Here is a 109,337-nt window from a genome sequence, read left to right on the forward strand (position 1 = left end):
GTCTTCAATCATTTGAAAATTTAATAAAAATATCAGTTTACCCTGTGCATCAGTTATTGATTGCCTCAATAATGTTGTATTAAAAATTAACTATAAAATGCCAGTGGCATGTAACAATAAGTGTTTATTACTCATAAAAGCTTGATATCATAAACACTTGGAAACACGGGATTCCACCTCAGGCATCAGCTGGGTGTCAGCTAGATGTCTCTCCTGATCTTGACAGGGCTTGCCCACAAATCTGAGGATCAGTTGACCAACACTGGCTTCTCATATAGGCTGGTTCCAATTGGAGCAATTAGAGCAATGTGGCTCTGCTCTCCCAGCAGGCTACCATGGGCATGTTCTCATGGCAATGGCACAAGCGCAACAGGGCAAGCTCCAAAGCATGGCCTTATTTCAAGCCTTTGCTTGTATAACATCTGCTGACACCCCACTGATCAAGCCTGATCAAGCCCAGAGTAGAGAGGGGGGACACTAGAAAGCTGTATGGCAAGGACTTTGAATACGGGAAGGAGTAAAGAACTGAGGGCATCTTTGCAATATGCTACATCCTGCAGTCTCCTAGATCTAGCTCATCCTAGATTTCTCCCTATCATCTCAGGCTTCTTGAGAGGGTCTTTATCATTCACTGTCTTCCTTGTGAGTCAGTCCATTGCAATTTGGCTTCCTCTCCTGATTATTCTACTACACTTGTTTTCAACAAGTTGCCAGTGGGCTCTAAACTGCCAGTCCAACATGCATTTTTTTGGTTCTTATATTATGTGACAGAACATGTTATTTGAGCATCAACCTGTCATACATTCTGTAAGCAGATCACACTTGTGCCAGGTATCCTCTGTGTCTCAATATCCACTCTCTAGCCCTCCCTCCCTGTTCTCTTCCACTATCTGGACCACATCAGTGCACTCCTGTGCCTTCTGGCTGCTGGTTGGCTTCAGCCTATGGAAATCCTTGGCAGGAGATTGAAGGGCAAAAGGAAAATAAGATCTAAGTATCTGCTTCCTTGGCTCCACACTGGTGAGGTTATCTGGGGCTGTCTGTAGCCTTGGTCACTGCTCTTCTCAAGGTGACCTACTCCATGTGACTTCTTCTCTTCCCCAATTATGGCCGCCTCTCCTTCCCTTCTTGTCTCCAGGCCTAAGGGGGGTGACAGCAAGCCACTAACTGCCCTGGGTTCCTGCACCACTCACATGGTCTTCCTACACCCTCCCACACCTATGAAAACAACCATTTATAAACACATCTTCCTCCCATTATGTGTCTCCTACTGAAACCCCAATTGATCCAATGTGGTGTCATTCATTGCTTGCCTCTCCCTCCCAGGAACATCCATTTGCATTTAGGACTTGAATGTTATTCCCTCTACTCAGCTAATCAAATCCAAAAAATTATATGGAGGCAGACGGGAAGAAAATGGAGAGACCCTCCCTACCCTTTGAGATTCTAGGAACCGGGTGTCCTGAAAGGAAACTAAAACAAGCACACAGACAAAGCTAGGACTTTACGTAAGCCGTGTGTGGTTCTCCCCGTGGCCTACACAGCACAGCACTGGCACTTACATCCTTCCACCTCTGGACACGTGGCCTCTACCCACGCAGGCACTAGCAGCAGCAGGAGCAACAGACATCCTGAGACGCAAGGTCCACAACCCTAGACTCCTTTGGGCTGAATACAGGCTCTTGAGTTTCCATTCCTACCAGCAAGCAGTGAAGATATCCAGGATCAATTCTGGAATTCATGTAAACACTCCAAGGAGTCTGAGAAATGTAAGAATAAGGAACCCTGGGAAAATTGGCCTTCCTGTTTATTTGGTAAATGAGACAGAGTCGTTGAAATGTATGGTTCCTATGAAAAGTTAACTCAATTTTCATCCCAGCCTGTGAAAACATTTAGGCGATATTTACATGACCTTTCTCTTGTACTTGACCCTACTGACCACTTCCTCCTTCTTGGGCCCCCTTTTCTCTGCCTGCCCCTTAAACATTGGTGAACCCAGGATTCTCTTCTCGGCCACTGCCCATTCCCCTGCTGTGTGTCCTCATAGTAATCTCTACTACTTTCATGATTTAACCTGAGGCTCCATTTTTTTCTCGCAACACATTGTCTCAGGGACACGTGTTGGAAAAGTCCCAGGGCCAGACAAGGAACTTGGTGGCTCCTGGAGAAAGTTTAGTGTGCAGAGATAGGAAAACCCCAGGGGAAGACAATAAGCCCACAGGACTGTGCCTGTTCTCTCTGACCTCCAGGGAGCTGAAGAAGCGCTGAGCAAGTCAGCTGAGACTCCTCTCACCTTAATGCCTTGAAAGAGGGTTAAAAACCACCTGCTGCTGCCATGCTGCTGACACCAGAAGCCAGAAATGATACTTGTAGAAATGCATGGTCCAGAGATTATAGCACCTATGAACCTATCTAAGAAAGACTTTACTCTCAAAAAAAATCCAAACACAAATAAAAGATGACGGAGAAAAGGAAGTGGTGAGCAACAAATATACACAAATCCAAATATGTATGTACCTATATGCATTCAGAGATATTTTATATATGCCTGTAAGTACGTATATATTAAAAATCAGCACCTGAAAACAAGTAATCCAAGAAATAAGGATCTTAAATAAAAGACACCTACATACTGAAAGATAAATTCTAATAATAGCTTAGAATAAATGTACCAAACTCTCTCAGCAAAACCTGGGTGTTAAGATGGAAAGACATCAGTAAAAATGTTCCAAGGCATCATTCAAGTTGGGGAAGAGAAAAGTCAGGAAGTAAAAATGTCCTAACGTTTCACCACACGCAAGGTGGAGAGAGCGGTCAGATAACTGAGTGTCTTGATAGAGGAAAAGTTGGCATTTGCTATCATTTAATAGTGATGAAGAAAATATGGATTTGGGTACTTAGAAATGGAACATTATCATTAATGGAATGGAAAATGATAGTTGAACTCCCAAATTTAATAAGGGGGTTAAAAAGCAGTAAATAACAACTGAAAAATAAACAGCAACCAGCAAAAATAAGGAAAACGATGATTGGGAAACCACAAAATAAAATGAATAAAAAATACAAAATAAGGTAGAATGCTGTATAAAGTATAACAGTCATTACTCAGTGTGAATGAACTGAATGATCCTCTGAAAAACAGACACCATGGGATTGAAAAATATTTTTACAAATATGCGATCTAGAAAAGTCAAACAGCATACTTTGAACAGAGACAAAGAAAGGATGGAGGTGTTCAGTGTTGGTAACAAGGCCAACCAGATAGCCTAAAAAGCCTCTGCCCCTAAAATCTAGAATGCTGGACAGGATGTAGCAAGCATGCCTCTGAATGCATAGCTGAGTTGATAACTTCTTTAGCCAAAAGTGAAGAGAGAATTGGAAACCAGAGTGCTAAGTATAGGCCGATGCTCTAGTTGATCTGACAGAGAGCGAGGTAGGCGAGAGGGGAAGGGTCCAACCTCTAAGAAAAGTGCAGGGACTGGCCCCTGGGGAGAGGTATCAAACACACAGGCCCTTGTAAGGCAAACTGTCAGTCCTGACAGAAAGCCAGGCCCTTCAAGGGACCACATCCTCGGGGAAAGGACCGACACATGGAGACAGGGATGCTCATTTGTCTTAATCTGATGTCCACGTGATTTTAGACCTTCTCTTGTCTCTCAGTGAAGTCTTGCCATTTAACTCATAAAGGTCTTGCCCATTGTCTTCTCGTTTTGTTGTTGTCGTGACTATTATAAAGATGCCTTTTAAAACACGTTGTTTTGTTGCTGGTATAAAGAACTCCATCCACCTTGGGTTCAGCAATCTTGCTTGGTTCTCTTACTGTTTCCAATGGTTTGTCCATAGATTCTCACAGATTTTATGTATAGATATTCATATCACTTGAAAATAATCAATGTTTTATTTTACTTTCTTTTAACCTTTTATTGATTTACTTTTTAACCACATCAGTTGGATTTTCAGCCCAATATTTCATGGTGGCACTGATGCCATTTCTTTTCTTATTCTGGGCTTCAGAAGGACTGCTGCTCATGATTCCCCACAAATCACAACAGCTTCTGTAGGCTTCAGTAGACACTCAGTTCTGCATCAGCACATTCAAGCTCAGCCCTGGCCTCCCGAGGACAGCTGTGCTGAGCTGCTCATCCATGCTGGAACCCTCTCACCAACCCATCCTTTATCTCCCTGGTGAATGGAGAGTCCTCCAGCCCAATCAAAAAGCACAGGCAGCCAGTGGGTCTTCTGGTATTCTAGAGTAGATCCATTCTAGCACGCCCATTTCCCTAAGCCTTTGGATCCCTTCAGCCATGATCTGCAAGGGAGTTCTGACACATCTATTTCATTTCATGTGGGCTGTCATTCTCAACAAGCCTCTAGGAACCACTCAGCAGCCGTAAGAATTGCCTTATGGGGCCCTGGCAAGATTATTAAAACCTGTATCACTGGTAGGTGCCCCCATAACAACAAACTCTCCCCTGAAGAGCTTTCTAGTCTGGCCCCCTTGTCCCAGGACCCTCAGGATTCACCCCCAAGCACACTCCCTGGTCTGTGCCCAACACACACTAGCCAGATCCTTCAGCTCCTTGAAGAAATCCCTCTCCTCTCTTAGCAGACCCAATGCTTGCCTAGGGGGATATGCTGAGCCTTGATTCTCTTATTGGTCTAAGTGATAAGAAGGGACAAATGGGGCATCTGTGGATGGGAAAGCTGCTGAGGAAGTCAAGAACTTCTTGTAGAATACCTGCTTCATTTGAAGCATCTGCCTGTTCTTCAAGCAAGGAGGGGTTTCTGTCTTCCAGAAACGGGGAAGGCCATTTTGGCAGGACCAGAAGTTTTGGGGAATCTGGAGGCTCAAAGTCTTCCAACACATTTCTCTCTCTGTTCCCATCCCAGATGGTGGGTCTCAGTCTTTTCCTATTAGACCCTGACTTTGGCATATGAGACTCATCTGGTCTGAGATTCAGCCTGCTCCAGAATTCTTCTTCTCTAACAATTAAGTCCTGGGTCTGGTCTTCAGCTTGTTCTGCCCTCCTGCTGCATATGGGAGTCTCTTTAAGGCCACCAAGGAGGCATGCTGACTCTCCTTTGCTTTAAATTGGAGATTGGCTGCCCTGGTCCTGCCTTTCCTCTCTTCAAAGCCTCAAGGGCATTCGGCCACTCCATCCCACAGTTCCTATCAGTGGTCTTTCTTCAGAACCTCTCAAATATAAGATGTTCTATGAACCAGTATATCCCTTTTCCTTGTACCTTCCCTGAGTTCTACATGGGTGGCCATCTTAGCAACTGCACTGCTAACACATACCAGCAACTGCTAATACTGTACCTGCCGCTATGATGGGGTCCTTTTGCCAGCCAGTGGTGAGTGACCTAATTCCTGAGTTCCAACCTTAGAGTCCCCTGGCATCCAGTCTTAGAATGGGTTCTCTAGGTGCAAAGCCTAAGCCAGGCAATGGGGTAGGGGGTGTTTTATTATGGAAACATCCAAGAAAAAAACTAAAGAAGTAAGGAAAGCTAGACAGGATTGGGGAAAGAAGTGATGAAGGATGTCATCTCAGGTGAATTCTAGCTGTGGCCTGATCCTGGAAAGCATCATAGAGACATCCTCTCTTTAAGGCAAGCAGGTGGCCTTTAGTATCCCTGTGCCAGCCATTAGCTGAGGGTCACTCCTGGCAGAGGAGCTTGTCATTTCTTGGGCAAGGGGGCTCACGTCAGTGAAGGGCACCTCTCCAGTGATGAGCAGGGTGGGAGGCACCTGTGAACCATGGGCCACCAACATGCAAAGAAGCCAGGGGATGGGCACACCCATCTACTAGAGGGGAACTGGATAGGACACTTTGGCACCCAGAGTGCTCCTGAGCCCTAGAGCTATGATGTCCTGGGAAACTTCCACTCAGCAATCAGCTGTGCCATCAGAACTTCCCCTCTGCCTCCTAGCCCAAGATTTGTCAATAGTCACTGTCTCCACTTTCTCATCAACCCACTCCCACGGGGCTTCTGTCCCCACCGTACCACTGAGGCCGCCTTGTCAACATCATTAATTACCTACCTGTACGCGACACTCAGCTGCTTGTGTGCACCCCTTCTCTTCTCTGTCTATCCTCCCCTTCTAGGATTTAAATACCATCTCTCTGAGGACAATTCCCTAACCTGTATCTACACTGATAGGGTCCCTCTGGAATCCCAGGCCCACACGTCTAGTGGCATCTGACCTGACACCTGCAATGGGAAGTTTAAGGACCGTTTCAGACCTTACAACTCTTGATGTCTGTCCGCTTTCATACCTCCTCCTCCCCCAGTCCTCTTTCTCAGTTGCTCAGGTCAAAAGCCAGAGTCATTCTTGATTCCTCTCTTTTCTTCACTCTCACGGCAAGCTTTTCAGCAAGTCTGTCGCCCCTCCCACACAGATCCAAACTGGTCACCTCCTCTCCGCCTCTGCTGTGGCTGTCCTGGTCTAAACGCTTCTCAGCTGGGACTGTGGATGGCGTTGTCATCTCTCTATTCCCTCTGCTCTCACCCTCCTATAGTCCGCTCTCCACCAGCCGTCAGAGGGGTATTTCTAATACATAAATCAGACCAAGGCTTTGCCCAGCTTAAAACTCTCCGATGACTTCCCAGCACCCTAAGAATACAATGTAACCCTCCTTCCCTTTACAGAGCCCTAGTGTGTCACTCATCCTCTTCCGCTGCTCTCTCCTTCCCTTCCCACTCACGGCTCACTCTATTCCTCAAACAGACCAAATCCACTCCTACCTTCAGGTCTGCAGAAACAGCACCTCTGCTTGGGAGGCTCTTCTCTGCTGAGCTGTACCTGACTGGCCCCTTCTCAACAATGTGACGAGGCTTAAATGTGACTTCGAAGCCATCTTCCCTAGCCACCCAACCGAAAGCAACCCACCCGTCACTCCACACCATCCTACTCAGTTCTACAACCCGCCCGTCACTCCACACCATCCTACTTGGTTCTCTGCATAATGCCCATGACACTTTCACAGTGACTGGGTTGTTGATTGACTGGGTGACTGGCTGGATCCCTACATTAGAATGTAGGCTGTGGGAAAGCCAGGCCTCTCTGCTGGTTCCAGGCCATTTCTCCCTCCTCACACTGCTCCTCTGAGACGTGTGCCTTTTGGGTTGGCCACCAACAGGACTGATGGGGGCTCCACTGCCAAGGGGCTTCCACACTAGTGTGGCGGACGCACAAGGAGCCGGTGAAACGAAGCGCAGTGGAAGGCTGTCTGAGGTCAAGGAGCTGCCGCTGTGAAGGCTCACACCCACGAGAGGATGAAGGGGCCTCAGGTGTGAAGGGACACTTCCTGTTGCCCTTTGATGATTAAGGCCCCAAACTGAGGACACACAGGAGCTGAGCATCCCGCCCTGTCACGGAGCGCTGGTTACTTCCAGCACAGCTGAACAAGAGGCGCACAGCTGGCCGTAGCAGCACACCAGGATGGCAGCAGGAAGGAGATGAAACGGAAGGTTGAAGTCCAGTCACTGGCCTTCTGAGGAGTGCCTGGAAGTGCTAAGAGGCGTTTCCCTCCCCCTCCTTATGTGGGTGGAAAGGGCGTGCTTCTCCCTCAAAACCAAGCGAGATAATGCTTCATAATCATCTGGCATAGAGAGGGGGACTGCCCGCAAGAAGGAGAAAGTGGCATTTCTCCTCGGAGGATGCCACTGAGCTGCAGACCCCTGCACTCAGCCTGTGCTGCCGAAGACCTAGACGGGCGCCCTGTGCGTCTGCACAGACGTGTGTCTCCTGCCAAGAAAGACTGGCTCCCTCCCTGCGGGCAGCTGCCTCAGAAAGGCCAAGGGATTTCCCCAAGGTCCCATTTTTTTTTTTTTTTTTTTTTTTTTTTTTTTTTTTTTTTTTTTTGAGACAGAGTCTCGCTCTGTCACCCAGGCTGGAGTGCAGTGGCTTGATCTCGGCTCACTGCAAGCTCCGCCTCCCGGGTTCACGCCATTCTCCTGCCTCAGCCTCCCGAGTAGGTGGGACTACAGGTGCCCGCCACCAGGCCCGGCTAATTTTTTTATTTTTAGTAGAGACGGGGTTTCACCATGTTAGCCAGGATGGTCTCGATCTCCTGACCTCGTGATCCACCCGCCTCGGCCTCCCGAAGTGCTGGGATTACAGGCATGAGCCACCACGCCCAGCCGGTCACCTCTTTCTTAACAGCACAGGCAGGACAAGGACTTTTTCCAGGGGTGGGGGGGCGAAGGCAAGCCACTGTGAATGCAGATGATTTCTCCACCAAGGCTGAGAAGCACAGGCAAAAGCAGCTTCGCGAAAGCAGTGATGAATGTAGGACGGGAATTGCAGGGTGCTGCCCACCTCTCTAGGCTGATGAACCAGGGCATCATGCAATTCTTCTTCAGCACTAGGTTTGTAGACAGATGGCTCCTAGGCCCCGACCACAGAGGAAAGGGTTCCATGGAAATGGGGAAAACAGCCCAAAAAGGGAGGCTGGGGGCACAGGAGACTGGCCAGTTTACCTACAGCACACCATCTGCGTGATGATGCAGACCGCTGAGTACCCCAGGACTAGCTCGGTCTCTCCCCAAAACCTCACAGCAGAGCTTGGGTCCTGAAATCAGCACAATCTCAAGGTGTAGAAAGCCCAGAAAGTTTGCTGTCACCTGGTGTCCCCTAACTCTTTCTCTGGCACCATAATTCACCCAAACTTCCACTAATGAAAGTCCTGGCATTGCTCAGCAGGGTTCACAAGTGCCATTTCCTAGACCTAAGGGGCTGCATGACCTCACTTGGGGAACACGGGTGTCCTGGGACTGTGTCATGTGGACCTGAAAGGAGGCCTAAGGGAAAAAGTACTGGGCCTCATTTTTATTTTCTAGGCAACTTCCTGCTGCCTTAAAGCCTTTGAGCAGCAATGAGGGGAGGAAAGGATGAAGGGAGAGAGGGAGGCAGAGAGAAGAGGCGAAGAAGTGAAGGGCCATCGATTGGCTCATTCGTTGGTTCTGACCAAAAAAGAGATAAATCAGACCTATTTTACTTAACCTGTGAGGTTATCGTGAGCGTCAGATGAAATAAAAATGAAAGGATTTCTTCAAGTACGGAGCACCTGAATTTAGGCCCAATCTTAAAAAGAGGCAAAATCTAACAGAGACGGTCTTAAATCTAACAGATTTAAGACGTCTCTTAAATCTAACAGAGACGGTCCTCCTGACCAAAATTATTTTTTTCTCACTACTTTTTTAAAATTTAGCTTTGCCAGAGAGCCTGTGAATGTTCCAGGATTGTGAGGTCAGCCAGCTGCTCCTGCAGAATGCCGACGGTATGCCGGGAATGCAGTACCGCACTGCCCACAGCCTCGGGGATGAGCTGAGAGCTGGCTCTCACAGGGTGGGGTTGGCAACTTTGGCCACACTCACCTATGCATAAGAAAGAGACTGCGAGACACTCCATGCATCTGCTCTTACAAATTAAGATCAAATGTAGAAGAGACATCAAAAAGATTTTCATCATGGCCTGCTAAGAGCAGGGGAGGGCAGAGGAAAGAGCGAATGGAAACTAGGGAGGAAAGAGAATCCTGGCAGATCACTGAAGCAGAGGAAAGCTGTGCGGACACAGGGCCCGCCTGGCGAACAGCCCATCTCACAGCTGTTAGGGAATTTCCCACCGCAGGTGTTTTCATGTATAGATGGGCCTATTTTTCTGTCCGTTTGCTGGTTTTATCATTTGGCTGTTTTCTCCTCTTGGTACGCATAAACAGGAATATCGTATTTTGGCATCTGATCTCCACCTAAATCCCAAATAAAATGAGAAGGCAGCCTAGTAGGTATTGCTAGGGAACCAGGGGAGCATTGCCTACATCCAGCATGAGAAGGGGAGGAGGACGGGCCAGGGCAGGAAGTCAAGTCCCCAAACTCAACCCTGGAGGAGACAGAGTGAGATGCCGAAGCCTGACCATCCCTCCCTCTCGGGGAAAAGAAAGGCTGAGACAGAGGGGCCATCACACCCGACTCTTGCATGAGATTTTGCCGAGGGCCAGCAGGACTTGCTGGCTGGGGACTCGTTTAGACAAAGATAGAGTCCAACCAAAAAATTACCATCATTACATAATTGAAGAGCCAGTGCAAAGAGCCTACAAAAGAGAAGTGTGTGCATTCACCAGACAAGCCACCCCCTTTCTGCTTTTGCTCCAGTGCCGCCTCCCGCTGAGGCCCTCTCTGAGCACTCTAAAATAGCGCTCTAAACCGCAGCCCCCTCCTTCCTTCCGTACGTCAGCTGCCCCTTACCCTGCTCCTTTTTTTTGCCTTACGCCATTCGATGTCATTTTCTTAGTGCAATAATGACTCATTCTCTGTCCCTATCACTAGAATGAAAGCCCTCCAGGAGCAGGAGCCTTGTCTGGCCTGTTCACTTGTGCACCCCAAGTGAACTAAACAGTGACTCACACACAGTATACCCTCAGTACATGTGTGCTCAATGAACGAAAGGCAACCTCTTCATCTCCCAGCCGCAAATCCTTTCAGAATCATGTTGAGTCGTGAGTTTAAAGTGGGTTGATTAGGGAGACCTAGGGCCAGGGGTGAGACAACATCAGGAAGTACTCCCTAGGTACACAAAAAAATTAGAAAATGAACTTTTTTAGCAAATGTTTATTTATATCAAAATACAAAACATTTCTGAAGCAGAGTAATGTTACATGAGGAGCAATTAAATACTAAACGTCTTTTCATCAGTTTAACTTGCAACACTCCCGGGGTACCTGCACTGGCTGCACATCTCGTCATTTGATGTGTGCCTTCTTTATTCTCGTTTGCTTATGCATTTTGATTTGTAATTCAGGATATGAACATGCAGTGTTACTGGGGATGAGTTGGTTAGTACTTAGCAAGCCTGGAAATACCAGCGAGTGGAGCCTGGCGTGGTGGCCTGAGCTGAGGCAGGCCGCAGGTTCTCTTCCTGAGTCTGGGGTGTCACTCCATTTTTGACTGCCAAGTCAAAGGACAAAGGGATCACCATCATCAGCAGCCAGGGCAGGCGTCTATTGCTTAGGGCCGTAGAGCAGGCGTGGCTTTGGGGTCATCTCCAGCGGGGTCTTCTCAGTGTTTGGGAAGAAGGGGCAGGGCAGTCTATAGGCCCAGGCCCAGGAGCAGGATGCCCAGGGTCCCTGCAGGAAGAACCCTCTTCCCCAGGAAACCAAGGAAGGGTTAGGGAGGAGAAAGTTCCTCCTACTCTGGGAAGTCTGTGATTTGGTGGCTGGGGGTGCCTGCCCATTGGAAGGGCCCCTTATAAATGCTTTGAGTTTGGAGATTTTGAGGGAAAAAAAGCACCTGATTGAGAGTGTAGCTGTTTCCAATACACCTCCCTTCCCTGACGGAGAAGGGGAGGAGGCAGAAAACAGGGGAGAGAGCATCCCCCCTTCATTCCCACACCGCCCCACTCCCAGAGCCAACCTGGGCCTCCCTTCAAGCTCGTACTTAGTACATTCACCATGACACTGTGCACCTGTGAGCTCTCTCCCGCTCTCACTCTCTTGCGTGCACACACGCACACGCACGCACACGCACAGGTATGCACACATATATATGCAGGTGCGCGCACACACACACATCTGGTTTCCTTGCAGTCTGCTCAGGCAGCAGAAGGGTGTCCCATCCTCACTGTCATCTTTTACTTCCCAGGGTGCCCTTGGCCCACAGGTCCCCAAGACCCAGCCCCAGGCTTGGCACGCGCTGGCATTCCCAGGCTTTTGAGAAGAGGGTGATAGAGCAGGGAGCTCCTCACAGACAGGTTATACAGAGTGTAGAATATGTTCATATAAGGCTTTGGTACAGCACCGATTTCAGGTTCTTATAGTTTGATTTCTAAGTCATCTTTTAGAAGAAAAAAAAAGCTTACTGAAAAAATAGTGTTTTTATTTACTTTTGAGTTACATACCTGAAGTTCAAAAAGTAAGCCTCTAGTTGCCATTCAAGTTCACACTCAAAGGTGTTCTGTGTGCAGCTGTACAATTTGTTGGTTTGTCTTTAATGTTGAACAAAAGTCAGCCAACCCATACCATAAAGTCAGCTGCCCAAACTCACTTTAACCAGTCCATACATACATACAGAAAAGAAAGAGAGAGAGAGGGAGAACACAAAAGCCGCCCCTAAGTCACCCACCCCAAACCCCTAGGGAAAAATCAGAAAGAAGACAAAATACGCAAGATATCAGGAGCCAGTGGGAGGAAGGAGATTCAGCCCAACTGGCCTCTTCGAGAACAGCACCATGAAGCACCCTAGCGCAGTGATGTTGTAATACTCAACATTCAAGAAATGGAAACGAGGTTGGAACGGTCTTCACAGGAAGACCTGGCATGGATCGGGGGTCGCCCCCAAAGAAAGTGGAAGAAAGAAAGAGTTCGAAATGAGAGCAAGAAATCTCATGACGAAACTGACAGTCATATCCAGAAAAGAACTACAGAAAGAGGCTGCCGCGCACCGAGAGGTACAGAGTTTGTAAGGGGTCTGGGGGAGGTAGCCCCTCCCCACCCACACTGCCTGCTCACCCCCACCCTCTGTGTGTCCTCAGACCACCGGGTGAAATGGAGGAAAGAAGCTCATCTAAAACTTGCCCCCAGGTGTGCGATGGGAGAATTCTATCCTGCATGATCAAAGTCCCTCCTGGGGAAGAGAAAAACACTGAAGACCAAGGGGCAGGAGTCGCTGACATGAAGCGGGATGTGGTCCCTTCACGTCAGTGACTGCGCCCCCTTCTGGGCCCTCTATCCCCAGCCCCACACCTGGCAGTTAGGAAATTAAATCCGAACGGGAGGTCAAGACCTTCTGACACTGATACAGACACCTTAGCAAGTGGAGCGTTAAACTGCTCTTCTCCCGTAGCCAACAATTCCCCTTTCTAACACCTCAGTCTAAAGTTCCTGAATCAAGACCATCCCAACAAGTACCTTCCTCCCAGTCCCTGGACTCTGAGACTCCACCCTCCAATGCCACAGGCAACCCCCTGTGGACAGGAAGTGTGCTGTGCAGGCTTGCCTCTTCCCCCACCTCCTACTTTCAGACCGCCCAAAGTGGATCAACATGAACATCTACCGCCAAGAAGAGTGGAAGCGGGAAGCGCGCAGCAAAAATCCACGACAGAGCCTTTTCCCCAAGCTGCTGGTTGGTGACAGTGGGGAAGAGGGACAGGGCCCACACTGATCCATGGGAGAGTGATTCTCACACATCTCCCTATTCCCGACTGTTGCTCTATATAGTAGACAGAGGTAGCAAGACAGAAACAACTCCTCAGATACCTCCACCTTCTACCAAAAGGGAAAAGCACCAAAATTCAATGTCCTTTCTGCTGTGGGGACCAAGGAACGTGTCCCAAGCATGGGGAAGAGCTCAGGCTCCTGGCAGTGGCTGTGGGCCGTAAAAGCTCCATCGGAGCACACTCATCCACCTGTCGCCCAAACTGATGCCACAAGCGGTTCCCAGCCCTCCTCCTTACTCCACATAAAGCTGATCTCAGTGACCTTTGCTCCAAGTGCCTTAAGGGCTGGCTCTTCAGAGAAGCTGGAGGTCCCCTCTGACACCCACCCTTACCTCATCTTGCTGAGCAGTGGAGCAGAAAGGTCACAGGTAGGCACTAACATCCCCTCCACACTGTACAATTTCAAGGTAGGGGCTATGGCCCCATCTTCCCTTTCCCTCCCCAAAATGAAGAGTCCCGTTGGAGGCTGAGGAATAGAATGGTGACATGTGGGCCAGTGGCTCTCCCAGACCTTGATGCTGCTGAGGACCTACTCTTGGGCTGGCCCTGGTGGGAGGGCAAGCCCGAGGACATGCCCGTGGTGCTGGAGCAGTTTACTCTGCTGGTTGCATGTGGCCAGAAGTCAGGCAGAGTCCACAGAAAGAGAGGGGATGGTGGGTTTAGGAGCCAACAGAACGGTAATGGGAGCCTCCCTTGTGCAGAGACCGTGGAGGCCTGGGAAGGCTTCAAGGTGGGAAGGGAACAGAACTTGCACCTCTTCTTCTTGCCCAATCCCCCTGAAACATCTTACAAGAAACACTCAGCTGCAGGAGCCTGCAAGAAAGATCATTCAAGGCAAGGATGGACACACTGACAGTGGCACCGGCACTGGATCCTTCCAGCTGCATGGACAGAGCCCATTTCCCATTAGCGTCCTTGAAAGTGGGGAGTGTTCTCAGCAGTTAATTTGAGGACCCAAGGACAGTGCCTGACTGAATGGCAGGGCCTCACAGGTCCATGTAAGGATCAAGAGTTAGACTCAAGCTTTACCCCAACCTACTCTTCCCATAATACCCCAAAACTGTCAACCAAGCCCTTCTCACGCTGAAGGCATCTGCTTTCCTCTAAGGACCAAACTCTATAGACAAGAGCTCTTAGGGAGTGCCACGTCTTGGTTAGGAAAGGGGTTAGTACTGCCCTTTTCTGAGTGATGAGCAGGAATAAGGAGCCGAAAGGTTGCAGTCCTGAGTCTCTCCTCACTGCCTGCACCATCTGGCCCAGCACCGGCTTCAAATACATCACTCCGAGCTCCGGGCAAGTCAGGAAGGAGCTAGCACCAGGAGACGCTTGCTGAGGCTGCAAGGCAGAGCCCTTGCATATGTGTGAGGTCTGGAATTTGCTCAGAGAGGTATTCTTCAGGGCACACTGCTTCCTGCTCAGATACAAGTGAACTCTTGCTCCCCAGAATCTCCCATTGTGGGTCCAGTTCTGCCAATACATTGTTCAGTTTTGTAAGTCCCCGGCTGGAGGCCAGAAGGAAGGTTCCACTAAGACCCACTCTCCCAGGCCGGCCCACAGTTCATCTCTCCCTCCTCATCCTCCACTCAGTGTCCCAGGATTGGAGCATCCTATCTGCAATGGCACTTTATTTCCAATTAAAAATAACTGAAAAAAACATAGATGACATATTTATACTACATACCACATTCACACTGGCTCTAAGAATCTGCAGCAACACTAAACAGGCCATGTGTTCTCCAAGACCAAGCCCAGGCAGCCAGCCTCACAAACTCTCCCATTGCCGTGCCCTCTATGAGCGGTCTGAGCTGTCTGAGCTACAGTGCTACAAACCAAGACAGGTGTCACCGTAGGTCCCTAGGTAGTCTCAACCACCCCCTTTCTAATGCAGTGAAGCCAGGTTTTCTCTGTGGAACTGGTTACCTTTCCACAGCCACGTGGGGACGGAGTCAGTTTTCATCTCCTCAGCCTTGCCCTGTTAAGCCCCTCTGCAAAGAAGTTCAAGTCAACATCCCTCCCAAGTGGCAAGAGACACACTGGTCGTGGTTCTTCAGGGCTATCAGATCCCGCAGCTCCACACAACCTTCAGCTCACTTGTCCTTCCTGCAGGTGGGTTATTTGTTTTGTTATTTTACAAACTTTTCGTATATACACATTTCCATCAGAAAGACCCAAGCAACTCTGAACAGAGAGAATACCAAAGGAAGAGCAGGGAAGGAGGTGGCGTCAAGGCATGAGCTAGTATCCCAGACTGCCTGGGAAGGTAGCACTGCTCAAAACATCTCTAAGCACAGGTACAAAAATAAAGCAAACTATGACTTCATATAGATATAGAGATATATAGACTTTATCTAGGTGTTCTTTATATTTATATATGTGTGCAGAGGGCACGGGCCCCTGCCCATCTTGCCCGGCACTCATCTCTTGCCCTCCCGCTCCCCACACCCCACGAGTGCCACTCGCCCGAAGCTCCCAGTCTCCACGATTGCATCTGATCCTTGCCTCCCACATACATTCCCCTCTCTCCTTAAAATAGAACCAATTCTGTAGATTTATATAATTTTATGTACAGTCTCCATAAAAAATACATTAAAGATGGTGCATTACTAATTTGACCCTCCTACCCAAACAGAAGTTGTCTAGCAAAAGAGCCAAACAAAGGAGGGTCTCCTGGGCCTGACGCTACGCAGGCAAATCAGCATGTCTGTACAAATCTCTCTCACACACACCACACACAACAGACACACCACACACACACACACACCACACACACACCACACACGCACCACACACACACACAACACACACACAGCACACCACACACAATACAACACACACCAAACCACACAACACACACACACCGCATCACACACATGCACACCGCATCACACACACGCACACCAGACACATCACACACACACACACCAGACATACACACACCATACCACACACCACACCCACACACAATACACACATACCACACACAATAACACACCACATGCAATACACAAAACACATAGCACACACACACACCACACACAGTACATGTACCACACCAAACACACCAGACACACCACACACACCACATACACACCAGACACACCACACCAAGCATACACCACACGCAACATAACACACACACTAAACCACACTCAACACACACCACACACACACTGCATCACACACACGCACACCAGACACATCACACATACACGCACACCACATACACACACACCATACCACACACACCCCACACACATACACAACCACACAATAGACACACCACACAATACGCACAACACATAACACACAATACACACACCACACCACACACACCACCCAGACACACCACACACACGCACACCACACACAGATACACACACCACACACAACACACACACACACCAGACATGCACACCACACACAGACATGCACACCACACACATATACCACACACACCACATACACACACACACCCCACACACACACACACACACCCCACTTACTTCCTGAATCCAGAAAAGAAACACTGGACTAGACAGCTGGCTGGGGGTTAGAGACCAGGGGGACAACCTGGTGCCTGCAGAAGGACACATGAGACAATCCCTTCTCCAGCCCTGCCAGGACACCGTCGGCCATGGCACACCTCTCGTTGTTCATGGGAGGCCATATAAAACCTCATTGATAGAGTGGCTGACAACTACCCTTTCAAGAACTGCAAGATGACCGTGAGGAGGCCCATCCCTCCACCAGAAATGCAGCTTCATAGACCACTATGCCAAAAGGAGGCCAAAGCCCTGGGTTCTACCACCAGCGTGAGGAGGGCTGGGCACTCGCCCCTCCCATGGCTTATGTGGAAACCCCACACGTGCATGCCCGCAGCATTTCTAAGGCCGAAAATGCAAGTCCCCTCCCCAGCCCAACCCCCTGCCCTCCGAGATTCCCTGCCCCTCCCACCACCTCCCCATCGTAAACCACGCACATGTTCACGATCCCTGGAGCCATACAGAAGTGGGGAAAGGAAAAGGGAAGGGAAGCTAACTGGTGTGTATACAGGGGGGCGAGGGAGAATCTGCCCTAGTTCGCAAAATAAATCCAGGAAATCCAGTGCCACAGAGAGGTAGGATTGGTGGAGCACACTTCTTCAAGACCCGAAAGAAAGGCAGGCCCAGGCAGCCATTCACGTCCCCATCTAGTGTGATGGGAATGGTGACAACCAAGGACCAGTGACAGGAGCTGAGCATTTGAGCCACGGGGTTAAAACTGTCCAATCTAGCTCTCCCAGCCAGGGCTCCAAAGCTGGTAGCTTTTCACCAGCTCTCGTCCGAAACCCTAACTACTACTACTGTCTTCTACACCGCAGAAGACAACACCCATGTGATTTTAATGACTGGCCACTGTTCCACCAGAGTATATGGCAACCAAGATACCCAGACTCTTCCTTCTCTAAGATGTGAGCAGCCATTAATGACCCCTGTACGGATGCTTCGTTTGTCCTTATCCTACATGGGATCCCTCAGGGGATGGTGGTGTCTTTGGACCAAATTCAATCTACTGAGTGTTTTTCTAACAGCTTAAAATGAGGTTGAAAAAAACTTCCACCTTCTCGGCAACCCAACACACAGAACATCTGGTGGGGTTATTATACTTGCTCCTGAAAGAAGGTTTTGAGAGTACAGACAGGAACCCAGAAATAAGGCTCTGAACCAGTGTGGATTCACTCGCAGTCAGAGGGAAGGGTGGTGATTGGTACCCCTAGCCAAACAGCAAGCTGGTAAGAGTGCGAAAGTCCAATCTGGGCTTTGATCCTTGGTTTACTGACTTCTTCTAAAGAAGAGATTTTTCATTCTGCCTCTTAATCTAAAAAGAAGCAGAGCTGGAGACATTTAAGAGAGAAGAATGGCTGGTCAAGCCAAGAGTTTCAGGTGAAACTCTTTTGCCCTCCCACCTCCACCACAGACTAGTGACTTTAGCCTATCAAAAGAAGAGAAAGTAAAGAGAAGGCCTCACGAAGCCACTGTGCAACTTCATGGCCTGAAGGAAGCCTCTCTACCTCAAGAGGAAAGGGGGATGAAGGCACGTCAGGCTCCAGGTCCCCCTCTCTATCACCATCGCCATCACCAAGGCCCATGAACATTTTCAGATTGTGGACGGAGAGGCAACCCACCACTGCAGCTTAGGAAAACGAGAATGGCACTTCCTTCTCCACTGATGAAGAGCTGGTGATAGGATGGGCATCTCAAGACAAGTTTCTCAGCTTTGGACCTGAGGAGCCCCCAAAACAAATGAAGTTGAAATACAATATAAAGAAGATGTCCATGTTTGGTTTGGGCACTTAGTGTTAGAGGCTAATTCTAGAAGAAGCAAGGAAGATCTAGCTAAGAAGCAAGACCTCTCCCAAGATCCAGTCTGCGTTCACATGCAGGACCCCACCCCACAATCCGTCCCTGATGCCCAGATCCCCCTCCCACATGCCCTGCATGGCCACCACTCCCCAGCCAGATGCCCACCAGGCAATCATTCTTCGTCATCTTGGGATGATCCCCCAGTGTGTACCCTGCACCCTTACAAGTAACTAAGTTATCACATGACTCAAAGAGATGCTGAGGCTTGGTGTCCCCTGGGGTGGTCTCACCATCCTAACCCATGCCTGACCTCACCCTCTGTGCCCCTTCCAGCCTCACCAACACCTGGCAAAGCACACAGGCCTCCCCTCCACCCTCCAGTTCTCCAACTCCCCCTCCTGAAACACCAGTGCCCCATCCATTACCCTAGTCAATCTAGAGCTGGCCAATAAGGCACCTCTTTGGCCCCCTCCCTAAAGCAACACACACAGCCACATGGGGCTCTACACACTGCCTACTAGATCCACTTTATCTGAAGAAGATACCCAGGCAGGGCTGGGTTAGAAGCCCCAGTGGGAATGTGCACAGCTCCTAGAGTACCACAGAGGTTGGACTCAACAGAGCCTTCCATGACCCGCTCGGCTCCACCCTCTGCCCCTTCCTGCAGCTCCCCAACCATCCCTGCAGTGCCCCCAAAGCTCCTTTACATGCAAGCAAAGCAAGCCCAAGATTAACCATTAGCTTTTCTTTTCCTAGGTTTCTCTACAGATTAATAAAATGTACTTTATGTACAATTCTTCCCCCACCCCACCCCCAAGCCTGGAAAAGGCTTTTGCTAACAAAATGGGAAGAAACAGATTCCAGCCACGCAGTCTTCAGCCCTGGAGATTCAGATCGTGGGCAGTGCCAAAGATGCTGGAGGCTCCGTGAAATCTGTTTCTCCCTAGAAGCTACTGTTTCGTCAACCTTGTCCCCCACCCCAAATAAAATCAGAAAATTTCACATTTGAACCTTACCCCAGTTTCCTCGGCACAAAAAGGGCAGAGGAATAAATTAAATCAGTTCAACCCCAAATATTTTAGATCACAAATCAAAAATAAAGACAGAGAGCATGGAAAAATAACAAGAAATACTCGGCTCAATCCACCCGGCTTCAGTCTTCCCGCAAGCGCATGGTTGTGGGACTAAGCACCTCCAAGGAGGGCACAGACCCCGCCAGCCTGCTGGGAAAAAGGCGTCCTTCCTGCTAAGAAAGCAGGATCTCAAAAGGCCTGTCCTACCCCCAGTCTCTCCAGGGAAGCTGCTTAGAGGCAGACTGGCAGCAGGCAGGGCCACTCCCAGATGCTGGGCCCAGAGCCACCCCAACAATCCAGCACAGGACCCCGCTCAGCACCGGGTGGGAGCCCACGGCAGCCCACCAGCAAATCGAGACAGGCTTCGCCTCTCTGCCTCATTGTACATCTTCTCTCCCCACGCAAATGCAGTTGTCCAGGCCCCGCTAAGAACCGTTTCCCCCTCTTCCTGGTCTGTGGGTCACCTGACACTACAACAGCCACAGTTCTCAGCCACGATGCTGAAGAGGCAGACAGACATCTGAGACACAGAAGCAGGTTTACATCTGAGTCGTGTCTACTGCAAGGCCGCCAGACCGTAAAAGGGGAAGTTTGGAAGGCGCGATCTCCTACAGAGTGAGTGCCGAAGTCCTAAGAAGCTCATCAGTAGTCACTGCCATTGTTCAGAGGCAGACTATGAAGTACACTGGTCCCTAGAGGTGGTTACACCCCCATCACCCACATGCTCACAACCACGCTGTCACACATGCCTATACCCAGCACCTAAACTTGTGCCTGTGACATCTTCGCCCTCTATCCATGGAGGGAACTGCGTTCCACCAATCCCATCGCCGTCCACGGGCTGCAGGAGGGCTGCTGGCCTCCGAGGACACTGTCACAGGAGGAAGCCCTCAGGGGAGCTGAATGAGTGGCAGGCCACTGAGAGATGGGCAGACCTGACGTCCTTGCCCTAGCCAGGGAAGCCACAGCACAGCAGCCACTCGGTGACCAGCGAAAAGCACGGCTCCCCGCGTTGGGTCTACGTGCTGAGGTCATGGGCACTGCCAGAGGAAGCGGAGGAGGAGTCAGCACCTGGGTTAGCACGGGGGTGCCCTGGAAGGCACAGCCACGGCCTGAGCATCTCAGCCTCTCATGACATCCGAAAGAAGCAAAGCCTTCTACCTCATCATCTCCTCTTCTTTTCTAACCTGAGGGCTGGAATTCCTAGGAGGGTGCTCAGAAAAGTAGGCCAAATTCATCCTGAAGGCTGACAGCCTGATGCCCACATCCCAGTGCATCCCAGGGCCTGGCTGAGCCCCGTGAGCTCCTCTGGGGTAGAAATCTCACACTGCCAGTGCACAAAGGCTGCACGTCAGCTTGCGGTAAGCCCCCACCTCCCACCCCAACACCTCAGGTAAGCCGGCTCCCGTCATCCCCCAGGAGAGACGCCCAAGTGAGCAGCACATCACGACGCGGGGGCAGAGGGTGTGCTACCTGGAAAAAAGAACACAAAGAGTTGTGTGCTCTTCCATCTCACAGAGCTGGTGCCCAGCGGTCAAGTGGATTCCGACGCCCCAGAGAAGCACATCAACCGGAAGGCCCAGATTCCACCCCAAGGGTGCACGGCCCAGTCTCAGAAGCCCCTGCGTGCCTCTCTCACCATGACCCCTTCAGATGTGTTCAGAAAGGAACTGCGGTCGTGTTACTTGCACGGTAAACCTCAAGGGTGGAGCTGGTCCTCAGCTCCCTGGGTGAAAGGAAGGACCAGGGCCGGTGTGGCACAGAAGAAGTCCATCCCCTAAGATGGAAACGCCAAGAAGAGACAGCAGCCATCCAAGGCCTCATCCTGCGAGGTCACTGGGCCAAGCCCATGGCAGCTGCGTGAGACCAGCAGAAGCCGTCCAATGCTGCCGTGGCTCACGTCCAAGCAGGGAACTCGGGAGAGGTGGGTGCCCCCAAACCCACCAAGACAGCAGCACCAAGAAGGAAATACTTCAAGGAACCTTCATTCTAAGCCAAGCCAGAAGGGGGGCTCCTACACAAGAGTGGGGGAGGGGCAGATCTCCCCTCCACCCCGCCCTCGGGGCCTTCTGCCCTGCCCTTGGGCAGCACCATATCTTACCGGCAGAGAGACATCTTAGTGGGAAGATGATCTCAGGAAGCTTCTGGATGCTACGAGTTTGAACCAGGACCAGACTTTGGCAGAGGAAGAGTCAGTGCCCAGACCCTACTCACCACCCCTCCCGCCTTCATTCCTACGCCTCAGCCACAGAATAGAACTGGGCAAAGAGGGCAGGATCCAGAGCGTCCCAGGCCCCAGCAGCCAGAGGCGCCCTAGCTTCACCTGAGCCCATCCCCCTGCAGCTCAGGTCCACCGGAGGACGAAGGCCCCGGGGCAGAGAAGAGTCGGCAGGCAGCACGTGGTGAGTGCGGGAAAGCCACAGGCGGCTCCGCACAAGTGGTAATTAATCAATCTGGAGAATTAGCTCCCACAAAAGCAAAGGAGGATCCAATCAGCCGCTGTGGAAGAGCGCTGCACAGAGTGCTGAGCCGGGGACGGTATAAATAGAGCCGGCAGCTTGGCGCTAGCACAGGTGGCTCCGCAGTGGGGGAGACTTTGGCCACAGAGCTCACGGCCTGGCTGGGCGGAAGGGTGCCGACGGATGCGCTGGACATGTGCACCAGAGGCTTGCTTTAGCCCCGCGGCTGAGTTAGCCTCTACTTCTGCAGCGTGAGCCACGCTGGAAGGAAGAAAGATGCAGGTCTAGGAGCCTGGCCACCCCTTCTTCACCCAGGAACCAAGAAACAAAGGCTTGAATTTAGTTCTGCAGTAACTCATTACTGAACCCCCATAGAAGGCAGCCGGTAATCACAGCAAGGCCCCATTTCTGCTCTGGGTGGGAGAAGGTAGGAGACACACGGAGAATTCAGCTGAGAGACACGGATCTTGTTTTGGGAGAAAGAATCCCCCAAGACAGATGTCAGGCACCTGGCCAACGTGCAGCCAGCCCTGCTCGCAAACCCCAGCTGGCCACTGCCCTCCTCCTCCTGCCTCCACTGACCACAGAGAGCAACAGCACTTTGCCTCAATGTACATATATATATATATATATACACACATAGAGAAACCCACACACTACAGACATATGCATCTGTATCTATATCTATATATATGTGGGGTGTGGAAGATGGACATTAAGTCCAGCCTTCTTCCAGGACTTGAAAAACTGAAACAGAAGCAGAGAGCAGTAAAAGCCATTGCTTTCCTCTTCACTTCCAAAGACATTGGAAGAGATGAGAAAACTCAACCTAGTGAAGCAGGGGGCGGAGGGGAGGAGACAGGTGTTGCCCAGTCTCCAATCCACTTCCTGACCTCGACCCACAGGTGGAAGGTGTGCCCACCCTCCGTCCTGAAGACAGGCGGCCAGGATCTGGAGGGAGACACCCGCTCTGGCAAAAGAGGGGGCATGCAGGACAAAGGTCTGGGCCGCCCTTGGCAGACGGAGGAGGACACACCCCCACACAGTGGCCCTCCCTGCCTGAGCCCAGCAACCTCGCCCCGGGGACACCTAGAGTGGGGTGGAGTCACAGCAAAGTGGCATGTCCTGGGTCATCGTGGTCCACACTGTTGAGAATCGCTGTCTGGTCTTCCGGAAGCTGGCGGTGGCACAAGTCTGAGAGCCGGGCAAAGGGGTCAGGACGAGAATGTCTCTTCTTCTTTCGGAGGCAGACAGCTTCATCGGGCCACAGAACCTGAGAGTTGGGAAGCTGCTGAGTCTGGGAGGCAGAATCGTCTAGGGAGAAAGGAAGAGGGACGCAAAAGAGAAGCAAGCGGATGAAAAGGAAGCACGCAGCCCGCTCACCTTTTCCACCTGCATTTGTTCCGGGTTTCTAATGTTGAAACAAAGGAATCACCTGAGTCTAGAGAGACCAGACCGAATTGCTGCAGAGAAACCACCTTCTTTTGCGGCAAGACAACCAGCAACCTGACCCTGCTCCTTTCACTTGAATAAGAGTTAAGAAAGTGGAATGGAGAGGATTTTCCTTCTCATTCATTTCTTTCTCAATCAGTCTACAAATATTTCTTTTAGTGCCTCTTGAGTACTAGGCATCATTCTAGGGACTGGGGATCAGGAAGGAACAGGCTGGGACTCGGGACATCTTTCTCATCTGCCCCAAGCAATGACCGACTTTATACAAGATTTTAATCGCATGCAACGGTCAGGCCTTGACCCTTCCTGGACTGCCCGGGCCTCTCCTCTGCCTCATGGCCCTTCTGGAGATTAATCAGGAATGCCTTTGCTGGCTTCAAAGACTATGCATCCATGTGAGGGTGCAGAGGAAGAGACAAACTGTCAAGACTTTAAAAACACAGAAATAAAATTTGCACTTACTGAAAATACTACAAAGATAAAATAGGGTCAACTGAGGCATTACTCCGCTCCTTAAAGGGTTAACACTTGAATTGCATCTTAAATTATGAGCCTTCCACAGATCTGAAGAAAAATTATTCCCAACAGAAGAAATGGCATGTGTGCAAGCTCCAAGTTAAGGGTAAATGTGGTGTGTCCCCGATACAGAAGGGAGGTCATCTCAGTTGGAAAAGAGTGAGGCAAGAAAGACAGGCAGGGCATCTAGGAGCTTGAAATCTGTTCTGGTTACGATGGGAATCTGGTTACGATGGGGAGGTTTTAATCAGAAGTGTGTGTGTGTTTGTGTATGTGCGCACACGCCTGCACGTGTGTGTTCGTGACTGAAAGAGAGGATGCCGCTATGTGTCCTGCAGTTCGCCGTGGTGGCTGTGTGTGGAGTCCACGGTGCAAGGTACAAGGATAGGGCTGGAACACCAGCCACGAGGTACTGCAATAGTCAAGGTGGGACAGACAGTGACTCAGAACACAGAGTTAGCAATAGAGACAACAGAAAGTGGCCAGATTCAGGATATGTTGCAAAGGCTGAGCTTACAGGCATTACCCAGCGGGCTCGATGTAAGATATGAAGGCAAGGGAAGAATCTGGGAATTAAGGGGCCTGACACCCCAGTGCGTACCAGTGCTAGTGATTAAACTGAGGAAGAGCTGAGGAGAAGCAGACCTGGAGAGGCTGATCAATAACTCTGCTTTAGACATCGTAAAGGCATATGAAACACCCAAGTGCACGTTCAGCTGGCAACTGGAAATATCAGCCATGACCTCAGGGAAGGGCTAAAGACAGACATTTGGAAGATGCCACCACAGAACTGGTAACAGGACCACTGCCATCAGAACAAGAGAGAATGCAGGTCTCTGATGTGACTTTTTTTTGCAATAAAGAAATATATGTTATACATATATAAAAACTATATATTGATGGGTCTTAAATGGGTTAACAATGGGCTTAATTGGCTGAAAATGCAGCTTTGAGCTCCAGTTTCTAACCCAAGCCCTAAAAACATCATTTTCTTTTTCTCTGCCTCAGTATTTCCATCTGTAAACTGAAAGTATACTAGTACCAGCCAAAGGCTAAGTGATCATAAGTGATCACCGTCTCCCAGAGATTCGTGGGGCTTTGAATTTCTGTATAACACTCTCCCATAATCCTGTCTATAAAGAGAGTTACTCTACAACAGTTATCAAAGCTCTGCAAAGCAGCTGTTCAGCATTCTTCCTTGACAGACTGCCACAACACTCCTAAAACCATTCATGAAAAGAGGGTTTTTAACAAATATTAAAGAATTTTCTAGTCTTTAAGAGGGCTAAATTCGTTTTGCACTCAGAAGCTACCTATCCCTGCTAGATACACATCGGACATACTTCGATAGAGGCACCCTCTCTGTGGGGTAAGGAGGCTTCACTCCATCTCACTGAGAAGGGTGTAGCCAACCTGCAGAGGCTGGGCCCAGGCTGCAGTGTACCCTGAGCTCCACATGGGGTCCTGTCATGCCTTTGTTCACTAGAAGGCCTGAAATGATAGAAGGGAAGTAAGGAAGGAGATAGAGTTATGTGCAAGGTGAAATGCAGAGTGGAAAAATATATCTGTACTATTTGTGTTGTTTGAAAACACACTAAAACAATAGGATACATTTTCTGAAGCTGTAGGCACAGAAAAGTTTCCAAAGGCACACATGCTGAAAACGACAGTTCTCCAGGTGAGTGGAAACAAATTGGAAGGGCAATCAGATAGATTTCCCTTATCTTTCTCGTTTTGTATATGAAAATTATGTTTGTGTATTGCTTGAAAAATAGTGTTAAAAAAAAGAAACAAAGGACAAGAGAAGCTTGTGGATTCAATTCTAGAGAAAGCCCAAGGTTGGGGCCCTGAGCCCAATAACCCTCCTGACAACGGCAGCCCAATAACCCTCCTGACAACGGCAGCCCAATAACCCTCCTGACAACGGCAGCCCAATAACCCTCCTGACAACAGCAAGGCAAGGTGGGAGGAGCGGGGCGGGCCACTGCCCATCATTTACCGGATCGTTTCTTTGACTTCGAAGAGCCCTTGGATGACTTTTTGGGCTTCTTTATCCGTTGGTATTTCAGAGCCTCCAGCCTCTCAGGTGCAGCAGCGTTCCCGGGTGCAGGTGGAAGTGTTCTGGAAAGGACAACCAGAGAGCCACAATTCAGCTCCCGGATGTGTGAGGCTTTGGAAGAGGGGCTGGAAGAAAGCCAAGTAGCTGACCCATAGAAGGACAGAGTTCAGTCCTACAGAGCCCAAGGTGCCCACGATGGCTCCATGACACCCGCCTTTCTATTGCTCCTGGAAAGAAGAAAACCCAGTAGAAAGCTCCAGGAGCATGGCCCACCTCGGATGGAAACCAACCTGCAGAGCAATCAGAAGACCCTAGCAAAGGCAGACAGAGAGATTTTAATAGTAAGCACCTTCCCATGTAACGCAAGCTGGGATGCATTTAGTGTCAGAGACAGAAGTAGGCTCAACGTCTTGAGTTCCTAGAAATCACCACAATCAAGACCTTTGAATGGAAAGTAAAAGGGCATATTAGAGCAGGGGGCAAGCAGCTCCCATCCCAGTGAATCATCCTCCATCTCCAGAAAAGGGGGTGCTGAGTGAGAAACCCGACCCCCAGTAAGACAGGCTGCACAAAACCCAGCCTTGCCAGCTTCTTCTGCAGCTGCAAGATTCTCGCAGAACAGCAGCAGCTAACAGCAACAAATACTTGTCATAGACCAACATTTTCAGGGCAGTGTCTCCTCGACCCTGCAGACTAGGCTCAGCTCTCCTCGGCCATGTAAGAGAACAGGAGAAAGTGGCAGGAGATAACAGCAGAACAACCAAATCTGGTAGCCTCCCAGAGCCCTTGCTGTCTGTAACAAGAACGTGGTGAACCTCTGTATTTTAGGATTCGACAGAGAAACGAGGCTACTGGAACAGACCATGTGTACTGGCCTCTCTTCCTGCATCCTGATTGTCACTTGCCTGGTGGATCAACTGCCCGGTTAGGACAGGGTCCACAGTCTGGCCACACCCGTGAGGCAGCCCAGGTACACAAGGGAGCCAAGAGAGCTGAGAGGAGGGGCAGTCTGTGACACTCGGTGCATATTGGAGAGAATCTTTCAAGAGTCATAAAAGAGGAAAACCTAGAGGACATGTTCTCAATGCCATTTCTTCTCAAAGTAACCCAACTCGGAGCCTGAGGAATGAAGGGGAAAGAGAAAAAGACAGGTCACTCTGTCTTCCCACCAGCGCTGGCATTAGCACGTGATCAGAGAAGCAGGGACGCTCCGGGGCCACGGCGGACAGGCGTGCCTCGCTCTTCTTCTCCTGGACCCCCCAACTCCCTCCCTATCTCCATTGCAAACAGTTTTTGGAAAGTCCTGATTAAAAGAGGTAGGACAGACAATGCTGTGAGGGCAAAAGAAGACCCCAAAGGTCAGCAAGCGGTCTGAGGTTAAAAAAAAAAAATGTTAAGAGGGATAGGAAGCCTGCAGTCTCTTCTCCCCAGCATCAAATATGTTGGCAGCAAGGCGGGAAGAGGAGACTTACACACTAATTGCAGATAAGCCTCTGGTCTCTGGGGTTTCCTGCATGCACTGGCAATGCAGTGACCTCCATCTTCCTGGGGGATGTCATCAGTCTCTAGTCCTTTAGTCCATAAAGTTTCAAAAGGCTCCCTCAAAGTTCAGGTCACGGTCAACCTCTTGACTTTCCATAGCCCTGACAGCAGAGCTAAGAAGGCTACACAGGGTCCCTCAGGTGCACACACAGGCACACACAGCCCTCTCGTGAAGAAGTGGCCAAACATGCCAGTCTACCCAGAGAGATCCTACAGCGCAGCAGCAGCTGGGAAGGAAGCGGGAAGGCAGACAAAGGGTGCAGGTGCCCGGGCGGGAGGGAGCACACCTTCCCAGTGTGGATAGCACATCCTCACCCCTTCTCATCCTCAACTGAGGCTTCTTCATGCTGCCTAGAAGGAAAGTTAATGTGAATCCACCTGTTCAGTCGATCTCTGTCTCCTGGCCGGCCTCTTCAGGAGGACCACACAGGGTGAGCGACGTGTGGTCAGGGAGGCGCATGACCGGCAAGAAGAGTGCTCTCCAATGTCATCCAGGGCGACCGCTGGGGCACGAGAGAAACCGGTACAGGGTGCCCTGAAAACTGTTAGGGATTCTTCAAGCCAGGTGAAACTTCCAGGGGTGATATGATGGTTAGAATCAACATCTTATCACTGTTGTCATTTTTATCATCTAGCATTGATTTACCACTTACCACAGCAGGCACTGCTGTACAATAATTGCCTGTAATCTCTACAGCAAACCTAAGAGGTAGATACTACAATGCCCCCATTTTTCAGATGGAGACACTGAAGTTTAGAGAGGTGAGCAACCTGTCGAATCATCCAGTCATCGTGGGACAGAGCCAAGACTCTTAACATTAGGCTCACCTCTCCACTGCCCTTCCAGCGTCTTCCCAATCAACACAGGTATAGCAGCTACAAAGAAGAAAAGCATGGCATCCCCGCCACACCTGAGAAATAGATCTGCCTTGCAACGTACTTCAGGCGAGCACTGACGTTCTGTGCTTTGGTGGAACAGCCCCGGTGAGACAGACCAGGGCTGGAGAGGAGCCTGCTTAAGTTGTATCGTCAAAGCAAAAATTCCCAGACAGTAATGATCCAGTGACCAGAAGCAGCCGATTTTCCCTTGAGAAACAGCCAAGCTCCAGCCCTTCCGGGACACCTGCTGTCCACCTGTTTAGCTCTGGGCTCAGCACCGAAGCATAGCCACAGGACAAAAGAAGGCTCTGGACACACCAAGACCCTCACGCAATGCGGGAGGAAAAAACAAAAGCTGGTGTCTGGCAGAACAGGAGGGAGGAAGCAGGGCAGGCAAAATGAGTCTATTTTTGGCACATGGTACAGAAAAGACGCATAGAATGTGACCTAACAGACTTTACCAACAGCACGTAAAGCCCTGTGCAATCGAATTGCCTCCCTGTTTTAGGAAGGTGACCATGTTTGTTGCCAACGCCAGCCCCACCTGGGGCCCTTTGGTCATGGAGCTCTTGGTGCCAATGTCTCAGGTGGGAAGCTTCAGTGAAGCAACTCCATCCTATCCCTGGAATTCAGCTGTCAGGTCAATCTAAGCTTGATCCATAGATGACGCCATTACCCCAGAAGCCAGTCCTGGGCTCTCCAAGAATTTAAGGTCACAGTTCTCTTCCCAACCAGCCTACACTGTTCTAAAGCATGCAGGAATGCTACGAACCCTGGGGCTCCCCTTCTCCCAGGAAGTCAGGGGATTACTCTAAGATGAGGGCCTCAAAGCCTTGGCACAGAGGTGTTTTTTTGCAGTACAGAACTACCAACAATTGCCTGGAACTTACTTCTCTCTCTCTTTTTTTTTTTTTTTTTTTTTTTTGAGACAGGGTCTCTGTCACCCAGGCTGGAGTGAAGTGGCACAATCTCGGCTCACTGCTGCCTCGACCTCCCCAGCTCAGATGATCTTCCCACCTCAGCCCCCCAAGGAGCTGGGACTATAGGCATGTGCCACCATGCCCAGCTATTTTTTTGTATTTTTTTGCAGAGATGGGGCTTCACTATGTTGCCCAGGCTGGCCTTGAACTCCTGGACTCAAGAGATCTGCCCTCTGAGCCACCGCACCCAGCCAACACTCTTTTTCTCTCTTTTCAAAAAATCCATACAAAACCCAAATCATGACCAGGTAGCCCAGGAGGTCTTATTTGCTTAGCTCTCAGCTTACCCAGAAGAGCTGAGGAAAGATGCAGCCAGGTCAAAGTGGAGGCAAGCCTCAGGACAGGGAAAGTCAAAACCCCCTGCATATTTCCTTAGCTCAGCGCCCAGGAGCTGACCATTTTGACCCTGTTCAGCTGTTCCCTGGCCAACAGGCTGAAGCAGCGGCTTGATGGGCATTTTCCTCCTCTTCTAATCACCTAAGAGCAAACACCACCTGCCTGATTATACACCGATGGAGGCAGGGGAAAGCCACTCACAGACGGGCCATAGCAAGGGAAAGGGTGGGCCCACTGCGGGAGTCTGCAGGTCTGAGCCCACCCCGCTGACCACAAGATGGAACCCTTCTGTGGGGCCGGACTCAGACCAGTGCTCTGCCTCAGAACCTGGCAGAAGCTTGTTTACAAAGGGGCCCCTTCCTACAGCTGACCCAGGACAGGGGCCACTCCATGCTCCAGACCCACCTGCCTCCCTGCGGTGACAGTCAGCCTGAATGGGAAAGGGAGTGGAAGCAGAGGTGAGGACAGGGCATCACTAGGCTCAGACAGGAGCTAAGAATTGGCTCGGCCTCCCCACAGTCCACAGAAAGGACAGGTCCACGCAATACAACTCCCCATGTTGAGAAGGGAGTTGGGAAGAGGAGAAAAAAAGGGAGAGAGAAAGGAGGAGAGGCAGGGGCAACAACTACATATGGATCAAAGGAACAGGAGAGGAACTGAAGGGAAAAGAAACAGTGAGAACACACGTGGACAAGAGCTGTCACAACTTCTCCAAGCAAGACCAAGAGGGCACACATGCAAAGGTGCACCATGGAGACAGCATCTGAACAGAGCCTGCATCTCCCCAGGGCCCAGCAGCCGTACCGGGGAGGCTCCCAGCAGGCAGGAGAGGCCAGCACCGAGGGGCTGACTCAGGATGGGGAGGGTCTCCTTCTCCTAGGCTGGGGATGCTGGCCAGGCCCGGGAGAGAAACGATGGTCCCTCATCGCTGCCCCTGGTTTCTGGGTTTGCCACAGCAGTGAAAGGAGAGCGGGCTTCTCTTGGATCTGGCACAGTGGGGACACTGGGAAAGGGGAGGGTCAATGGAGTTGAGTGAAGGGGTGAGGAATAACACATGAGAGCAGAGTCTAGGAATTTCCAGGAGCTGGGGTGAGAGCTAGTCTAGGGCTCCCACACCTCCGGGGGCTGTGGAGGAGTCACAGCTGGGACAGGCAGGGAGCTGGGGAAGGTGGAAGACCAGTGGGTCTCCGGGCGCAGGAGGGCCCCAGAGCAGGTGAGCTCATAAACGCTGCCTGACAGCCCTCACACTCACCCTATGCCAGACATCCTCACCCACAATTCCAGGGCCTCTGGGCTGCTGACAATTTTATAGCTACAGATGGTAAAGAAATGTCAGGGCAGTCCTCTTTATGGAGGCCACTCTTAGGACTGAATGAGAATTATAGCCCTGGTTAGGAAAGTGAACCTCCCTTGACATCTCTAGGTGGGGAAGGCACCTGTCTCCTTCTCGCCTGGAAAGCCAGAAGCACCTGGACGGGAGGCTCGCCGTCTCCCATGCAGGTGCCCGATGCCTGTGTGTGCCCAGGCACAGGGCAGAGGGACCGTGGCAAGCGGCAGCACCTTGTCAGGCTACTGTGAGAGGGAGCGAGCTTCGGGTGGCCCTGAGTCTCTGTGAGGGACTCAAAGGCTCCCTGAATGCCCAAGTTCCTTTAGCTTCCTCCTGGAAGGACACTCAAGGAGAGGTTGACTGCGGGGGCAGGGGGAGGGACACAGTGCTGGTCCCTGGGGGTTTCACTTCTTGCCAGCTCAATGCCTGTCTGCCCAGGGGAAGCCTGCCCCCTCCCCTTGGGGAGGTCCTCCTAAGACCCTTTCCCTACAGCATGACCCAGGGAGGTCGACAAGGCTACAACAGGGATCCTGAAAGCAATGTGGACCCAAGGGCTAGGTCACATTTCAGTCCTGTGACTACCAAGGTCAGGCTGCAGAAGGCAAGGAGCACAGGGAAGTGATGACGTTTCGCTACAAAGCCCCACAGGACTGCAGGGACCTGACCCTGCAGAGGACCCCACTGTCAAGGAAGAAGTGGGGCTCATCCCAACCTTGTACTCCTCGAGAGAGCCTAATACCACGAAGATCTCAAGAAGCTGGTGAGGGGCCAGCCACCCCAGGAGAAGGGATGCTATGCCTGGGGCTGCTGGGAGAATAGGGTGCGGGGGGGCTCTTCCTGGATACCAGAGGGGCCCCAGAGAGGTCCCCAAGGGTGCAGAGATGCAAAGCAGATCTCGGGTGTTCTGGGCCCCCTCGGGGTGCATGCAGGGCCCCAGGGCTTCTGTGGGAGGCCCTGGGTGTACTGGCAGCAGGCTGGCGAGGCTGGCGAGGAGTGAGGAGAGCCGCAGGGGGCTCTAGAGGGGCAGGACATGGGGACGGGGGGTGGGGGGCAGAAGCTGCAGCTAGGCGGTGCCGAGCGTGGCTCGATGTGGGGAACCCAGAAGCCGTGGGGATCGAGGAGCGGCAGCGGCCACCCCACGGGGCGGTGAGGGGACATGGTTTGGATCCCCTGTCCAGGAAGCAATGGCCCGGCCGAAGCCCCGTCCGCCTGCCCGCCCCCGCCCGCCCAGCCGAGGAGCTCCCTTACCTATTGAGCTGAGGAGAGGCTTGTCTCGACAACACTGCCCAGATAGCTGAGATCAATCAGAAACAAAGCAGTTATCAACACCGGCCGGGGGGGGCACCGCCCACGCACACCCAGAGGGAAGCAGGGAGGGGCACAGCGAGCACCGGACAGGCGAGGCCGGAGCGTGGGGGAGGGAGGAGGAGAGAGACGGAGACCCAGACACGATGGAAGGAAGCAGATGAGCTGAGCGCGCACGAAGCACAGAGACAGGGCGGCCGCGGCACCTCCCGCGCACAGGCGGCGGCTGCGGCTCCTCCACCTCCCTGCGCCCTAAGCCCCGCACCCCCTTCCTCGGCCGGCCCCGGAGCAGCCCGCGGTGGGGCTGGGGGTGGGAGGTGACCTTGTACTTCCAGGTACCAGGGAGGGTGGGGGACGGGGCAGGGGGAGGGCGCTGGGCCCCCTCCTCCCCGACCACCTCCCATCCTGCCTTCCACCAGGCCAGCCTCCTCTGGAACTCTCTGCTCCCTCCACAGGCGGCTACATCGAGAAGAGAGACCAAAGGACGGAGCCAGAGAGAGAGAAAGAGAGAGAGAGAAGAGGGCGGGGGGACGGGGTATCCGGGGGCACTACAGAGGCGTGGCCGGCTCTTCCGAACCCAAAGACGATGGTGAGGAAGGAAGATAGGAGAGAGAAAGACTGACTGGAGAAGGAAGGAGGGGCAGGGGGAGGAGGAGGGGGGACGGCAGGGGAGAAGGATGAGAGAAGAGGCACAGACAGGTGTCCAGGCTCTGGTACCTGGAATACCAGCTGCTACAGTTTAGAGAGTGCTCTCTCAGGCGGGCTGGTCGCGGGAGCTTGTCTGTCTCTCTGCAGCTTCCTGCGAGGTATACAGGTGGGGGTGGGGGACGTGTCCTGCACATGGTCACAAGGCCTGACACTTTTCTCCGGGCCTCCAGGAGAGGCTGAGGAGGGGGCTGGAGTCCGGCGCTCACTAGGGCTGCTAAGGGCCAGGAGTTTGGGAACAGGAGGCCCCTGGCCTGGTGGTCTGGAGAAGTCAGGCTCCGGGGTCCTGCTTAGCAAGGAGGAGGGGCCAGGGAAGAAAAGGAGGCTAGACACGAGGTGTGTGGGCAACCCCCAGGACCCCTGCCCGATGCCAGGACCGCAGGGACTCGGAGAGCCGTCAACTCCAAGAGGGACGGGGTCCACCCCCGCAAGGGCACTCGCTGTGATCCGCCGCTCCCTGGTAGGTGGTGCGCCCGCTGAGAGCTCAGGGCTTGCTGGAGAAGATGCCTCGTGCTCCCGGCAGGGCACCTGGGCAGGTGGGCCCGCTGCACCCCAGCGACTGCACCCTGCCCATGCCGCGGCGGCCAGAACTCCTCTCCCGAGGGATGCCGGTGCAGCATGTCCGCACAAGCCCTGTCGCCGGGCGGATGGACGGGGTGGAGGGCAGGGCGAGGCGGGTGGGGGAAGGAAGTTGACCAGGTGCGGGTGGCGGAAGAGGCGGCGCACTCACCCTGAAGTAGGTAACGTGGGTGGTGGGGGCTCTGGTCGGAGCAATTCCTCCCCCGTCCTTCGAGGGGAGGGCGTCTGTCCAAACACGTCCAAGCTGTCCCCAGGCCCAGCAGGGGCGGGGCCGGGTGGAGGGGAAGGGTAGCCGGTGGCCAGAGTGGTGAAGCCCATGGCGGGCCGGTAGCTGGGACTCCCACTGCGGCTGCTCTGGGAGGGGGAGCCTGTGGACGGCGTAGACTTTCGAGAAAAGCTGACTGCAGCCGGCGGCTGCAGGGTGATCTCTGACATCTCTGCCTGCTGCAGGAGGCCCGGGCGAGGCCGGGCACGGGCGGCGAGCTCAGGGGAGCCAGTGCGGGAGCTGAGGGGGCTTTGGGTCAGAGGTGAGAGCCGGGAGGGCTGTAGCACCACTTGATGTAAACTGGGCTCGGCGCGCCTGGCCTGCCGAGGGCTAGGCCGGGGCCGGGGCTGGGGCTCATACCACCGGGTGTCCAGGCCAAATGTGCTGGGGCCGCCGTGCGCCCCCGGCTCAGCCGGCTCGGGGTAAGGCAGCACAGGTATGCCCATGCCTTGGCTTGTATGTCGCAGCTGCCCTTGGCTTACCAGAGGTTGCATAGGTCTGTCCTGCCACTTGGCGGCGGGGGGCGCTGGGACAGGGCCCCTGCCGGGCGACTTGCCTGCCCAACCCTTCGGTGCCTCCAGAGACAGGATGCCCGGGTAGGCCGTGGGCACCTGCAGGGAGGTGGGGGGCAGTCCTCGGGGGAGGCCGGCCTTGGGCTGCAGACTCTCGGGCACATCACAGGGTGGCAGCTGGTGGGGGAACATCATCGCTGGGGTCTCCAGCCCCCCGAAGGGGAATTCTGGCCGGCCCCAGGGCTCAGGGGAGCGCCCTCCTGTAGGTGTCTGAGTCAAGGGCAGCGTGCTGTTGGATGCATTCTCTCCATTCTCCTCGGGGATGGTGGGGTGGCCAAAGGGCCCCTCGGTGGGCAGGGGCGGGGACGACATGACGGAGCTCAGGGGGCTGCCCACTTCTGGCACGTAGAACGGGGGCGGCTCCACCTCCCCAGGGCTGCTGCTGCTGAGGTACCCATAATACTGGCCATGGTGGAAGGGCCGGGGGGCAGGGGGCCGGGCCTGGCCTGTGGCCTGAAGCCGACCTTCCAGGCCACCGGGGCCCTCCAGCCCGCGGGGCTGGAACCGAGGGCTGTATGCTGGTGGTGGCAGGTAGGACTCCTGGCTGGATGACAGAGGGGTGAGCTGGGACTTCAGGGCAGCCACAGATGTGGGCACCAGTGGGTCCTCGTTCTCCTCGTCCGACTGGCGGAACTCGGGGTACATGTCCGTCTCCTCGGCGAAGGGGAAGCCCTCGATGCGCCTGCTCTTCAGCGAGGGCTCCATCTCGGCAGGGTCCATCACGAAGCGGCCGTCAGGGCCTCTGCTGATGAGCTCGATGGGCGTGGTGGCCTCTGCCTCGGCCTCTGCCTTGGCCACGCTGTACTTCTTGCTGCTGATGGCCCGCTTGGTCTTCTTGTACAGCGACAGCTCCTTCTCGCGGGTGGGGCTCAGCATCCTCTTGGCCGCGGGCTGGCCCTGGTCGTCGGAGGATTCTGATGGCGCTCGGAGCGTGCGGATGCTCTCGGGGCTCACCTTGCCAGAGGACAAGCTGCAAGGAGGAGCAAGAGCCGGGAGGGGATGAGGTGGGGCAGTGTGCTGGCCAGGACTTCCTTTCCCTCTCTCGGCAACCACCCAGCACCCAGGATCCTCACGCTCAAGAAAACTGGCTGCGTATCGTGGTGTGAAATGCTTTGGCCAACTCTCCACCGTCTGGATGTGAATCCTCCTTTTTTTTTTTAAAGACGGGGTCTTGCTATGTTGCCCAGACTGGTCTTGAACTCCTGGCCTCAAGCAATCCTCCTGCCTCAGCCTCCCAAAGTGCCAGGATTACAGGTGTGAGCCGCCGCGCCCGGCCCCCCCATCATCCGTCTTTCCAGTGAACACCCGCCTCTTCACTTTTGTGCTGGCCTGCCCCCTCTCTGCTGTGCTCTAAGCACACCTCCAGCTTCATTCCCCTGTTTTCAAGACAAGCAAGCTCACTTTAATATCAACTTAAGCAACTCATATTAAGAAGGCAAATCTGCTAGGGTGGGAAAACACTAAAGAAATACATTCCAAGGCTGAAGAGAAACTGATTACTGGCTAATTTGGATCATCTGCACTGCCACTCCCTCTACCAGCATGGACAACTTACAGTTAACACACAGGTCAATCAAGAAGAAATGGCTTAGAAACACTGACATGGGGCTGGGCAAGTACAATTAACACACAGGTCAATCAAGAAGAAATGGCTTAGAAACACTGACATGGGGCTGGGTAAGGCGAGCGGTCTACCTACGCGCCCCCTGCCATGAACAGCACAATTCTCCCAGGATCAGAGACACTTACGGAGACTCCAGGCTCTTCCTGCAGTGGGTGATGGAGAGTGGAGGGTCTGGAAGGAAAGAGAAGGGGAGAGGCTGCTGAGGCCAAGCCAGCAACCACGCAGCACGCTCATCTGCAGAGGCTGACAGGGCCAGAGCACCACCGCACAGGGAAGGAGCTGCTCACAGTGGGCATCTTTGGCCCCTGCCTTCATGCTAGCTTGGGCCCCAGCAGCCTCTCCCCACCACCCCTGCTTCTTACCCCCACTTTCAAATCAAGTCTCACTGGCAGCTCTACCCACAAGATCTCAATGTCCCTATTTCCAAGGGGGGCCATGCTAAAAATGGTCCGCCTCTCTTGATGGGGGGCATTTGAAACCGGGCCAGGGAGAGCAAGGGAAGGGGACAGACACTCACCTTTTTTGCGCTTGAGCTTACGCTTGCGCTGCTTGTTGACAAAGCAGGCAGCCAGGGTGCTGAACAGGATGGCAGCTGCCAAGAAGCAGATGGTAGCTACGATTCCCGCCAGCACAGGCCGCGCCAGCCCGTCCTCGGTCAGGTCCGGCTGCGGGAAGATGTCTGCAGGGAGGGTGGGGAGCACTCATGAGCCCATCCTTCCCCGGGACCTCACCTGCTCCGACCTTCAGTCCCCAAGTGTTTCACCCTGCCTTTGTAGAACAGACAGTGTCAAGGCTTGGGCTCCAAGCTGAACTCTAGCACTGAAGAGGATTGGATGGCGTCACGAAGAGGAAGAAGAGAGGAGAGTGTACAGAAGTCAATCTCTCCAAAGGTTGTAAAGAAGAAAACATCTATGCCTGTCCCCATGGGGATGATGACTTCGAGAGTAATCTATACTTATCTAGGGTTTTGCCTTCTGCAAAGCACCTTCATGCACATTATCAGCTCTTCTCATGTTAACCCCATGAGCTACACAGAGCACACATACTGTTCTCATTCTCTAAATGAAAGAGCTCTGATCCGCTGAGTTAGAGAGACCTGCTTACATGGATATTGCCATCAGTGCCCAAACCAGAACGCAGCTGCCTGCTCCCAGTCTGGGATTTCCTGCCTCACACCAGTGTCTCTACAAAAGGAGAGCCCAGGTGTGAAGGCAACTTGAGGATAAAATACGACTGCAGGAAGAGGCATTATTACTACAAAATTCAGATCCTCTCCCCTTCTAGTACAGGCATGCAACGTCCTGAAGATTCACATCCTGGTCATCTCAGGTACGGAAGTACCCTAGAGCTGGCAGGGACAGCAGAGATGGAGCCAAATCTCTCGTTTCACCATAAGGAGCTGAACGTCCTCCTTTCCTCCCCAAGTCTACAGAGCTCGTTATGACCGAGCCAAGACTAGACCCCAGCCTACCATCTTATACTCATAGGAAAGTTGTGTCGGTAAGTGCCACTGCTTAGGTTCAGCAAAGGCAGAATCAATAGATTGTAATGTATTTGGCCAGAATTCATTGCTGCATCGATAATAATAATGGATAAAAATAATCCAGATGATGCTGATTGTCTGAGGGGAAAATGAAAGCTACAGCCTTTGGAAATGGGGGACCTAATACAGGGAATGCTGAGGCTGCTGCCTCCTCCTTCCCCTGTGTGGAAGTGTCTGACAAGGCACATTTCCTGCCAGGAGCTGGCATAGAGCTACTGGGCACAGAATGGTCAGGGGTGGGCCCACACAACACCCCTTCTTCAGCTCCAGCCTTGGATGCAAGCTCTCATCCCTGTTCCTCCAACTCTGAGTCTATTCCCCAGAGAGAAGTCAAGAAAGACTGTGGGTTCTGCTACCTGTAGGACACAACCTTTTTTTTTTTAAAGCCCATTGGTGCCTAATGTATAAAGCAGAAATTGCACTCCACACCTGCCCCTGCTCTCGTGCTCCCTGCAGTGTGCCCACACCAGCACTTCCCCAACTCTACAAGTCCTGCTGCATGAGCTCCTCAGACGAGGTCGCTGTCACCTGGTCCCAGGGGTCTCTGGGTGAGCGGTGCCCAAGGAAATGATGCCATCACTTGCTTAGAAGCAAGAGCCTTTTCCCATACCAAGGACACCCCTTCACTGGCGGAGGAACCTGCTATGTCTCAGGAACTATAGCTGGAGAGAAGATGTGTAGAAATGGGACCAGGAACAAGAGAAAGAAAGATAAATGGAGAAAATGCTAGGGAATTGGCTTTATTTAGCCTTAAAAATCTAGAGAGAGGAAGGAAGGGAGGAAAACACCAAACAACAATTTTCCAAATAAAACCCACATAATTATAAAGAAGTCTATCACAAGCATTTGATAAACATGGTTGACCTGTTGTTTCCTCTGATTCACAGCCCCTCCCCGACAAGAGGAAACTGAAAATGTACAGCAAATAGCACTTCAATCAAGTCCTTTTTGACTACTGTAATGAGAAGATTAGTTGAATTTCTTTCTGTGGCTGTCTTATACAAGTGTCAGAAACTCAGCTTCTGAGCTTCACGAAATAGCATGCATCATGGAAATATGGGGCTGGTGGGCTTAAGAAAGGCTACGACTTGCGCAGCTGCAACCAGGCACCTCCTTAGTTTCCAATCCAGCTTCTCCTCGTGGAGTAGCCATTTCACAAAATGACCCCCATGCAGCTCTGGGGCTTATGTCCCTATAGTTGCAAGAGCACCCTCAACCCAAAATACCTGTGCTGGAGACGCCGGCGATGTTGCTGGGCTCGCTGATCAGATCCTGCATGACGGCCAGAACCCGGAACTCGTACCACGTGTCCTGCAGCCCCAGGGACAATACCCAGTCAGCTGAGGGACCTGAGATGACCACTGTCCCCACAAACACTCATCCTGCACACAGCCTTGCAAAGGGCAGGGCGCCCAAAGCACGGGAGGACTGCTAAGTGTCTAATGCTAAGCGATGGTAGCACTGGCCAATTGCTGTGGTGTAAACACTCTTACAACGGCTGACTTCCAAGCTACGAACGTGAGGTCACCAAAAGCATTGGGAAGAGATATGTACAACAGGCTCTCCAGGGCCACTGGGAGCCGACTCCAGCAACCACTATTAATAAATAAGTGTCCAGGAAGGAAGACAGAAAGATAGATGAGACTGTATCTTAGGAAACCAGCTGCTTCCTCTCCCCAGCTAGATATCCAAGTCTAACAGGGCTACTGGAAAAACAGATAATGCACTTTCCTCCAGGAGCTCTAAATTACTGGAGAAGGGGTTCTTCCCTGGACACACCTAGAAGAGAATTCTTCTTGGAACTTCTCTGCCCACCCCAGGTTAGGCTCAGCAAGGGCTGGGGTCAGTGCTCTGATTACGCCTGCTGGCCTCTCAGCCTGCCCTGCCCAGCTTGTGGCGGTGCTGGGACCCTCAGTAGAACACAGGTCCCCGCTGCCCCAGAGCTGGCCCCGAGCCTGTGGGCCATGATCTGAGGAGTCCAGGCCTTGGTAGCGAGTCTGGGAGAATCCAGGACCAGTGGTGAGGAGGTACAGGATGTGGCTGGCCTCACACACCCAAAGTTGGTCACTCAAAGCTTCCAGTGCCTCTAGAGTCTTGTCGCTTCCCGGATTTGGGAAGCAGCAGCAAGGAAGAGCAAAGCCCTCACCTGTGACAGATCCTTGGCAAAGAACTCTCCTTCGGTGCCGGGGATGCCATCGTCGAGCAACTCCCAGCGCTCTGCGACACGGAACTCCATGATGTAGCGGTCGATGGGAAAGCTGTGGTTGGCAGGCGGAAGCCAGGACAGGAGCACACCCTGCTGAGTCCGATTGGCTATGAGGCACCTCGGTGGGGTGACCAGCACCAGGGGTTCTGGAGTTGTAATAGGGAATGCTGCGGCGGGGGAAGGAGAAGAACCACAGCACATCAGCGAGGCCCAGGGCGGCCACCGCACCCCCACACTCCTGTGCACATGTCAGGGCCCAGAGGCAAGCAGAGTCAGGGCCCGGGGCCCAGGGCTTCAGGGTTCTGCCTTCAGAGTACGTCTAAACATACATGAGGGAATCGTGTACTGCAAAAGGGAAGAGAAATGGGAACTATGGGGAAGGAGGAATAATTAAATGTCATCAAAGTATCTCCTGTGCTCTTCCAGGGAGCTAGGGATATCTTCTTTCTCACAGCACAGCAGTCACTCTTTCCATTCCCTTCTTGGCCGGGGTTTGGGGGTCAATACAAGGCCCCACAGAGGTGCCAAGGACTGGGGGTGAGCATCCCAGACTGCTGTCCACCTTGGCGGCCGCTCAGGAGCGGATTCTGGGAAAGGGGCTGGAGTCGCACCACCTACACCACCTAGGAAAAGCCTGTTCACAGTGGCCCTTTCTCTGGCTCCAGAGCAGAGCAAACACAACTGTGGCCAGGCAGGGAGGAGTATGAGGCTGCCTCCAGGAAGGTGGCCTGGAAGACACTGCAGCGGGAGGCAGCCACATGCCTACCGCCCAGTGAGGCTGGGGCCAGAGGCAAGAACCGGCAGGCGCTGCCAAGGAGGGAGGATGCCCAATCTCCCCTGAAAGCAAACATGTGGCCTGACAAGGAAAGAGAAAATTCTAAGTGTCTTTCTTCCACCTGAAAAAGCAACAGGAATTCGGCCAACGGCACTCTGATGCAGGACCAGCAAACCCCACAGAGACCACAACAAATCCTCACGGGGAGATCAGACGGCACGGCTCTGTGGAGCACTCAGCAAGGTACCGGCACACAGGAGACCGACTGCTAGCTGCCTGGGCCACCGCCCCCACCACCTCTACAACCCCCGCTCCCAACATCCCACCCCGGGCCCTCACCTAAAGTGTTCACAGTGACCACCTCACTGAAGGCGCTGGTTCCCAGCTTGTTCTGGGCCAGGACGCTGAACTGGTACGCTGTCTCAGGCTCCAGGGTGTCCACCAGCAGCCAGCTGGGTCCTGGCGGCACTGGCAAGGACAGCCAGTCATGGGGCCCAAACTGTGCCCGCTTCATCCTGGCCAAAAGAGAGAGACAGGATAGGGGACGAGGGGCGGGGTGGGTCACACTGGAGAGAAGAGGGTGCATGCAGGGTGCTCAGGGAGAAGGCACTGGTGGGCCTGGCGTTCCCAGGTTCAAGGGCAAGAAGAGGGCATGGCCCAGAGTGGATGCCCTACCCAGCTTTGGCTGTGCCAATCCTCCTGATGCCGGGTCACCAACCACAGCTGGCACCTTTTCTACCAAAGGGGCCTTTAGGTGCAAGTCGTGCTCAGGACACTGGTCAGATGGATTACCAGCTGCATTGTGGGAGAATCCCACCCTGGTCACAACCCTAAGAACAAGCTCTGCCTTGGGAGAGTAAGGCTCTGGGGTGTGGGGATAAGCGGCTCAACAGTGGCAGGACGAGGGAAGGAGCCCAGGACCTGGCTGCACACACCCCCAGGGACAGCTGAAGTAGGGCCTCGGGTAACCCACAGGGCTCATTCATCCAATCAGACTGGAGTCACCTGAGATGTCCAGGGTATAAGACCATAATGACCAGGGGTTTCCCCACAGGGGGGCCAGGATCCCTAAGGCCGTAAGGGTTGGAAGACGGTCAGGCTATGCATGGAGAGTAGGAAGACGGGGCCGAGGGTGTTCCCTTGTTCCACAGGCTCCCAACTCCCAGCAAAGCCGGCGGGCTATGGGTGCAGTGCTGCCACGTCACCACAGGGAGGAGACATGGTCCTGTGGGACTGGCCCTCTCCTTGCAGCCCTGAGCTGTAACCTGGTGGGTGCCCTCCAGGATCCACTCCCGGGTCCCGGCTCACTACCGTGCACGCCCAGGAGGGTGAGCTGAGGCAGCGGAAAGCAGAACAAAAAGAAGCCTGCGCCAAACGTCGGAGTCAGTGCACAGAGTTAGAGGCAGGCAGAAAGAAAGGAGACCTCCCCAACCTCGGCCCCGCCCTTCCCTGGCCCAGGCAACAAAGCAGCGAGGAGCCACGTGTGGAAAAGCAGTGCAGATGAGCAGCAGCGTGGAGCAGCACCGCAAGCAGCAGGGGAGCCCCAATCTACGCCTGAGCCCCCCATCGTATGCCCAGACCTCCCACCCAGGCGTCTCCAAAGACAGCTTGACCACACCAAATGTCCCACCCTGGACACCTAGGCGCTGAGCAGCACCAGTCTCGCAGCAGCCACCGGGCAGGCTGGTTAGGGCCCCCACGCTGCTGCGGGAGGAACAGAGTAAGGGGACGGGAGGTGAGCTGCTGCAACCCCATCATCTAGGTGCAGTTCTCCAATCAGAATCAAGACACCCAGGACACTCCGCCCGGGAAGCAGCCACCGAACCAACATGATGGGAGACACAGCGGGTGCCCCTCTCAACTTCCCTCACTGCTGAGACGTGGATAAAGGGGTCTCCCTGAACCCCCTGAGCTGCCCCAGGCGCCTGCCTTTTCCCCCTCCCCAGGCTCGAGTTGAGCCTGGCTAGAGAGACACCTGCAGGTGAGACAGGTCTAAAAGAAGGCACTGAGGGGCTCGCCCTCCCAGCTCAAGGTTGTCACCCCGGGGGCAGGGCAGGTGGCTGCCACTCTTACTCAAACAAGAGTGTAGGGAGGGGCAGCCCTTGGGGGTGGGAGGAGTCAGCTAGGCTTCCTTCTCCTCCCTTCCTGTGCCTCCTGCCCTCACCCGGCTTGGCACATTTTTGAGATCCGTATCTACCCTAAGGTTTGCGCAAAGATCTCAAATGACCGCATCTGGCTAAACTGACAACAGAGGAATGAAAACAATCGAGAAACACATGGTCCTAGAGAGAAAATGCAGGGGCTGACCCCAAGGCTGGGAAGTGAGCATCACCTCTCCACACCAGTTTCTGTGGCCACTGGGGAAGAGACAGAATAAAAACTAGACTACAGGAGTTGGGGAGGGTGAACACGTACAAATCATAGTGAGAAAGAACCAGTAAGACCTGGTGTTTGCCAGCACAACAGGATTACAAGCAACAATAATGTATCATACATTCTTAAATCACTATGAGTATAATTGGATTGTTGGAACACAAAGGACAAATGTTTGAGGGGTGGATACCCCTTTACCCTGATGCGATTATTACACACTCCATGCCTATATCAAAATATCTCATGTACCCCATACCTACAAATGTATGTACCATGTACCCACAAAAATTACAAATACAAAAATACAAAAAAAATTAGTCTAAAAGCTAGACTCTACACTTAAGGCTGGGCAATTTCACAAAGCCCTTGAAGGGCAGGAGTCTCTTCCAGGCTCCAGAGGAATCCAGAGGATGAAGCAGGACGCAAAACGAGGCAGCACATGAGCAGGGAGAGGGCACAGAGAGGCCCAGACCCCTCAGGCCACAGGGACACAGCCATGCCCAGAGTCCCTTCGGACCCCTCCCGTCACCCACAAGGACCTCGTCACTGTCTCAACCCACCTCAGTCTGTGCAGGGCTGGCAGGCCAGGAACTGCAGCCTCCTCCTACCTCCCCCCACCCGGGGTAGCCTGCAGGAAGACAGGGGAGGGGAGAAGCAGAGAGCAAAGCATGCCGGGGTGACTCACAGAGGTCCGTACCAAACTGAGAATGTCTGCTCGTAGCCTCCATCATAGGCTGGTTCCCAGGACACGTTGGCAGTTGTCATGGAGACCTGGACCCGGACACTGCCCGGGGCATGGGGGCTGGTGCCTGGAGATCAAGTGGAGACCTCTCAGACTGAAAAGAACTCAGCCACGTGGCTGGGTGCCCACCGTCTGGCTGTGGGGAACCTGAGAGGCTGAAGCGCATGGCAGCGGAGCACAATACTGCAAGTGAAGGGATGGGGGCGACGGGGATGCTCTCAGGCGCCGACTCCCCTGACCCTGCTTGTTAGTGGGGTTGGAGCAGGAAGCCTGTCCCACTGTGCGGTCTAGTCCAACTAGGAGATCACATAGCATCAGGAATGGGTCCAACAGAAACCAGAGCCCTCCTCGTCCTGGCCCAAATCCTGTGCTTCTCTGGTGAGCACAGAAACACTCTCTCCTAAGGTGGCAGGCACGGCCACAGAGCCCCTCCCGTAAGGTTCTCTGGCCTCAGAAGACAACTCCGTCCCACCCCAATGCTCGCATGTGGGCAGCACAGCACAGCAGTTAGGAGCCCCATCCTGGCTTCGATTCCCGGACCCACTACTTCTTAGTGATGTGACGCCGGAGAAAGCATTCGGGCCACGGCAACCTCTGCTTCGAGGAACATACACTAGAGAAACCCTAGCTCGCACCTCCCGAGTTGTGAAGGACGAGCTGTGCAGACCACTTGGAACAGAACCTAAAACTGGTGGTAAAGGCTCAAAAAGCATTGGCTGTGACTGTGATTATAGCCGTCAGGACCCAGAAGGACAGGCTGAGAGGGTCCAGGCGAAGGTCCTGGGACACGCGCTTCGGGCAATCGGAAACAGGAACGCCCAGACACAGAACCCCAGAAACTTCCTCCTGCCCAGCCTCCGCACGCCAGGCCTGGCCTGCAGGTCTCAGCTCTGCCCTCATCTGAGATGCTGCACAGTCCCCGTCTCCCTCATTCCAGCCCTCCAGCTCTCCCTAAGGCCCTTAAACTCAAGGCTCTGCAGTCCCTGCCAGCCACACAGCCGCCTCTTTCCCTCAGGTGGGCTGCTGTGGACATCAGGCCTGTCCCCAGAAAGACCTCCCCGAGGACAGGAGCCACGCTGCCCTTCCCCGACAGAGCCCACGGGGGCAAAGGCTGCAGGTGCTGGACGCGGAGTTCAGGGCTGGACTGACTTAGGAAGGATGCCCGCAGAGTGCAGCAGCCACCAGGGGACGCTCCCAGCGTCCAGCACCCCGCCCCCAGCCAGCCTGCTCTGTCCCCGCCGCCCGGCCCAGCCTTGCCGGCCACGTACCGATGACGGTGAGGTGGGTGCTGGCAGTGATGCTCGTGACCACGTTGGTGGCGACACATTCCCACTCCCCGTGGTCCTCCTTACTCAGGGCACGGAACTGCAGGCTCCCACTGGGCAGGGCACTGTGCTTGCTTCTGCTGGGCTTCCCTACCTTGGTGAACAAGGGGCAGGGAAGAGGGTGGGAACAGAAATGGGGGTTAGGAGAGAAGCCCGAAGCAGATGGGGAGGACGCGCCTGAGACCCCGGCCCGCCCACGCTGCCCTCCTCCCGAGTGCCTGCCGCTCTTCAGGGTCAGCTCACTGCTCGGCATCTAGCCTGGTCAGGGCAGGTCCAGAATAGAACTGCTCGCTGGGCCCTCACACCTCCCCTCAGCCCCGGGGCTCGCTGGGCCCTCACACCTCCCCGCAGCCCCGGGGCTCCCTGGGCCCTCACACCTCCCCGCAGCCCCGGGGCTCGCTGGGCCCTCACACCTCCCCGCAGCCCCGGGGCTCCCTGGGCCCTCACACCTCCCCTCAGCCCCGGGGCTTGCTAGGCCCTAACACCTCCCCTCAGCCCGGGGCTCACTGTGTCCTCACACCTCCCCGCAGCCCCGGGGCTCACTGGGCCCTCACACCTCCCCTCAGCCCCGGGGCTCGCTGGGTCCTCACACCCTCCCGCAGCCCGGCGCTCGCTGTGCCCTCACACCCCCCCTCAGCCCGGGGCTCACTGGGCCCTCACACCTCCCCTCAGCCCCGGGGCTCGCTGGGTCCTCACACCCTCCCGCAGCCCGGGGCTCGCTGTGTCCTCACACCCTCCCGCAGCCCGGCGCTCGCTGTGTCCTCACACCTCCCCTCAGTCCGGGGCTCGCTGTGTCCTCACACCTCCCCTCAGCCCGGGGCTCGCTGTGTCCTCACACCTCCCCTCAGTCCGGGGCTCGCTGTGCCCTCACACCTCCCCTCAGCCCCAGGGCTCGCTGTGTCCTCATACCCTCCCGCAGCCCGGGGCTCGCTGTGTCCTCACACCTCCCCTCAGCCCGGGGCTCGCTGTGTCCTCACACCTCCCCTCAGCCCCGGGGCTCGCTGGGTCCTCACACCCTCCCGCAGCCCGGCGCTCGCTGTGCCCTCACACCCCCCCTCAGCCCGGGGCTCACTGGGCCCTCACACCTCCCCTCAGCCCCGGGGCTCGCTGGGTCCTCACACCTCCCCGCAGACCCAGGGCTCCAGGGCCCAGGTACCTTTCTCCACGTGATGACAGGAAAGGGGTCCCCTGCAGCAGCACAGGGGATAAGCAGCTCCCGGCCGGCCTCCTGCCTGTACTCCCAGCCTGGTAGCACCGTGAAATAGGGGGGGTCCTGGGGAGGAAAGCACAGGCACCCTCGTGAGGCGGGGGATCCAGGTGCCCAGCTCATGGAGGCCGTCACAGCCCCGGGACCTCACCTTCAGGACAAGCCTCGCAGGGGCAGACTGGCCCATGGTCCCCAGGGTGTTGTAAGGCACACAGGTGTAAGTGCCAAGAGCCTCCTCTGTGGCCTCCTCAATTCGAATGGAGCCATCCTCCATCAGGGTCCAACCCAGGTTCTGCCAGACATAGACGATAGGGCAGGGAACGCTGGTCAGAGACTCCGTGCTCCATCCCAGGCTGGGTCCCAGCTGGGCCAGGCAGCACGCAGGATGGTACAGGAGCTCCAGCCTGGGGCGGACGGCACCCGCAGACCCCTACGGAAGCAGCTCTCTGTTTGCCCAGGGCTTTTGGAAGGGGCCAGGAGTCCTGGCAGAAATCCAGAGCCCAGAGGTGGCATCACAGTACTGGGGGGAGCCCTCACTCCAACCCTCAACATGCATCTCTCTAGCACCTTCTCAACCTGCAGGGGACGGCCGTCCTTGTTCCACTTGACCACGGTGGCCGGTGGTTCTGCGTCCACAGGGCAGCGGATGTAGCCATGGATCCCCACGGGCACGTAAATTACAGGGGGCATGTTGAGGACACGGGCTGGGTCTGCAGAGGAGGCGCAGGTGGGAGAGACAGACACAGGGAAGCCAGGTGAGAAGCCAGGCCGGAGGCAGCCCATGCACCAGCCCAGGTGCTCAGAACTTCTGTTCTGCGTGTCTGGAGGCACTCAAATGCACGTCCGAGCCTGCTCCAATCCTCAGTGCCCCTGTCATGCTTCTACCATGGACCTCACCCATTGAACGAGGTCCTCTCAATGTCCATTTCTCTCTGTTCCTAGACCCTGAGCCTCAAAGCCAGCATTTGCCCACACCCTTCCCCAACAGCTCCTTATCCCAAAGTCTCCTGAGCAACAAGCAGTCCCCGCCTCTCCATCCGAAGCCAAAAGAAGAACACTATCGTAGGCTTAACCACAAAGGGGGTATTTTTCCTCCCCATTCTGCTGGTTGACCAGCCTTCCTTGGATTCACTTCCCCATCTGATTCTGCAGCTGAAATGCAGAATCAGGCCAGGTGCAGTGGCTCACACCTGTAATCTCAACACTGTGGGAGGCTGGGGTGGGAGGACTGCTTGAGGCTAGGAGTTTAAGACCAGCCTGGGCAATTTAGCGAGACTCCAACTCTACCAAAAAAATCTTTGAATGATCTGGGCATGGTGGCACACACCTGTAGTCCCAGGTACTCTCGAAGTTGAAGCGGGAGGATCACTTGAGCCCAAGAGTTTGAGTCTGCAGTAAGCCATGATGGCACCACTGCACTCCAACCTTGGTGACACAGCAGGACCCTGGCTCTCGGAGGAGCAACAAGAACCCCACACCTCTTGCGATGCAGGCTGAGTCACCTCCTCTCAGTACTCCCCTATTTCCCCTGAGGGCTACGGAGGAGAAGGATCCAGAACTAGGAAGGCAGTGAGGATGAATGAGCTGGTGTCTTTTAAGCATTTTGAGCTCTTCAGAGAACAGTGTTACATAAATACCAGGCCGAGTTATATATTTAGAATAGCTTCCTACTTTTGTATGGTAGAGGTTTTTTTTTTTTCCTCCAAGGTTTCCAAAGCGTTTATGAATGGGAAATACTCTGAACGCTGCTTTTTAGCAGAAATAAAAATCCTTGTCTCACCCACCTGTAAATCTCAACCCCCTGGATTTTCTTTGAAGACAGGAAGGAGGTAAAAAAGGACAAGGGGGAGTGGGTGGTGACGCTGGCACTGGGGAGAGACAGGGAAAACCAAAACATGTCTCCAGAAAGACAGATGGCCTATGGCTTCGAGGAGGGGCCTTCGTCCTGGCCAGCTCATCTTCCAAAGGCCACCTCCCGTTGGCTCCTCCTGCCCCACCATGGCCACCTCCGTGCCAGGTGGCACAGCCTGCGTCCAGCACAGAGGGACGGGGCGCACCTTTGTGGTGGACGGGTCTCTCCTTCCTGCAGTTCTTCCCCACCCCAGCACAGCTTGGGCACATCCTAAGTCATGTATGAATAACTTCTCGACTCGCTTTTTCCCGCTGCAGGTCTGGGGAGTGAGATCTGTTGTCCTGGGCCTCACGGCCCTCTAAAGCTTGGGCCTGGGAATACAGCACATCAAAAGTCCTTTAAGTGGCTGACGGCAGAAGCAGAGAGGCGATGCACTCCATGGAGAGGAAAGAGTGAGACTGCGAGGTTAGGGGTCCAATGGCGCTCAGCAGGCGCAGCGTGCTCCACCACCGCGACCAACAGTGGAATGTCCACATCCAGCTCTGGGCAGCAGTCGGACCAGCTCCACCTCCAGGGCCACCAGCCGTCCTCCACTTGTCCTCAGCTCGTACACTGACCCCGGTCTTGTCTCCAGACTGTTCCACTTCTCACCCCTGCCACTCCCTGTCGCTGGGTGTGAGCAATCCGCCCACACCAGCCGGGAAATGAGGGAGAGTCTGTTATCTACAGCAACAATGCCAGCCTTTGTTGCCTGAGTGACAGGGCCATCCACAAATCAAAAGGAAGATATTACTCCTCATTACTCATCCTTCTCTGTCTCAGGGCTCAGCTTGCCAGGGGGCGGGAAAGCAACTGGCTGCTCAGTATTAAAGATCAGCAAGCTGAATGGTGGTGCTTACACAAAAGCCCTCGAACGTCTGGGTGAGGAGCAGCTCATTCATCTGGATCTCCAGTCACCCAAGGGGAGAGGCCGCGGACGCCAGAGGGAGCAGGCGCAGGAGCTGGAGCACATCGCCCCCGACACAGACGCGGTGTGGAAAGGCAGGGAGTGAGGCTGGGAGAAACCTAACCCTGCATGGGCCTGGGCTATGCTCCATATGACACCTGAGAAAAGAGCACCAGAGAGCAACTGGTTCTGGGCACAGAGGTGCAGGCCAGCCTTCAGCCCGAGGACCACCGTTCAGAAGGAACTGCTCGAAGGTGTCTTCCTGAGTGCAGCCTGCACTGAGCTGATGAGATGTACTGGCTGAACAGCGACGCCTGGCCAGCGAAGTAGGAGCTGCTCCACCCCAACTGTCCAGGGCCTCGGCCTCCTCTCCAGCCATCCCTCCTTCTTCTTAGTTCCTCCACCTACATGCCCCCAAATGATGCTTGGTCTTTGCTACCCTCCAGCCTACAGTCTGGCTAACACCAAAACCTTCTGGGAGCCCCACCACCCAGGCTCCCCCGCACCCCTACTCACACTGCACGGTCAGGTACGCCGAGGCAGAGGGGGAGCGCCCCAGGCTGTTGCTGGGCACACAGGTGTACTTCCCCGAGTCCTCCGGCTTCACCCGGAAGATGATCAGGGTCCCATCGATTAGGATGCGCACCCTCAGCTTCAGGTCGCTGCAAAGCGGCATGGGGACAAGGGGTTGGGCGAGCAGAAGGGGGTCTTGCCGCAGACACACAGTCACCGTCACTGCCCCAGATGTGGCATGGAGAGCCCGTGCCCCTGGCATCCCCAGGGCCCCTCCATGCAGACCCTGGCCTTGGCATGTGAGACACACGGACCAGACCGCCCACCTCCCCCAGCTCCAGGAGCCACGGGCAGCCTGCCCGTGCAATTTCTGCTCAGGGGCCCTGCCTGTGGGGGCTGGGGTGGCAACCTCATTGAAAAGTCAGAGCAGGGTGCTCACTTCTGAAAGTAGACGTTCTCGTCCTGCCAGTACCAGGTGTAGGTGAGGTTGCCCGGATACGCCTCTGCCCGGCAGGTGAGCAGAGCATCCTGGGAGATGTTGACGGTGATGTTCTCAGGAGGGGAGACGATGAAAGGGGGCCCTGGGGAGAGCAGGGAACAAACCCCACCTCGCCTGATCAGGGACGGCAGCAGCACCCAGGCCTCCTGGGAGCCCTCAGTGCCTCAGGAAGGGGTGCCCTGAACACTGCGATGGGGGCGGCTGTCATGGAGACACTTCCAGATGCTATCTGTGCTCAGGCATCCTGTCCACCACCCCTGCCCCCGCACCAGGCTCCCCAGACCAGCCACCACACACACACCCTTCCTGCCTGCCTTCTCCCAGCAGAGCCCGAGCCAGACATGCAGCAGGGAGAAAGGCAACTCTTTTCAAATCTAGAGCGAGGAATAGTTCAGTCTCAAGGAGTCAGGGCCGTGTGCTGCTCCCCAGCCAGAAATCAAGAGGGCAGCTGGGGGTGCAGGGGCCGAGGAGTAAGCAGAGGGTGAAAGTCCAGCAGTCCTGGTGCTGGCTGCACAGACAAAGGGGACAGCGGCGACCAAGTCTCCCCTGAGAGGGAACAGCTTCCATCCAGGCTGCTGAGGGACCTCTGGCCCTGGCTGCTGCTCGGCACTCAGAGGCAGGAGGAGCATGCAGCCGCCACCAACCCCCCCAACCCCCGAGTTCCTCCAGGAGGCAGGGCTGGGGAGGCTAAGCCGGGGGCCGAGTTCAGCACAGGGTAGAGACCCCCCGACCGGGATGCTGCCCCATCCTGCACAGTTCCTGGCCCCTCTCTGGGGACTCTGGGGCTCCAGGCAGGGCAGACTGGCATCTCCCTGTGCTGACTATACAGACCCCAGCTCTGCCAAATGCCCACTGTGTTATTTAAATGTCTGGGGCTTGGATTGAGTTTCTATCTTTATTTATTGATGCCGTCACTAATGGATAGATGACCCGAGGGAGGTCTCCTCTCCCAGGGAGGTGGAGACATGGTAGAGATGCTATCTGAACAGAAGGAGAAACCAGAAACCCACACAGCAGGGGCCTCTCTGCCACGCCATGTGGTGCCTGGCCACGGCCTGTGGGCCTGGCCCTCTCCCAGGCAGCCGGTGCGGGAGCTCTGACCAGGGCAGCAGGCAGCACACAGGAGCCCCGCACAGGTCCTCATGGCCGCCTGCACCTCCACTAGCCCCAGCTGAGCTCTGGGAAAACGCCCTCCGTAGCTCAGCCGGGCTGGACATCCCCGCAGGAGCCCAGGGTTAAAGAGGCTGAGGAAATGGCTCCTACCTTGGACAAGCAGGTGGGTCGTGTGGACAGCCTCCCCCTGAATGCTGTACGCTCGGCAGGTGTAGGCACCTCTGTCCTCCCGATTGACCGATGTCACTGTCAGGCTGCCGTCACTCACCTGGCCCAAAACAGATGGAGCTCAGCACCCACGCTCACACCCACCGCTGCTACCCTCAAACACGGAGATGCAGTCGGAGACACTAAGGTGGAGATGACCACAGGGACAGATGCATCTGGGGGACACGAAGGGCAGGTGCCCCCGTGCCCATCTCCCGCCAGCGACACAGAGACGCCTGCAGCTGAGCCAGGCTACAGCTTTCCAGCCTCCTCTGTGCTTGTGCCTGTAGCATCAGGGGTCGGCTGCAGTGGGAGGCTGCCCCGGGGAAACGGGGGAAGAGACCGCAGAGGCCCCAACCTAGAACCACACTCACCTGGTATTTCCCACTAGCACCGAGGAGCGTCCCCTCCTTGAGCCAGGTGACAATGGGCTTGGGGTTCCCAAAAGCTGTGCAGGTCATGGTGATACTACTACCCTCCTTGGCCTCGATGTACTGGGGGGGTGTTTCTGTAAAGGTGGGAGGGGCTGCAAAGGAGACCACAAAGATGAAGGACACGCCATCAGCCACATCGCTGCCCTGCAACAACAGTACCTGCCCCACACATCACCCTCACTGCGGCTCTGCGGAATGCAAGGACAAAGGAAGGAAGGTGGGGGTGGGAAAAACTTTCTGCCTACCAACATCACTGGCAGGGAGACCTGCATCCAAACTCAGGCTGGCTGGGTCCAAATTCTGTACTGTAGCTTATTCCCAGGTCACCAATGTTAACTGAGCATCTACTCTAGGGTGGCCCTTACAAACACTGCCTGCTCCCAGCTCCTCAGGCTTTGCTACCATCCTTCAGTCTTTCCCTTTATGACGATCCATGACACACAGGAGCTCCTACTTCTTGAACCCCAGCTCAGCCAGGCCCCCGCGTTTCCAGGACACTTGCCGTCTGATCCCTACCAAGACTTAACACAGATGCAGGCCAAGGCTACGCAGAACCTCATTTTCCCAGATTCTGCTGAGAAAATCATCCAGCTTCCTGCCTCTCTGGCTTCCATGGATGAAGGTGGACAGCCCACCTGAAGGCCACTCCCTTCTTCATTTTCCTCTGATCATGTCAGGTCATCTTCCCCCCTGCACTGGAGATTTGATTAAAACTCCATCCTGTTTGGGTAATCGGCTTTTCACAGACTCAGTCCCATTTGCCTGAGCTGCTTGTAGAAGCAATCCGGTCAATCTTAACCCCTTGGACTATCAGTTCCAGAGTCTTCTGAAATGGCAAGGAGGCCCCCAGTTCTGAACTCCAGCCCGGAGGCCCACGGCACTAGGCTGGCGCAGGTCAAGCTGAGCTCATCTCAAGGTACCTGAAGCTCAGAACCCAAGTTCAAGCACTAGCCTGCCACTTCTGGTAGGCTTGACAAGTTACTCAGCCTCTCTGGGTCTTACCTAAATACCTAACTCCCCTACCCTCCAGAAATGATGTGAGGAATAAACACGTAAAAAGGAGCTTGTAAAATGCACAAGTTGCCAGTACCACCGCCATCTCTATCAGCTCTTCAGGAGCCACTGAGGCATTCACGGGAAGCTTTGGGAGGGTCCCTCCTCCCCACACAGCCCTGCCCTGAGAACTAGTCAGAGCGCTATAGGATCTTGCCCTGCCTGTGGCACCAGCCTCCTCTCCCTCCCAGCGCACTCCAACCACACTGGCTGTCTTTGTCTTCCTCAAATGCACCAAGAACTTCTGACCTCAGGCCCTTTGCATGTGCGGCTCTACCTGCTTAGGACTACATACCTGGAGCTCACTCCTTTGGGTTATGCAAGTCTTTGCTAAAATGCTGCCTTACCTGGGCAGCCCATCCCATCTCAGATGGCACTTCCAGCATTCTCTATTCCCTGGTGCTGTTTCATTTTCTTCAAAGCACATATCACTTACAAGTCTGTCTCTCTCTGTGCGTTTACCTGTTTCTTACCTGTCCCCTTTATTAGGATGGTGGCTCCTTAAGAGCAGCCCCCTTTTGCGTAGGTCACCACATGCCCAGCTTTTAGCATAGTTCCTGGATGTAGTAGCCAAGGGCTCAGCAAACATTTGTTGAATGAACGAAAGAATGAAACAAACAAATGAGTGGTGTTCACACATACACAGACCTGCAGGCCAATACCAAAACACTTCTTAAGAGCTAGACCACTTTCATCTCTCATCTCCAAAGCCTGCAGCTCAGTGCGAGCGCAGCAGGGGCGCAGGGAGGGTGGCCACTGAATGAATGCAGGAGCACGCGTCATCACATGCAAAAACATACACCTCGCACGTCCCCGCACGCGCCATCACATGCAGACACATACACCTCGCACGTCCCCGCACGCGCCATCACATGCAGACACATACACCTCGCACGTCCCCGCATGCGCCATCACATGCAAAAACATACACCTCGCACGTCCCCGCACGCGCCATCACATGCAGACACATACACCTCGCACGTACCCGCACGCGTCATCACATGCAAAAACATACACCTCGCACGTCCCCACACGCGTCATCACATGCAGACACATACACCTCGCACGTCCCCGCACGCGCCATCACATGCAGACACATACACCTCGCACGTCCCCACACGCGTCATCACATGCAAAAACATACACCTCGCACGTCCCCACACGCGTCATCACATGCAGACACATACACCTCGCACGTCCCCGCACGCGTCATCACATGCAGACACATACACCTCGCACGTCCGCGCACGCGTCATCACATGCAAAAACATACACCTCGCACGTCCCCACACGCGTCATCACATGCAAAAACATACACCTCGCACGTCCCCACACGCGTCATCACATGCAGACACATACACCTCGCACGTCCCCACACGCGTCATCACATGCAGACACATACACCTCGCACGTCCTCGCACGCATCATCACATGCAGACACATACACCTCGCACGTCCCCACACGCGTCATCACATGCAGAAACATACACCTCGCACGTCCTCGCACGCACCCTCACATGCAGAAACATACACCTCGCACGTCCCCGCACGCGTCATCACATGCAGACACATACACCTCGCACGTCCCCGCACGCACCCTCACATGCAGAAACATACACCTCGCACGTCCCCGCACGCGTCATCACATGCAGAAACATACACCTCGCACGTCCCCGCACGCGTCATCACATGCAAAAACATACACCTCGCACGTCCTCGCACGCACCCTCACATGCAAAAACATACACCTCGCACGTCCCCACACGCGTCATCACATGCAGAAACATACACCTCGCACGTCCCCGCACGCGTCATCACATGCAGAAACATACACCTCGCACGTCCCCGCACGCGTCATCACATGCAGACACATACACCTCGCACGTCCCCGCACGCACCCTCACATGCAAAAACATACACCTCGCACGTCCCCACACGCGTCATCACATGCAAAAACATACACCTCGCACGTCCCCACACGCGTCATCACATGCAGAAACATACACCTCGCACGTCCCCACACGCGTCATCACATGCAGAAACATACACCTCGCACGTCCCCACACGCGTCATCACATGCAGAAACATACACCTCGCACGTCCCCGCACGCACCCTCACATGCAAAAACATACACCTCGCACGTCCCCACACGCGTCATCACATGCAAATACACCTCGCACGTCCCCGCACGCGCCATCACATGCAGAAACATACACCTCGCACATCCCCGCACGCGTCATCACATGCAAATACACCTCGCACGTCCCCGCACGCGCCATCACATGCAGACACATACACCTCGCACGTCCCCGCACGCGCCCTCACATGCAAATACACCTCGCACGTCCCCGCACGCGCCATCACATGCAGACACATACACCTCGCACGTCCCCACACGCGTCATCACATGCAAAAACATACACCTCGCACGTCCCCACACGCGTCATCACATGCAGACACATACACCTCACACGTCCGCGCACGCGTCATCACATGCAAAAACATACACCTCGCACGTCCCCACACGCGTCATCACATGCAGAAACATACACCTCGCACGTCCTCGCACGCGTCATCACATGCAAAAACATACACCTCGCACGTCCCCACACGCATCATCACATGCAGAAACATACACCTCGCACGTCCCCGCACGCGTCATCACATGCAAAAACATACACCTCGCACGTCCTCGCACGCACCCTCACATGCAGAAACATACACCTCGCACGTCCTCGCACGCGTCATCACATGCAAAAACATACACCTCGCACGTCCCCGCACGCGTCATCACATGCAGAAACATACACCTCGCACGTCCTCGCACGCGTCATCACATGCAGAAACATACACCTCGCACGTCCTCGCACGCGTCATCACATGCAAAAACATACACCTCGCACGTCCTCGCACGCGTCATCACATGCAGAAACATACACCTCGCACGTCCTCGCACGCGTCATCACATGCAGAAACATACACCTCGCACGTCCTCGCACGCACCCTCACATGCAAAAACATACACCTCGCACGTCCTCGCACGCGTCATCACATGCAAAAACATACACCTCGCACGTCCTCGCACGCGTCATCACATGCAGAAACATACACCTCGCACGTCCTCGCACGCACCCTCACATGCAAAAACATACACCTCGCACATCCCCGCACGCGTCATCACATGCAGAAACATACACCTCGCACGTCCTCGCACGCACCCTCACATGCAAAAACATACACCTCGCACGTCCCCGCACGCGTCATCACATGCAAAAACATACACCTCGCACGTCCTCGCACGCACCCTCACATGCAGACACATACACCTCGCACGTCCTCACACGCGTCATCACATGCAGACACATACACCTCGCACGTCCCCGCACGCGTCATCACATGCAGAAACATACACCTCGCACGTCCCCGCACGCGTCATCACATGCAGAAACATACACCTCGCACGTCCCCGCACGCGTCATCACATGCAGAAACATACACCTCGCACGTCCCCGCACGCGTCATCACATGCAGACACATACACCTCGCACGTCCCCGCACGCGTCATCACATGCAGACACATACACCTCGCACGTCCCCGCACGCGTCATCACATGCAGACACATACACCTCGCACGTCCCCGCACGCGCCATCACATGCAATTACACCTCGCACGTCCCCGCACGCGTCATCACATGCAGAAACATACACCTCGCACGTCCTCACACGCGTCATCACATGCAGAAACATACACCTCGCACGTCCCCGCACGCGTCATCACATGCAGAAACATACACCTCGCACGTCCTCGCACGCACCCTCACATGCAAAAACATACACCTCGCACGTCCTCGCACGCACCCTCACATGCAAAAACATACACCTCGCACGTCCTCACACGCGTCATCACATGCAGACACATACACCTCGCACGTCCCCGCACGCGTCATCACATGCAGAAACATACACCTCGCACGTCCCCGCACGCGTCATCACATGCAGACACATACACCTCGCACGTCCCCGCACGCGTCATCACATGCAGACACATACACCTCGCACGTCCTCGCACGCGTCATCACATGCAGACACATACACCTCGCACGTCCCCACACGCGTCATCACATGCAAAAACATACACCTCGCACGTCCCCGCACGCGTCATCACATGCAGACACATACACCTCACACGTCCGCGCACGCGTCATCACATGCAAAAACATACACCTCGCACGTCCCCACACGCGTCATCACATGCAAAAACATACACCTCGCACGTCCCCACACGCGTCATCACATGCAGACACATACACCTCGCACGTCCCCGCACGCACCATCACATGCAAAAACATACACCTCGCACGTCCCCGTACGCACCCTCACATGCAAAAACATACACCTCGCACGTCCTCACACGCGTCATCACATGCAAAAACATACACCTCGCACGTCCCCGCACGCGTCATCACATGCAGAAACATACACCTCGCACGTCCCCGCACGCGTCATCACATGCAGAAACATACACCTCGCACGTCCTCGCACGCACCATCACATGCAAATACACCTCGCACGTCCTCGCACGCGTCATCACATGCAGAAACATACACCTCGCACGTTCTCGCACGCGTCATCACATGCAGAAACATACACCTCGCACGTCCTCGCACGCACCCTCACATGCAAAAACATACACCTCGCACGTCCTCACACGCGTCATCACATGCAGAAACATACACCTCGCACATCCCCGCACGCGTCATCACATGCAGAAACATACACCTCGCACATCCCCGCACGCGTCATCACATGCAAAAACATACACCTCGCACGTCCCCGCACGCGTCATCACATGCAAAAACATACACCTCGCACGTCCCCGCACGCGTCATCACATGCAAAAACATACACCTCGCACGTCCTCGCACGCACCCTCACATGCAGACACATACACCTCGCACGTCCCCGCACGCGTCATCACATGCAAAAACATACACCTCGCACGTCCCCACACGCGTCATCACATGCAAAAACATACACCTCGCACGTCCCCACACGCGTCATCACATGCAGACACATACACCTCGCACGTCCCCGCACGCGTCATCACATGCAGAAACATACACCTCGCACGTCCTCGCACGCGTCATCACATGCAGAAACATACACCTCGCACGTCCTCGCACGCACCCTCACATGCAAAAACATACACCTCGCACGTCCTCACACGCGTCATCACATGCAGAAACATACACCTCGCACATCCCCGCACGCGTCATCACATGCAGAAACATACACCTCGCACGTCCCCGCACGCGTCATCACATGCAGACACATACACCTCGCACGTCCCCGCACGCGTCATCACATGCAAAAACATACACCTCGCACGTCCCCGCACGCGTCATCACATGCAAAAACATACACCTCGCACGTCCCCACACGCGTCATCACATGCAAAAACATACACCTCGCACGTCCCCACACGCGTCATCACATGGAGACACATACACCTCGCACGTCCCCGCACGCGTCATCACATGCAGAAACATACACCTCGCACGTCCTCACACGCGTCATCACATGCAAAAACATACACCTCGCACGTCCCCACACGCGTCATCACATGCAGAAACATACACCTCGCACGTCCCCGCACGCGTCATCACATGCAGAAACATACACCTCGCACGTCCCCGCACGCGTCATCACATGCAGAAACATACACCTCGCACGTCCCCGCACGCGTCATCACATGCAAAAACATACACCTCGCACGTCCTCGCACGCGTCATCACATGCAGAAACATACACCTCGCACGTCCTCGCACGCGTCATCACATGCAGAAACATACACCTCGCACGTCCTCGCACGCACCCTCACATGCAAAAACATACACCTCGCACGTCCTCACACGCGTCATCACATGCAGAAACATACACCTCGCACGTCCTCGCACGCGTCATCACATGCAAAAACATACACCTCGCACGTCCCCGCACGCGTCATCACATGCAGAAACATACACCTCGCACGTCCCCGCACGCGTCATCACATGCAGAAACATACACCTCGCACGTCCCCGCACGCGTCATCACATGCAAAAACATACACCTCGCACGTCCCCGCACGCGTCATCACATGCAGACACATACACCTCGCACGTCCGCGCACGCGTCATCACATGCAAAAACATACACCTCGCACGTCCTCACACGCGTCATCACATGCAAAAACATACACCTCGCACGTCCCCGCACGCGTCATCACATGCAAAAACATACACCTCGCACGTCCTCACACGCGTCATCACATGCAAAAACATACACCTCGCACGTCCCCGCACGCGTCATCACATGCAAAAACATACACCTCGCACGTCCCCGCACGCGTCATCACATGCAGAAACATACACCTCGCACGTCCTCGCACGCACCATCACATGCAGACACATACACCTCGCACGTCCCCGCACGCGTCATCACATGCAGAAACATACACCTCGCACGTCCCCGCACGCACCCTCACATGCAAAAACATACACCTCGCACGTCCTCACACGCGTCATCACATGCAGAAACATACACCTCGCACGTCCCCACACGCGTCATCACATGCAGAAACATACACCTCGCACGTCCCCACACGCGTCATCACATGCAGAAACATACACCTCGCACGTCCCCGCACGCACCCTCACATGCAAAAACATACACCTCGCACGTCCTCACACGCGTCATCACATGCAGAAACATACACCTCGCACGTCCTCGCACGCACCATCACATGCAGAAACATACACCTCGCACGTCCCCGCACGCGTCATCACATGCAGACACATACACCTCGCACGTCCCCGCACGCGTCATCACATGCAGAAACATACACCTCGCACGTTCTCGCACGCACCATCACATGCAAATACACCTCGCACGTCCTCGCACGCGTCATCACATGCAGAAACATACACCTCGCACGTCCTCGCACGCGTCATCACATGCAGAAACATACACCTCGCACGTCCTCGCACGCGTCATCACATGCAGAAACATACACCTCGCACGTCCTCGCACGCACCCTCACATGCAAAAACATACACCTCGCACGTCCTCGCACGCGTCATCACATGCAAAAACATACACCTCGCACGTCCTCGCACGCACCCTCACATGCAGACACATACACCTCGCACGTCCCCGCACGCGTCATCACATGCAAAAACATACACCTCGCACGTCCCCACACGCGTCATCACATGCAAAAACATACACCTCGCACGTCCCCACACGCGTCATCACATGCAGACACATACACCTCGCACGTCCCCGCACGCGTCATCACATGCAGAAACATACACCTCGCACGTCCTCGCACGCGTCATCACATGCAGAAACATACACCTCGCACGTCCTCGCACGCACCCTCACATGCAAAAACATACACCTCGCACGTCCTCACACGCGTCATCACATGCAGAAACATACACCTCGCACATCCCCGCACGCGTCATCACATGCAGAAACATACACCTCGCACGTCCCCGCACGCGTCATCACATGCAGACACATACACCTCGCACGTCCCCGCACGCGTCATCACATGCAAAAACATACACCTCGCACGTCCCCGCACGCGTCATCACATGCAAAAACATACACCTCGCACGTCCCCACACGCGTCATCACATGCAAAAACATACACCTCGCACGTCCCCACACGCGTCATCACATGGAGACACATACACCTCGCACGTCCCCGCACGCGTCATCACATGCAGAAACATACACCTCGCACGTCCTCACACGCGTCATCACATGCAAAAACATACACCTCGCACGTCCCCACACGCGTCATCACATGCAGAAACATACACCTCGCACGTCCCCGCACGCGTCATCACATGCAGAAACATACACCTCGCACGTCCCCGCACGCGTCATCACATGCAGAAACATACACCTCGCACGTCCCCGCACGCGTCATCACATGCAAAAACATACACCTCGCACGTCCTCGCACGCGTCATCACATGCAGAAACATACACCTCGCACGTCCTCGCACGCGTCATCACATGCAGAAACATACACCTCGCACGTCCTCGCACGCACCCTCACATGCAAAAACATACACCTCGCACGTCCTCACACGCGTCATCACATGCAGAAACATACACCTCGCACGTCCTCGCACGCGTCATCACATGCAAAAACATACACCTCGCACGTCCCCGCACGCGTCATCACATGCAGAAACATACACCTCGCACGTCCCCGCACGCGTCATCACATGCAGAAACATACACCTCGCACGTCCCCGCACGCGTCATCACATGCAAAAACATACACCTCGCACGTCCCCGCACGCGTCATCACATGCAGACACATACACCTCGCACGTCCGCGCACGCGTCATCACATGCAAAAACATACACCTCGCACGTCCTCACACGCGTCATCACATGCAAAAACATACACCTCGCACGTCCCCGCACGCGTCATCACATGCAAAAACATACACCTCGCACGTCCTCACACGCGTCATCACATGCAAAAACATACACCTCGCACGTCCCCGCACGCGTCATCACATGCAAAAACATACACCTCGCACGTCCCCGCACGCGTCATCACATGCAGAAACATACACCTCGCACGTCCTCGCACGCACCATCACATGCAGACACATACACCTCGCACGTCCCCGCACGCGTCATCACATGCAGAAACATACACCTCGCACGTCCCCGCACGCACCCTCACATGCAAAAACATACACCTCGCACGTCCTCACACGCGTCATCACATGCAGAAACATACACCTCGCACGTCCCCACACGCGTCATCACATGCAGAAACATACACCTCGCACGTCCCCACACGCGTCATCACATGCAGAAACATACACCTCGCACGTCCCCGCACGCACCCTCACATGCAAAAACATACACCTCGCACGTCCTCACACGCGTCATCACATGCAGAAACATACACCTCGCACGTCCTCGCACGCACCATCACATGCAGAAACATACACCTCGCACGTCCCCGCACGCGTCATCACATGCAGACACATACACCTCGCACGTCCCCGCACGCGTCATCACATGCAGAAACATACACCTCGCACGTTCTCGCACGCACCATCACATGCAAATACACCTCGCACGTCCTCGCACGCGTCATCACATGCAGAAACATACACCTCGCACGTCCTCGCACGCGTCATCACATGCAGAAACATACACCTCGCACGTCCTCGCACGCGTCATCACATGCAGAAACATACACCTCGCACGTCCTCGCACGCACCCTCACATGCAAAAACATACACCTCGCACGTCCTCGCACGCGTCATCACATGCAAAAACATACACCTCGCACGTCCTCGCACGCGTCATCACATGCAGAAACATACACCTCGCACGTCCTCGCACGCACCATCACATGCAGAAACATACACCTCGCACGTCCCCGCACGCGTCATCACATGCAGACACATACACCTCGCACGTCCCCGCACGCGTCATCACATGCAGAAACATACACCTCGCACGTTCTCGCACGCACCATCACATGCAAATACACCTCGCACGTCCTCGCACGCGTCATCACATGCAGAAACATACACCTCGCACGTCCTCGCACGCGTCATCACATGCAGAAACATACACCTCGCACGTCCTCGCACGCGTCATCACATGCAGAAACATACACCTCGCACGTCCTCGCACGCACCCTCACATGCAAAAACATACACCTCGCACGTCCTCGCACGCGTCATCACATGCAAAAACATACACCTCGCACGTCCTCGCACGCGTCATCACATGCAGAAACATACACCTCGCACGTCCCCGCACGCACCCTCACATGCAAAAACATACACCTCGCACGTCCTCACACGCGTCATCACATGCAGAAACATACACCTCGCACATCCCCGCACGCGTCATCACATGCAGAAACATACACCTCGCACGTCCTCGCACGCGTCATCACATGCAGAAACATACACCTCGCACGTCCTCGCACGCACCATCACATGCAGAAACATACACCTCGCACGTCCCCGCACGCGTCATCACATGCAGACACATACACCTCGCACGTCCCCGCACGCGTCATCACATGCAGAAACATACACCTCGCACGTTCTCGCACGCACCATCACATGCAAATACACCTCGCACGTCCTCGCACGCGTCATCACATGCAGAAACATACACCTCGCACGTCCTCGCACGCGTCATCACATGCAGAAACATACACCTCGCACGTCCTCGCACGCGTCATCACATGCAGAAACATACACCTCGCACGTCCTCGCACGCACCCTCACATGCAAAAACATACACCTCGCACGTCCTCGCACGCGTCATCACATGCAAAAACATACACCTCGCACGTCCTCGCACGCGTCATCACATGCAGAAACATACACCTCGCACGTCCCCGCACGCACCCTCACATGCAAAAACATACACCTCGCACGTCCTCACACGCGTCATCACATGCAGAAACATACACCTCGCACATCCCCGCACGCGTCATCACATGCAGAAACATACACCTCGCACGTCCTCGCACGCACCCTCACATGCAAAAACATACACCTCGCACGTCCTCACACGCGTCATCACATGCAAAAACATACACCTCGCACGTCCCCGCACGCGTCATCACATGCAAAAACATACACCTCGCACGTCCCCACACGCGTCATCACATGCAGAAACATACACCTCGCACGTCCCCGCACGCGTCATCACATGCAGAAACATACACCTCGCACGTCCCCGCACGCGTCATCACATGCAGAAACATACACCTCGCACGTCCTCGCACGCGTCATCACATGCAGAAACATACACCTCGCACGTCCTCGCACGCGTCATCACATGCAGAAACATACACCTCGCACGTCCTCGCACGCACCCTCACATGCAGAAACATACACCTCGCATGTCCCCACACGCGTCATCACATGCAGAAACATACACCTCGCACGTCCCCACACACGTCATCACATGCAGAAACATACACCTCGCACGTCCTCGCACGCACCATCACATGCAGAAACATACACCTCGCACGTCCCCGCACGCACCATCACATGCAAAAACATACACCTCGCACGTCCCCACACGCGTCATCACATGCAGAAACATACACCTCGCACGTCCTCGCACGCGTCATCACATGCAGAAACATACACCTCACACGTCCGCGCACGCGTCATCACATGCAGAAACATACACCTCGCACGTCCTCGAAAAAATCAATTCTTATCCAGTGTCTAAGAATATACTAAAAATAATGGCAAAAAGTTATTCAAAGTCCTGTAAAGGGGTCCTGGGATCCTAACTTGCAGGCCTCTTCTCACTGAGAGTGTGTGCTCATCTCTGACACAGCCCCTGCCTGCCCGGCCTGCCCCTTGAAATACAGTTAACACAGATACTGCCTCTATTACCTCTGGTGCCAAGCTTAAAAGAAAAGATAATAAATTAAATTTACATCCTGAAGTGACAAATTACTTACTAATTACATAATTACTTTATTATTTAGGTGCTAATCAGGAAAGTACGTTGAACAATTTCTAGTTTTCAGGAAAATAATGGTTTGACTCTCAATTATTTACGGAATTAGATGTCAGCTTGCCAGCTGCATTTCCAGGCTTAATTCTTTTTTACAAGTGCCCTGTAATTAATAGTGCAGGTTAGAAATAGGCTGCCCTCTCCTCCATGTAATTCACCAACCTAAAGGAAGGCTTGGCTCAGGCTTTTGGGGTATTTTATATGTGATAAAGAAATAATTGGGTCTGTTTCCACCCAACTGGTCTTCAAAGAAAACACCGAAGGAAAATGAGACAATTTGTAATTCTAATTGTTCACTGGCCTTTCATTTTCCAAAGGTGATCCCCGTCAGAAAATGCCTGACATTAAACATTCTAGTTTGAAAGCAACGGAATGCTGGTGCTTGGATTCCTTCCTTCAATAACGGAAATATTTATGCTGGAAGGAGCCTCGAACTTGGGAAGAAGAGAAAGGCAGAAGAGGAGAAAGGAGATCTCTCACCTCAGAAGGGTTGGTTCTGTTCTGCCTGTGCGCAGGTAGGTGCCTTGATTATGGAAAAGCGTCTTTTATCATCAGCCCTGGTTCTCAAGCCTGGAGCAGATGGTGCACCATCCCCAGCTTTCCCGCCCAGCATTTCCCTATGAACAGCCTACCCGTGTTCCCTGAATGCGCCGCTCTCCTTGCTCTGGGCTTCCGAGCACACTTGTCCACTCTGGCTGGAGGACCCTGTTCCACTTCCCACCTGCACGTGACGAACTCCCCTCCCTAGCCAGGTCTCTGAAGAGAGGCCATTTCTTCAGAGAAGTTCTCCCTCCTTTGTGCTCCCAAAGCCATATTGCAGTAATCTCTGGATATGACAGTCTCTTGAAGTCTCCTTAAGACCCAGGACAGGGTCATGCCTCCTGCTGTGTTCCCAGAGCCTGCCACAGAGTGGATGCCCAAAACTATGTTTCGAATGGATAACTGTTGGTAGAGTCACAAAACTACCAAAGTCCTCTACACCTTCCGGCCTGATATCCCTGCTACTAGATTTTCATCTGACTTTGTTTTTTTTCCTCTCGAGAAGGAGGATGGCCAGCATCTCACACATAATTACCCACATGTAATTAACACTCCAGACACTGTGCAAGATCCAGCATTTCCCCTAGTCCTCACAGCAACCCTGCAAATCATAGTCCCTGCTTTTTGTAACTGAGGAACCGGAAGTCCGACAGGTAAGTAACCTTGCCCAGAGCCACACAGCTAGTACACAGTGGGTTTATGAAACGAACCTCATCTTTTAAAGGTCTCGCTCCATGCTTATCCCACTCAAAGCAATTAGGAATTCCCAAAGAACCAACTCCCACGTGTGCAAACTAACACAGATACGCTCTAGAAGATAAAATTGAAGTGAGATTCTACTTTCCAGTCATACGCACATCCACTGAATGCCTGGTGTCTCAGATTCCTGAAATGAACGCTGCCAATCGGGATGATGCAAAAGAACGGAGGCAGTGCCCCAAGATGGTTTCACCCTCCTATTCAGAACAGAGCACAGTCGAGAAGGGAAGCAACGCGGGGACCCTCAGCCTGGTGTTCATCAAGGCGAGGTTTTAGTGGCATATTTGCCTTCCTAATTACACTTTGCTTGGGCTCCTGTTCCCTGCTCACGCAACAGCTGCCACCAAAAGGCGGTGACTCAAAAGCTTACCAGGTGGTCAGAACAATCCCTCCAAGATTTCAAATATGCTTCAATCAGTCTCTTGGGACTGATTGGCAGGAGCCAGCCACCTCCCACAGGGAGGGCTGGGCTAGGCAGGCTGGACCCACAGCAGCCTAGGGCCACCAGCTGTAAGGTTTCTTTTCTCAAAGCCAGTGATCTTGCTAAAATATAACATATTCCGTTCTTCCAGGGCCCTGGACAAGTTCTCAGACCCAAAAGGAACACAGGTCTGGCCCAGCCCCCCCAGGCAGGGCAGACAGAGCCACCCTTCGGGGCAGATAAAAACTGAGAGAAGCTTCCAAGCCAGGAACGTCAATTTCTCTATTCTAACCACAGCATCTACGGTCTCAAGGACCGTAAGCTGTATGTGGCACACCCAAGCACCCACGCTGTTGAAGCCTCAATAACTAGCACAGTATCTGCCACACAACGGAGGGCTAGATACAAATTTTGTCATCAATGGAATAATGAAGGACACATTGTTAATTTTTTGGCCAAAAAACCAAACGAAATGTTTTTTAAAACCCGCTCCCCTCCCACGACGGGGACCACTTCTCCTTCGTCTTTTCTCCATGGTTCCAGCCTTCTAGCTCCTCCAGAGTACCTCCTTCCAGGGACACAAAGAGGAGATTCTCCCTCCAGGGAGACCCCGAGGACCCAGCCCCTAGTGCTGTCACCACCGGGGACTCAGGCCCCCAGCCTAGGCCAACTCCCAGAGCTCAGCAAGCTCTTGGGGCTTCCTTGCCCTTACCCAGATCCTTGAAACGCATCTTATCCAGGACAAGGCATTTAACCTGAGCTGTAATAACTGACGCCCATTAAAACTGTGACGCTTCCCAGGATGCCTGCATTTTACTACCTGGTAAACCTCGCACAGGCAGGGACTCGGTGCAGGTCTGCTTGCCAGTGTTTATCCATCATCAGCTGCAGAGCTGGATGCACACTACACCCTTGGTACATACTAATCAAAGGAATACAGTTAAAGAGAACCAAAACATCGATCTAAAAAGAAAGACTAACTCTGGCACCCCAGGAACTCCACCAGAATTGGGGTAGCAGGGTCTTCCCAAGGCTGGGAAATAATCCCAGCGGTGACCCATTTTGCCACCTTAAAGCCTCAGCCCTCCTGGTTTGAAGTAGCAGCTTCCCATGTCCCTCTAAGGACTCTGACAGCACCACACATGCAGGGAGCTGCCGCTCCTGGGCACCTGCACTGCCTGCACAGGCTTCGAGAAGACAGCAGCGGGGACACTGCAGGAGTGAGCTGATGTCTCATGGGACCACAGCAACAAGGAGGGGGGCAAGGGGTGAGATGCAGTTGGGAGAAGGGCTTCCCCTGGGGCAGGCCCACCCCGGAAACAGCCCTCAAGCACCATTGATGGTGAGGTGGACCCACCCTGGAAGAAGCCGTCACTCACCGTTGACGGTGAGGTGGACCCAGCTGCCGTTGTGGAAGGTGTCATACTGCTGGTCCAGCATGAGCACTTTGCACTCGTACCAGCCCTGGTCCTCAGAGCGAACTTGTTCCAGCCGCAGAGATGCCTTATCATGAAGACTGGCCCGGCCTGGGGGAATAGAGCAGACAAAAGCCCCACAGGCCATCAGGTAAGGCCAGCAGCTCCCCGCCCCCTGCCCCAGCTAAAGACAGGGGACTCATGATAATCTTCACACCATTCCCTATGGCAGGGCTCCAGAATAACAGCTGGCACCCACCTCCAGCAGCAGGTGGCAAAGGAAAGGGCATAGCACCTTGGCCACAGAGCCACTCTCCCGCCCCAGCTGGCCCTGCCCCAGCCTGCTAGGCAACTCAATGCACTTGGCATTGAGAGCAGCCTCAGTTCCCTAGAATACTCTCATTCTTTTGGAGATCTCCTGAGACAAAAGTAAGGCATGATGGATACAGAGCTGGGAAGAGATGAAAGAGAGAATGAAACAGTGCCAACAGAAGAGGATGGGTGGGGGGTCTCCAGCGCACCCAGGAGCACCTCCATTCAGGCTGAGCAACATCCCTATCCCAGCAGCATTTCCAGGACTACTGGCTCACCCAGCTTCCCTCTCTAGGGCAGAGGGAAGGCAGGCTGGGGACCAGGATGCTAGGGTCCCCTCCCAGTCCTGTTGTCAGTGCCAGAGAGACTATGTATCCTACCAAAGCCCAGTGACCCCAGGAGATGAGGGCAGCTGGGCCCAGAAGCCTGAGAACAAGGAATGGGTTGGCCATCAGAGCAAACATCCTGGAGGCACCCTTCCTCAGCTCTAATCCCCTGCCCCAGTAGGATGCCATCTATGTCTGACATGTGGCAATGAGGAGGCCAGAGATGCAGAAGCCTCTTCCATGACGCCAGCAGGGTGGAGCAGCCCTCGAGGTCGGCCCACCTCACCCGCTCTTAGCTCACCCCTCACCCCACTTCACCCGCTCTTAGCTCACCCCTCACCCCAGCCAATATCACCGCACCTCTGCTCTCCTCCTCGTCCTGATGCTGGCAATCTGCCTAAAAACTAGACTCTCAAAGCCAACCCTGGCCAAAAAGAGAACATGAGACATGGGCACGGGAGCGAAAGAGGGACAGAGACGGAAGCATTCTGAGAAAGGCAGGGCAGACCTCAGAAGCCACCAGCAAAGATGAAAGTGAAGGCAGTGCCCTGCCTGCTTCCTCCCTTCCTTTCAACCCCAACAATGCTCGCTCAATGACACGCACACGCACGCACACACACACCCACGCCCTCCCCTCCCGCGGGCTGGGGGGCAGGCAGCGGCAGTGAGTCACGAGGCCTTTGCTGGCAGGAGTAACTGCCAAGCAGGACACAGACGGGGCCAGGAGAAGGAGAGGACAGCATGACAAGGAGGCAGACACCAGGCACCTGCAAACAGTGGGAGGCCAAAGATTCATCCATACACTCAGGACGGGAAGGCGCCCCGACTTCAGAGCCAAGAGGAAAGGGGTGGGTGCGGCCAAGCAGGGAAAGCCGTGCTGGCCCAGGGCTGCCTGACTCAGTCTGCTGTCCTCTCCATCCCACTCTCCCACCCAGGCCTCTCCAGCTTCCCCTGTGGCTCCCAGCCCTCTCCACACCCCAGGCGGTGCTGTTCAGAAGGCTCTACCCTGCATCACTTCCACAGCCCTCTCCTCCCACCGCTTAATTAGAACCAACAGAGGACAAAGGATGGGAGGAACCAGGCAGAGACTGGGAAACAGAGATAAAGAGTGGTCAGGACAAGGTACGGGCCAGAGGGGAACCACAGAGGAGCCGACTCCAGCTGGGGAAGGTGCGGGAAACCGGGTGCCCAGACCTTACCTGCATACTCAGGGTCCACGTGCGGGGGGTAGTAGCCAAACTTGATGAAGATAGGGATGGGGACCCCGAACTTGAACCACTCTACGACATAGGGTGGGGGCTGTCCCGTCACTGGGTGGATCACGTCGCATCGTAGGACCACGCTCTCCCCAGCTCTTGCCGTCACAAACTCGGGCTCCTCTCGCAGGCCGTGGGCGCCTGATGGGGACAGCCAGGTTGGACACAGAAAGGAGGTGACAAAGAGATCCTGCCCCAGCAGCCCCATGTCCGTGTCACAGGGTCACCCCGCCCCCCACCAGCTGCCCTCCATGGGCCACCGTACCCTCCCAGGAGGGTCCCAGGCGCACCCTCTATCCCTCTCCCCCTCGCTGCTCATACCTCCCTCTGTCCTGGGGCCCCCAAGCATCCACAACTTGGGGGAAAGGAAGGGAGAGGAAAAGAGAGGGAAGCCATTCTCTTCAGCCCTACACGCCAGCTCTTCCCTCCCCAGTCTCGAAGAGCCGCAGGCGTCATCCGGCCCCACCCCCTGCTGGCATCCTGCCCCAAGAATTACAGGGAGTCCAGGACATGGAGGTGAGGGGCCCAGCCCCCTCTGGAGGCCCACGGCACTGCCCAGTTGTGGCCGCTCGTGCACAGGGAACATTCTTTCTGCTCCAGGACGCCTGCCACTACAGCCTGGTGGGAAATGACAGAGCCAGCCTTCCTCCTCCACCCCACCCCCAGCTCAGCCCGATGTGCACGGCACAAAACAAGGGTACTCCATGCAGGAGCAGGGAAATCCCTAACAAGCTCAGCCGAGGCTGCTCGTGGCAACACCAGAGGGAAACCCCGCAGGCTGAGCCGGCCTCTCCAGCCCCTCCTCCCAGCACAGTTCTGCCAGCCCTGCCGCAGAGGGGGGAGTGGGAGGGGCCCAAGCCCCAGACATCACCATTAGGAGAGCAGGATGCTGGCGACAGAGGAGGGAGATCCCAGGGCTGTCCCCACGTTGGGCAGAGGAAAACGAAATCAGACGGTGGGATAGGGAACACCCACCCCGGCTGGCAGTAGAGAGGGCGAGCAAGGCAGCAGGCAGGAGGAAAACCCCTGCCTCCACCCCACCGCAAGCTAGAGGACGCCGCAGAGAGGAAGAGCCACGCACCCCAAGCGCCGCAGCACCACTCCTGGGCCCAAAGAAGGCATGCAGCCCTCCTCCCACGCCAGGCTCCACTGCCAGGCAGGGCCAGGGAGGCCACAAGGTCACCTTGTCCAGTAACGTCCCAGGGAAAAGGATAGCTGAGGGGAAGCCTCACCCCCTTCATTCCCTGGTACTACCCCCTACTGCCAGTTGCCCACAGCTTTCCCCAGCCCCAGACCCTTCTGGTCCCAGGCCGGGCACCCGACTCTCCAGGGCAGCACCTAGGACAGCAGCTGCAGTACCAAAGCGGCAGCTTAAAGACAGAGAGCCAGCTGGGGACTCCCGCAGGGGAGGATGCCCAGAGGAGGGCAGCACCAGCTCCTGCCATTCCCCATTCCGGTGCCTCGGTCTGACTCTCTCTGCATCTCGGACCCCTGTGTGCACCTCGCTGTCTCTTATCCCTTCATGTCTGTGTCTGGCCACCTCTCTGTGTCTGTGCACGCACACACACATGCTGGGCTCCTCTGTGTTTGTTCTCTCTCTCTCTCTCTCTCTCTCTCTCTCTCGCATCTCTGGATCTCTGTTTGTCTGTCTTACTGGCTCCTCTGTGTGTCTGTCTGTCTCTCTCTCTCTAGCTCCTTCTCTGGATCTCTGTCTGTCTGCCTTGCCGGCTCCTCTGTGTGTCTGTCTCTGGCTCTGTCTGTCTGTCTGTCTGCCTATCTGTCCTGCGGGCTCCATCTCTGCGTGTGTCTATCTGTCCATCTCTCTCTGGCTCCTGCTCCTTCTCCATGTCTTTCTGTGTCTCCCTCTGTCTCTTTCTCTCTAGCTCTTGCTCTGTGTGGGTGACTGTGTCTACCTGCCTATCTCTCTCCCTGTTTCTGTCTACCAGCGTGTGTGTGTGTGTGTGTGTGTGTGTGTGTGTGTGTCTGTGTTTCGGTTGGCTCATGCAAGGGGAGGGGTTCTGCCTGCTTCTCTGTATGCAAGGGCTCCATCTCTGCATGTATGTACTTCTGTGTCTGTGGCTCTCCGTGTCTGTCTGTATGTCATCTCTGTGTGTCTTGTTCTCCCCCTCCCCCTCCCCTGCAAGTTGCGGAAGAGGGAGGAGGCAAGCCCTTCCAGAAGCTGATTGGCTCCCGGTGACATCACTGTTTTCTAGAGAAAGAGCTAAGATCACAGAGTATTTTTGGAGCAGAGCAGAGCATTGCACTCACCTGCCTGAGGCCCCAGCATGTTTCCCAATTCCCCCACCCCCAACCTTGCTTCAGGCTAAGTTTGCAACCCAGCCCCTCAGGGAAAGCAGGGAGAGTGCCCAGCTGCAGCCTCGCCTCCCCCACAGCCCCAGGGGCCCTCAGCAGGAGAGCCTGCCTCCCAGCAGCCAGGATCACAAAGGCGGATGCTGGACCAAGAGGAATGGGTGAATAATGGGTGCCATGAGTTTGCAGAGAAGGGGTGTGTGTGTGTGTGTGTGTGTGTGTGTGTGTGTGTCTACAGCACACACCTGTGAGGAGATAAGAAACTACAGGAGCCTAGGGGAAGAGGAGGGAGTTATTCCCAGGTGCCAGGTTACCTGGAGGAGGGCAGAGTGGGCAACAGAAGGTGGTTCCTTCCCAGGGCTTTGGCCCTATGGCCCAGGCAGGAGGAACAGAGGCCTAGGGGGACAGCAGGCACCTCCAACAGTGGAGTTTGCTCTGGTGAGCTGGCTTCCAGGTGGAGGGCTCTAGCGGGCAACGCCAGGAGGTGGGTTGGCTTTGACGTGGGTTCCCGCTGTGAGGCTGCTCATTTGCACCGAGCCAGCCTCATTTTCACTGCACAGCAACGAGGCAGGCTCTTCAAATCTTCCCCAGCGCTGGGATTCCACCCCAGCCCCAGCCAGCCCCTGGGCTAAGCGCTGAGCACCCAACCCAAGGCCTACCTCCAAGGCAGGCCGTCCCCTCCCAGCATCTCTTCCCAAAGACCCTTTCAACCAGGGAGAGGCAGCTGCAGAGAGGACACATCCCAAAGAGGATAAGCAAGACAAAATGAGAGGGAGCTTCCCCAGAATAAAGCAGTGGTGTGGGCGCCCATGTCCTGGCCTCCACCCTCGCTCCAAGCCCTCTTGCTTTTCTGGATCCTAGAATATTTATTGGTTTTCTGTCATCTCCTTCACACACACATGCGCATACACACACACACACACACACGCACGGCATGTTCTCTCACTCCATCATCCACAAGCACTTCTCCCTAAGCCTGATCATTTATGAGCCAAAGTATGTCTAATAACACACTCTCTCCAGAAAAGCTCAATGTGAAAAAAAGTAATCAGGCTGGCAGTAAAGAGGGAAGATGGAGGATAGATAGAGAAACCCAAATACAGGGGGAAACCAAACCTACATCCAGGAGCGAAAGAGGTGCAAAGTGGAGAGCAAAGAGGAGAGCAGAGGAGGGGCCGGGTGTGGAGCCCAGCCCTGGGAGGGTGAGTTCAGGCCAGCTGGACACAGACACAGACTGTCAGAACACCCCAGAGCCTGGGTGGGGGCAGATGGAGACTGGAAGGGGGAGGGGCTGGCTCCTGAAGGGAGTGGGGAGGAAGGGGAGGAAAAGGAGGATGAGAGGAAGGGGAGGGTGGAGTGTGCTGAGCCCCTCTCCATCACAGCAGCCCAGAGGGGCCAGGCTCCCCCCTCAAAGGGGGAAAACCGGCATTGTCAGGAGTGGGCACAGGGAAAGGCACCCATGCGGTACCATAGCTCTCTTTAGAGAAGGCCAGAAATAGCGGTGCCCAGAACCTAGTAAATCTGTATCTTGGGGGTGTGTCCAGCTCCCTTTGGAGCAGTTATGGCGGGGAAGAGAAAGTAGGAGGGCAAGGAAAGATAAGGCAGCCCCCAGAGGTCTGGCTGACCTTTTGGGAAGCCCACAGGGTACAAATCTCCTGCTCTCTGGGCCAGGTGGTACCCAGTGGGTGGCTGAGTCCAGGGCTGCTGTTGGACCCCTGTGCAGAACCATGAGGCATCCAGGGCCTGGCACAGCCCATGTCTAGCACTCACAACCTGGAGCTCCTCCGCCGGGGAAGGGCTGGGGAAGGAGGGTACCTGAAAGCAGGACTGCTGTAAATACGGAGGAAGGTGTGCAGGGCAAGGTGTGAGGAGCAGGGCCGGGCGAGCATCAGCTGGCATGCAAGCCTCGCGTGCTGTGAATGCCTGCTGCACCCTAGGCTCTGTGCTGGGAACGCAGGGAATCTCAGTCCCTGCCCACAATGGCCTCCTGACACACGCACCGCTGTCTCCCATTGAAAAATGAGCAAACGGGGAGTTGCGCCGCTCACCCAGTTACTCGGTTCCAGCTGTGCCCGATGCACGGATGGTGTCCCTATCCTTCTCAGAAAGCAGGTGGGGCAGAGGTCATCCTGGCCCAACCCAGGCGCCAGGATCAAGGCCTTTCACCCACTGTCCCTCACTTTTCCCTTTCTTAGGGCCTGAGCCAGAGGTCGGCCACTCCAACCCCACACTTGGGACAGGTTTTGCCAGCCCAGACCCTGAAGCCTAGGACCACAGGGTGGGCCTGTCTCAGAAGGCGGCCCGGTGGGCTCTGACCAGCTCTGAGGAGCCTGGCCTTCTGCCTGAGACTCTGAGACCCCTAGCTGGGTCTGGCTGGTGGCTGGGGAGGCGGGGAACGGAGTGAGCACCAGCATCCGTTGCTCATTAGTACAAGTCCTTATTGCAGCCGCCTCCTCCTCCTCCTCCTCCTCTGGGCACCAGACTTCCAAACCACAGGCCTGTTGTCTAATAATACCAGCGACAGCCACCGCCACCTCCATCTGCCAGCCTAAAAATAATCCCTGCTGAGTCCAAAAAAGGCACAGCCCCCAATAGTCCCCCAACCCCTCCTCCCTGACAAGCCAGGAGGCTCCAGGAGATTCCAGGAAGCCGGCAGACCCGGGGCTCTCACAAAGTGGGAGGCACACGCCCAGAGGAAGGCAGGAGGAAGGCGGGACCCAAAGCACAGCGAACACCCAGAAAGGACGAGGCGGCGGGGGAGAGACCTGGCCCAAAACGCCGACGGTGTCCTGTTCTCCCTACAGGAAGGCAGGCGGGTACGGGTTGTTCTGGACAGCCTTCTGCCTGCGGGAAAGCCCCCACACCCAACCCGACAGCACCTCAGAGCATTCCCACCCTTCAGTGATCTCCCCTTCATGCCCTCACAGCCCTCCCGGCCCCCACGCGCCACCAAACCTCTCAGGTTCGGAAGCCAGGGGTCAGGGAGCCCCAGCCGCTCCTTAAGGAGAGAGAGGCACTGGGGAGGTGCAAGCTCAGCAGCCTCCTTCCTTCTGCGGGGGCCGCTCCGGCCCTGAGCCTTCTCGGCTGGGCTCCCCCAGCAGCTGTGAGGCCGGGATGCTATTAGCAACCTTAATTTGCTCTCGGCTAGATTGTATTTCCAAGAGTCCTTTCCCCAGGAGCCACTGGCAGGAAGGAAGTCAGTAATTCAATCTCTGCTCCACTCCTTTAATGGCTCCTCAGCAGAGGCAAAGCCACACCCCCACTGCCCCTCTCCCCACCTGGGCAGGGGCCTGCCCGGCACTCACAGGGCCCAGGTGCACGCGCCCCTGCAGCCGGCAGGCCACCTGGCCAACTGAGGGCACCGTGGGCTCGGCCCCCAGGAGGCTGGGCTCCGTGGTAAGATGCCAGATAGAGGCAGTAAGTCCGTGGGAAGCCGAAGTCCCATGTTTACTCCCCGGGCAACATCAACATTCCTACTCCAAAGCCAGAAAATGAAGACAGTGACTCACCTCGTACAGTCTGTGCCTGTGTGCAAGTCACAGGCCCCCGCTCCATCTCGGGGGCACACACGACCAGGAGGGAGGCAAGGGGCCACAGGGGACAGAAAGCCAGGCTGAGCGGGACCTTCTCAGAAAGGACAGTCAGGCCGGCTGAGACTCCTCCCAGCTCTGGCGCACTCGGACTCTTTCTCCAGAGCCCTCTTGGAGGCCCCATCTCCTGCTTATTCACGCAAGAGAGAACAGAAAAGCAGGAAGATTCCCAAGAAAAATAGGTCAGCTGCCTCCAGCAGACTGGGCTCACACCCATGGGCAGTGCCTTTTGGGGAATGGGCATAAGCTGCCTATCCAACCCCAGAGTCCTCTGGAGTGAGCAACTGAGACACAGCCACACCCTCAGGGAGACAGAGAGGCCCTGGGCTGAGGCCTGCCACTCTGGTAACCTCTGTGCTGCCTAGACTGCAGCACCAAGGGCACCGTGGCATAGTGGGAGGGGATATGAAGGCAAGAAGTTGGCTCCAAGGGTCTCTCTGCTCTCAGGGCTGCAGCACGGAGAGGAGTGGCCCCCACCTCGTGTCTGCACACTAACTTCCCCACCCTGCCACTCCACGCACGTGCACACAAACACACAGGCACTCAAGCACTTGTGGGCAGGCACACATACAGGTTTCACATGTATGTGCACACAGGCATACATGCATGTGCATGCACACGTATGGGCACATGTGCACACACACAGGTGTGCACACATATGCAATGCACATACATGCCAGCGTGCATACACACACAGGGGCACATATACACACACATGCAGGGGCACACACATATGTACACATATAGGAACATGTGTGTATGCGCACACACATGTGCACATGTATGCATGTGCGCACACACACACTTCTGGACAGCTAGAAGCTCTCAGCAGTTGCAGCTCTTTGACCATTCAGATCCACTCTTCACACAAGCTGCTTCACCTCTTCTAGGAAGCAGGTGGAAGGGGACCGCTCCCTAAGTACTCTGCACCCCAACCTGAGAAGGCCACAGAATGTGGAGAAGAGAGCTACCTTAAATCTCAGGCCCAGCCCTCTTTGGAGCTTATCTCCCACCCCCACATCTTGAAGCACCCAGCAGGGCTGAGGAAGAGAGGGCCAAGGAAGAAGACACAGCCAGCACCCTGGCTGGGGAGAAGGCAAAGGTACAGGAGGTTGGAGTGAGGGCCAGAGTGATGCTGGGGCTCAGAATCTTCCAGCGAGGCAGCCTCTGCTCCTCTGTAACCAGATCCCAGCCTTCTGTCTCAGAGCCATAAACACGAAACCACTCAAGGTCTATCTAGGACCCTGCAACTCCAGGACCAGCACATGCAGGGCCACAGGCCCGCGGCTGAAAGCTGATTTCCCACTGCCCCTCAGCCAAGCCCTTCTCACATCCCCGTCTCCCCAGCTTCCCACAGGGCACAGGCTGCCAGACACACTCCCGTCCCCAGCGTGTGTGTGCTGAGGATACACACACACATCCATCCAGCCACTGACCACTTCCTGAGTGAAGTCCTTCTCAGCCGGTAGGCTCACCACGGGGTCTTGATAGCAACCTCTGAGTCCAAACCTCCACCCTCCCATCTTCATTACCAAAAGGAAGGATGGGTCAAGGCCAGGTAGAAAGTAGAGGGCAATGGCCCAACTACCAGCAGGATCTGAGTCAGAACCTCACTGTATTTGGGGACACTGTAGTCAGGGATAATGTAACCACAGAATCTGTGGCAGACAGAGGAGGCAGCCGTGGGAGTAAAGTCTGGGACTTTCCTCCCCTATCCAAGGTCCACAATCAGCTAAGCACAGCCCAGGGTCCTCCCACAGAGTAGGAACTCCCCCGGGCTGGCTCAGCAGCCGTCTGAGATACTGAGTCCACACCAATCACTGTCTTCCAGGTTCTGGGTACCACTCCAGCCCCTCTCTTCTCCACACTTCCCCAACCTGTCCACTGACCTTAATCACCTCCCAGGCACACACACTCAAAGTCAAAAGGAGGAGCCCATTCCAACCTCTGTCCCGCACCCGAGGGCTGATAGAGTCGGGTCCCAACACAACATCATCCCTTTCCGCCTCTGCCAGAGCAGCCCCTGCTATGGCCAAATCCTAAGGGTGGCATCTCAAAGTCCCTCCTGCTGAGGGACTGCCCCAGAAGTCACCTCTGCCAGTCAGGGAACAGCTGAGCTCTCACAGGGAGACTCAGTAGCATGTGAACACTGGCTGGTGCTGCTCACACGAGCGGGCGCCCACCCTCTCTCTCCAGAGGCTGTGTGCTGCAAGCCCTCACTTCCCCGGCTGTGTCCTTCCATAAACCTCGGCCACCAACAACACTCCAGCTTTGGAGACCTTGCAAAGGACTTCCGAGCAGCTTTGAGGCCCGCACATCCTGCACACGTGTCCCTGGGATGCCAGGGACAAGAGGTTCTGCCCAGACAAGGTCAGCCCAGAAAGGGGTCTTACTTCCTGACACAGGCAGCCTTCTGAACTTTCCCGCAACACATTCTCAGCTCCTAGTGCCCTGAATGGCCCAAGGGAAAGAAATTGAAGAGGATCCTGGAATCCCAGGGACACTGAGGAAATAATGTTAATGTTTACTGAGCACGTACTATGTAACAGGTAGTTGTTTTGTTTCCTTATAACACTCATGTCCACCTAAAAACCCTAAAAGTACATGCTATTAGCACATTTTCTATTGAGGCAAGTGACATTTAGAGAGGTTGAGAATTTGTCCAAGGTCACAGGGTCGGCAGGTGACACAGCCAGAATTTGAATCCCAGTCATATGGCTCTAGACCTAGGTCCTTAACTACCACACACAGAGCAATTGAGGCTAAAAAAGACCCCAAGACCAGTAAGGTCACCCTCTGCTTCCAGACAGGGGTACATGTCCAGCCATTCCAGACAGAAGGACCCCTCTGCACCCTGAAAGAGGGCATAACCTTCATGCCAGGCAGCCTTCAATTTTGGGAAGCCCTTCCTTCTATCTTGCGATTCTGTGTGTTGCTGCAGTATAAACTCACATTCCTTTATTCTGGGCTGAAACTTGCAAAGAAGTCCATTGCCCACCCTGACTTAGGTTCGGAGGCTATTTCGGAGCCTTCCTTCAGCGTCTCTTTTCTATTCAAAGATCCCAGCTCATCCTTTTGTGCTTTCAGGGACGGTCCCATAGCAGGAACATACCAAAAACGGGAGGGGAGGAGGATGCGGGCATTGGAAGACGGCAAGGAAATGGGGGAGAGGATGAGGCTACAGGCAGACTGTCAAGCGCAGCCCGATCCACCTCACATCCACCCCCCGTTCCGTAAGCTTCCGCCATCACCCTTGCCTCAGTGTTCCCACCTGACAAATGAAGAGTTTTAAAACCGTCCGGACCAACATGTCAGTTAACAAAATCACCCTTCCCTTCGCCCTCTGCTCGTTGTTTTCAGACACCCCCCCCCCCTCAGAAGCAGAGGCGACATATTCATTCCATTCCGGAAAGTTTCTTGAAGCACACCCCCCTGCACAGACGAGTGACGAGGGGACCCCGTGAGAGGCGCCTGCAGCCCACCCGGTGCCCCATGCCGCTGGGAGAGGGTTCTCTGTCGGCGAGTCCTGCCTGCTGACTCCCACCCACAGCGGGTTCTCTCCCGCCGCCATCTCCTCCGGCTTGGTGAACTTGCCCGCAGCCGGGTCGTGTCTGCGCGCTGACAGCCCTGAGCTCACAGTCCTGGCACCCTCCAGGCTCCGCTCCCACTTCCATACAAGGGCCGAGAGCCGGGGGTGCCACCCAGAGGCTTGTAGGTCGCTCTGCCCATCTCCAAAGCAAAAGCCCGCGCGCTCACGCACGCATCACCCAACTCGGTGGCTCCCCGCTTGCGTCTCCCCCAGCTCAGACCCAGGAAAGCGGAAAGAGAAAATCCCCCCTCCGCTCGGATTCACAGCGTGGGGACACCCCTTCCCCGCCCCTCCCCTCCCCCGCCGCCGCCCCCAGCCAGCTCTGCCTCGCAGCCTGGGGAGGGCGGCGTGGGGCCCGCGCGGCTGCGGCGCGCTCCCGGGGAACTTTTGCCTGGCCGGGGCCCAGGTGCGACTGAGAGGCGCGGGGGCCGGCGGGGTCCAGCCAAAAGCGGACACACCTCGAAGCTGGCCTCATCAATCCTCCTCTCACCGGGCGCCCCTGCTAGGGGGCTCCGACCTCCAGCTGCCAAGATGTGTGGGCAGGAGGGGCGCGAGCGGAGCGATGGACGCCCGCAGGGCCGCGCGAACCCGGGGCCTTAGACGCGGGTGCCGCGAGTCCCAGGGATCCTCCGGGTCGCGCCTCCCTGCAGGCGCTCCTCGCGGCGCGGGGCTCCAGCGTGCTGCAGCCTGCCCGGAGACCGCAAACTCCCGCAGCCAGAGTTTCCCGCAGCTCTGGGAGGCGGCCGCCGGGCAGGAGGCGACGGGCTAGGCGCGCCGGTGTGCACCGTGGGGCCCGTGGTGGGCGAAGTCGACCTAGGTTCCACTGCGTCCTTTCCCCGAGTGCCCGGCAGCCCGTGGGCTCTGGCCCCTTCCCGCCCGCCCCTCCAGCCCACGGCCCCCAGGCCCTCCCCGGCAATGCTCCCGGGCGCGCCTGGCCCGCGTCGGAGCCCAAGCCTCGCCCGCGGGAAGGCGCGCTGGGGAGCTGGGGAACCGGGGGGCCGAGGAACCGGGAAACCGAGGGGCCGGGCGCGAGGGGCCGAGGGCGCCGGGAGGGGCAGGGGAGGGACGCCGCACTTCAACTCACCTTGAGCCGCAAGCCCTCGGGTGCCGATCACACTTGCTATGAAAGTGGCCACATACCAAATCATAGTACTACCGCGCCAGCCCGGAGCCTCATCCTATCGCAAAGTGCTCCCGCGCCCGCACGCGCCTCGCGCCCGAGCGCCCGCCTCGCGCCCGCCTCGCGCCGCCTACGCCCCGCGCCGGTGCTCCTGCAGCCCGGGTGGCCAGCTCTCCATCCCTCCTAGGCTCCGCTCGGCTCGGCGCGCGCCTCCCCGGCCCCGGCGCAGCGGCACCTGCACTACTCGCCCGGGCGGAGCGCAGCCAGGTCCACGGTGAAGCCTAGCCGGGCCGGGCCTCCGGAACCGCCCCCGCCGCCCGCCTATTGGGCGCCGCCCGCAAGCCGGGGGTCCGATTGGCTCAGCCTTCCGCCCGTCGCGGCGCGAAGGAGGCGAGCCCATTTCAAGGTGCGTTGAAGTGTGGCGAGCACAGAGCCGCAGAATCATGCGCATTGCCGGGGAGAAGGCGGTATAGCGTCTCTGCCCGCTTCTCTCTCGGCTCACACTGCGTGGCAAGTTTCTGGTGAAGGAAATGGTAGCTTCTAACGGGACCCTGGCGGGTCTCAATTACCCCGGACAGGTCTGAGGGAAGTGCAGCCCCCGCCCACCCATGGAACCCAACATCCGGTTTCCATCCGGCAAAAAGCAGTTCCCGAGAGGACCACGCTGAGTCTATGATGGGGAAACCCAGGAGCCGGCGGCCCGGGAGAGCCGGGGAACGTCCTTCGCCGGAGATCTTTTCAAAGAGGTCACGCGCCGCCTCCCCACCCCCTCTCCCTCCGCACCCAGACACGTCCCCAGAGCAGCGCACCACCCCCTCCAAACGTGATGCAGACCGGGGGATGACTAAAATGACCTCTCAAAGTCGCTAAGATTTAGAGTGAGTCATTGGCTCAGCTGCGAAGTGCCACAGACCCCTCAGGAACACTCGTGCACACACACTCCACCCCCAGTGCTGGTCACTGCTGCTCATCATTACTGAATCCCGACTCCAAGCAGTCAAAGTTGGGTCTTTTTCCCACTTCTCCTGATAAAGGCTGCTTCCTCACGCACATGGTTCCTCCCCTCTCCACCTTACTCGGAGCCCAGCCCCGTCTCGGCCGCATGAAACCAAGATGGGTTTGGGGGAAGCTTTAGGAGTCTGGGATGGAGGAGACCCAGGGAAAGGGAAGGAGCTTCTCATCCTACAGAGGAATGTAAATAGGAAACTGGAAGGTCTTCGTATGTTCCAGTCTCCCTACCCTAGCCTGTCTGCTTCCCCTCCCCCGATACAGTTGTATTTGCAGAAGAAATAAATGAGTGTCGTGGAAACATCTACTACAAACAATCACCTCACACCAGCGCTCAGAGGCTGCAGTGAAGATGTTTGTTCTTTCAAGGAGTGAAGGCAGTGGTAAGAATCACACCGCTCCCTGGGATGGGCTGTTGGCCAAGGAAGGAAGGCAGAGGGTCAGCGAGCGAGAGCTCAGGAATTTCATCCTCTCAAAGCACTCGTTAGCCACAAAGCCCTGGCTCCAGGACACGAAGCTCCCAAAACAACAAGAAGGAGACTTGCTTCTGGGAAAGCGTGCACACAGGTACACACACATGCACAAAAAGTGGCCTTGAACACCGGAGGTGGAGCATTCCCTGACACTGGAAGCCTCTTAGCTCACCGCCAGCCGGGAGGCAGAAAGAGGCCCCCAACAGAGCAGTCAGTGAGCACATGGATAAAGGTGGAGGGCCTGGATAGATCTGGAGAACCAGGACTGTTGAATAACCTTCTACCCTACCCACCCCTCCGCCTGTGCAAACACACTCAAGATGCATAACTTGGGGCCATCTCTCCCTGAGCCATGATTTTGGTTCTCTTCTTGGGCAAAGATGCCTTTCTGGGGACAATGAAGTGAGCTGCTCCAGGTCTCATTGATGCAGTGATTTCCAGGTGGCATGATCCAGAATAACTCCACCCCCAACACACACACACACACACACACATATACACACACACTTACACACTTTCCCAGGGCCCCGGGACTGTAAAGACATATTGGAATCCATTTGCAGAATTGGTCATAACAGGATCCTTCTCCTCCCACAACCTCTAAGCAGCTAACTGTGGCCTAGAGAAAAGTGCTGGATCCACAAAGGCTGGCCCTAGTTCCTCACCATTGTTAGGTATGGAGTGGGAAACATCAGGTCTCAGAGAAACCCTCTCCTAGGGGCCTGCAGGGCAAGGAAAAAGATGGAGCCACTCTCACCACCCAACTTGATTGCTTTGTCTGGCCATCCATTTGTCCTACTCAGGGTTGTGCCTCCTGCTAGGAAAGTAGAACTGTCTGTCAGAATGGATGGCTGGCATGGAGGCTCATGCCAGTAGTCTCAGCTACTCAGGAGGCTGAAGCAGGAGTATTGCCTGAGCACAGGAGTTCTAGGCTCAATGATCATGCCACTGCACTCCAGCCTGGGTGACAGAATGAGACCCTGTTAAAAAACAAACAACAACAACAACAAAAGTGTCTGTCAAATTGGAAAGAAAAAAACATGTAACAAGCTTTAGAACATGAGTTGGGTTGGGAAGGGGTTCGAAGGATCTATCTAAAGAGGAGAACAAATTTCTTCTGGATAATTCTACTGGAAACAGAGTGGAACAAGGGATGAAGGCAGAGAGGAAGGGGAAGAAAATTAAGATACAAAGGGAAAAGTTCATCATCATCATCATCATTAGACATGGGTTTCAGATCAGCTAAAGAGAGATATACTGTATCAGCTTACAGTGAGGAATGAGTCTGATAGGGAACAACTGATACAGTTCCCTATTTGCGTAAACACTAAACACGCTCTTTGGTATTTGTGTTGAGTAAATTGCTTTTATTTAGAACTGCCTCTCCTTTTCACACCATGTGAGGTGCAAGCACCTCACATGGCGTTCGTCTCTCCTGGCTCCCCGCTTGTCTCTTGGGTGGGTGGCCTCTGGTCTTAAGTTGTTTTTCTGGACCCAAGTAGATATTCTAACCATCCATCTTGCCCTCTCCAAATATAAATCTTTTCCTCTTGGTGTATGGCTGAGCTTTGGACCCAGAAAGGATGGCTGCCCCTTCCTAGAATAGACACATCCAGTTGAGTGTTCAAGGGTTGCATGGACCCCAGATGTCCAAAAGGGACATGAGGGAGGAACATGAGCCACTTCCCTGCGCAGCTCCTAGGTGTACCTGAATGTCATCGATGTCGCTGATAAATGCAGTAATATATCCAGGAATGCTATGTATATCAGATATGGGAGTGTCTGTCATCTTCTTTTAAGAGGTACTGACTTTTTGGAAATACAAAACAATAGTCTTATCAGTGTGTCTATGAAAAAAAACCAAATGTAGCCACCTACCTGCACATCCCAGAGGCCTTTGGAGGACATGTGAGAAAGGGGGCTGACAGGAGCTTCAAGTGCAGGAGAAGAGGAAACTATCCTCATTCCCTCCTCATAGTCATTGAGCAAGGAGGACTCAAAAACAATAGTTCACTTGTCTGTCACTTCTCACCTTCCTCAGTGGTTGCCAGACCTCATTGCAGAATCTAGGGTGGAACAATTGTTGGGACAGCTGCTTGTGAAAAGGAGAGGCAGTTCTAAATAAAAGCAATTTACTCAACACAAACACCAAAGAGCGTGTTTAGTGTTTACGTAAATAGGGAACTGTATCAGTTGTCTTACCGTGTAAAAACCCAGCCCAAAATATCATGGCTTAAAGCAAGAAGGCTCATTCATTTGCTCATGAATCCGCAATTTGGACACTGGCTGGTGAGGACAGCTCTTCTCTACTTCATGTGGCATCAGCTCCACTGGGGTGTGGACCTTTCTCCTTTCAGGATGGCTTACTCACGTGGCTAGCAGGTTGACGCTGGCTGTTAGCCTGGGCTGCCAGCAAAGGGCTGTGATTCTTCCTCAAGCGGGCCTCTCTGCAGGCTGCCTGGGCTTCCTCAAAGCATGGTGGCTAGATTCCAAAAGCTGGCGTCCCAGTAGAACCAGGTGAAAGGCATATGACCCTTCATATCCCAGCCTTGGAAGACACATAGCATCACTTCCATCAGGGTCAAAAACCTGCCCCAATTCAAAGGGAGAGGACACAGTTCCCCACCTCTCAATAGAACAATGTCCCTGTCACTTTTTTTTTTTTAGACGGAATCTTACTCTGTCACCCAAGCTGGAGTGCAGTAGCGCGATCTCAGCTCACTGCAACCTCCGCCTCCCAGGTTCAAGTGATTCTTCTGCCTCAGCCTCCCAAGTAGCTGGGCCTACAGGCACATGCCACCACATCTGGCTAATTTTTGTATTTTTAGTAGAGACAGGGTTTCACCATATTGGCTAGGCTGGTCTCGAACTCCTGACCTGGTGATCCACCCACCTTGGCCTCCCAAAGTGCTAGGATTACAGGCGTGAGCCACCGCACCCGGCCCCTGTCACATTTTAAGAAGAACTTATGGGATGGGAGAGAGTGTTGCAGCCATTTCTGGATGATACAATTTGCAATGAAAACAGTCTTCAAAATTGAAGGAAAAAAAATGACTGCTAGAAGAAATATCTAGAAAGAAAGGTATATATTAGAGTTCTCCAGAAAAAAATAGAACTAATAGGATTGATATAGACATCAATATTGATACCAATATACATATAGAGATATAATGGGATGTATTATAGAAATTAGCACATGCAATTCTGGAGCCTGAGAAGTCCAATGCTATGCCATCTGAATGCTGAAGAACCAGACGAGCTGGTGGCATAATTCAGTCTGTGTCTAAAGACCTGAGAACCTAGAGTTCTGATGCCCAAGGGACAGGAGAAGCTACCCCAGCTCCAGAAGAGAGCAATTTGCCCACCCTCAGCCTTTGTTGCTCTATATGGAGCTTTGATGGAGGGTAGGATGATGGCTGCCCACGCTAGTGAGGACAGCCCATCCTCACTCAGCCTCCCAATTCTGTCGCCAACCTCTTCCAGAAGCACCCTCACAGACACACCCAGAAAGAAAGTTTTGTGAGGTATCTGGGCAGCCCTTACCCTAGTCGACATCTAAAATTGACCAACACAAAAGGGCTTGCAATATAGTATCCGATCTCAGAGTTTTCTCCCTTTGAGTCAAGCTACCACTACCAGTCCCAGGTGTCAGGGATGTACCCTTGATCCTTGCAGAAGACTAGCCTGTTTGTGAAGCAAATCCTTTCACCTTGCTTTCTCTTAATACACCAGAGACCAGTCAGCATATTTTAAAAGAACTTGAAGGAGAGAGGAAAATAAATAAAATTGCATTTCTGAAACATAAATATATAATCTTAAGATCTGACGCAGAAGTGGAGAAAAGCTTTGCAAGGGTCTCAAGCCCTCTCACCATAAGAATTTTTTATCTAGGCTCAAAATCCCCCCACAACGTTGCAAGCACCTCACATGGCGTTCGTCTCTCCTGGCTCCCCGCTTGTCTCTTGGGTGGGTGGCCTCTGGTCTTAAGTTGTTTTTCTGGACCCAAGTAGATATTCTAACCATCCATCTTGCCCTCTCCAAATATAAATTCCTGAATACTTTGTCTTATTCAAACGCAAACTTCATTATGAGTCAAATTTACCAGGTTGGGCATGGTGACTCACCCCTATAATCCCAGCACTTTGGGTGGCTGAGGCAAGAGGACTGCTTAAAGTCAGGAAGTCGAGACCAGCCTGGGTAACAAAGCAAGACCCCATCTCTACAAAAAAAAAAAAAAAAAAAAATTAAAAATTAGCAGCACAGTGGCATGCTCCTGTCGTCCCAGCTACTTGGGAGGCTGAGGTGTGAGGATCCCTTGAGCCCAGGAGTTCTGGGCTGCAGTGAGCTATGATTGCACTACTGTACTCCAGGCCAGGTGATAGAACAAGACCCCATTTAAAAAAAATTGCTACAATGTCCGGAGTTCTATTGAGGTGCAATCTCCTCTGAAGGCCACGGCTTGGTTAGGTGGTGGTAACAGACCCAGACACTGATCCAGCCCTTCCTAGCTTAAGATACCCGTTCCGACCACCATAGAATCATTTTATATTTCATCCAGATGAGTCCACAGCCCAGGAAGAGGATCTACCCAAATCCCATCCATTGCAGGGTGCAGCCTAATGTTGCTTCCCTGTGCTGTCACCATCCCGTGCATATGGCAGAGGTAGCATGTATGCCAACTGCTGCCCACATATGCAAGTGGGCAGCAGATGACACTCTCTCAGAACCTGTCCTGGTCATTTGTGTGTGCACAGGTATAAACATGCATCTCTACAGAGCAGAATTCTCTCATGCTGAGCCTGAAGTCCAAGTTCTTAAAGATTTGTTTGTGACAATGTAGTAGAAATTAATGATAAAGAAACTAGAATTTTAGCTGAACTGTATTCATTTCTTGCCTGGCTGAGAAGGGAGGAGTCCTTGCCCAGGGTTGAAAGTAGACCTATAATTTAGGATAAGTTTATTTGAAAACTAGATGGACAGCACCCTCAGCCTTACTAATCCCTCTCCTCTTTCTTCTTGGTGTTCCAGGCCAGCTCTGAACAATCTCAGAGAAGACATATTTCATTGTTGTGTGACTTAAGGCAGGACTACAGAAAGGAAGTTCATTACTCTGCATGAAATTTGTCCCATAGAACTCAGGAGCCCTATATAGATAGCCCTGCTTATGAACTGCCCCCCAGGAACATTTCACCCACACTGTTCAGCAACTCCTCACCTCGCCAATGTCTGCATCATTAAAAATGTTGTTCTCAGGCCTCCTGGGGCTACCCTGGCCCACCTGAGTATGCCCTTGTCTGCCCTTGGCCACAGGCCCCAGCTGCAAGGCGCAGTGACAGATTAGCAGAGCGAACCTCACTCAAACTCTTGGCATCCAGAAGTCTGGAAGACAGCTAGAATCAGGGCTCCACTGCACCATCCAGCTCTGGCCCCAGCAGCCCAAAGGCGTGGCTCATTCTCTTTGTCTGAGTTCTACTTCCTCCATCTGGAAAAGGGACCGTAGAAGGTAGTGGGAACTAAGGCCCAGGAGAGAAGGATCTGAAGACTCTGATGGGCAGTTTCTTTGTCACAGACTCTCCAGCAGCCCAAGGTCATGGCCCTGTGATATGATACAGGAAGAAAATGAGACCTGGCTTTCTCCCCAAGGCTTGAATAGCCAGAGATTCTAGTACAGCACAGACGTTCCACAGAGGCACATGGAGTCCTGGACTCAGGCAAATGGCAACCTTGAAACTGCCAAAAGGTGGACTCGAGCAGTGGCTCAAGAAGCTGTGAGGAGTCAGCCAAGGAGCAAGCCATGCTAGAATGCCAGAAACAGACAGGCCCAGGGCCTACACTCAAGAAGCACCAGCAGAAGGGATTCCACAATGAATGAGTAGCACCTGGACACCAGCCTGCAGTCAGCACTGTGCTAGGCCCTATGGAGAACACCAGAGTGACCAGCCACAGTCTCAGTCACTCAGGACCTTGGCACCTGGATGGAAAAACAAGGCTGACCACATGAACGGCACTTACTAAACTCTGTCTACAGCATCGCAAGAGTGATGATGGCCCAGACTTGAATTGCAGTAGAACAGGACAATGGCGCAGTGGCTCATGCCTGTAATCCCAGCACTTTGGGAGGCCGGGGCAGGCAGATCACCTGAGGTCAGGAGTTCAAGACCACCCTGGCCAACATGGTGAAACCCCATCTCTACAAAAAATACAAAAAATTAGCCTGGCTTGGTGGCAGGCGCCTGTAATCCCAGCTACTCGGGAAGTTGAGGCAGGAGGATCACTTGAACCCGAGAGGTGGAGGTGGCAGTGAGCCGAGATTGTACCATTGTACTCCAGCCTGGACAACAAGATGGAAACTCCATCTCAAAAAAAAAAAAGAAAGAAAGAAAAGAAAATGGAGATGGTGCAGATGGTGAGGGCTGAGTGAAGGAAGTGAGGTCTGAGCTCAGTCTTCAAGAAAGGAGAGGGAGAGACGGAATGGAAGAATAAGAGACTGCCAGCCAGGAAAGCTGCTGCTCTGAAACTTGCTGAGGTCAAGGGGCTGGACTGTGCAGCACCTAGCCCAAGTGGGCATTCCCTAAAGATGTGTGGCAACCGAACGTGCAGAAGTGGCAAGGCGGTAGCCCGGCTGGTCAGTGTGTGGCACGAGGAACAGGCTTCCATGTTTAGAACAGAACTGTGTTGAGGGAGAATGAGGAAATAAGTCCACTCAGAAAGGTGGAAAGGAGGCATAGGCAAATGGGGCGAGTTGTAGGTTAATTTGGAGGGAGGTGGTGAGAAACAGGTCTGGGTGGAAGGAAATGCTGAGAAGGAGAAAGCACCTCTCTCGGCCGAAACGAAACTGAAGCCGAGGGCACAGAAGTGGGGGCTGGGGAGAGGAAAGAGGCCCTCGCAGGGGTGTGGGGGGCCTGCGCTTCTGCTTTGGGCCTGCAGATGGATAGGCTGGGGGTGGGGGAGGAGACTGGGCCCTGGAGCCACAGCTGGAGGGCTCTAGGGGGTCTATTCTTGTACCCATTCGACCCCCAGACCTCTCATTCCCGGACCTCTCCACACTGAGCTCTCAACACCCACACAAAAGGGCCTTGTGTGGTATTACTGGAGATGCCCAATGCAGCTTTATCTCACTGCCCCCACCCTTCCCGGGAGCCTTGGCATGCACATTGCCCCAGCAGGTGCAGGGGACAGGAAGAGAGGGGCTGGGGACCAGACAGGGGGCAGAGGTCAGATGGAAACATCAGCCTGCCTCCCTCCGCTGCTACCCCGCTGCCCGGCCTCTTTCACAGCCTTCTATCCTAACCCCTCCCTTCTCTGTTTCTCTCCTCTCCTCCTCTCTGTCCCTCCCCTCGCTGGGCTTCAGAGTGGTATGGACAGCCTAGAGACAGATCCGGATTTATTCTTGGAAAACACGTCCATGGCAGAGGGTACCACAGCAACAAGTTTCCATGGTACTTGGACACAAGGCAAATATGGCACAGAGGAGAGATTCCTGGACTCTGATTCAGAAGACCTGGGTCCTGTCCCTGCCTCTCCTCACCACCAGTGCATCCTTAAGCAAGTTGCGTAACCTCCCTAAGCCTCGTTTTTTTACAAATGTCCAACCACTCAATCAACAGTCTGAACAAACCAACGTGTGCCAAGCAGCTACTGGGAGCTGAGCGCTTTACTAGGTGCAAGACAAGTAACACAAACATGGTTCTTGCCCTCACAGAACGTACAGCTAAGAGACAACAGGGTTGCTCAGAAGAATTAGTGAGCTAAGAGGTTAGTATGGCAGCCAGTCCACAGCAAGCTCAAGAGGTGCTATGCACAGGAGGTCTACCAGAAGCCCAGTGAGGAGAGCGCAGCCGGACCTCCATCTGCCCTGTGGGATGTGGTTGCCATGGCCCTGGCTAGAATTAGAGGGTGGTGCTTAACCTCTGACCTTGTCTGCAGCCCAGTGTCTGTTCTAGGTGGTTAAAGACAAGGGGAAAACATGAGATAGAGGATAGAGAGGACTGCCCAACCCAGCGAGGCCCGGCTGTCAAGGATATTTGGGTGTGTATGAATGAGAAGGGTGTGTTCCTGCGGGCAGGGTGAGAGGAATAAACATAATAAGGGGACCTGTTTGAGAAAGGAGAGTTGATCCAGAGCCCTGACTGGGGAGGGCTCAGAAGCTGGACTCCCTCCCCATTCCCTTTCTAGGAAAGCAACTTGGAAAAACAGAGCCTGGGCCTTGGTGGTGGGCACAGCTGCCAGGGGAGCCTGGGGCAGTGGTGGGGGGGGGCGCGTGTGGGAGGAGGCCAGTGGAGGCACTGAAAAGAGAGTCTCATGGGGAATCCGGGACAATGAGCTGATGGAAGGGGGAATATGGGGAGAAGGAGACGGAGGGGCTGGCTCTGCGAGGGCTGCTCTCCTGGCAGCTTCCCAAGGTTAATTGAGGGGCACCGAGCAGCCTCTGCAACATTCCAACAAGAGGGAGGCTGGTTTGAAAAGAGCATTTGCTGTGGGGAGAAGGGGCCTTTCTCTGCCCTGGGCTGCCGTCCCTTTGTGGAGGTTCTTTGAGGCATGAGCCCTGTGAAAAAGCAGGGACTGAGGAGGGGCCAGGGTGGATGGTTCACCATTCATCATCCAGGCCAACGGGCTGCTCTTGGCAGAGAAGAAGGGGTCAGTGGCTGGTTCAGCCACCCTCAGCCCTGAAATGATGGTAGCTGGGAAATCTCTGTACACGGAATTCCACCGAGTCTGACTCTAACATGAATTATGGGCATTTAGAGAAGGGCACGAAGGAAGAGAAGGGGAGGAGGCTGAGTATCAGCTGAAGGACAGGCAGTGCCCTTGGGGGGATCAGGAGTTGGCAGTGTAGAAGAAAATGTTGACAGTTTTTCAGAGACCTGTGTCTAGGTTGAAGGGTTTGGCATAATCAGAAATGCCCAGGCTTTTACCATATGGTGTGCTAACATAACTAAAACCCACGTGTTTCCACAAACACACACACAAGCAACATGCCGCACACACAGCCATTGTAGGAACACACACACGTATGCAAAATCACACGTACAGAGGTCCACACACCAATGTGGACCCTCCCGCGCACACACACGCAGAATCTCTTCAGATAACCACACATATGTTATCTTCACCATCTGCTCCCTCTGGAGCTGCTCGTATGTGCAAGTGTGTGCCACATCCTCACGCATCACGAGGCTAACGTGGGCTGTGTGCAGGTAGGACACGTGAACACACGTGTTCGTGTGCAGGTGGGCCTCATGCTCTCCCACACCAGAACTCCCGGCATAGACGTCCCCAGAACACCCTTCTCGTCTTGCCTAAAGCAGGTCCCAAGGAGACTTGTCCGCCTGATGCCCACCTTCTCCACCCCTGCTCCGGTCCCAGCGTCCAGGCTGCCGATGCCTCACGCAGTCCCGGCCTCTGGGGCACCCGGGTCCCACCCGCCCGGGCTACAGGCGCTGGGGAACGACCGCCAGCAGGTGGCGCTGGCGAGAGCCTCGCGGAACCGACCGGCAGAAGGAGGACAAATCCGGTTTCCGCGCGGAAATGCGGCCATGCCGGCTAGTGCCTAACCCTCCTCACTGTGCTGAGACCGAGCCCCGGAGTGATCTACCAAGACCACCAGGCCAAAGAACGCCACTCCCAAGAGAGAAGAGACCAAGGACAAGATCCTGCCCCTGGGAGGAGACAGGAGGCGGAAGATCAGGGACAGGAAAGCGGCGGGGAGCAACGAACCTCTTCTGCGGGGTCAGCCCGGGGCCCGGGTGTGTGTGCTTGTGTTCCGTGTGCACCTGGCTCAGTGTCTGCATGCACATGTGAGCGCTGCACCCTAATGCAGGGCGCTACCCGTGTGTCAGTGGATATGGAAGAAGGAGGTGTGAAAAGCTTTGAGGACACAGGTGTGTGTGCGTGCATGCGTGTGTGAGTGTGTGCATATGTCCCTGCGTGTCTGCACATACGGCTGCGTACAGGGCGACTCACGGAAAAGGTAAAGATGAAGCCAAGAAAACTAGACCTCACAACTGCAGTACAGCCAGCACCCCACAGACCACAGTCGTTAGCCTCCTCCACATACTCCCCACACCACGCACACTCCAGGGACACACACTCGCACACCACCCACGCAGACAGGTGCTGTGCCACCCCATAGAGACCTGCCACCCACACACTTTCTCACATACACCAGGCCAGTAGAGAACCTAGAGATGCATACAGATACAGCAACGGCACACCGGCTGTGTGTGCACATGCACGCGTGTGCACTCACACACATGCTGCGCTGTACCTGTAGATCCGTAGTGCCCTACACACCCAAGAAAGGGAGAGAGGTTTAGGATGGACAGATGACTCTCATCCTGTAAAGCACCCTGGTTTCTCAGCCTCTGGAGATCAGAGAGACATGTGGCATCAGAAAGCCCCTTGTCTGAGGATAGGGGTGCAGGGGAGTGAACAGAGAGCCTTGTACACACACACCCGTGTGCCCCAGGCTGGCGGCAGTGGTGGTCCAGCCGAGTCCTTCAGCACTGTGGACAGCGCCTCCATAGCAGGGCTGCGAAGCCTGGAGCAGTTCTCAGAGGTGCAGGACACCAGAGGCCGCTTACCTGCATCCAGAAGACCAGCTAAGTCAGATATATTCAAGTCCAACCCTGTTGACCCAGGAGTCTTATAAACAGGGGTTGAAAATACCTACCTCTCAGGGCTGTCGGGATGATCAAATGACTGGAGACCATACAGCACCCAGCACTGTGCCTAACATGTACTAGAGAACACTGTCAATATCGCTAACAACCACTCTGGCTCCCAGCCCCAGGCACTTCCAGGCCAGGAGATGAATAGTCTGTGCAAAGCATATTGATTTCCTTGGTGACACAGCATTGCCATGTTGCGGGACCATAAGCCAGGAGATCTGGGTTCATGCCCCAGTCTTGCCAAATTTCTGAGATGTAGACAGGTTACTCACCCCATCTGAGTCTCAGTTTCCTGTCTACTAACCTGGAATAATCACCATAATAATACTAACACATATTGAGCTTCCTGAACGCCAAGCCCTGTTATAAGCACTTTACAAAGATTAAATCCTTGAATCCTCATGACATTAAATGGAATGATCTGTTACTATCCTCACTGTATAGAAGAATAAACGAAAGCACTTGCCTAAGATCACACCAATGGTAGGAGTAGAAACTGAATTGGAACCCAGGCAGCCCGCCTCCAGAATCTGTATTCTCAGCCATGACACTGTGTGACCTCCTTCGTGGCATGCCGTGTGCATCCAATGACGTCATGGGTGTAAAAGGAGCTTGAGGACTGCACAGCATTATACGAATGTTAGGGTATATTGTTATGCATCCCAGCCTAGCTCATGTATGAGTAATTGTGCAAGGAATGAGAACCGAAATGAATACAGGAAACCGGGTGGGGACGGGTGCCATCTGGGACTGGCGCATCACACCAAGAAGGGAGAAATGGGTAGCAGATGGGCCAAGAGGGGTGGGCAGGCATATGCACCCTCGCATGGCTTTTGACTCTCTCCTTAGTCAGTCCGTGACTAGCTAAGAGGTCAAAATAGTTTCTAGAAAATTAAGAAGATAATTTCAAGTCACCCTGAAATCCTTCTAATCCTTCTCTTAATTATAACTTTTGTCTCACCTGACATCTCTCTTCTCCTTCCAACCCCTAAAGCTGTATGCTGTCCGTTTATCCCTCTGCTCCTCCCGTCACCACCCCTCAACCACCTTCCCTCATGTGAAACCCGTCACCAGGTCTGTGACCTATCTGAGAATCACTATGCCAGGAGGACCGGTGTTAAGCCGAGTCATCCTAGGACAGGTCCCAGAAGGACAGTCGGGAGGCTTCTGTGGATTCAAGAAGGTACTTCTGATGTTTCAAAGTAGTTCTTGGATGTGGAGACCGAGAACTACTTTGCAGATTACTTTAGGCAAAGGAGACCTCTGGGCACTGCTAGGTCCCCAACCAGCCTCATCCTATGACCTGCTGCTTTCTGTAGAAGGTTCTCTGATGCTCAGAATGGAATCATTTCACTTACATAAGCACACACCCCATCTTTTTGGAAGCCCCATACCTCTCATGCTTGGTTGGCTGCTGTGAGGGCAGAACAGTCACTGGCCAGGGACGGAGGGGCTTTCAGACCCTCATTTTGCCCCATATCCTATGCTGTCCCAATCTTCCTTTTCTTCCCAGAATCCCAGGCAGTCTTCCCAGCCCTGAGCTGGTCCCCCTTCCTTCCCCTCCTTGCTGATGAATCTGTTAGGACAGAATTCTTTCCTTGTGCTCCTCACGCTGGCAAATGATCTCAGGCGTTTAACAGCAATGGCTGTGAATCTGTCACCATTAGCAGTCAGTGAAGGCACCCAAGCACTCTGCTCTCTGTTTTGTTCTTACTCGTTTTCTATCTCCTATCATGCTCCCCTCCTGTTTCCTGAACCCGCGCCACACCCGCACCCCCCGACCCTCCACTGCCTAAGAAAGATGCAGCTGCTTCTCTTCCAAAGCCCATAGAACAAGAGTCTTAAGGAGCCTCAGAACAGCCCGGGTTTTCAAGAACGGTCATTCGGTCCTTCCATCTTCACTCCTCACTCACAGCAGAGACAGCCCCACTTTTCTCCTACCCTACCACAGGCAGGCGGGATGCCAGGCACTCAGGCTTCCCTGTAGCAGCCCCTGCCCTGAGCTGGTACTACCTGCTTCCTGACATCTCTCTCAGTCTCCACCCCCTAAAGCTCTGTTTCTGTTCCCCCAAACCAGGCTCATGGACCACCGGTGTCAGGATCACCTGGAGCACATGATAAGAACTCAGCTTCCGGACTTCACCTCAGATGCCCCCAGACCTGCTGAATCACAGCCTGGAAGCAGGGCCCTAGAGTAGAGCCTCTGCAAAGCCCCTGAGGCTCAGGCACAGCTTGGGGAGCCACGGCCCTTGTAGGAGCAGGGACCATACTCCAAACCACCAACCTTCTCTCCAGATGACCAGGTGTCCTCAGACACACACAAGGTCTGTGACCTGTTGCTAGAGGAACCCCTGTGCTGGCCGAGCTGGGCCTGAACTGTGAACCAGGCTCTGCCAATCACTCATTATGGGAACCCTAGCAAGTTACCTTGCACATGTGCCTCCATTTCTGTAGCCACAAAGTGGGGCTTGATACTTGTTATCTCATCTCATGATTATGATATAAGGTTCAAAGGAGAATAGAAAAATGGAAATTTGTTGAAAGGCAAGTTGAATAAATGACGTGTGATTCTATTATCATGTAAGAGATGCCTGGTGGTGAAAGACACGGTGTCTGTCAGGAGATGCTGTTCCCATCACGCTGTAGACCAGCAAACAAGCAGCGTGGCCTCCACCCCAACACTCCCTGTGGGCTTTTCTCGGAGCTTGTCCTGAGCCCAGGAAAGGAAAGGAGGCTGTGCTGGGCATCAAGCACTCACATGAAGAGTCCCAGAACCTGCTGAATGAGGCTTTGCTCTGCCCACGCTGCCCCCATCTGCCCACAGGCCTGCAGCCCCTACCAAGAGCAGTGGGCCCAGCCCTCTGCATCGGCTCCTCTCCCTCTAATTACTCTTCACACACTCTGGCGCCAGGCCCTCCAACCAAATTACAATTGATTCTTCACTCCTCTTGGATCAATGCCATCGACCCTGGAGCATGGAGGACAAACCCAAACTCACCCTCTAGGAACCAATGGCCCAAGGCAAAGCCCGGCAAGAGACCTGCCCGTGCAAACTTGGAATGTGCATGCACGCATGTATGCACATGCACACACACACATGCGTTCCTCCCCTTGCCCAAGAAGCATATGGATCAGCATGCACACACAATGCACCGGGCCACATATGGGTATCCACATGTAGACACATACATAGCTTGATATAGACAGACACTTTCATGCATGTCTACATGCATGTACACAAAAAGCACACAGGCCCACTCATACGCAGGGGTACAGACGCATGCCATTGGCTAGAGAAGAGGACACTCTGAGGCTCACAGGAAGCATGCTCTGGCCAAGTGAGGAGCTGGATTCTAGCCCATCCCAGCCCCCTCCCCGGCTGCTCTCCTAGCTCCATGTGTGAGCACACCCACCATCAGTTACGGTGGGAGGGGCCCGGCATCCTGCGACACACACCTCCGAGCCAAAACTCCTCTGCCGTTGTGGAGGCCTGTGGCGTGCCCTCCCCTGCAATGGACCCTGCCCCATCATCCCTTTGGGGTGTTGGAGAAATGCCCAGCCACTTCTCCACCAGACAAAGCGCGTTACAACTCAGCTGGGCTCTCTCTACACCTCAGTCCTCAGAGGAGCTTGGAGTGCGTCTGCACCTGAGGCCCCAAACCATTGGAAGGGAGGTGCCAATCCCTACAGATGCCAACACAGAATGACAGCCACCAGCTCACTCCCCTCCCACACAGAATGGGAACATGAATGGCAAGTATAGAGGAGAGAGAAGACAGAGCAGGACCAGCCATCCAATACAGCCCGAGCAGACACCCAAGGCCTCAGACTCCACTGCTCCTTTCCTTATGGTCAAGTTCTCTACTCCCCGCCAATGGCCAATGGCTTCCTGCCAGGCACATCTCCAGGTTAAGTCACAGAAACACAGAACATCAGGAGAAAAGCTCTGGGAGATCCTCGAGTCCCTCCAGCCCACATTCTCTCGGTGCCCAACTCTCCTTAATGACATTCCCAGCAAGGGACTGTCCCTCACACCGAACATACCACGCCCAAGGACACCGGAGGAGCAGAGGCCTCATCACAGAGCCGGTTCTCTGCCGAACAGCTCTAGAATTCTCTCTAAAGAGAGTAAAATCTCCCTCCCCAGAATGTTCACCGGTTGGCATGAAGTGGAAGGAAAGCCATTTCAATAATAAACGGTTGGTCTGCAGCTTGTCTGAACGGAGAGCCACTGTTTGGCATTTCTGCTCACGGTTCTCAGTGCGAGGCTCTGCAGAGCCCGAGGGTGAGACCTGGGAGTTATCTGACTCTTGGAAGAGGGTGGAGGGCACCGTGGCCTTCCCTGTGCAAAAGGAAGATCTTGAAGAAGTCAGATGTCTGTCAACCTATGGAAGAAGCCTTATTCGAGTTTCGTCTCTAATTTTGTCTACTAATTTCCCTTTACTATACTAATATATTACTAATATTCCTAGTGAGTTCTTGGCCTCCGCCTCCCCCCAGATAAGCTGCATTTGCAGGCTTACAGCAGCTGAAGATAGATGTGTATGATCTGGGGAGGACATCTTCAGTGCTGTGCCCCATCAACACCCCAGGACTTGGCCCCAGCACTGGAATCAGAAGCCTGGCACATAAAGCCGAAGTCTCTGTCCTCATGGTCTCCATGTCCGTGGTCTGAACCTTCTCTGTGTAACCTATTTCCTGTCCTCGATCACACAGAGCTTTTCCAACCATCCCGGAGGGCTTAAGGACCATCAGCTCTGTCCCCCCACCGCCCGGGCCCCCATACCCCGCCAGTAAGAGCTGCGTGGACTGAGAGGGATTTGCCATTCGGTGATCTCTTGCAGGCCAGGGTAGTGGAGAGAAGCCTGTGGAAGACCCCTGTGGCTGGCTCGCTCATCCACCATTTCACTCCCAGCATTCCACCATCGACACCACAAGGTTGGAAAGCATTTCCCAAAACACCTTGCACTATGTTTCTGGGTGTGGATTAGATGCCACCCATTGCACGCACTTGCACAAGATTTGGCAGACAAATGGGAGGGGGTGTTCTTCCTGCAGCCCTAGCTGTTGGTGGCTATCAAGGTCATAACAGGCTTGCAGGAGTCTCCAGTGTTCATGCTTCATTTTCCAAGATTCGAAATGTTAGCCTGCACAGCCTCTCCATCTGACTGCCTGCTCCCTGAATTCCACTGTCTCTTCTCCCATCTGCAGGTCTCTAGAGGCTTCTCTGGGGCCAGTGGCAGCTCTGACGTCCAAGAGCATACCCTCGATGGTGCCTCTGAGCCATGGCTTCAGTAATTCTGTGTTGTTCTGGGAGTCGCTGTAGTAGCCTCAATCCTGAATCTGCTTCTTCTGCCCTTCCGATGATTGTGTGAGCCCCCAAATTCCTGTACGCAACCCCTTTTGGTTTGAACTACGTAGATTGGAGATTTTTTCCTTTACTGAACCTTGACATACAAGATGCAACCTGGGTTAAGAGCAGTTATGGTGTCAACTTCGTTCAACAGACATTTAATGAGTGCAAACCATTTCACTCGGTGCTGTGCCAGGCACAGTGACATCCCGCAAGCAGGTGCACCGTGTCCTGACATGGTGGCGATAGGCAGGGCGAGGGGTCCGTACCCAGTCTTCACCCAGTCAGCCCAGCTCAAGGGAGTGAGGCGAGTGGGAGTAGGGCAGCCCTGGCTTCAGAAAGGCCAGGTTGAGCCCCGCTGGGTTCCAGTGCTCACCCCAGACGCAGGCGGGTTGCCAACCCTCTCTCCAGGGCTCAGTTGCTTTGCTGCACTCCCACCGCTCCTCTTCCCCTTTGCACTTTTATCCCTCCTCCTCCAGACTCAGGGGATGTGCTCTCCCCTGCAGGTATTCCTGGCCCTCCTCCCTCAGTGCCTCTGTTCCATGCTTCATAGAAAATGTTCGATGAATTGAATTCATCTGATCCCAGCCCAGCATTTCTTCTTTCCTGAACACTCACACATGCACACTCTGACACACTCACACACACACACATTCACACACACACTCACCACTAGAGTAAGGTATTTGTCTTGGGTGGGGTTCCCCAGATGCTAAGTCTGAGATGGAGGATTCTGTGCCAGGTAGTTACGGAGGGAGGGCTCCCAGGAGGAGCCTTAAGGAGGAGAGGAAAGCAGAATGGCAGGGGAAGAAGCCAAGAAAAGAACATGGCTTTATCTGAAGACTCTCTTCCAACTGCCCACCCCCAGAATCCCGGGGCAGGAATGGCACCCAGACTTGTCCCACGTTGGGGGAAGTGCTGGCCTTTTGTAACCTGCACCAGTTCCTCACGGCTGCAGGTCACCCTGGTGTGGGGCGTGGCCTCCTCAGCATCTCCCTGCAAGAAAGGGTGCAGCTCTGAGCGACAGCAGCCCACACTCAGAGAGAGGCAGAGGGAGGGACTGTGGCAGCCCAGGAAGGAGACCTGGGAGGTGCACCGACTGCAAAAGTATAACATAGCAAATGCACTGCAGGATTCCTAGAGAATAGGCACTGGACAGAATGGGGTCAAGGGAAAGGTAGCAGGTTCCTAATCCAGTTGCCTTTCTCCCCACCAGCCAAGCCAGAGGTGGGCCAGGCTGATTCCCAGCAAGCCGGCACATGGTCACAACAAAGAACTGGCTGTGCTTGCGGCGTCTGGGGATTCCTAATGAGCTTATTAAAAGAGCGACATAAAGCTACGGGGTGTGTTTTTTACCCTACCACAAACAGAGCTGTTGTTTAGATGCCAGTGAATTCTGCCCTGTGTGGTGGGACCTGTGCACTGCCAATGGGCACCAGGGCATGGCACAGGGAAGACGCCCTACTCTCCCTGAAAGCTCTGCGTATCTTCTGAGTACCTCCTCAGAAGGTGGCGGCCTCTGGCACCCCCTCTTATGACCAGCCTGTAAGGAGATCTCCATCCCTCTAGCTGGAAGGTGGTGCTGTTCCACCCAGAAGCCAGGGCTGCCAGGAACAGCTGTATCAGGGGAGCAATGCAGCTCTGCAAAGACACAGTGAGCAGAGTTCGTGTCATGTCACCTGAGCCCAGAACGAAAGGGCAGAGCCAGTCAAAGCCGGCCTTGCCCAGAGAGAGGAGACACAGCCCCAGAGCCTGCAAGGTGACCTGGATACCTTGTACTTTGGCAAGGAGGGACAATGCCACAGTGACCTGATGCCTCAGTTTTCTGCCCAGGGGACTGACATCAGGGTGATGTGCTACCTGCCTTGAGGTGGATCTCCAATCTTCTTGTTGTTATTGTTGTTTCTTCGTGTGTAAGCCAGAAATCATGTATTCTATACCCCTACAATAGACTTTAGTGGGGGCCGGCATCACCAAACCAACAAAAGAAGCACTCTGGGAAATTCTGCAGAAGCCTCTTCTAACTTGTGCTCAGCCTCATGACTTTTCCTTCTGCTTCCTATCCCTGACTTCTTCCTGCCCTAATGGAGCAGATGGTGATCTTTCTTAGGGTGGAATTGGCCTAAGAAAATATCTCCCCTGGCCAAGAAGAAAAAGTGACAGCAACAGGTCCCAGAGAATCTGTCTCTATCTGGATGCATCAGATGCCAGAGCAGAAAAGCCTGCACCAGACGCCACCAGCCTGGAGTCCCTGGGGGGCGTCCCCTCCTGTCCCGAGAAGATACACTGGTGACTCCCTGCTTACTAGGCTGGGGTTGCACATTGTCTTAATTTACTGTACGAGCAGCACCCACGTTGGTTCTTATTTGCATGGTGAACACTGAGCTGGGGCAGTAAAGAAAGGGTCACATTTTACAAGAGAGCTGGGAGCATTCTCCTTGCAGTGAGAAACGGCTGAAAATAGGCTTAGCCAGGAAGATGGGACTCAAGTACCAGGGAATTAAGGGAGATGCAGATGGGGCTGTTGTTGGGGGACAGAGCAGAGTTGAGCCTGTAGTCTGCCTGAACCAACTGGTTGGCCTCGGTCAGCCTCTTGGGCTGAAATCCGCCCTTATTACTTTTATGTTCACCGGGACGTCTCTCTCCACTCACCTTTGGGATACCGCTCCTAGCACGGCAAACACCATCAGCTCTGCACCAAAGGCTGCTCGGAAATACTGTTTCCTTCTCTCCTGAGCAATTGCCACATACTGGAAATGCAAACGCCTTGTGAATTCTGGGGATGTGCAGGGTCAAGCTGCCCATTCCGTGCCTCCAGAGGTGCACACGCCCTAGAACGTCAGGTGCTGTCCTGTTCCTACGCGTAAGTTATGTGAAAGTGGAAGGCAAGGCTTGGCCAGGGACTCCGGTCCCTGCACACCTGAGTCCGGGCTGTGCCAGGTGCTCCCGTCCCCCTCCCTGGCCCTGTGGTTCTCCTGCAGAGATAGAGGTGGGAAGGACAAAGGCAGGTCAAAGCACACTCTGGAAGTTTGTGCTGAAAACTCTGCAATGGTCCTGGAGGGAGCCTGGACACAAACATCTCCTCTGGCCAAGACCAGAGGCAGGTGTCCTTTGTTCTTTCTTGTCTCCAGGTCTAAACCCACTTGAGCAGAGAGGGGAGGGGAGCCACCTCAAAGCAGTATTGAAAGCACAAGCACTTCCTCCTTCTGCAAGTGTAGGGCCCCAGCCAGGCATGCACAGGTCAGGACGGCCCACCAGTAGGAAGAAGGACAGTCCTAGGCACAGAATCCCCAGGGAGAGGGATGAGACCTGCAAGGTGGCCCCAAACCACCTTGGCCCCAAACCACCCTTGCCCTCAGTCCATGGAAATCCAGCTTCTTTCCACTTGGGCGTGAGCTGAGGGAGGGAATAACGGGGCAGGGAAGCCCTGAAGCTTCCCCCAGGAGCAGGCGTCCCAGGCCGGGTGTGGTCCCTCAGCTGAGCAGCGCTTCCCACATGAAGCAGTTAGGAAGCTGCCTGTGTTTCCAGGGCCCTCGGGGGCCCCGGCTCTCACCTGAGCTAACACAGAATGAGAGGCCAAACTGCGATGCCGTGGGAGGCTTCAGACGGTGTTTCTTGTGGGTGTTATTTCCAGCCTAATGCTGCATTCACATGGCTCTGCCTGTTGATTACTATATTATGATGTATTAATCACAGGCTAACGAGGCACTCCGCCCCACTCCTCTCTCCAGGCTGTACAGGATCCCACCTGGATCCCACAGCACCACTGGCTTTCCTGTATCTGCACCCCCAACCCACCCTCAGGGCCAGCCCTGGGTTCAGCCCCCTTGCCTACAGATAAACTCAGAGGCAGTCATTTCTTGTGTCCACATCCAAGCTAACAATGTCTAAAGCCAGGGTTTGGCACCCACAGATCTTTGTGATGCCCCTCTTCCTCACTCTCCGATAACAAAGGTCTAGGAGGCAAAACAAAGCCCAGAAGAGAGGAAAGTCGTTCTGATGTTTTTCTTGGGTCCAGGAGAATGAGACAGGCTATGGCTCTCTGGGACTTGGGAACTCTCCCAAGTGCTGAGTGAACTTGACTTGGTCCTGGGGAACCGGTTCATTCAATAGCATTTCAGTCTTTATGTGGCAAGTGCTGTTTTCAGCCAAGTGAACGGGAAGTTCCTAACTCCCGGGACTTCACTCCTGACAGAGGTGCGCTGTCAGGCCTTGGGCCGCTGCAGTGAAAAGTCTTGGTCCTTGACCGTCTGGCGAGGACAGTTCAAACCAGGCACTTCAGGGTATGATCTGAGTCCTCAGTGGCGCACTGGCTTTAGAAGAAAGAGAGAGAGGACCCAGAGAGAGAAGACTCACTCCCTGACTCCAGGAACAGAGTCTCGCAGGAAAGAAGTACAGATGAATGCAGCGTCTCGCATCAGGACCGAGGAACCAGGGGACGTGCCACTGAGCTGACAGAGCTTCAGGGACGATGACACTCCATGTATCTGTGTCTGTTTCAGGAGTCAAACCCCTTACCTGTGATTTATACTTTGCCCTTATAGTCCTGTTCATTTTTTTAGGAGTCCTTCAAAGGCATGAGGTCATTTGTATATGCTCACCCACAATATAAGCAGGGCATAGAATATGCCCAGACTTGGGTATAACGTCCTGGACTTAATAGTATTAGTGGGTACCATGATGAGAAAACAGAGGCTGGTATGGTGATGATACTGAGGAATAAAAGGGCTTCCTAGGCAGGAGAACTGGTCACCTGGAGATGATGTGGGCATATGCTAAGCCCAAGCCACAACAATTTATTTGCAAGATATGAGCACTACAAATAATTCATGCATTCTGTGGCTCCCAGTGCTCCAGGCCTCCTGATGGCCACGTGCTTTTATACAGTCCCCTTCCCTAGGGCTGACTTATGTTACTCACCAATAGAATCACATGGAAGTGATGATGTATAACCTCCATGCTTTATCACAGAGGCATTGTGCCTTGGTCTTCTGGATGACTCACTTGGAGAGAAGTCATTGCTATGCCATGAGGACACATCGGCAGCCCTGGGGAGAGTCCTCACTGAGGACTCTTGCCAAGTGCCAGCATCAACTGCCAGCCACATGAGTGAACCTCCCTGGAAGCAGGTCCTTCCTCTCTTCTGGGCTTTAGTTTTGCCTCCTAGACCTTTGTCATCAGCGAGTGAGGAAGAGGGGCCTCCAGCCTGAGTCAAGCCTTCAGATGATGATAGCCCAGGCTGGACATCCAATTACAGTCCCATGAGAGACCCCAGGCCTGGACCACCCAGCCAAGCCACTCCTGAATTCCTGACCCATACACACTATGAGAAGTAAGAAATAGATATGGTTGCTTTAAACTGCTAAGTTTTGAGACAATACACATTGCAGCAGAAATAACTAACACATATCCCTAGCAATAATGTAGTTCCTAGAACACAGCAGGTGCTCAGGAAATGTTTAATGGATGAATGAATGAAGCTTCTAGTAGAGGGGCTATAAGTCAAACATTATGACTACTGATGAGAAGAGGGAATGGGTAGCCATGGCCAGGAGAACTCATGTTCCAAACTAGGAAAGATAAAACTTAGCTCATAAACTCGAGAATACAAGAAATGTCATAATACTTTATTTTCTTCAAATCTGAATAAATTGACCCTAAGTCATTATTGTTACCCAAGACCCCTCTCTACCCCACCTCAACCTCACCCAAGGATCTGGGAAAAAATTCACTGTGGGAAAAGAGCCTCTACTCCCCAAGTCTATGATGGCCATTTATAATACCTTCAAACCTCACACACCATGATTCCTTAAAGCCAGGTTATGCTACAGCTATCAGGACTGTCTTGGGAGTCCCTGTGTCTACAATACAGTCTCTTAGACACCCAGGAAAGCCATTCTCTTCTGAGGTCTCGCACCTCATTCAGACCTTCAACAAAGTTAGGGTTCTCTAGATAAACAGAACAAGTACGAGAGGGTGGAGAGAGAGAGATTGATTGTAAGGAATTGGTTCATGTGTTTAGAGCTGGCAAGCCCAGAGTCCGCAGCATATGCCAACAGGCTGGAGACCCAGGCAAGGGCTGATGTTGCAGCTCAAGTCCAATGGCCATCTGCCAGCAGAATTTTCTTTCCTTCAGGAGATGTCAAGTCTTTTTTCTCTTAAGGCTTTCAACTGATTGGATGAGACCCATCCACATTACTGAGGGCTTTACTCAAAGTTGACTGATTTAAATGTTAATCCCATCTAAAAGGTCCCTTCACGGTAACATCCAGATTCATGTTTGACCACATATCTGGGTACCACGGCTTGGCCAAGCTGACACATAAAATTCATCATAAGATGCCATTGAGTGATGTAGGCAATGGGGATAGAGCAGTGAACCAACATGGGCAAAAATCTGGGACTTTTACATTCTAGGAGTGGGACAAATAATAATAAACCATAATAAAATACATATATCATATGTCAGGTAGTTCTTGAGCCAAGAAGAAGCACCTATCAGGTGACATGAAGGAAAGTAATGAAGGCTGCCATTTAGACAGACTGGTCAGGAAGATCTCGAGAAATAACACTTTGCTTAAGTGAAGAAGTCATACAAATACCTGGGGGGAAAGAACCTTCAGGCAGAGCAAACAGCACTACAAAGACCCTCTCGCCAGAGGGTAGGGACCTGCCCCTGCTCCCAGGCCCGAGACCCTCTGCCCCACTCCCCACCACGGCCATCACTCCCCTTGGACGTCCCCCTTCCACCTCCCCCAACCCAATTCCTCCAAGGAGCCCAGCCTTAGAAAACAAACGCCAGGAAGGAAGCGTGTCTATGAGGAACACATCTCGTCTGCGTAAGCAAGAGAACATAGAAGACCTGGCTGCTTTCTTGGAAAAGTGTGCTGGCGGGGGTGGGGGTGGGGAATATAAATAGACCAAAAATTAATTTCTGAAAAAAATCAAACAGCCACAGAAACAGCAGCTGCTCTCCACATCCCACTCCCAGCCAGGCTCTTGAGGTAGGATTGGGGGTGAGGAGAGGGGATGAAGGGAGAAGCAGGAGGAAATCTCTAATTCTTAGAACTCTCTGATTCAGGAGAACTCACTAATTTCCTGACAAAAATGAGAGAAATTCTCCCCACAAGCTGTCAGACTTCTCCTTCCCAATACATCCAACTTGGATGTGAAAGTCTGTGGGAAAGGCGAAAGGATGTCTCTCCACTCACACCAGCTCAGAGGCGGGAGCCCAGCACTCCCTAGAGAGGAAGCTACCAGGAGTCCTGTGGCAGCCCAGCACCAATCCGCAGCCAGGCCCTGGGAGCCCCCCTCAGAGAGATCAGAGGCCATGGTGACCGCGCCCCAGGAGAGGGAGAGGCAGGAAGGAGCATGGCCTCCTGTGCCTAAGCTGCTGTGGACTTGAAGTAGGAAAGCTGGAGGGGGAAGAAGTAAGCCCACACCCAGTCCCCTCCCTAAGGACAGGGAGCTTAAACCAGACCTGCTGCAGGGGAGGATGGGGGTGGCTCCAGGCCAGAGAGCCATGAAGAGACCTCGTTTCTGCCCCTGGCCTTTCCTTCCCTCCGCCTCTCACACTGCACACACACAATACCCTCAGAGAACATGGTATCTGAGAAACTGAAATCAATTCAGCACAACAAACCGGTGTGCATTAAATGTTCTTCTCTGTGCTAGGTGCTCTGCCAGGTGCTGGAAATGCCAAGATAAATAAAATGCAGCCCTGCCCTCTGTAAGCTTACCCATGGTAACAGCATGATCGCTGGTATACCACTCGTACAAATAAAGTACAACGAGGGCACAGAAGAGGAAAAGCTTAATTCTGCCCAGGGGCTGGCAGGGAAGGCAGCTTTGTCAGAAAGGTGACATGTGACCCCTGGGAGTGAGCTGGGGATGGTACAAGGGCCGGTGGCACAGCAGGTCGCATGGTACATGTTTCCAGGGTGGTCCTGGGTACTGGCCAGAAGGCAGGCTGTGGTCAGGGAGAGGTCTCAAATGAGCCTAGGAACAGACATAGGCTTCAATTAGGTTCCAGCTCTTCTGTCAAAAGAGCTGGAACCTCATCCCATAGGCAGTTTTTAAACTTCAGTGTTCTTAAACAGGGACATGTGCCTGTGAACTCTGAGAAAGAAAACCCAGGTATCAGCAGGGGATGGGTTGGGGTGAGTTAGAGACAGATTGCGAAGCGGGAACATGGGCCACTGCCGGAGTCCAGGTCAGTAGTCCAGGTGCAAGGTGTTGCCAGCCCCTTCGAAGGCAAGGCAATGAGGACAGGGAAGAGAGGGCAGATCAGAGGGAGGTTTCAGGCGGATACCAAGGCCTCGGGGATGGCTGGACGGGGTGGATGGTGGATTCAGGGACAGATGGCCCCCAGGTTTCTGACTTGGAGGAGAAAGGGCCCGGACGCGAGCCCAGGGCAGGCAGGGCAGGCTCTGGATCATTCTAGCATGAGCGCAGTGACTAACACTGAGAAGGTACTGGATCACACGTGTAGGCTGAATGGGCGGAAGAATAAACGCAAAGCGATAGAAGAGGAAATGTATGGTAAGCTCTCCCGGTGCCTCTCCCCCCAGGAACAGCTGCATTTCACCAAAGGGCACGTCACACACAGCATCCTGCAGGGAGAGGTTTCTCACTGAGGGGACCTGCCACTTGCTCCTGCTCTGTCTGGCTTTGAGGCTACATGGAAAGCTTGGGTCCAATAGTGAGTGAGAACTGCAAATCCTAGAGTGGAATGGGAGCCATTGGGAGGCAGAGGGCACAGCGGCAGCAGTAGAATTGGCAAGAAGAAGACAGTGAAAGGACAGAATTCTATTAAGAGCAAGAAATCCATCGCTGGGTCTGAGGCCAGGAAAAGGGATTTGCAAAGAAAATTCTATTCAGGGTGTATTTCCCTCTTATCGCAGTAAATGGGCTGCTAAAATGTATTGCTCTGTATTAAAAATATGCTGTCCTTTTAAAATGGCACAGACACCGGTGTATTCTATCTGCTGTGTGTACATAAAGAGAGAAACCGATCCGCGGCTCCCATTCATAAACGCAGGGCCTCACGTGTGCTGATCAAGGTGGCGGGGGAGTCGTTTCCGCAGCGTAGACACTTCTCCCAGAAGCAGGGCTGATACTCCACTTAGGGATCATCCTGGAGCCTGTGCACCTGCATAAACTCCACCCCTTCCTTTTTAAAATAGTTTTTTGTTTATTTTAAAATTACTGTACGGCAAAATTAAGGCTTTTTTCTCTTGGTCTATAGCCCTATAGACCACGTGAATTTCTCCCCCGGGTCTACAGTCATGTGGCCACCACCCAATCAGGACGCACAGCAGCTCCATCACCCAAAACACTCACTTGAGCTGCCTGCTTACCCTCCAACCCTCACTCAATCCACAACCCCTACAATCACTGATTTGTTTTCTATCACTATAATTTTGTCTTTTCTACTATAGCAAACAAATGGAACCTTACAATACTCAACCTTGTGAGACCAGCTCCTTTCACTCAGCACAATGTCTGAGATTCGCCCAAGCCATTGCCCACAGCCAAGCCGTTACCTCTCTCCATAGCGCGTACTTTTTTCTCTGGAGCTGTGCCCCGTGGCATGGGTGGGCCACGGTTTGCCCCCTGCCCTCTGGGTCTACTTCATAAAAGCTTAGCACCTTCCTCACAGAGGGGGCCAAGAAAGAAAGAAAGAAGGGAAGACACAGTGACCGTCCCTCCTCCTTCATTATGTAAGAATGGATTGAGTGTCCTCCGTGTTTTCACTTTACAGGACTGGGATGCACGTGTGAGCAAAGCAGGCTGCAGTTCTTGTCCTCGTGGCGCTTCCGTTCTGGCGGGAGGAGAGGGGTGGTGAAGGATGCACACACTGAGTGTTGTGGTGTGTCAAGGGGGGAGTGCTACGGGGAAGACAGAGAAGTGGGAGAGGAGTCAGAAGTGCGGGCAGGAGGCCCTGGTTAGGAACGGCGGGGGCGGCGGCCAGAGAGGCCCCTTTGAAAAGGGGACCTTCGTGCAAAGACGAAGGGTGTTCGCCTCCTGGCGCGCCGCGGAAGGGAAGGCTGCCCGGCAGGGGAAGCACTGGAAGGGAAAGGCTGGGCAGACTTGGCCGGAGCAAAGCCAACTAACTAAGGTGCAGCTGGGGGCAGAATGTGCTTCTCCAAGCCCAGGCCCTCGGCCGCCCAGTGCTGCCCCAGTGCCTTTGGCTGCGACATCTCAGAGCACCCAGGACTGCTGCCTCTGACTCGGCTCTCGGTAGCCATGCCCGGGAGAGGTCCCTGAAGCTGGCTCAGGCAGATGCGCCGCGGAGAGCCCGCCACAGGCTTCCCCAGCCCTTCGGGAACTGCGGTGCTCTTGCAGCCTCACAGCCAAGGACTCCAGGCCCTGACTCGGTGACTTCATTCTCCTCCCAGGTAGTTGGCATTCTGGCCAAACTCTGCCAGCAGCAGCTTGAGCTGCTGAGGAGGCCATGGAGGAGATACCAGGGCTCAGGCACAGCCTTAGTCCTGGGGCACAGCCTCAAGGGGCTAAGGGGATAGGGGTGCGGGTCCCCCACAGGGGATCCCATCAAGCCCTTCTAGAAGCAGCAGAAGGGCACTAATCCACGCTCCTTCCACTGGCTGGCGTTCCAAATCTCATTAGCATTTACAAAAGTGGAATTAATCTTCCCTTGGTAATCTGGTCGTTATTGATTTTTATTTTTAACTCTTGTCTTATGAAGACAAATAAAGTGCCTTCGGCAGCACAGATGTTCCCAGGGGTGCAAAGGAAGCAGGGGCCGGAGAAACGGGTATTCAGACAGGCTCAAAGAATCTCTCGTGGCGCCATCAGCAGGTTCCAGGAGCGAGATAGGAAGTCAGATGTGTCCCAGCCTTCCAACTATCATAAACAGGGAGGACCCCCAAAGAGGACAGAGAGGCCCAAACCTCCAACGCCCCAATTAGGTGCATCTGCAGCTGACGGAGACAGCTCTGATTCATCTCAATCACAAGCCAGTTAAAAATAAACATAATAACCAGCGGCATGAAGAAAAGAGGTGACATTCTGAGATGCAAATGAGGTGGGAAGTCCGAAAGCCAGGCAAGGAGAGTCCCAACCCCCTGAGTGCCTGAGCACACGCAGCCTGCAGACAATTTGGAGACCCCTCAACCACAGCCAGCCCCACCTCCACACCTCTCAGGACCAGGTACAGAATGTCAGCTGCTAGTCTGTCAGTGCCAAAACTGTGATGGCTTCGCACACGTGACACCTTCATAGCAGCAGTGATGTGACGGACAGACCTGGGCCTTGGCGGTAGAAGAGGTGGGCTCACATCTGAGCTTGCTGGCTCACCCCTACCGCACCTCAGTTCAAGGAGGTGATATGGCACCACACCTGAGAGGCCTGGTGTGTACAGGCCCTCAAAGAGTAGGGATCTAGTCCTGCATTTTCTGCTTCCCTCTGAAGCAAAATCCAATGGTTAGAGAAATTGGTTTAAATTGCAAAAATAAAAACCTTGATTAAACACCAAACATGAGAACTTTCTCATGCTAAATCAGGTGCCAAGGATTCTACAGGAATATGCAGAAATATGTGAGGCCCTTGCAATATATATGAAA

General features: G+C 54.2%; 1 protein-coding gene across 3 annotated transcripts; it reads right to left on the bottom strand.

The window, feature by feature from the left end:
• Positions 1-10,593: 10,593 nt before the first annotated feature.
• IGSF9B (immunoglobulin superfamily member 9B) lies at positions 10,594-80,507 on the bottom strand. Of its 3 annotated transcripts, none has more exons than XM_034934086.3 (20): positions 80,213-80,507; positions 69,583-69,780; positions 67,710-67,856; positions 51,904-52,055; positions 51,473-51,590; positions 50,150-50,291; positions 49,714-49,859; positions 46,967-47,109; positions 46,551-46,691; positions 46,349-46,465; positions 45,136-45,286; positions 43,811-43,934; positions 41,092-41,267; positions 39,918-40,144; positions 38,998-39,082; positions 36,746-36,907; positions 36,354-36,399; positions 33,919-35,574; positions 26,055-26,176; positions 10,594-23,401 (listed from the first exon to the last, which is right to left on the bottom strand). In XM_034934086.3, the coding sequence occupies exons 1-20, from the start codon at positions 80,274-80,276 to the stop codon at positions 23,193-23,195; spliced, it is 4,326 nt and encodes a 1,441-aa protein (XP_034789977.3). In that variant the 5' UTR covers positions 80,277-80,507; the 3' UTR covers positions 10,594-23,192. The 3 variants fall into 3 exon arrangements, with proteins under 3 accessions (XP_034789977.3, XP_034789978.3, XP_008971511.4); XM_034934087.4 differs by having other exon boundaries at positions 43,823-43,934; positions 80,213-80,506; XM_008973263.6 differs by lacking the exon at positions 80,213-80,507 and adding an exon at positions 75,459-75,736 and having other exon boundaries at positions 43,823-43,934.
• Between the last annotated feature and the right edge of the window lie 28,830 nt (positions 80,508-109,337).

This window comes from Pan paniscus, chromosome 9 (genome assembly GCF_029289425.2).
Source record: "Pan paniscus chromosome 9, NHGRI_mPanPan1-v2.0_pri, whole genome shotgun sequence".
NCBI lineage: Eukaryota > Metazoa > Chordata > Mammalia > Primates > Hominidae > Pan > Pan paniscus.

Excerpts from the sequence above, each read along its gene's own strand:
- IGSF9B (XM_008973263.6), bottom strand. The coding sequence starts at position 75,663 with ATGGGGCCTCCAAGAGGGCTCTGGAGAAAGAGTCCGAGTGCGCCAGAG. Across the intron at positions 67,857-69,582 it reads CGTGGACCCTGAGTATGCAG|GCCGGGCCAGTCTTCATGAT; the intron begins GTAAGGTCTGGG and ends CTATTCCCCCAG. Across the intron at positions 52,056-67,709 it reads GGTCCACCTCACCGTCAACG|CCCCTCCCACCTTTACAGAA; the intron begins GTGAGTGACGGC and ends TCTCCTTTGCAG.